Source organism: Salvelinus namaycush, chromosome 38 (genome assembly GCF_016432855.1).
Source record: "Salvelinus namaycush isolate Seneca chromosome 38, SaNama_1.0, whole genome shotgun sequence".
NCBI lineage: Eukaryota > Metazoa > Chordata > Actinopteri > Salmoniformes > Salmonidae > Salvelinus > Salvelinus namaycush.
In genome coordinates, this window is record NC_052344.1 from 23,794,701 (window position 1) to 23,931,297 (window position 136,597).

Here is a 136,597-nt window from a genome sequence, read left to right on the forward strand (position 1 = left end):
CGGTAGCGGTAATGTGAAGTAGTGGTAATATAGCGATAATGCAGTGTAGCGGTAGTGGTAATGTGAAGTAGTGGTAATATAGCGATAATGCAGTGTAGCGGTAGTGGTAATGTGAAGTAGTGGTAATATAGCGATAATGCAGTGTAGCGGTAGTGGCAGTGTAGTGTATGTTCATTGATTTGTTTCCTTTATACCATGTAAAGCCATCTTCCTTGAAAACCGTTTTCTAAATAGTATTTTATTAATAATAAGAGATTCTCTGCTTACCGTCCGCAGTGTCTTGTTCACCCTCACCTGAGACAGGAAGAGGCAATTTACTGAAACTAATTGTATTGATTTTCTTCCTAATAATAATGTAAAATTATTAACATCTGTACAGAAAGACTCATGTGAAGGCCAAATTACAGAGGAGGAACTTATTGATGCAATTCAAGCCTTTAAGGCTGGGAAAGCTCCAGGGCTGGATGGTATTTCAGTGGAAGTATACACAACTTTCTTTGATATACTCAGAGGATCGTTATTAGCATGTTTTAACCACTCCTATATAAATGGTAGATTATCAGAAATGCAACAAGAAGGTCTGATATCATTATTATTGGAACAGGACCCAAATGGTATATATAAAGATCTAGTCCATTTAAAAAATTGGAGACCTCTTTCACTTCAGTGTTGTGATGCAAAAATCCTAGTAAAATGCTTGGTGCGTAAAATTAGAAAAGTATTGTCAGATATTATTCATCCTAATCAGACAGGTTTTTTACATGGACGATACATTGGAGATAATATAAGACAAGTACTAGAAACATTAGAATACTAGAATACTGTTTTAAACTATCTAGAGGAGTAAAACAAGGTTGTCCACTATTGGCATATCTATTTATTATTGCCATTGAAATGTTAGCTGTTAAAATTAGATCAAACAATAATATTACGGGATTAGAAATCCGTGGCTTAAAAACGAAGGTGTCATTGTACCCTGATGATTCATGTTTTCTTTTAAAACCACAATTAGAATCTCTCCCCGGCCTCAGAGGATCTAGATACAATTACCAATTAAATGGTCTGACGGAGATGTGGAAATACTCGGTATACATTTTTATAGAAAGTTAGAAAAATAGATAAGCTCTTGCTACCATGGAAAGGAAAATACCTGTCTATTTGCGGAAAAATAACCCTGATTAACTGTCATATCACAGTTTACCTATTTGCTTATGGTTTTGCCTACACCTAGTGACCTGCTTTTTAAATTATATGAACAAAAAACATTCCATTTTATTTGGAATGGCAAGCCAGACAAAATTAAAAGGGCCTATTTTTAATATGAATTTGGAAGGCAGAAAGGATTAAATATTAAAGACCTCTCACTAAAGAAGTTGGTTTAACGTCTTTTCCACGTTGGTTCAACGTCTTTTCATTAACATGTGGAAACAACACTGATTCAACTAGTGAGGGTTTCCTCCTCACCTTCTTCTCTCCGACAGCTCCCAGGGTTTCCTCCTCACCTTCTTCTCTCCGACAGCTCCCAGGGTTTCCTCCTTACCTTCTTCTCTCTGACAACTCCCAGGGTTTCCTCCTTACCTTCTCTCTGACAGCTCCCAGGGTTTCCTCCTTACCTTCTTCTCTCTGACAACTCCCAGGGTTTCCTCCTCACCTTCTCTCCGACAGCTCCCAGGGTTTCCTCCTTACCTTCTTCTCTCCGACAACTCCCAGGGTTTCCTCCTTACCTTCTTCTCTCCGACAGCTCCCAGGGTTTCCTCCTCACCTTCTTCTCTCTGACAGCTCCCAGGGTTTTCTCCTCACCTTCTTCTCTCCTACAGCTCCCAGGGTTTCCTCCTTACCTTCTTCTCTCTGACAGCTCCCAGGGTTTCCTCCTCACCTTCTTCTCTCCGACAACTCCCAGGGTTTCCTCCTCACCTTCTTCTCTCCGACAGCTCCCAGGGTTTCCTCCTCACCTTCTTCTCTCTGACAGCTCCCAGGGTTTCCTCCTCACCTTCTTCTCTCTGACAGCTCCCAGGGTTTCCTCCTTACCTTCTCTCCGACAGCTCCCAGGGTTTCCTCCTTACCTTCTCTCCGACAACTCCCAGGGTTTCCTCCTCACCTTCTCTCCGACAACTCCCAGGGTTTCCTCCTCACCTTCTTCTCTCTGATAGCTCCCAGGGTTTCCTCCTTACCTTCTTCTCTCTGACATCTCCCAGGGTTTCCTCCTTCTCTCCAACAGATCTCAGGATTCCGGCGATCAACAGGAGGATGAAGATGAGGAGCAGCCCGATGTAGAACTGAAACAAAACAAACGCTCGCATGATATGCCCACCACATGTTATTTGTCCAGTTAGTCCCATTGAGGCCAGGGAACAGTTACCTGGATTTAACATATCAGATTAAAATGTTAGAATTGGATTTTTCAAAACTGAAATTATACTCTGATACTTCATATAAGGATTTTTGATTCAAATGTTATGAGGCTATTTTTGATACCGAAATAATATTTACACATTGTGTTACAGCCTGAATTCAAAATGTATTAAATAGATCCCCACCCATTTATGCACAATACGGCATAATGGCAAAGTAAAAAAATGTGAAAACATTTGCACATTTATTGAAAATGAAATACAGAAATCACATTTGAAAAAGTATCCACCCCCTCCCGCCAATGTATACTTTCTGTAGGCACTGTATAAGGTATTTGCAAGCTCCTTTTTAAATTGACATTTCAATTCATGTAGTTTACTCATCCCTGTATCCCTGTAATAGTGAAGTAGTACCCCAAGCTGTCCATTAGATGGTGAGGTGTGGGCCAGTTCAAAGCACTGAAAATCTGGATTCTGTGATCTTGATATTTTGGCATCTGGATCAGAATGATCCTATCCAATTATTTTCTGGAGGGAAAAAATGGCTGAAAAACAGCCAGGTGGATCTGTATCCTGGATAGCAGAAAAGACGATTACAGATTCTGGATTATTCTGATCAAGTTTAAAAATGGTGAAAAACGCCATAGAAGTCTATTCCCATAGGTGACCTGGGAAACCATTATACTCACCAAAAGCCTTACCATCTTATACTTGTAACTGTCACTCTTGCAAAAGAGATACCATCTCTGACATGTATAAAAAAGTTAAATAAATGATTGTCTGTAGGTACAGTGCCTTTACTTTTTCCACATGGTTACATTTACATACAACACCCCATTATGGCAAAAAGAAAACAGGTTTAGAATTTTTTGCTCATTTATAAAAAAAAAAATCTATTCTATTTACATATGTATTCAGACCCTTTGCTATGAGACTCGAAATTGAGCTCAGGTGCATCCTGTTCCATTGATCATCCTTGAGATGTTTCTATGACTTGATTGGAGTCCACCTGTGGTAAATTCAATTGATTGGACATGATTTGGAAAGGAACACACCTGTCTATATAAGGTCCCACGGTTGACAGTGCAAAAACCAATCCATGAGGTTAAAGAACCTTGCAGAATTTTTTATTTTTCTTAACCTTTATTTAACTAGGCAAGTCAGTTAAGAACAAATTATTATTTACAATGACGACCTACCGGGGAACGGTGGGTTAACTGCCTTGTTCAGGGGTAGAACGACAGATTTGTACCTTGTCAGCTTGGAGATTTGAACTTGCAACCTTTCGGTTACTAGTCCAACGCTCTAACCACTAGGCTACCCTGTCGCCCCATGACAGCAATCTTTGCAGCACTCCACCAACCAGGCCTTTATGGTAGAGTGTCCAGACGGAAGCCACTCCTCAGTAAAAGGCACATGACAGCCTGCTTGGAGTTTGCTAACAGGCACCTAAAGAACTCTCAGACCATGAGAACAATTATTGTCTGATGAAACCAAGTTTGACCACTTTGGCCTGAATGCCAAGAGTCACGTCTTGAGGAAATCTGGCACCATCCCTACGGTGAAGCATGTTGGTGGCAGCATCATGCTTTGGGGATGTTTTTCAGCGGTAGGGACTGGGAGACTAGTCAGGACCGAGGGAAAGATAAACGGAGCAAAGTACAGAGAGATCCTTGAATAAAACCTGCTCCAGAGTTCTCAGGACCTCAGACTGGGGCCGGTGAATGTTCACCTTCCAACAGGACAACAACCCTAAGCACACAGCCAAGACAACGTAGGAGTGGCTTCCGGACAAGTTTCTGAATGTCCTTGAGTGGCCCAGCCAGAGCCCGGACTTGAACCCGATCAAAGATCTCTGGAGAGACCTAAAAATAGCTGTGCAGTGACACTCTCCATCCAACCTAACAGATCTTGCGGGGATCTGCAGAGAAGAATGGGATAAACTCCACAAATACAGGTATGCCAAGCTTTTTGCATCATACCCAAGAAGACTCAAGGTTGTAATCGCTGACAAAGGTGCTGCAACAAGGTACTGCGTAAAGGGTCTGAAGACTTATGTAACTGATTTTTTTTTTTTTTTTTTTTACAATTGCAAAAATGTCTAACCTGTTTTTGCTTTGTCAATATGGGGTATTGTGATGTCATTATGGGGTATTGTGATGTCATTATGGGGTACTGTGTGTGGATTGATGAGGGGGGAAAAAACCAGTTAATCTTTTTTGAATAAGGCTGTAACATGAAATGTGGAAAAAGTCAAGAGGTCTGAATACTTTTCGAATGCACTGCATATGAAGATATGAAGGTTTGGTTAGAACCTAGAACCGCTTCAGCGGTTGGCTATTGGGACAGCATTATCCTATGCATTGTACAATAATTTAGCATTTTACATGTAAATGTGAGGGTTGGCTATTGGGACAGCATTATCCTGTGCAGTGTACAATAATGTAGCATTTTAAATGTAAATGTGAGGGTTGGCCATTGTAAGGGAGTGTGTGTTTCCCCTCACCAGAATGAGCATGCAGCGGTTTTCCTTAATGGCTCCACAGCAGCCCAGGAAGCCCAGTACCATGATGATGACTCCAACAGCTATCAGCAGGTCTATAAACGGCACTGCCTCATCCATTATCTGAGGGAGGAGGACAGACAGTTACTCAAGCTATCAGCAGGTCTACAAACGGCACGGCCTCATCCATTATCTGAGGGAGGGGGACAGACAGTTACTCAAGCTATCAGCAGGTCTACAAACGGCACTGCCTCATCCATTATCTGAGGGAGGAGGACAGACAGTTACTCAAGCTATCAGTAGGTCTACAAACGACACGGCCTCATCCATTATCTGAGGGAGGAGGACAGATAGTTACTCAGTCATTTTACATGTAGATATGTGCTAATGAGGTTGATATGACTGGATGCATTTGTTTCAAGGTGATGGGTATGCATGTGTTATTTTTACTGTGTAAAGAGGGCTTTTGATGGCGATGGCTTTTATGTAATGTTGCACTGGACATTTCCTTACCACGTTTCCATTTCTGCTCACTTTGAAGTAGATGGAGAAACCAAGAATAATGCAGCCACTGATCTGGAAAACAAAATGAGATGAAATTAGCGTTTTATCTAGAATCAACTTTAGAAAGTTGTGCGTTTCAATGTCACTGGGATTAAATTAACAGGTATTGTTGCATATCAAGTCAACATGAATGTGGATTAATTAAAAAAGAATCACAACGCACTAGCTACATCTGGTGGCAACTCTGAGGAACTACAGCTGAACCACCACAATGGAGGAGACACAGCATCATCCAGCCCCCACATGAGGAAATCTTTGTGGACTCTAGACCACACGGGAGAATCTCAATTGCGATAACTTGATTCCTCAGATCCTCTCCTCTTAAATCCAGAGGGGAGAGGATGCAAGGAATCCAGGAAAATAGAGGTTCTCCCGTGGTTTCAGAACTGATAGTGACAGGTTACATATATTGAATATTTGATTGAAAAAAATTAGCCGGTCAACCCAACGACGCCAGTAACTTGAATCCATCGATGAATTGTTTGAAAGCATTCCATACTCACACAGTATGGGCCTGTGGACATGTAGACATCAGGTTACATGTCAAGGCTATATGAATGATCGCTCATTATTTAGAGAGATTACAACGTATACCCACATTTTTATGTTGAAGACGTTCTGCGATGACTGGATTATGAATTTGATGATTATTTTGGCTTTCAAAAAATTAAAAGATTCCGTTCAAGATGATTTTTTTAAAAGATTCTGATTGAGATTAACTCCAAATATGAGTCCCCATTTCCACACAGACCCCCCTTGTGGCCTGGAGTGGCATGCCCATGCAGTAAAGGTTGTGACATCCTGACTTGCATCTCGTCATGCCACAACCGTGCGTCCAGTGACTCAAAATCACAGGAACCAGAAAGCCTCACAGCATTTAAGCTATATGCAATGAGGGCTGTTTTAAAAAATATATATTTTTAGGGGTGGATCAGCTTAATATTGCGGAAAGAATGTTGCTTCCAATGTAATTGTCTGCATCATTTCCAATCCCCCATATATTTTTGGGGTAAATATATATATCCATACAGCCATGCATACATATATATATACATACACATACCTATATAGACATACATATATACACATATATACATACATACCTATATAGACATACATACTTTTTTAAAGAATATACCTTTATTATTATTCCCCGCAAACCCTACCACCGATCCCCCATTTGGAGTAAACTGATAAACACTTCTGCTTTTATCTTCAATTTATACATCTTATACACATTTTACAGACACAGTCTACTTTATAATAGTTCTCTCTTGTTTGTTCTTAGTCCTTCCTCTATTTCTGTTGTCCATCCAGTTTGATTTCCACTTGTAACTGTGCTATTTCACAAAAGCTCCGCACCTATACACATTTCACAGATCCCGTATGCCCTACATTGTTTATCTTGTTATTAGTCCCACCCTTCAGTTCCACTCAACCCTTCCCATCTATCTTCCAACATCATCCATTTCGGATTTCTATTTGCCATATATTTTTCAACTGTGCTGTGATGCTTCACAAAAGATTTGAACCTTCCTATTCTCATAGCTTCTACAGATTGTAAATTAAAAATATTTTTTTTTGCTAAAATAATTATTATATTATTGATTGATTGACTATTGCTTTTCAAAACCCCCAGTATTGCTATCTGTAGCGTTAGTTCTAGGCAAATGTTGCAATTCTTCAGCCATTCCTGGACCTGTGACCAAAAACGAGCTACATATGGACAATACCAAAATAAATGATCTAATGACTCTGCCTCCTCACAGCAGAATCTGCAGAGCTGGGAAGATTGTATCCCCCATATATATAACATTCTATTAGTTGCAAGAATTTTGTACAGTAATTTAAATTGAAAAATTCGAAGTTTTGAATCCGGCGTTGTTTTGCGTATCAATTCATAAACCATCTGCCATGGAATGGGTACATCGAAAATCTCTTCCCGACTATTTTGCAATTTATATGGCACAGCTGTCAGTTTTTTGGTCCTTAAATGAAATTGGTATATGTTTTTATTTATCACACTTTTCTTTAACCATTTATGTTCTTTAATATAGGGCCGACCTACAAGTTCTTTACTTTTTTCCCCTTCTACTTGCCTCTTCCATTTTTGTGGTAATGTTGCAATTAATTGGTTGTAATTTTGGGTAGAGCAGACATTTCCATATGTCTGTGTTAGCTGCATGTGTGACATAACTCCACCAGTCCTATTTATGATATCATTCACAAAAATTATACCTTTTTTAAACATTTCTTCGATAAATACAGTTTTTTCACCTCGATTTGAATTTAACCACAATATTTGTTGTACTATTTGTTCCGTCCTTTCAGGTGGATTAAACTGAAATTGCAACCAACTTTCTAAGGCTTGTTTAAAAAATAAAGATATTTTGGAGATTATTTCCTTTTCAAACAACCGAAAGTGAGCAGGTGTAATCTGAATAAAGGGAAAAAGGCCCTTCTTGAACATAGGATGAGACATTCATACCAATTTACTAGAGAACCAGTTTGGATTTAAGTATAACTTTTGTATGACTGATGCCTTTAGTGAGAGGTCTAATGCTTTAATATTTAATCATTTCTGCCCTCCGAATTCATATTCGTTATATAAATAGGCCCTTTTAATTTTATCTGGCTTGCCGTTCCAAATAAAATGGAATATTTTTTGTTCATATAATTTAAAAAGCAGGTCACTAGGTGTAGGAAAAACCATAAGCAAATAGGTAAACTGTGATATGACTAAAGAGTTAATCAGGGTGATTTTTCCACAAATAGACAGGTATTTTCCTTTCCATGGTAGCAAGATCTTATCTATTTTTGCTAACTTTCTATAAAAATGTATTGGAGTGAGATCATTTCTTTCTTTTGGGATTTGTATACCGAGTATGTCCACATCTCCGTCAGACCATTTAATTGGTAAACTACATGGCAATGTAAAATGTGTATTTTTTAGTGATCCAATACGTAATATGGTACATTTATCATAATTTGGTTTTAATCCAGAGAGGATAGCAAAAGGTATCTAGATCCTCTAAGAGGCCATGGAGAGATTCTAGTTGTGGTTCTGAAAGAAAACATGAATCATCAGGGTACAATGACACCTTAGTTTTTAAGCCACGGATTTCTAATCCCTTAATATTAATGTTTGATCTAATTTTAACAGCTAACATTTCAATGGCAATAATAAATAGATATGCCGATAGTGGACAACCTTATTTTACTCCTCTAGATAGTTTAAAACTTTCTGAGATGTAGCCATTATTTACTATTTTACACCTAGGGTTACTATACATAATTTTAACCCATTTTATAAGAGATTCCCCAAAATTGAAATATTCTAGGCATTTATATATAAACTCCAGTCGTACTTTATCAAAAGCCTTTTCAAAATCAGCTATCAAAACCAGGCCTGGTGTCCCCGATATTTCATAGTGTTCTATTGTTTCCAGTACTTGCCTTATATTATCTCCAATGTATCGTCCATGTAAAAAACCTGTCTGATTAGGATGAATAATATCTGACAAAACATTTTTTATTCTATGCGCCAAGCATTTTGCTAGGATTTTTGCATCACAACACTGAAGTGTAAGAGGTCTCCAATTTTTTAAATGGACTGGATCTTTATATATACTACTTGGGTCATGTTTCAATAATAATGATATCAGACCTTCTTGTTGTGTGTCTGATAATCTACCATTTATATAGGAGTGGTTAAAACAAGCTAATAATGGTCCTTTGAGTATATCAAAAAAAGTTTTGTATGCCCTATAGCCCTGGAGTTTTCCCATCCTTAAAAGGCCCCAATTGCATCAAGCAGTTCCTCCTCTGTAATTTGGCCTTCACATGAGTCTTTCTGTACAGATGTTAATTTTACGTTATTATTAGGAAAGATATCCATACAATTAGTTTCAGTTAGTGGAGATGGAGGAGCCTGAAACTAAAACATATTCTTAAAGTACTTTACTTCCTCTTTCAAAATATAATTTGGTGAATCATGCGTGACTCCATCATTTGTAACAAGTTTTAATACATTTTTTTTAGTAGCATTTCTATATTGAAGATTGAAAAAGAATTTGGTGCATTTTTCCCCATATTCCATCCAGTTCGCTTTATTTTTATAATATATTACACTGGATCTTTCTTGAATAAGTTCCTCCATTTCTTTTTGTTTTTCCTCTAACTTATTCTGTGCCTCCATGGTACGGTTTTTATTGCTATCTAACTGTACTGTTAGTCCTTCAATTTCCTTTGTTAATATGGACTCTTTTGATCTAAATTGCTTTTGTTTTATAGATGAGTACTGAATTGCATGGCCTCTAAAGGCACATTAAAATGGCCCATACAATAAGGGGATCTGCTGTACCTATGTTATGTCTGAAAAAGTCAGTTATAAATTCTACTGTCCTAGTTCTAAACAATTTATCATCTAGTAGACTTCGATTAAATTTCCAATATCCTCGCCCACGTGGAAATTCTGTAAGAGTAATATATATGCCAATTATGTGATGATCCGACCGCATTCTGTCCCCTATCAACACTTTTTAAACTTTTGGTGCCAAAGAGAATGATATAAGAAAGTAGTCAAGACGACTAGCTTGATTAAGCCTCCGCCATGTATATCTCACTAGGTCAGGGTATTTAAGTCTCCATATATCCACTAATTCCAATATATCCATGACATTCATGATTTCCTTAAGTGCCTGAGGGTGATAGTTTGTAGTGTGATTTCCTTTCCGGTCCATAGAGGTATTTAAGACCGTATTAAAATCTCCCACTATAATAATAGAGTCTAGTGTTGCTTGTAGAGTTGATAAATTCTTATATATATTTTCAAAGAAGCTTGGATCATCATAATTTGGTCTGAAAGGTTAATAAGCCATATCTGTTTATGATCCAATAACATTTAAAATCATCCATCTACCTTGATGATCTGTTTGAACAATTTGCACAATAGGATCAAAATGATTGATAAGTAATATCATCACCCTTTTTGAGTTTTCTTTGCCCATGGGAGAGGTATATTTCACTCCACCCAGTCCTTTCTCCACATATCTTCATCTAAAATAGTTGAATGAGTTTCCTGTAAACAATAGATATTATATTCCTTCTCTTTTAGTCAGGTAAATACCGATTGTGTTTTCTTATTATATGCTAAGCCATTACAATTGTAACTGGCTATACTTATTTCACCACTTACCATAATGAGACACAACTTTCAATTATTTTTATCAAAATATATTTTTGTAAACGTACTATTAAAAAGTAACATAATGATTGAGTGTCTATATAGTTGTACCATGATATTTGCATTTCTACTAAGTAAACCTCCAATTGGTCCCTACTATTCCACCCGCTAAAAGCCCTCATCTCGAGTTGGGTTGTCATCCCAATGCCCAGCAGACCACCCTCGACCCCCTGTATCCCATAGCCCTGAACCGACTGGGATCCATCCCTTGAAAAGAGCAGACAGTGCCATTTACCGAATTGAAGTAGATCGATTGCCAAATGCATTTCCAGCTCTCACCTCAATTTGTTTTATTATATTGCTGTGGATCATCCTCTATAGTCCCTAACATCTTTTACATCTTCATTCGCAACAGTTGTGGGATATACACAGACACCCACACACACTCAGCCCTTACCCCCACACAACCATAAGCTCACTTTCTCAACAATTGCACCATCCCAGAGCCCAACTCAAGATAGGTCATGATTTACAAATGCACTTGCAGTTGCAGCTGCATGAGAAGGCATGCAAGACCCCACAAAAAATGAGCAAAAATTGAGAGATTTATTTACTATTGTCACATCCTAGATGATGGAGGTCAAATGTACACCTTCTTCCTGAAACACCCACAATACGGCCACCCGTCATGCCCATGTTCCCAAGCATCTCCATGCAGTCCGACTTTGATTTTGTGCCACAATGCAATGAGGGCTGTTTCCATAGTAAACACGGGGGTATAGTCTTCGACAAGAGAGCTATTGTAAAGTGTAATTTCAGCAAACAATGGCAATTTTTCATGTTGCAAAACGTTTAGCTACGGAGTGCACTAATGAATACGACCCCTGGAACTGAGAAGGCTTGTTAAGCTGTCATCGCAAAGACAACACCTTCCAGAGTCAGAGTCAATGGCTTCATGAAAGTTAGTCATGTGATGATCACACATTGTTACCATAGACATTTGAATGTCATCTCATTTCCATAGCAGACATGTAAACAGATTTTAAATGGATTACTGTGTGTACTAGGCTACTAGTTGATCACTAAACTAACAAGCACATCACTATACCACACACACACACACACACACACACACACACACACACACACACACACACACACACACACACACACACACACACACACACACACACACACACACACACACACACACACACACACACACACACACACACATCAAACCAATCGAGGACACTATAGTTAAAGTAAAGCATTTAGGTTATTAGGACTCACCCAGAACAGTAGAATGAAGAGGAAGAGCAAGTACTTGATACGCTTATTCACAGCCATCTTCTAACCTTCCAACAGACAGGAAAGACGTGATGTGACAGACCAAAGTTAATCCCTATTCCTCTGTTCCAGACCCACCCTGGTGTTGCCCGTGTGTGAGAGAGGGTTCTTTCACAAGCATGTATTTAAAAGCTGTGGGTGTGGTTACTGACTACTCAGTCCAGTCCAGGCTCCAACAGTCTCCTACCAGTCCCCTCCCTCTAGCCCGTATTTAAAAGCTGTGGGTGTGGTTACTGACTACTCAGTCCAGTCCAGGCTCCAACAGTCTCCTACCAGTCCCCTCTCTCTAGCTTGTATTTAAAAGCTGTGGGTGTGGTTACTGACTACTCAGTCCAGTCCAGGCTCCAACAGTCTCCTACCAGTCCCCTCCCTCTAGCTCATATTTAAAAGCTGTGGGTGTGGTTACTGACTACTCAGTCCAGTCCAGGCTCCAACAGTCTCCTACCAGTCCCCTCCCTCTAGCTCGTATTTAAAAGCTGTGGGTGTGGTTACTGACTACTCAGTCCAGTCCAGGCTCCAACAGTCTCCTACCAGTCCCCTCCCTCTAGCCTGTATTTAAAAGCTGTGGGTGTGGTTACTGACTACTCAGTCCAGGCTCCAACAGTCTCCTACCAGTCCCCTCCCTCTAGCTTGTATTTAAAAGCTGTGGGTGTGGTTACTGACTACTCAGTCCAGTCCAGGCTCCAACAGTCTACCAGTCCCCTCCCTCTAGCCCGTATTTAAAAGCTGTGGGTGTGGTTACTGACTACTCAGTTCAGTCCAGGCTCCAACAGTCAACTACCAGTCCCCTCTCTCTAGCTTGTATTTAAAAGCTGTGGGTGTGGTTACTGACTACTCAGTCCAGTCCAGGCTCCAACAGTCTCCTACCAGTCCCCTCCCTCTAGCTCATATTTAAAAGCTGTGGGTGTGGTTACTGACTACTCAGTCCAGTCCAGGCTCCAACAGTCTCCTACCAGTCCCCTCCCTCTAGCCCGTATTTAAAAGCTGTGGGTGTGGTTACTGACTACTCAGTCCAGTCCAGGCACCAACAGTCTCCTACCAGTCCCCTCCCTCTAGCCTGTATTTAAAAGCTGTGGGTGTGGTTACTGACTACTCAGTCCAGTCCAGGCTCCAACAGTCTCCTACCAGTCCCCTCCCTCTAGCCCGTATTTAAAAGCTGTGGGTGTGGTTACTGACTACTCAGTCCAGTCCAGGCTCCAACAGTCTCCTACCAGTCCCCTCCCTCTAGCTTGTATTTAAAAGCTGTGGGTGTGGTTACTGACTACTCAGTCCAGTCCAGGCTCCAACAGTCTCCTACCAGTCCCCTCCCTCTAGCTCGTATTTAAAAGCTGGGGGTGTGGTTACTGACTACTCAGTCCAGTCCAGGCTCCAACAGTCTCCTACCAGTCCCCTCCCTCTAGCTCGTATTTAAAAGCTGGGGGTGTGTTTACTGACTACTCAGTCCAGGCACCAACAGTCTCCTACCAGTCCCCTCCCTCTAGCCCGTATTTAAAAGCTGTGGGTGTGGTTACTGACTACTCAGTCCAGTCCAGGCACCAACAGTCTCCTACATAAAGACCACACAGCGAACACCCTCCTCTGAAAACTGACCCTCAGTCTTCTAAACAGTGAAACCCCAGAGCAAACATCCTCCTCTGTTTGTAGTTAAATAAAGTTAGACGAGTTCAAGTTTGAGCTGTTCTGACTCTCGCTTGAGAAGGACAATTTACTCAGAGCACAGGGTAAAACAGTGGCAGACTGACCGCCAAAACATAGACTATGCAAACTACAACACCACCAGCTAATGTTTGTAATTAATGTTTTTACTATTTTTGTACATAATGTTGCCTCTACCGTCTCTCTACTTGGTCACCATCCCAGATCCGGGAGCATCCTCATCAGTAAAAAAGCTGACTAGCATAGCCTAGCATAGCGCCACAAGTAAATACTAGCATATAAATATCATGAAATCACAAGTCCAAGACAGCAAATGAAAGATACACATCTTGTGAATCCAGCCATCATTTCCGATTTTTAAAATGTTTTACAGTGAAAACACAATATGTATTTCCATTAGCTAACCACAATAGCAAAAGACTCAACCGCATATTTTCACCATTTTTTACCGCATAGGTAGCTATCACAAAACCGACCAAATAGAGATATAATTAGTCACTAACCAAGAAACAACTTCATCAGATGACAGTCTTATAACATGTTATACAATAAATCTATGTTTTGTTCGAAAATGTGCATATTTGAGGTATAAATCATAGTTTTACATTGCAGCTACCATAAAAAATATCACCAAAGCAGCCGGAATAATTACAGAGAGCAACGTGAAATACCTAAATACTCATCATAAAACATTTATGAAAAATACATGGTGTACAGCAAATGAAAGATAAACATCTTGTGAATCCAGCCAATATTTCAGATTTTTTAAGTGTTTTACAGCGAAAACACAATATAGCATTATATTAGCTTACCACAATAGCCAACCACACAACCACATTCATTCACCGCAAAGGTAGCGATCGCAAAAAAACAGCAAAAGATATACAATTATTCACTAACCTTGACAAACTTCATCAGATGACAGTCCTATAACATCATGTTACACAATACATATATGTTTTGTTCGAAAATGTGCATATTTAGCGGTACAAATCGTGGTTTTACAATGTGAATACGTAGCCAAACTGCACAAAATTGTCCGGAGATATTTTGGACAGTCACCTAATCTAATGAAATAACTCATCATAAACTTTACAAAAAAATACATGTTGTACAGCAAATGAAAGATACACTAGTTCTTAATGCAACCGCTGTGTTAGATTTTTAAAAATAACTTTAGTACGACATACAGCTTACGTTATAGCGAGACAGCGCCCGCATTGAGGGCAGAAAATAGGACTAAACATTTTCCACAGAAATACGAAATAACATCATAAATGGTTCCTACTTTTGCTGAGCTTCCATCAGAACCTTTGTCCAGAATAATCGTTGTTTGGTTTTAGAATGTCCTCTTCTCCTGTCGAATTAGCAACGATAGCTAGCCATGTGGCGCAAACATGCCCAACTTCACATGACGTAAAGAAAATAAAATTCCAAAACTCGCAATAAACGTTCAATAAACTGATATAACTAGAATTTGTAGATAATTGGCCCTCTTTCTGGGACTCACCCACAAACAGGACCAAGCCTGACCTGCTGAGGAGTGACGGACTCCATCCTAGCTGGAGGGGTGCTCTCATCTTATCTACTAACATAGATAGGGCTCTAACTCCTCCAGCTCCACAATGAAATAGGGTGCAGGCCAGGCAGCAGGCTGTTAGCCAACCTGCCAGCTTAGTGGAGTCTGCCAATAGCACAGTCAGTGTAGTCAGCTCAGCCATCCCCATTGAGACTGTGTCTGTGCCTCGACCTAGGTTGGGCAAAACTAAACATGGCGGTGTTCGCCTTAGCAATCTCATTAGGATAAAGACCTCCTCCATTCCTGCCATTATTGAAAGAGATTGTGATACCTCACATCTCAAAATAGGGTTACTTAATGTTAGATCCCTCACTTCAAAGGCAGTCATAGTCAATGAACTAATCACTGATCATAATCTTGATGTGATTGGCCTGACTGAAACATGGCTTAAGCCTGATGAATTTACTGTGTTAAATGAGGCCTCACCTCCTGGTTACACTAGTGACCATATCCCCCGTGCATCCCGCAAAGGCGGAGGTGTTGCTAACATTTACGATAGCAAATTTCAATTTACAAAAAAAGCTTTTGAGCTTCTAGTCATGAAATCTATGCAGCCTACTCAATCACTTTTTATAGCTACTGTTTACAGGCCTCCTGGGCCATATACAGCGTTCCTCTCTGAGTTCCCTGAATTCCTATCAGACCTTGTAGTCATAGCAGATCATATTCTAATTTTTGGTGATTTTAATATTCATATGGAGAAGTCCACAGACCCACTCCAAAAGTCTTTCGGAGCCATCATCGACTCAGTGGGTTTTGTCCAACATGTCTCTGGACCTACTCACTGCCACAGTCATACTCTGGACCTAGTTTTGTCCCATGGAATAAATGTTGTAGATCTTAATGTTTTTCCACATAATCCTGGACTATCGGACCACCATTTTATTACATTTGCAATCGCAACAAATAATCTGCTCAGACCCCAACCAAGGAGCATCAAAAGTCGTGCTATAAATTCTCAGACAACACAAAAATTCCTTGATGCCCTTCCAGACTCCTTCTGCCTACCCAAGGACGTCAGAGGACAAAAATCAGTTAAACACTTAACTGAGGAACTCAATTTAACCTTGCGCAATACCCTAGATGCAGTTGCACCCCTAAAAACGAAAAACATTTGTCATAAGAAACTAGCTCCCTGGTATACAGAAAATACCCGAGCTTTGAAGCAAGCTTCCAGAAAATTGGAACGGAAATGGCGCCACACCAAACTGGAAGTCTTCCGACTAGCTTGGAAAGACAGTACCGTGCAGTACCGAAGAGCCCTCACTGCTGCTCGATCATCCTACTTTTCCAACTTAATCGAGGAAAATAAGAACAATCCAAAATTTATTTTTGATACTGTTGCAAAGCTAACTAAGAAGCAGCATTCCCCAAGAGAGGATGGCTTTCACTTCAGCAGTAATAAATTCATGAACCTCTTTGAGGAAAAGATCATGACCATTAGAAAGCAAATTACGGACTCCTCTTTGAATCTGCGTATTCCTCCAGGGCTTAGCTGTCCTGGATCTGCACAGTTCTGCCAGGGCCTGGGATCGGGAGAGACACTTAAGTGTTTTAGTACTATATCTCTTGACACAATGATGAAAATAATCATGGCCTCTAAACCTTCAAGCTGCATACTGGATCCTATTCCTACTAAACTACTGAAAGAGCTGCTTCCTGTGCTTGGCCCTCCTATGTTGAACATAATAAACAGCTCTCTATCCACCGGATGTGTACCAAACTCACTAAAAGTGGCAGTAATAAAGCCTCTCTTGAAAAAGCCAAACCTTGACCCGGAAAATATAAAAAACTATCGGCCTATATCGAATCTTCCATTCCTCTCAAAAATTTTAGAAAAAGCTGTTGCGCAGCAACTCACTGCCTTCCTGAAGACAAACAATGTATACGAAATGCTTCAGTCTGGTTTTAGACCCCATCATAGCACTGAGACTGCACTTGTGAAGGTGGTAAATGACCTTTTAATGGCGTCAGACCGAGGCTCTGCATCTGTCCTCGTGCTACTAGACCTTAGTGCTGCCTTTGACACCATCGATCACCACATTCTTTTGGAGAGACTGGAAACCCAAATTGGTCTACACGGACAAGTTCTGGCCTGGTTTAGATCTTACCTGTCGGAAAGATATCAGTTTGTCTCTGTGAATGGTTTGTCCTCTGACAAATCAACTGTACATTTCGGTGTTCCTCAAGGTTCCGTTTTAGGACCACTATTGTTTTCACTATATATTTTACCTCTTGGGGATGTTATTCGAAAACATAATGTTAACTTTCACTGCTATGCGGATGACACACAGCTGTACATTTCAATGAAACATGGTGAAGCCCCAAAATTGCCCTCGGTAGAAGCCTGTGTTTCAGACATAAGGAAGTGGATGGCTGAAAACTTTCTACTTTTAAACTCGGACAAAACAGAGATGCTTGTTCTAGGTCCCAAGAAACAAAGAGATCTTCTGTTAAATCTGACAATTAATCTTGATGGTTGTAAAGTCGTCTCAAATAAAACTGTGAAGGACCTCTGCGTTACTCTTGACCCTGATCTCTCTTTTGACGAACATATCAAGACTGTTTCAAGGACAGCTTTTTTCCATCTACGTAACATTGCAAAAATCAGAAATTTTCTGTCCAAAAATGATGCAGAAAAATTAATCCATGCATTTGTTACTTCTAGGTTAGACTACTGCAATGCCCTACTTTCCGGCTACCCGGATAAAGCACTAAATAAACTTCAGTTAGTGCTAAATACGGCTGCTAGAATCCTGACTAGAACCAAGAAATTTGATCATATTACTCCAGTGCTAGCTTCCCTACACTGGCTTCCTGTTAAGGCAAGGGCTGATTTCAAGGTTTTACTGTTAACCTATAAAGCGTTACATGGGCTTGCTCCTACCTATCTTTCCGAGTTGGTCCTGCCGTACATACCTATACGTACGCTACGGTCACAAGACGCAGGCCACCTAATTGTCCCTAGAATTTCTAAGCAAACAGCGGGAGGCAGGGCTTTCTCCTATAGATCTCCATTTTTATGGAACGGTCTGCCTACCCATGTGAGAGACGCAGACTCGGTCTCAACCTTTAAGTCTTTACTGAAGACTTATCTCTTCAGTAGGTCATATGATTGAGTGTAGTCTGGCCCAGGAGTGTGAAGGTGAACGGAAAGGCTCTGGAGCAACGAACCGCCCTTGCTGTCTCTGCCTGGCCGGTTCCCCTCTCTCCACTGGGATTCTCTGCCTCTAACCCTATTACAGGGGCTGAGTCACTGGCTTACTGGTGCTCTTTCATGCCGTCCCTAGGAGGGGTGCGTCACTTGAGTGGGTTGAGTTACTGACGTGATCTTCCTGTCTGGGTTGGCGCCCCCCCCTTGGTTTGTGCTGTGGTGGAGATCTTTGTGGGCTATACTCGGCCTTGTCTCAGGATTGTAAGTTGGTGGTTGAAGATATCCCTCTAGTGGTGCGGGGGCTGTGCTTTGGCAAAGTGGGTGGGGTTATATCCTTCCTGTTTGGCCCTGTCCGGGGGTATCTTCGGATGGGGCCACAGTGTCTCCTGACCGCTCCTGTCTCAGCCTCCAGTATTTATGCTGCAGTAGTTTATGTGTCGGGGGGCTAGGGTCAGTTGGTTATACCTGGAGTACTTCTCCTGTCTTATCCAGTGTCCTGTGTGAATTTAAGTATGCTCTCTCTAATTCTCTCGTTCTCTCTTTCTTTCTCTCTCTCTGAGAACCTGAGCCCTAGGACCATAAGTCACGGCAAACCGGGCATGATGACTCCTTGCTGTCCCCAGTCCACCTGGCCTTGCTGCTGTTCAAGTTTCAACTGCTCTGCCTGCAGTTATGGAACCCCTACCTGTCCCAGACCTGCTGCTTTCAACTCTTAATGATCGGCTATGAAAAGCCAACTGACTTTTATTCCTGATTATTATTTGACCATGCTTGTCATTTATGAACATTTTGAAAATCTTGGCTCTCTCTAATTCTCTCCTTCTCTCTTTCTTTCTCTCTCTCGGAGGACCTGAGTCCTAGGACCATACGTCAGGACTACCGGGCATGATGACTCCTTGCTGTCCCCAGTCCGCCTGGCCTTGCTGCTATTCCAGTTTCAACTGTTCTGCCTGCGGTTATGGAACCGCCACCTGTCCCAGACCTGCTGTTTTCAACTCTTAATGATCGGCTATGAAAAGCCAACTGAAAATTATTCATGATTATTATTTGACCATGCTTGTCACTTATGAACATTTTGAACATCTTGGCCATGTTCTGTTATAATCTCCACCCGGCACAGCCAGAAGAGGACTGGCCACCCCTCATAGCCTGGTTCCTCTCTAGGTTTCTTCCTAGGTTTTGGCCTTTCTAGGGAGTTTTTCCTAGCCACCGTGCTTCTACACCTGCATTGCTTGCTGTTTGGGGTTTTAGGCTGGGTTTCTGTACAGCACTTCGAGATATTAGCTGATGTACGAAGGGCTATATAAAAATTATTAAAAAAATAAACTTGATATAACTCGGTTGAAAAAAATTACTTTATGATGTTTTTATCACATCTATCAAATAAAATCAGAGCCGGAGATATCTAGCGTGTAATCCGAAAGCTTTTCAGAAGGCAATCTGGAGTTCCTTCTCGTGCCTTCGAAGACAATGAAATTTCCAGACACGTCATTCCAAAAGCTCTTGTTCGGCCTCAGATCAAGCTAGACACCCCATTCCACCTCTCACTGCCTGTTGACATCTAGTGGAAGGCGTATGAAGTGCATGTATATCCATAGATTTCAGGCAAATTAATAGGAAGGCCCTGGAACAGAGCCTCGATTTCAGATTTTTCACTTCCTGTCAGGAAGTTTGCTGCAAAATGAGTTCTGTTTTACTCACAGATATAATTCAAACGGTTTTAGAAACTTGAGAGTGTTTTCTATCCAATAGTAATAATAATATGCATATTGTACGAGCAAGAATAGAGTACGAGGCAGTTTAATTTGGGCACGATTTTTTACAAAGTGAAAATAGCGCCCCCCCTATTGACAGAAGGTTTTAAGACCGAAAATAACTTCTAGACATCAGGACTGCGATTACTCACCACGGACTAGCAGAATCCTTTTTCTTCTTTCACAACGCTGATGAGCCCGAGGCGGAGGATATATGGCTCTTTCGGGAACAGGCCCAGACACCAGTGATCTGCGCTAAAAGGAGGCGTAGAAAGGGAGGCCGGAGGGCGGGCTGCCTTCTGAGGAGTAGGAGGCGATCGAATAAACCCCCACTCCCCTCAATTCTGCTAGCAAACATGCAATCTTTGGACAATAAAATGGACAAGTTATTGGGAAGATTAAACTACCAACGGGACATTAAAAACTGTAACATCTTATGCTTCACGGAGTCGTGGCTGAACGACGACAATATCAACATACAGCTGGCTGGTTATACAATGTACCGGCAGGATAGAACAGCGGTGTCTGGTAAGAAAAGGGGCGGCGGTCTATGTATTTTTGTAAACAACAGGTGGTGCACAATATCTAAGGAAGCCTCGAGCTATTGCTCGCCTGAGGTAAAGTTTCTCATGATAAGCTGCAGACCACATTACCTACCGAGTGAGTTCTCATCTATATTCTTTGTAGCTGTTTACATACCACAACAGACTGAGGACTGGCACTAAGATAGCATTGAATGAGCTGTATTCCGCCATAAGCAAACGCTCACCCAGAGGTGGCGCTCATAGTAGCCGGGGACTTTAATGCAGGGAAACTAAAATCAGATTTACCTAATTTCTATCAGCATGTTAAATGTGCAACCAGAGGGAAAAGAACTCTAGACCACCTATAATCCACACACAGAGATGCATACAAAGCTCTCCCTCGCCCTCCATTTGTCAAATCTGACCATAATTCTATCCTCCTGATTCCTGCTTACAGGCAAAAATTAAAGCAGGAAGCACCAGTGACTAGATCAATAAAAAAGTGGTCAGATGAAGCAGATGCTAAGATACAGGACTGTTTTGCTAGCACAGACTGGAAAATGTTCCGGGATTCCTCCAATGGAATTGAGGAGTACACCACATCTGTCTTTGGCTTCATCAACAAGTGCATCGATGACGTCGTCCCCCCAGTGACCGTACGTACATACTCCAACCAGAAACCATGGATTACAGGCAGCATCCACACTGAACTAAAGGCTAGAGCTGCCGCTTTCATGTTACTCTAACCCGGAAGCTTATAAGAAATCCCGCTATGCCCTCCGACGAACCATCAAACAGGCAAAGCTTCAATACAGGACTAAGATCGAGTCGTACTACACCGGCTCTGACGTTCGTCGGATGTGGCAGGGCTTGCAAACCATTACAAACTAAAAAGGGAAGCACAGCTGAGAGCTGCCAGATGACACGAGCGTACCGGACGAGCTAAACTACCTCTAAGCTCGCCTCGAGGCAAATAACACTGAAACATGCATGAGAGCACCAGCTGTACCGGAAGACTGTGATCACTCTCTCTGCAGCCAATGTGAGTAAGACCTTTAGACAGGTCAACATTCACAAGGCCGCAGGGCCAGACGGATTACCAGGATGTGTACTGCGAGCATGCGCTGACCAACTAGCAAGTGTCTTCACTGACATTTTCAACCTCTCCCTATCCGAGTCTGTAATACCAACATGTTTTAAGCAGACCACCATAGTGTCTGTGCCCAAGAACACGAAGGTAACCTGCCTAAATGACTACCGACCCGTAGCACTCACATCTGTAGCCATGAAGTGCTTTGAAATGCTGGTCATGGCTCACATCAACACCATCATCCCAGAAACCCTAGACCCACTCCAATTTGCATACCGCCCCAACAGATCCACAGATGATGCAGTCTCTATTGAACTCCACACTGCCATTTCCCACCTGGACAAAAAGAACACCTATGTGAGAATGCTATTCATTGACTACAGCTCAGCGTTCAACACCACTCAAAGCTCATCACTAAGCTAAGGACCCTGGGACTTAACACCTCCCTCTGAAACTGGATCCTGGACTTCCTGATGGGCCTTCCCCAGGTTGTAAGCGTAGAGAACAATACATCCGCCACGCTGATACTCAACACAGGGGCCCCTCAGGGGTGCGTGCTCAGCCCCCTCCTGTACTCCCTGTTCACTCATGACTGCACGGCCAGGCACGACTCCAACACCATCATTAAATTTGCCGATGACACAACAGTGGTAGGCCTGATCACCGACAACAATGAGACAGCCTATAGGGTGGAGGTCAAAGACCTGGCCGTGTGGTGCCAGGACAACAACCTCTCCCTCAATGTGATCAAGACAAAGGAGATGATTGTGGACTACTAATTCTCATCGACGGGACTGCAGTGGAGCAGGTTGAGAGCTTCAAGTTCCTTGGTTTCTTCAAGTTCCTTGTTGGTGATGTGGATACATCACCAACAAACTAACATGGTCCAAGCACAGCATGACAGTCGTGTAGTGGTCACGACAAAACCTATTCCCCCTCAGGAGACTGAAAAGATTTGGCATGGGTCCTCAGATCCTCAAAAGATTCTACAGCTGCACCATCGAGAGCATCCTGACTGGTTGCATCACTGCCTGGTATGGCAACTGCTCAGCCTCCGACCACAAGGTACTACAGAAGGTAGTGTGAACAGCCCAGTACATCACTGGGGCCAAGCTTCCTGCCATCCAGGACCTCTACACCAGGCGGTGTCAAAGGAAGGCCCTGAAAATTGTCAAGACCCCAACCACCCTAGTCATGGACTGTTCTTTTGCTACTACACAGCAAGCGGTACCGGAGCGCCAAATCTAGTTCCAAGAGGCTTCTAAACAGCTTCTACTCCAAAGCAATAAGACTTCTGAACATCTAGTCAAATGGCTACCCAGACTATTACATTGTCCCCCCTCCCCTCTCCACACCACTGCCACTCTCTGTTGTCATCTATGCATAGTCACTTAAATTAACTCTACCTACATGTACATACTACCTCAACTAACCGGTTCCCCACACATTGACTCTGTACCGGCACCCCCCTGTATATATTGTTAATTTTTACTGCTCGTTCTTAATTACTTGTTACTTTTATCTCTTAAAACCTCTTGAAGCTAGGGGGCAGTATTTTTATTTTTGGATAAATAACATTCCCAAAGAAAACTGCCTATTTCTCAGGCCCAGTTGCTAGAATATGCATATAAATGGCAGATTAGGATAGAAAACACTCTAACGTTTCTAAAACTGTCAGAATATTGTCTGTGAGTATAACAGAACTGATATTGCAGGCGAAAACTTGAGGAAAATCCAACCAGGACGTGCCTATTTAAAGGGATATCAACCAGATTTCTTTTCCTATGGCTTCCACAGGGTGTGAAGTCTTTAGACATAGTTTCAAGCTTTTATTCTAAAAAAATTGCGAGATTGATCACATCGCGTCAGTGGACTGCCAGATGTCCTTAGATTTGTTCATGCATGCGACACTGGTAGCGAGACATTTGCTTTCTCTCTTGTATTGAAAAGTTTACCGTCCGGTTGAAATATTATCGATTATTTATGTTAAAAACAACCTGAGGATTGATTATAAAAAACGTTTGACATGTTTCTACAAACTTTACGGATACCATCTGGAATTTTTGTCTGCACGTCTTGACCTGCACGAGCCTGTGGATTACTCAACAAAACGCGCCAACCAAATGGAGGTTTTTGGATATAAAAATAATCTTTATCGAACAAAACAAACATTTATTGTGTAACTGGGAGTCTCGTGAGTGCAAACATTCGAAGATCATCAAAGGTAAGCGATTAATTTGATTGCTTTTCTGACTTTCGTGACCAAGCTACTTTGCTGCTAGCTGTTTGTAATGTTTTGTCTACTGATCGATGTCCTCACACAAACGCTTGGTTTGCTTTCGCTGTAAAGCTTTTTTTCTAAATATGACACGCCAGGTGGATTAACAACAAGCTAAGCTGTGTTTTGGTATATTGCACTTGTGATTTCAAATTTAATTTGAATTTGGCGCTCTGCAATTCAGCGGATGTTGACGAAAATGATCCCGCTAAAGGGATCGGTGTGCCAGGAGGTTATTAATTAATCTTATTCATATTTTTTTAAACTGCACTGTTGGTTAGAGGCTCGTAAGTAAGCATTTCACTGTAAGGTCTACCTGTTGTATTCGGCGCATGTGACTAATAGAATTTGATTTGATATCCTGGAAAAATAGTTTGGATCATGCCCTGAAGATGCTTTCTGTATGCTCCTCATCACCTGCCTTTCTGAAGAACAATAGTCTATTTTCCTTCATTCATTCATTAGATGGTTGGAAAGTCCTGGTGTAATGGCTTGATTTGGCAAAGGGATTAATACCAAATCAACCTCTAGTACCTAGGCCAAGGGATATCCAAGTCATTCCATGTTGGGCCTTGTGTCTGCTGGTTTTAGTTGTTAAGCCCTCGACAACCAGGTGAGGGGACTTCCTTACTAATTAGCGACCTTCATCAGGTACAAGGGAGGAGCGAAAACACACCCTCCGTGGAATGAGTTTGACACGTGACCAAGGCCCTCTTGGATATTTTAAATGATCAGATAGGTGAAGGCAAGTCCTCTACTGGCTCATTCATCAGAGTAATCAGCAAGTAACAATTATCATCTGAGTCCAATCGACTAATTATGCCTACTGACAATGAACTACATTATCGAGGCTCACAAGCTGTACCTACTGCCGATGAACTACATTATCGAGGCTCACAAGCTGCCATGATGCAATGAGGTCCATAGTGATGTTCAGCAGGTTGGGGGATCAAGTCCAGTCAATTCACAAAGCAAACCAAATTCCATTCCAAATGTTCCTCATTGAAGAGAATTTGACTTCCTAAATTGACTGGAATTGAACCCCAACACTGACATTCAGTATCAAGTACATATTCCATTCATGCTGTATGGGATATGTCAAAGCCACCTTTTAATCAAGCCATGATTGGGGTCAATTTGAATTGAAGTCCGTCAATTTAGGAAGTGAAAACTTGGAATAAATAACTTCTGCGTGTATATGAAGAGATTGGTTTGGTTAGATTCTAGAACTAAAGTTCCACTGAGTGAAAGTGTCACAGAACATTTCTAAAGAAACTAACCCACTGAGGCCAAACCACGCCCTTAACATGAAGATTAAAACACTAGTGACCTACTATGGGACAAGCCACTAACCCACAGAGGCCAAACCACGCCCCTAACATGAAGATTAAAACACTAGTGACCTACTATGGGACAAGCCACTAACCCACTGAGGCCAAACCACGCCCCTAACATGAAGATTAAAACACTAGTGACCTACTATGGGACAAGCCACTAACCCACTGAGGCCAAACCATGCCCCTAACATGAAGATTAAAACACTAGTGACCTACTTTGGGACAAATAACAAGACCTCCCCCACATCCTGCAGCTAACTGCTCCACTTCCCTTTACAGGCATTTCAGCCAACATGGCACCCTTCAGCACGTTTGGAAAGTGTTCTGATCACTTGACTTTTTGTTATGTTACAGCCTTATTATAAAATGGATTCATTTAATGTTTTTCATCTATCTACACACAATACACCATAATTACAAAGTGAACAGTTTTTAAGAAATGTTTGATAATGTATATTTTTTTTCACAGAAACGCCTTATTTTCATAAGTATTCAGAGCCTTTGCTATGAGACTCAAAATGTAGCTCAGGTGCATCCTGTTTCAATTGATCATCCTTGAGGTGTTTCTACAACTTGATTGGAGGACACCTGTGGTAAATTCAATTGATTGGACATGATTTGGAAAGTCACACACCTGTCTATTCCACGGTTGTCAGAGCAAAAACCAATCCATGCGGTTGAAGGAATTGTCCGTAGAGCTCAGAGACAGGATTGCGTCGAGGCGCCGATCTGGGGAAGCAAAACATTTCTGTGGCATTGAACACAGTGGCCTCCATCATTCTTAAATGGAAGAAGTTTGGAACCACCAAGACTCTTCCTAGTGCTGGCCGCCCGGCCAAGGTGAGCAGTCGAGGAAGAAGGGCCTTGGTCAGCACTCCACCAATCAGGCCTTTATGGTACTGTAGAGTGGCCAGACCGAAGCCACTTCTCAGTTAAAGGCACATGAAGACCGCTTGGAGTTTGCCAAAAGGTACCTAAAGGACTCTCAGACCATGAGAAACAAAATTCTCTTGTCTGATGAAACCAAGATGGAACTCTTTGGCCTGAATGCCAAGCGTCACATCTGGAGGAAACCTGGCACCATCCCTAACGGTGAAGCACGGTGGTGGCAGCATCATGCTGTGGGGATGTTTTTCAGTGACACAGACTGGGAGACTTATTCAGGATTGAGGGAAAGATGAATGGAGCAAAGTACAGAGAGATCATTGATGAAAACCTGCTCCAGAGCACTCCTGACCTCAGACTGAGGCGAAGGTTCACCTTGTGATTCTTCATGAGTTTGACCCGCCAAGATAGAGTCAAAGGCCCGGGTCACCTCTGTCCCACTCGTATTTTTTTAAGACCCTTGCAAAAGCTATTCTAGGGAAAATGTCTATAACCGTTAGCATGTATCGATTTCCATCAGTTTTATCGGCAAATTCCTGCATGTCACATAGATCAGCCTGAAACTGTGACATGGGATGAGTAGAAAAAACTAGAAGAAATTGTTTTCGCACAGATTTATGCAAAGTGCATTCTGCTCTGCTAGCCAATCATTCACTTGATCATCGCTTAACCTGCTGCCTGTTTCTTCAGCTATATCTCTCTGGAGCCTCTCCTTTCCCCATAAGACCCTGGGTTAGAGGGGGTGTAAATGTTTTTCATCAGCTGCTCAGCCATCCTCCTTGGCTCTGATGACCATAACAATAACGCACCCATTTCAGAATCATCCACAAGACGTGAGACCATTTGTGCCAATTGTAGAGTCTTCCCCGTTTGTCTTGCATGACTCATGATTTTTTCCATTTTTAAACACGCTCTGCATTAACCCCTGTATTGTTGGCTGTGTAAAGTGAGGCATCGGCCACTTTATTTTCAATTATTTGTTTCATAAGACTTGTAAATTCTCTCTCTCAATTTTTTTGATATTCTCCAAGCATATTACGCAAATAGTTACCAATTAATTTATATGTAATAAAATAAAATATATATTTTTAAATCATGACTAATAATGTTATTTGTTTTCTTGGGGTTCATGGATGAAGATGGCCTCCTTCAGTTCATGTAGGAAAGCCTCTGTTACACCATGAACTCTAGGAATAGATGGTACAAGACCCACAGACTCCAGGGCTCTGACCATTGATGATATAAAACGGCCGGACCAAAGTCTTTTCACCAGTTCCTCAAAGTGGTTGAAGGAGAAGTACTTGGGTGGGTCAAATAAACAAGGATGTCGTCACTGGCTGGGACGATTGATCTCACAACCCTCTACCAACCCTCATTGATCTCACAACCCTCTACCAACCCTCATTGATCTCACAACCCTCTACCAACCCTCATTGATCTCACAACCCTCTACCAACCCTCATTGATCTCACAACCCTCTACCAACCCTCATTGATCTCACAACCGTGGCATTTTTCTCTTAAAATACTCTCCAATCACCACATCTAAAAGTGAGGCTACAGAGGCCTTGATGGTGTCCACAAAAATAGTACTGACCCCTCCCCCCATCAAACACATCCTCATGCTGTGTATATGTAGGGGGTGACTGAATGAATGAATGGGGTGAGTAGAAAGGAGGGCTGTGAGGCATATCATCGCCCATAGGGTTTGGTCCTCACACCATGTTGGAGTCCTCAGATGGTATATGAATATCCATGGTATATGATGAAATGAAGAACCATAGGGGGAACCCCTTTTATTGTTGAACCCGTCCTATGGGCTCGGGGGCGTGGTTAACGTACCAGCAGCGTACTCATTGTTTTTCAGGGCTTTTTGTCAAATGATGTCTGAGTGTTGGAGTGTCTGAGTGTCGGAGTGTGCCCCTGGCAATCTGCAAATAAAAAAAACTAGAAAATGGTGGTCTGGTTTTCTTAATATAAGAAATTGGAAATAATTTATAGTTTTACTTTTGATAGTTAAGTACATTTTAGCAATTACAATTACTTTTGATAGTTAAGTATATTTAAAACCAAATACTTTTAGACTTTTACTGGGTGACTTTCACTTTTACATTAAGGTATCTTTACTTTTACTCAAGTATGACAATTGGCTACTTTTTCCACCACTGCCTCAAATGGAACAAGACGTTGTAGCTCTCGTCTCACCTCAGCTCAGCTCTGTCTCGCTCTCTGAGAGAATGTGCATTGATAGAAAAACTCTGGGTTTTATGTCATTTGCTGTAAATAAGTTCCTCTCAAACATCAGGGTGGTATTCATTAGTGCACATCGTCGCAAAAACAGAAACAAGTGTTTGTTATTGGACAGGTTCAGTTAGTCCGACCCAGTTTCAGTCTGTTTTCTTGAATTTGGTGTCTAATGAATATGAGCCAGGATTGTTCCTAGTTCATTAAGTGTTTCAATAGTTCAAAATATGGGTTCCAGAAGGGTTCTTTAGCTGTCCCCATAGAACACTTTTAGTTCCAGGTAGAACCCTTTTCTAGTTCCCTTTGTGGAAAGGGTTCTATATGGAACCCAAAAGGGTTCTTCCTGAAGCAAAATAGGTCCTACCTAAAACCAAAAATGATTATTTAAAGGGTTCTAACATAGGAGCCACCTTTTGTACAGAGGAATCAACACCATGTAATGAGACCAGAGCTTGTATTCATAAATCCTCTCAGATCAGGAGTGATGATCTAGGATCAAGTCCCACAGTCCATGTAATTCCAACACGCATGGATATAGGGTGACGGCAGTAGAGTGAAGTTGTAGAACCAACACCTCATGGAGATGACAGGCTGTAGGGTGTAGTTGTAGAACCAACACTTCATGGATATGACAGGCTGTAGGGTGAAGTTGTAGAACCAACACCTCATGGAGATGACAGGCTGTAGGGTGTAGTTGTAGAACCAACACCTCATGGAGATGACAGGCTGTAGGGTGAAGTTGTAGAACCAACACCTCATGGATATGACAGGCTGTAGGGTTTAGTTGTAGAACCAACACCTCATGGAGATGACAGGCTGTAGGGTGTAGTTGTAGAACCAACACCTCATGGAGATGACAGGCTGAAGGGTGTAGTTGTAGTACCAACACCTCATGGATATGACAGGCTGTAGGGTGTAGTTGTAGTACCAACACCTCATGGATATGACAGGCTGTAGGGTGTAGTTGTAGTACCAACACCTCATGGATATGACAGGCTGTAGGGTGTAGTTGTAAAACCAACACCTCATGGATATGACAGGCTGAAGGGTGTAGTTGTAGTACCAACACCTCATGGATATGACAGGCTGTAGGGTGTAGTTGTAGTACCAACACCTCATGGATATGACAGGCTGTAGGGTGTAGTTGTAGTACCAACACCTCATGGATATGACAGGCTGTAGGGTGTAGTTGTAGTACCAACACCTCATGGATATGACAGGCTGTAGGGTGAAGTTGTAGTACCAACACCTCATGTATATGACAGGCTGTAGGGTGTAGTTGTAGTACCAACACCTCATGGATATGACAGGCTGTAGGGTGTAGTTGTAGTACCAACACCTCATGGAGATGACAGGCTGTAGGGTGTAGTTGTAGAACCAACACTTCATGGGTATGACAGGCTGTAGGGTGTAGTTGTAGAATCAACATCTCATGGAGATGACAGACTGTAGAGTGAAGTTGTAGAACCAACACCTCATGGATATGACAGACTGTAGGGTGTAGTTGTAGAACCAACACCTCATGGAGATGACAGGCTGTAGGGTGTAGTTGTAGAATCAACATCTCATGGAGATGACAGGCTGTAGGGTGTAGTTGTAGAACCAACACTTCATGGATATGACAGACTGTAGGGTGTAGTTGTAGAACCAACACCTCATGGAGATGACAGGCTGTAGGGTGTAGTTGTAGAATCAACACCTCATGGAGATGACAGACTGTAGGGTGTAGTTGTAGAACCAACACCTCATGGATATGACAGGCTGTAGGGTGTAGTTGTAGTACCAACACCTCATGGAGATGACAGGCTGTAGGGTGTAGTTGTAGAACCAACACCTCATGGAGATGACAGGCTGTAGGGTGTAGTTGTAGTACCAACACCTCATGTATATGACAGACTGTAGGGTGTAGTTGTAGTACCAACACCTCATGGAGATGACAGGCTGTAGGGTGTAGTTGTAGTACCAACACCTCATGGATATGACAGGCTGTAGGGTGTAGTTGTAGTACCAACACCTCATGGATATGACAGGCTGTAGGGGGAAGTTGTAGAACCAACACCTCATGGAGATGACAGGCTGTAGGGTGAAGTTGTAGAACCAACACCTCATGGAGATGACAGGCTGTAGGGTGAAGTTGTAGAACCAAAGCCTCATGGATATGACAGGCTGTAGGGTGGAGTTGTAGAACCAACACCTCATGTAGATGACAGGCTGTAGGGTGTAGTTGTAGTACCAACACCTCATGGATATGACAGGCTGTAGGGTGAAGTTGTAGAACCAACACCTCATGGATATGACAGGCTGTAGGGTGTAGTTGTAGAACCAACACCTCATGTATATGACAGGCTGTAGGGTGTAGTTGTAGAACCAACACCTCATGTATATGACAGGCTGTAGGGTGAAGTTGTAGAACCAACACCTCATGTATATGACAGGCTGTAGGGTGGAGTTGTAGAACCAACGCCTCATGTATATATGACAGGCTGTAGGGTGAAGATGTAATACCAACACCTCATGGATATTACAGGCTGTAGGGTGTAGTTGTAGTACCAACACCTCATGGATATGACAGGCGGTAGGGTGTAGCTGTAGTACCAACACCTCATGGAGATGACAGGCTGTAGGGTGTAGTTGTAGAACCAACACCTCATGGATATGACAGGCTGTAGGGTGTAGTTGTAGAACCAACACCTCATGGAGATGACAGGCTGTAGGGTGTAGTTGTAGTACCAACACTTCATGGAGATGACAGGCTGTAGGGTGTAGTTGTAGAACCAACACCTCATGTATATGACAGGCAGTACGGTGTAGTTGTAGAACCAACACCTCATGGAGATGACAGGCTGTAGGGTGTAGTTGTAGAACCAACACCTCATGGATATGACAGACTGTAGGGTGTAGTTGTAGTACCAACACCTCATGGATATGACAGGCTGTAGGGTGTAGTTGTAGTACCAACACCTCATGGAGATGACAGGCTGTAGGGTGTAGTTGTAGAACCAACACCTCATGGATATTACAGGCTGTAGGGTGTGGTTGTAGTACCAACACCTCATGGATATGACAGGCGGTAGGGTGTAGTTGTAGTACCAACACCTCATGGAGATGACAGGCTGTAGGGTGTAGTTGTAGAACCAACACCTCATGGATATGACAGGCTGTAGGGTGTAGTTGTAGAACCAACACCTCATGGAGATGACAGGCTGTAGGGTGTAGTTGTAGTACCAACACTTCATGGAGATGACAGGCTGTAGGGTGTAGTTGTAGAACCAACACCTCATGTATATGACTGGCTGTAGGGTGAAGTTGTAGAACCAACACCTCATGGAGATGACAGGCTGTAGGGTGTAGTTGTAGAACCAACACCTCATGGATATGACAGGCTGTAGGGTGTAGTTGTAGTACCAACACCTCATGGAGATGACAGGCTGTAGGGGGAAATTACCTCTAGACACTAATCCTGGGTCAGTTTAGCGTTTTCCCCACTAATGGTTAAGGTTAGGATTGGGGGAGGGGGAGCTGATCCTAGATCTGTACCTAGGGGAAACTTCAACATTCCAACCAATTCCTTCTTCAGTGAAAAACATGCAAATGCTCACCTAGGTCAGGGCGTGACAGTACCCCCCCTCCAAAGCTGCGGACTCCCGACCGCAAACATTGAACTATTAGGGGAGAGTCCGGGTGGGCATCTACCCACGGTGGCGGCTCTGGTTCTGGACGCCGCCCCCCTTCTTTACACTGAGTCCGCTCTTGTAGCACAGACCCGTGGATCATCGCCGGACGCTCCGGGCCCGTCGTCCCGGACTGGGTACCGTCACCGGACGCCCCGGACTGCCGAGGCGCACTGTAGGCCTGGTGCGTGGTGCGGGAACTGGTGGTACCGGGCTGAGGACACGCACCTCAGGGCGAGTGCGAGGAGCAGGAACAGGGCGTACTGGACCGTGGAGGCACATTGGAGATCCAGAACATAGAGCTGGCTCAATATGTCCTGGCTGGATGCCCATTCTAGCCCTGCAAATGCGAGGAGCTGGAATAGAGCGCACCGGGCTAAGAATGCGAAATGGAGACATCGTGCGCATCTCTGCATAACACGGTGCCTGACCAGTTACACGCTCCCCACGGTAAGCACGGGGAGTTGGCTCAGGTCTCCTACCTGACTCAGCCAATCTCGTGCCCCCCCCCCCCCCCCCCCCTAAAAAATCTTGGGGCTGCCTCTCGGGCTTCCGTGCTAGCCGTGTACCTTCATATCGTTGCCGTTCCTCTATTCTCCGGTATTTTTCCTCGTAGTATCGCCGTTCCGCTTTCGCTGCCTCGAACTCCTCCTTAGGACGGCGATACTCCCCCGGCTGTGTCCAGTGTCCTGCTCCATCTAATATCTCCTCCCAGGTCCATTTCCCCATTAAGCGCTGTTCCTCCTTTTCACGCTGCTTGGTCCTGGTTTGGTGGGTTCTTCTGTCACATTCGTCGTAGTGAGGAGACAGAGGCGCAGCGTGATATAAATACATACTTTTTAAATTAACGAATAAACACTAAACAAAATAACAAAACGACCGTGAAGCTATATTATAACATATGCTGACATGCACCTACATATAGACAAACCAAACTGAGAAATGGCAACCTAAATAGGATCCCCAATCAGAGACAACGATAAACAGCTGTGTCTGATTGGGAACCAATTCAGGCCACCATAGACCTAGATATGCCTAGACTTACAAACACCCCTAGACATACAAAAACCCTAGATAATACAAAACAATCATACCCACCCTCGTCACACCCTGACCTGACCAAAATAATACAGAAAACATAGAATACTAAGGTCAGGGCGTGACAGTCCAAGTAATCTGACCTAGGATCAGATCTCCCCCCACCGTCCATGTAATCTGACCTAGGATCAGATCTCCCCCCACCGTCCATGTAATCTGACCTAAAATCAGATCTCCCCCCACGGTCCATGTAATCTGATCTATTACATAACTGAACCTAGATCAGCCCTCCTACTCTGAGGCTTTATGAATATGGGACCGGATTTCTTAATGAGTCAAAGTTGTTCTCTGAAGAGGCGGGCTGGAGGCGGGGAAGCAAATGAGGGGAACCAAGTGAATTACTACTTCTTTATTTCTGATGTGCCTCAAAAAGGGGAACAGCCATTGGACACAGGCCTTGAACAGAAGACATTCTGACATGTACTGCAATCATTATACAACTCAAATATATAACAGGTAAATGTATATACACAGCGTGATCAATATTACCGTCAGACTTTAATATCTACGAGATGATAGCAATAAAATGGGAATTTATTTTCAACATTTTAGCATGAAGAATACAAAGTTCAGTGTATGGACAGCGAAGCCCCCTCCTTCAGTGAGAGAAACAGAGCAGTAGATAATGAAAACAGAGATCCTTTAAAAAATACACAAATTCATGTTCAATGAGGAACGGATCAATCAACTTCACAAGTGAAGAAACTGACAGAATTTAACAAAGAGCTGAGATCCAAATCAGAGCATCATTTGGTGCAGGAATAAGATCAACAAACACATGATGCATTGTGGTCCATAGTGATGTTCAGCAGGTTGGGAGTCCAGTCCATTTCCAGTCCAGTCAATTCACAAAGCAAAACCTAATTGCATTCCAAATGTTCCTCATTGAAGAGAACTGGAATTTCAGTGTACTTCCTGAATTGACTGGATTTGAACCCCAACGTTCAGTAACAAATACATGATGCATGCTGTATGGGATATGTCAAAGCCAGCTGTTGATCAAGACAGGATTGGGGTCAATGTGAATCGAAGTCAGTCAATTGAGGAAGAGCATTGTATGAAAATTCTAATGTAAAAACTTGTAATAAATAACTTCTGCTTTTCAGTTTGAGAAATCATTGAAAATAGATTCCGTTTTTTTTTGTTTCTGTTGACTTCCTGAATTGATGACTTCCAATTCAACTTGACCACAACCTTAGATCAAGTGTATCACGTGTTGCTGTATTAGGTAGTGTTGGCGTCCCTCTTCCCAATCTGGCAGTACAGGGTCATGGCGAAGGCCATTCCAAAGAGCTGAAACACAAAAAAAGGTACGTCACAACCCATTAACTACCAGGCTATAGCCCGGTTCCCACATCAGTTTGTGGTGTCTAGCCTGGTTCCAGATCCATTTGTACAGTCTTGCCAGCAGGTTGTTAATTGGCAATGACAAACTGCCATCGGCGTTGCCTAGAAGGTGCCAACAGATCTGGGACCAGGATACATTAAAGTATTGAACAGTGACAGAGTGAATTGCACATATCCGTCTTAATGCCAATGACGACAGCCATAAAGAGTTAGTGAAGATGAAACAGACCAGTACTGAACACTGACTAGAACAATACACATGTATTCCATTTCTATGACCAGTACAGTGCATAATATAATGTATTAATAGAGGCTTTTGTTATAGAGATTGGACTTTTGGATTCTTACCATCAAGACTGCGATACCAAATGCAATCCCCAGGGCGATGATTGCGTTCTTCTCCATGAAGGAAGTCACAAACTTGACACAAGGCTGCAGAGGACAAAGCGAACAGTCAACACTAGTGAACACCAGGTCAAGGTAATTGTACGAAGACGCTACTTTGCGGTTCACGGTTGCATCATCCTGGAACCCTCTATGGTTTCATGTGACTGTAGATCAGTTCCCTGTACAGGTTCTGTTTATAGTAGTGTAGTGGTAATGTATAGTAGTGTAGTGTAGTGGTAACGTATGGTAATGCAATGGTAACGTATAGTAGTGTAGCGCAATGGTAACACATGGCAGTGCAGCGTAATGGTAACGCATGGTAGTGCAGCGTAATGGTAATGTAGCGGTAATGGTAACGTATGGTAGTGTAATGGTAATGTAGTGCAGCGTTAATGTAATGTGTTTATTGATGATTCCTTTATACCAAGTAAAGCCACCATCCTTGAGTTTCCTAAATAGTATTTTATTAATAATATGTGATTCTCTGCTTACCGTTGAGTACACTTTGCGTCCGCCTGCACTTTGGCACACCTGAGCGGTGTCAACGCAGTCACAAGAGCTGGGGACAGAGGAGCCCCAGTCAGAGGGTCCGTTGATCAGTCCACAGCACTTTGCCTGAAAAACAAAGGAGTCAGTCCTCCGTCTCACCAACACAAGGGGTTGTGTTCAGTAAAGGCACACTGTCATTTTCCCGTTGCAAAATATTTCACTATAATCTGTTTAGGTAGCAGCCCATTTAACATTTAAAAAAAAAGTTATTCAGTTAGTCGACAAAATGATCCAATAACATTCGTAGCCGATTAGAACAATTAATCTGTACCAACTAATTAAACTAATAATTATTCATACATTCAAGACAGGACCATCAATCTCTGCGTCCCAAATTGCACCTCATTCCCTTTGTAGTGCACTACTTTGGACCAAAGCCCTATGGGTCCTGCTCAAAAGTAGTTCACTACAGGGAATGTGTACAATTTGTGGCGCATCCTATGTCCAGGTGATTCATCTTGGGACCTGTGAAACCACCACTTTTTGGGGGCGGCAGGTAGCCTAGTGGTTAGAGCAGGTAGCCTAGTGGTTAGAGCAGGTAACCTAGTGGTTAGAGCAGGTAGCCTAGTGGTTAGAGCAGGTAGCCTAGTGGTTAGAGCAGGTAGCCTAGTGGTTAGAGCAGGTAGCCTAGTGGTTAGAGCAGGTAGCCTAGTGGTTAGAGTGTTGGGCCAGCAACTGAAAGGTTGCTAGATCGACTCCGAGCTGACAAGGTAAAAAAATCTGTTGTTCTGCTCCTGAACAAGGCAGTTAACCCACTGCTCCTAGGCCGTCATTGTAAATAAGAATGTGTTCTTAACTGACTGGCCTAGTTAAATAAAGGTTTAAAAAAACTCCCATAGAAATGGATAAAAAAAATAAAAAAAACTCGAGGCCAATAGCCTGTGTTATCATGGGTAGTGCCATTGAGGTGTTTTGAATTGTGGGAGGGATTTCAACTTCATTGGCTGATCCCTCCTGATGGCCCTGTTGGAGTCAAGTCCAACTTGGTCATCAGGAGAGATCATTTAACTTGTGATGAAGTGTACTACTTCAGGACAGCGAGTACCTCAACGGCGTTGCCCGTGTGTTCAGACACCATCATTGGACATGTAGAAAGAAAATCTATCATTCTCTATGGTACCTCCACTTCCAGTTTCTGCAGGTCCATTTGAATTTCAGGCTTCTGGTCCTTCAGTGGTAGCAGCTTCGCCAGACTCTCCTTCACCCACACCTGAGACTGGAAGAGGCCATTGAACAGTAGGGGAGACACACAAAGACATGAAAACAGGTGTGGAAACCATGTTTTATTAACACATTCAAGAAGTGTCAAGGTACCGACGGTATACGAGGAACTTAAAATGGTAGGAATTCAATTGTCCCAACAGGTACAGTAGCGGTTAAGAGTTTCGGGCCAGTAACCGAGAGGTCGAAGGTTAGACTCCGAGCCGAATAACGGGACAAACTGCCGCTGTTCCTTTGCGCAAGGCACCCTAATTGCACCTGTAAGTCACTCTGTAGAAGAGCGTCTCCTGAATAAAATGTAACGATCTGAGCGCACCTCACTAACAGTGGGTGTGTGATGTAGTCCTCCTTACCTTCCCCTCACTAACAGTGGGTGTGTGATGTAGTCCTCCTTACCTTCCCCTCACTAACAGTGGGTGTGTGATGTAGTCCTCCTGACCTTCCCCTCACTAACAGTGGGTGTGTGATGTAGTCCTCCTGACCTTCCCCTCACTAACAGTGGGTGTGTGATGTAGTCCTCCTGACCTTCCCCTCACTAACAGTGGGTGTGTGATGTAGTCCTCCTGACCTTCCCCTCACTAACAGTGGGTGTGTGATGTAGTCCTCCTGACCTTCCCCTCACTAACAGTGGGTGTGTGATGTAGTCCTCCTGACCTTCCCCTCACTAACAGTGGGTGTGTGATGACGTCCTCCTGACCTTCCCCTCACTAACAGTGGGTGTGTGATGACGTCCTCCTGACCTTCCCCTCACTAACAGCGTGATGACGTCCTCCTGACCTTCCCCTCACTAACAGTGTGATGACGTCCTCCTGACCTTCCCCTCACTAACAGTGTGATGACGTCCTCCTGACCTTCCCCTCACTAACAGTGTGATGACGTCCTCCTGACCTTCCCCTCACTAACAGTGTGATGACGTCCACCTGACCTTCCCCTCACTAACAGTGTGATGAAGTCCTCCTGACCTTCCCCTCACTAACAGTGGGTGTGATGTAGTCCTCCTGACCTTCCCCTCACTAACAGTGGGTGTGTGATGACGTCCTCCTGACCTTCCCCTCACTAACAGTGTGATGACGTCCACCTGACCTTCCCCTCACTAACAGTGTGATGACGTCCTCCTTACCTTCCCCTCACTAACAGTGGGTGTGTGATGTAGTCCTCCTGACCTTCCCCTCACTAACAGTGGGTGTGTGATGACGTCCTCCTGACCTTCCCCTCACTAACAGTGGGTGTGATGACGTCCTCCTGACCTTCCCCTCACTAACAGTGGGTGTGTGATGACGTCCTCCTGACCTTCCCCTCACTAACAGTGGGTGTGTGATGTAGTCCTCCTGACCTTCCCCTCACTAACAGTGGGTGTGTGATGACGTCCTCCTGACCTTCCCCTCACTAACAGTGGGTGTGTGATGTAGTCCTCCTGACCTTCCCCTCACTAACAGTGGGTGTGTGATGACGTCCTCCTTACCTTCCCCTCACTAACAGTGGGTGTGTGATGACGTCCTCCTGACCTTCCCCTCACTAACAGTGGGTGTGTGATGTAGTCCTCCTTACCTTCCCCTCACTAACAGTGGGTGTGTGATGTACGTCCTCCTGACCTTCCCCTCACTAACAGTGGGTGTGTGATGACGTCCTCCTGACCTTCCCCTCACTAACAGTGGGTGTGTGATGTACGTCCTCCTGAACCTTCCCCTCACTAACAGTGGGTGTGATGACGTCCTCCTGACCTTCCCCTCACTAACAGTGGGTGTGATGTACGTCCTCCTGACCTTCCCCTCACTAACAGGGGTGTGATGACGTCCTCCTGACCTTCCCCTCACTAACAGTGGTGTGATGAAGTCCTCCTGACCTTCCCCTCACTAACAGTGGGTGTGATGTACGTCCTCCTGACCTTCCCCTCACTAACAGTGTGATGACGTCCTCCTGACCTTCCCCTCACTAACAGTGGTGTGATGACGTCCTCCTGACCTTCCCCTCACTAACAGTGTGATGACGTCCACCTGACCTTCCCCTCACTAACAGTGTGATGAAGTCCTCCTGACCTTCCCCTCACTAACAGTGGGTGTGATGTAGTCCTCCTGACCTTCCCCTCACTAACAGTGTGATGACGTCCTCCTGACCTTCCCCTCACTAACAGTGGGTGTGTGATGACGTCCTCCTGACCTTCCTCGCACTAACAGTGTGATGACGTCCACCTGACCTTCCCCTCACTAACAGTGTGATGACGTCCTCCTTACCTTCCCCTCACTAACAGTGGGTGTGTGATGTAGTCCTCCTGACCTTCCCCTCACTAACAGTGGGTGTGATGACGTCCTCCTGACCTTCCCCTCACTAACAGTGGGTGTGTGATGTAGTCCTCCTGACCTTCCCCTCACTAACAGTGGGTGTGTGATGACGTCCTCCTGACCTTCCCCTCACTAACAGTGGGTGTGATGACGTCCTCCTGACCTTCCCCTCACTAACAGTGGGTGTGTGATGACGTCCTCCTGACCTTCCCCTCACTAACAGTGGGTGTGTGATGTAGTCCTCCTGACCTTCCCCTCACTAACAGTGGGTGTGTGATGACGTCCTCCTGACCTTCCCCTCACTAACAGTGGGTGTGTGATGTAGTCCTCCTGACCTTCCCCTCACTAACAGTGGGTGTGTGATGTAGTCCTCCTGACCTTCCCCTCACTAACAGTGGGTGTGTGATGTAGTCCTCCTGACCTTCCCCTCACTAACAGTGGGTGTGTGATGTAGTCCTCCTGACCTTCCCCTCACTAACAGTGGGTGTGTGATGTAGTCCTCCTGACCTTCCCCTCACTAACAGTGGGTGTGTGATGACGTCCTCCTGACCTTCCCCTCACTAACAGTGGGTGTGTGATGTACGTCCTCCTGACCTTCCCCTCACTAACAGTGGGTGTGTGATGACGTCCTCCTGACCTTCCCCTCACTAACAGTGGGTGTGTGATGACGTCCTCCTGACCTTCCCCTCACTAACAGTGGGTGTGTGATGTACGTCCTCCTGACCTTCCCCTCACTAACAGTGGGTGTGTGATGACGTCCTCCTGACCTTCCCCTCACTAACAGTGGGTGTGTGATGACGTCCTCCTGACCTTCCCCTCACTAACAGTGGGTGTGTGATGACGTCCTCCTGACCTTCCCCTCACTAACAGTGGGTGTGTGATGACGTCCTCCTGACCTTCCCCTCACTAACAGTGGGTGTGTGATGACGTCCTCCTTACCTTCCCCTCACTAACAGTGGGTGTGTGATGACGTCCTCCTGACCTTCCCCTCACTAACAGTGGGTGTGTGATGTAGTCCTCCTGACCTTCCCCTCACTAACAGTGGGTGTGTGATGTAGTCCTCCTGACCTTCCCCTCACTAACAGTGGGTGTGTGATGACGTCCTCCTGACCTTCCCCTCACTAACAGTGGGTGTGTGATGACGTCCTCCTGGCCTTCCCCTCACTAACAGTGGGTGTGTGATGACGTCCTCCTTACCTTCCCCTCACTAACAGTGGGTGTGTGATGACGTCCTCCTTACCTTCCCCTCACTAACAGTGGGTGTGTGATGTAGTCCTCCTGACCTTCCCCTCACTAACAGTGGGTGTGTGATGACGTCCTCCTTACCTTCCCCTCACTAACAGTGGGTGTGTGATGACGTCCTCCTTACCTTCCCCTCACTAACAGTGGGTGTGTGATGACGTCCTCCTTACCTTCCCCTCACTAACAGTGGGTGTGTGATGACGTCCTCCTTACCTTCCCCTCACTAACAGTGGGTGTGTGATGACGTCCTCCTTACCTTCCCCTCACTAACAGTGGGTGTGTGATGACGTCCTCCTTACCTTCCCCTCACTAACAGTGGGTGTGTGATGACGTCCTCCGTACCTTCCCCTCACTAACAGTGGGTGTGTGATGACGTCCTCCTTACCTTCCCCTCACTAACAGTGGGTGTGTGATGTAGTCCTCCTTACCTTCCCCTCACTAACAGTGGGTGTGTGATGACGTCCTCCTGACCTTCCCCTCACTAACAGTGGGTGTGTGATGTAGTCCTCCTGACCTTCCCCTCACTAACAGTGGGTGTGTGATGACGTCCTCCTGACCTTCCCCTCACTAACAGTGGGTGTGTGATGACGTCCTCCTGACCTTCCCCTCACTAACAGTGGGTGTGTGATGTAGTCCTCCTGACCTTCCCCTCACTAACAGTGGGTGTGTGATGACGTCCTCCTGACCTTCCCCTCACTAACAGTGGGTGTGTGATGTACGTCCTCCTGACCTTCCCCTCACTAACAGTGGGTGTGTGATGACGTCCTCCTGACCTTCCCCTCACTAACAGTGGGTGTGTGATGACGTCCTCCTGACCTTCCCCTCACTAACAGTGGGTGTGTGATGTAGTCCTCCTGACCTTCCCCTCACTAACAGTGGGTGTGTGATGACGTCCTCCTGACCTTCCCCTCACTAACAGTGGGTGTGTGATGACGTCCTCCTGACCTTACCCCTCACTAACAGTGGGTGTGTGATGACGTCCTCCTGACCTTCCCCTCACTAACAGTGGGTGTGTGATGACGTCCTCCTGACCTTCCCCTCACTAACAGTGGGTGTGTGATGACGTCCTCCTGACCTTCCCCTCACTAACAGTGGGTGTGTGATGACGTCCTCCTGACCTTCCCCTCACTAACAGTGGTGTGTGATGACGTCCTCCTGACCTTCCCCTCACTAACAGTGGGTGTGTGATGACGTCCTCCTTACCTTCCCCTCACTAACAGTGGGTGTGTGATGTAGTCCTCCTTACCTTCCCCTCACTAACAGTGGGTGTGTGATGACGTCCTCCTGACTTTCCCCTCACTAACAGTGGGTGTGTGTAGTCCTCCTTACCTTCCCCTCACTAACAGTGGGTGTGTGATGACGTCCTCCTTACCTTCCCCTCACTAACAGTGGGTGTGTGATGACGTCCTCCTGACCTTCCCCTCACTAACAGTGGGTGTGTGATGACGTCTTCCTGACCTTCCCCTCACTAACAGTGGGTGTGTGATGACGTCCTCCTTACCTTCCCCTCACTAACAGTGGGTGTGTGATGACGTCCTCCTGACCTTCCCCTCACTAACAGTGGGTGTGTGATGACGTCCTCCTGACCTTCCCCTCACTAACAGTGGGTGTGTGATGACGTCCTCCTGACCTTCCCCTCACTAACAGTGGGTGTGTGATGTAGTCTTCCTGACCTTCCCCTCACTAACAGTGGGTGTGTGATGTAGTCCTCCTTACCTTCCCCTCACTAACAGTGGGTGTGTGATGACGTCCTCCTGACCTTCCCCTCACTAACAGTGGGTGTGTGATGACGTCCTCCTTACCTTCCCCTCACTAACAGTGGGTGTGTGATGACATCCTCCTGACCTTCCCCTCACTAACAGTGGGTGTGTGATGACGTCCTCCTGACCTTCCCCTCACTAACAGTGGGTGTGTGATGTAGTCCTCCTGACCTTCCCCTCACTAACAGTGGGTGTGTGATGTAGTCCTCCTGACCTTCCCCTCACTAACAGTGGGTGTGTGATGACGTCCTCCTGACCTTCCCCTCACTAACAGTGGGTGTGTGATGACGTCCTCCTGACCTTCCCCTCACTAACAGTGGGTGTGTGATGACGTCCTCCTGACCTTCCCCTCACTAACAGTGGGTGTGTGATGTAGTCCTCCTGACCTTCCCCTCACTAACAGTGGGTGTGTGATGACGTCCTCCTGACCTTCCCCTCACTAACAGTGGGTGTGTGATGTAGTCCTCCTTACCTTCCCCTCACTAACAGTGGGTGTGTGAGACATCCCTTTGAGCACAGAATTCAATTCAACTTCTATTTCACGTTAGTTCAACGTAATTTCATTGAAATGTGGAAACGCTGATTCAACCAGTGAGGGTTTCCTCCTTACCTTCTTCTCTCCGACAGCTCCCAGGATTCCGGCGATCAACAGGAGGATGAAGATGAGGAGCAGCCCGACGAAGAACTGAAACAAAACATTTGTCCAGGAAGTTCCATTGAAGCAAGGGGACAGTTATCTGGATTTAACATATCTAACATTTTAATCTGATTTGGGTTTTTACAGAACTGAAATGATTCTCTGATCCTTCAGATAAGGATTTGGTAATCCAATATCACCTTTTAAAATCAGGATTCAAATTTAGTGATGAGGCTATTTTCGATAACGAAAAATGTGTGTTACAGCCTGAATTCAAAATGGATTAAACATACCCCCCCTCTATTTATGCACAATACTGCATAATGGCAAAAAAATATATGTTTTAGACATTTGCACATGTATTGAAATCACACTTACAAAAGTATCCACCCCCTCCCGCCAATGTATACTTTCTGAAATCACCTTAAGGGATTTGCAGGCTCCATTTTAAATTTGACTTATTTTCATTCATGTAGTTTACTCATCTCTATATCCCTGTAATAGTGAAGTAGTACCCCAAGCTGTCCAATAGATGGTGAGGTGTGGGCCAGTTCAAAGCACTGAAAATCTGGATTCTGTGATCTTGATATTTTGGCATCTGGTTCAGAATGATCCTATCCAATTATTTTCTGGAGTGGGACAAAAAAAAAATGGCTCAAACTGCCAGATGGTCTGTTTTTGCTATCCAGGATCAGATCAATTACAGACTCTGGATCATTCTGATCCAGATTTAAAGTTGGGAAAAAAACTTTTTCAATGGGTGACCTGGGAAACCATCTCATACTTGTCACTCTTGCAAAAGCGATGCCATCTCTGATATGTATAAAAAGGTTAAATAAATGATTGTAGGTACTTTTTCCACATTGTTACATCTACATACAACACCCCATAACGACAAAGCGAAAACAGGTTTAGAATTTTTTGCAAATTTATTTAAAAAAAACTGAAATCTCATTTACATAAGTATTCAGACCCTTTGTTATGAGACTCGAAATTGATCTCAGGTGCATCTTGTTTCCATTGATCATCCTTGAGATGTTTCAACAACTTGATTGGAGACCACCTGTGGTAAATTTAATTGATTGTTCCTTTCCAAATCATGTCCACCTGTATATACAAGGTCCCACGGTTGACTGTGCATGTCAGATCAAAAACCAATCCATGAGGTTGAAGGAATTGTCCGTATAGCACCGATACGGGATTGTGTCAAGGCACAGATACGGGGAAGGAAAAAATATTCTGTGGCATTGAACAGTGGCATCCATCATTCTTAAATGGAAGATGTTTGGAACCACCAAGACTCAACCTAGAGCTGGCCTCCCGTCCAAACTGCGCAATAGGGGAGGGGGCTTGGTCAGTGAGGTGACCAAGAACCCGATGGTCACTCTGACAGAGCTCCTCTGGAGATGGGAGAACCTTCCAGAATGACAATCTTTGCAGCACTCCACCAATCAGGCTTTTATGGTACGGTGGCCGGACGGAAGCCACTCCTCAGTAAAAGGCACGACAGCCCGCTTGCAGTTTGCTGGAAGGCACCTAAAGGACTCAGACCATGAGAAAAATTGTCTGATGAAACCAAGATTGACCAGTTTGCCCTGAATGCCAAGCGTCACATCTACAGGAAATCTGTCACCATCCCTACGGTGAAGCGCGGTGGTGGCAGCATCATGCTTTGGGGATGTTTTTCAGCCACAGGGACTGGAAGACTAGTCAGGATTGAGGGAAAGATGAATGGAGCAAAGTACAGAGAGATCCTTGATGAAAACCTGCTCCAGAGAGCTCCGGACCTCAGACTGGGGCGAAGGTTCACCTTCCAACAGGACAACTAAGCACACAGCCAATCCAACGCAGGAGTGGCTTTGGGACAAGTCTCTGAATTTCCTTGAGTGGCCCAGCCAGAACCCAGACTTGAACCCGATCAAACATCTCTGGAGAGACCTGAAAATAGCTGTGCAGCGACACTCCCCATTCAACCTGACAGATCTTGTGGGAATCTGCAGAGAAGAATGGAATAAACTCCACAAATACAGGTGTGCTAAGCCTGTCGCATCATACCCAACAAGACTCAAGTTTGTAATCGCTGACAAAGGTGCTTCAACAAGGTACTGCGTAAAGGGTCTGAAGACTTATGTAACACTGATTATTTTAAAAAATATATACATTTACAAAAACATCAAACCTGTTTTTGCTTTGTCATTATGCGGTATTGTGAGTAGATTAATGGGGGGAAAGTTAATATATTTTTGAATAAGACTAACATGAAATATGGAAGAAGTCTGAATACTTTCTGAATGCACTGCATATGAAGAGACTGGTTTGGTTAGAACCACTTGGCTATTGGGACAGCATTGTCCTATGCAGTGTACAATAATGTAGCATTTTCAATGTAAATGTGAGGGTTGGCTATTGGGACAGCATTATCCTGTGCAGTGTACAATAATGTAGCATTTTCAATGTAAATGTGAGGGTTGGCTATTGTAAGGGAGTGTGTGTTTCCCCTCACCAGAATGAGCATGCAGCGGTTTTCCTTAATGGCTCCACAGCAGCCCAGGAAGCCCAGTACCATGATGATGACACCAACAGCTATCTGCAGGTCTACAAACGGCCCTGCCTCATACATTATCTGAGGGAGGAGGACAGACAGTTACTCAAGCTATCAGCAGGTCTACAAACGGCACTGCCTCATCCATTATCTGAGGGAGGGGGACAGACAGTTACTCAAGCTATCAGCAGGTCTACAAACGGCACTGCCTCATCCATTATCTGAGGGAGGAGGACAGACAGTTACTCAAGCTATCAGCAGGTCTACAAACGGCACGGCCTCATCCATTATCTGAGGGAGGAGGACAGACAGTTACTCAAGCTATCAGCAGGTCTACAAACGGCACTGCCTCATCCATTATCTGAGGGAGGAGGACAGACAGTCATTTTACATGTAGATATTACAACATGTTTGAACATTTATTGAAAATTAAATAGAGAAATCACATTTACACAAGTATTCACCCCCCCCCCCCATGTATACTTTCTGTAGGCACTGTATAAGGGATTTGCAAGCTCCTTTTTAAATTGACATTTCAATTCATGTAGTTTACTCATCTCTGTATCCCTGTAATAGTGAAGTAGTACTCCAAGCTGTCCATTAGATGGTGAGGTGTGGGCCAGTTCAAAGCACTGAAAATCTGGATTCTGTGATTTGGATATTTTGGCATCTGGATCAGAATGATCCTGGAGGGGGAAAAACGGCTCAACAACAGCCAGATGGATCTGATCCTGATTTAAAGTTGTGAAAAACTGGCTCCAGAAGTCCTTTCCAATGGATGACCTGGGAAACCATTAGATTCACCAAAAGCCATCTCATACTTGTAATGGTTTCTCCTGCAAAAGAGGTTCCTTCTCTAACATGTATAAAAAGGTTGAATAAATGATTGTGTGTAGGTACAGTGCATTCGGGAAGTATTCAGGCCCCTTTACTTTCTCCACATTGTTACATTAAATAAAAAGTCTCAATCTACACACACAACACCCCATACTGACAAAGCAAAAACAGGTTCAGAATTTTTTGCTGATATATTGAAAATTAAACAACTTTTCCAAGAGACTCGAAATTGAGCTCAGGTGCATCCTGTTTCAATTGATCATCCTTGAGGTGTTTCTACAACTTGATTGGAGGACACCTGTGGTAAATTCAATTGATTGGACATGATTTGGAAAGTCACACACCTGTCTATTCCACGGTTGTCAGAGCAAAAACCAATCCATGCGGTTGAAGGAATTGTCCGTAGAGCTCAGAGACAGGATTGCGTCGAGGCGCCGATCTGGGGAAGCAAACATTTCTGTGGCATTGAACACAGTGGCCTCCATCATTCTTAAATGGAAGAAGTTTGGAACCACCAAGACTCTTCCTAGTGCTGGCCGCCCGGCCAAGGTGAGCAGTCGAGGAAGAAGGGCCTTGGTCAGCACTCCACCAATCAGGCCTTTATGGTACTGTAGAGTGGCCAGACCGAAGCCACTTCTCAGTTAAAGGCACATGAAGCCCGCTTGGAGTTTGCCAAAAGGTACCTAAAGGACTCTCAGACCATGAGAAACAAAATTCTCTTGTCTGATGAAACCAAGATGGAACTCTTTGGCCTGAATGCCAAGCGTCACATCTGGAGGAAACCTGGCACCATCCCTAACGGTGAAGCACGGTGGTGGCAGCATCATGCTGTGGGGATGTTTTTCAGTGACACAGACTGGGAGACTTATTCAGGATTGAGGGAAAGATGAATGGAGCAAAGTACAGAGAGATCATTGATGAAAACCTGCTCCAGAGCACTCCTGACCTCAGACTGAGGCGAAGGTTCACCTTGTGATTCTTCATGAGTTTGACCCTCCAAGATAGAGTCAAAGGCCCGGGTCACCTCTGTCCCACTCGTATTTTTTTAAGACCCTTGCAAAAGCTATTTTAGAGAAAATGTCTATAACCGTTAGCATGTATCGATTTCCATCATTTTTATCGGCAATTGCCTGCATGTCACATAGGTAAACCTAAAATTGTGACAAGGGATGAGTAGAACAAACTAGGGGAAATTGTTTTCGCCCAGGTGTGTACAAAGTGCGTCCTGCTCTGCTAGCCAATCGTTCACTTGATCATCGCTTAACCTGCTGCCTGTTTCTTCAGCTATATCTCTCTGGAGCCTCTCCTTCCCCCATAAGACCCTGGGTTAGAGGGGGTGTAAATGTTTTTCATCAGCTGCTCAGCCATCCTCCTTGGCTCTGATGACCATAACAATAACGCACCCATTTCAGAATCATCCACAAGACGTGAGACCATTTGTGCCAATTGTAGAGTCTTCCCCGTTTGTCTTGCATGACTCATGATTTTTTCCATTTTTAAACACGCTCTGCATTAACCCCTATATTGTTGGCTGTGTAAAGCGAGGCATCGGCCACTTTATTTTCAATCATTTGTTTCATAAAACTTGTAAATTCTCTCTCTCAAATTTTTTTTGATATTCTCCAAGCATATTACGCAAATAGTTCCCAATTAATTTATATGTAATAAAATAAATAAAAATCATGACTAATAATGTTATGTGTTTTCTTGGGGTTCATGGATGAAGATGGCCTCCTTCAGTTCATGTAGGAAAGCCTCTGTTACACCATGAACTCTAGGAATAGATGGTACAAGACCCACAGACTCCAGGGCTCTGACCATTGATGATATAAAACGGCCGGACCAAAGTCTTTTCACCAGTTCCTCAAAGTGGTTGAAGGAGAAGTACTTGGGTGGGTCAAATAAACAAGGATGTCGTCACTGGCTGGGACGATTGATCTCACAACCCTCTACCAACCCTCATTGATCTCACAACCCTCTACCAACCCTCATTGATCTCACAACCCTCTACCAACCCTCATTGATCTCACAACCGTGGCATTTTTCTCTTAAAATACTCTCCAATCACCACATCTAAAAGTGAGGCTACAGAGGCCTTGATGGTGTCCACAAAAATAGTACTGACCCCTCCCCCCATCAAACACATCCTCATGCTGTGTATATGTAGGGGGTGACGGAATGAATGAATGGGGTGAGTAGAAAGGAGGGCTGTATCACATATCCTCGTCCATAGGGTTTGGTACTCACGCCATATTGGAGTCCTTAGATGGTATATGAATATCCATGGTATATGATGAAATGAAGACCCATAGGGGGAACCCCTTTTATTGTTGAACCCGTCCTATGGGCTCGGGGGCGTGGTTAACGTACCAGCAGCGTACTCATTGTTTTTCAGGGCTTTTTGTCAAATGATGTCTGAGTGTTGGAGTGTCTGAGTGTCGGAGTGTGCCCCTGGCAATCTGCAAATAAAAAAAACTAGAAAATGGTGGTCTGGTTTACTTAATATAAGAAATTGGAAATAATTTATAGTTTTACTTGTGATAGTTAAGTACAATTTAGCAATTACAATTACTTTTGATACTTAAGTATATTTAAAACCAAATACTTTTAGACTTTTACTGGGTGACTTTCACTTTTACATTAAGGTATCTTTACTTTTACTCAAGTATGACAATTGGCTACTTTTTCCACCACTGCCTCAAATGGAACAAGACGTTGTAGCTCTCGTCTCACCTCAGCTCAGCCTCGCTCTTTGAGAGAATGTGCATTGATAGAAAAACTCTGGGTTTTATGTAATTTGCTGTAAATAAGTGTCTTGACAGTGATTTTGCATAGTTCCTCTCAAACATCAGGGTGGTATTCATTAGTGCACATCGTCGCAAAAACAGAAACAAGTGTTTGTTATTGGACAGGTTCAGTTAGTCCGACCCAGTTTCAGTCTGTTTTCTTGAATTTGGTGTCTAATGAATATGAGCCAGGATTGTTCCTAGTTCATTAAGTGTTTCAATAGTTCAAAATAGGGGTTCCAGAAGGTTCTTTAGCTGTCCCCATAGAACACTTTTAGTTCCAGGTAGAACCCTTTTCTAGTTCCCTTTTGTGGAAAGGGTTCTATATGGAACCCAAAAGGGTTCTTCCTGAAGCAAAATAGGTCCTACCTAAAACCAAAAATGATTATTTAAAGGGTTCTAACATAGGAGCCACCTTTTGTACAGAGGAATCAACACCATGTAATGAGACCAGAGCTTGTATTCATAAAGCCTCTCAGATCAGGAGTGATGATCTAGGATCAAGTCCCGCAGTCCATGTAATTCCAACACCTCATGGATATGACAGGCTGTAGGGTGAAGTTGTAGAATCAACACCTCATGGAGATGACAGGCTGTAGGGTGAAGTTGTAGAATCAACACCTCATGTATATGACAGGCTGTAGGGTGAAGTTGTAGAACCAACACCTCATGGAGATGACAGGCTGTAGGGTGTAGTTGTAGAACCAACACCTCATGGAGATGACAGGCTGTAGGGTGAAGTTGTAGAACCAACACCTCATGGATATGACAGGCTGTAGGGTTTAGTTGTAGAACCAACACCTCATGGAGATGACAGGCTGTAGGGTGTAGTTGTAGAACCAACACCTCATGGAGATGACAGGCTGAAGGGTGTAGTTGTAGTACCAACACCTCATGGATATGACAGGCTGTAGGGTGTAGTTGTAGTACCAACACCTCATGGATATGACAGGCTGTAGGGTGTAGTTGTAGTACCAACACCTCATGGATATGACAGGCTGTAGGGTGTAGTTGTAAAACCAACACCTCATGGATATGACAGGCTGAAGGGTGTAGTTGTAGTACCAACACCTCATGGATATGACAGGCTGTAGGGTGTAGTTGTAGTACCAACACCTCATGGATATGACAGGCTGTAGGGTGTAGTTGTAGTACCAACACCTCATGGATATGACAGGCTGTAGGGTGTAGTTGTAGTACCAACACCTCATGGATATGACAGGCTGTAGGGTGAAGTTGTAGTACCAACACCTCATGTATATGACAGGCTGTAGGGTGTAGTTGTAGTACCAACACCTCATGGATATGACAGGCTGTAGGGTGTAGTTGTAGTACCAACACCTCATGGAGATGACAGGCTGTAGGGTGTAGTTGTAGAACCAACACTTCATGGGTATGACAGGCTGTAGGGTGTAGTTGTAGAATCAACATCTCATGGAGATGACAGACTGTAGAGTGAAGTTGTAGAACCAACACCTCATGGATATGACAGACTGTAGGGTGTAGTTGTAGAACCAACACCTCATGGAGATGACAGGCTGTAGGGTGTAGTTGTAGAACCAACACCTCATGGAGATGACAGGCTGTAGGGTGTAGTTGTAGAACCAACACTTCATGGATATGACAGACTGTAGGGTGTAGTTGTAGAACCAACACCTCATGGAGATGACAGGCTGTAGGGTGTAGTTGTAGAATCAACACCTCATGGAGATGACAGACTGTAGGGTGTAGTTGTAGAACCAACACCTCATGGATATGACAGGCTGTAGGGTGTAGTTGTAGTACCAACACCTCATGGAGATGACAGGCTGTAGGGTGTAGTTGTAGAACCAACACCTCATGGAGATGACAGGCTGTAGGGTGTAGTTGTAGTACCAACACCTCATGTATATGACAGACTGTAGGGTGTAGTTGTAGTACCAACACCTCATGGAGATGACAGGCTGTAGGGTGTAGTTGTAGTACCAACACCTCATGGATATGACAGGCTGTAGGGTGTAGTTGTAGTACCAACACCTCATGGATATGACAGGCTGTAGGGTGAAGTTGTAGAACCAACACCTCATGGAGATGACAGGCTGTAGGGTGAAGTTGTAGAACCAACACCTCATGGAGATGACAGGCTGTAGGGTGAAGTTGTAGAACCAAAGCCTCATGGATATGACAGGCTGTAGGGTGAAGTTGTAGAACCAACACCTCATGTAGATGACAGGCTGTAGGGTGAAGTTGTAGAACCAACACCTCATGGAGATGACAGGCAGTAGGGTGAAGTTGTAGAACCAACACCTCATGTATATGACAGGCAGTAAGGTGAAGTTGTAGAACCAACACCTCATGGATATGACAGGCTGTAGGGTGTAGTTGTAGAACCAACACCTCATGTATATGACAGGCTGTAGGGTGTAGTTGTAGAACCAACACCTCATGTATATGACAGGCTGTAGGGTGAAGTTGTAGAACCAACACCTCATGTATATGACAGGCTGTAGGGTGAAGTTGTAGAACCAACAACTCATGTATATGACAGGCTGTAGGGTGAAGATGTAATACCAACACCTCATGGATATTACAGGCTGTAGGGTGTAGTTGTAGTACCAACACCTCATGGATATGACAGGCGGTAGGGTGTAGCTGTAGTACCAACACCTCATGGAGATGACAGGCTGTAGGGTGTAGTTGTAGAACCAACACCTCATGGATATGACAGGCTGTAGGGTGTAGTTGTAGAACCAACACCTCATGGAGATGACAGGCTGTAGGGTGTAGTTGTAGTACCAACACTTCATGGAGATGACAGGCTGTAGGGTGTAGTTGTAGAACCAACACCTCATGTATATGACAGGCAGTACGGTGTAGTTGTAGAACCAACACCTCATGGAGATGACAGGCTGTAGGGTGTAGTTGTAGAACCAACACCTCATGGATATGACAGACTGTAGGGTGTAGTTGTAGTACCAACACCTCATGGATATGACAGGCTGTAGGGTGTAGTTGTAGTACCAACACCTCATGGAGATGACAGGCTGTAGGGTGTAGTTGTAGAACCAACACCTCATGGATATTACAGGCTGTAGGGTGTGGTTGTAGTACCAACACCTCATGGATATGACAGGCGGTAGGGTGTAGTTGTAGTACCAACACCTCATGGAGATGACAGGCTGTAGGGTGTAGTTGTAGAACCAACACCTCATGGATATGACAGGCTGTAGGGTGTAGTTGTAGAACCAACACCTCATGGAGATGACAGGCTGTAGGGTGTAGTTGTAGTACCAACACTTCATGGAGATGACAGGCTGTAGGGTGTAGTTGTAGAACCAACACCTCATGTATATGACTGGCTGTAGGGTGAAGTTGTAGAACCAACACCTCATGGAGATGACAGGCTGTAGGGTGTAGTTGTAGAACCAACACCTCATGGATATGACAGGCTGTAGGGTGTAGTTGTAGTACCAACACCTCATGTATATGACAGGCAGTAGGGGGAAGTTGCCCCCTAGACTCTGATCCTGGATCTATTTTCCCCATCAATAGTTAAGGTTCGGATTGGGGGAGGGGGAGCTGATCCTAGATCTGTGCCTCGGGGAAACTTCAACATTCCAACCACTTCCTTCTTCAGTGGAAAACATGCAAATGCTCACCTAGGTCAGGGCGTGACAGTACCCCCCCTCCAAAGCTGCGGACTCCCGACTGCAAACATTGAACTATTAGGGGAGAGTCCGGGTGGGCATCTACCCACGGTGGCGGCTCTGGTTCTGGACGCCGCCCCCCTTCTTTACACTGAGTCCGCTCTTGTAGCACAGACCCGTGGATCATCGCCGGACGCTCCGGGCCCGTCGTCCCGGACTGGGTACCGTCACCGGACGCCCCGGACTGCCGAGGCACACTGTAGGCCTGGTGCGTGGTGCGGGAACTGGTGGTACCGGGCTGAGGACACGCACCTCAGGGCGAGTGCGAGGAGCAGGAACAGGGCGTACTGGACCGTGGAGGCACATTGGAGATCCAGAACATAGAGCTGGCTCAATATGTCCTGGCTGGATGCCCATTCTAGCCCTGCAAATGCGAGGAGCTGGAATAGAGCGCACCGGGCTAAGAATGCGAAATGGAGACATCGTGCGCATCTCTGCACAACACGGTGCCTGACCAGTTACACGCTCCCCACGGTAAGCACGGGGAGTTGGCTCAGGTCTCCTACCTGACTCAGCCAATCTCGTGTGCCCCCCCCCAAAAAAAAAATCTTGGGGCTGCCTCTCGGGCTTCCCTGCTAGCCGTGTACCTTCATATCGTTGTCATTCCTCTATTCTCCGGTATTTTTCCTCGTAGTATCGCCGTTCCGCTTTTTCTGCCTCGAACTCCTCCTTAGGACGGCGATACTCCCCCGGCTGTGTCCAGGGTCCTGCTCCATCTAATATCTCCTCCCAGGTCCATTTCCCCATTAAGCGCTGTTCCTCCTTTTCACGCTGCTTGGTCCTGGTTTGGTGGGTTCTTCTGTCACATTCGTCGTAGTGAGGAGACAGAGGCGCAGCGTGATATAAATACATACTTTTTAAATTAACGAATAAACACTAAACAAAATAACAAAACAACCGTGAAGCTATATTATAACATATGCTGACATGCACCTACATATAGACAAACCAAACTGAGAAATGGCAACCTAAATAGGATCCCCAATCAGAGACAACGATAAACAGCTGTGTCTGATTGGGAACCAATTCAGGCCACCATAGACCTAGATATGCCTAGACTTACAAACACCCCTAGACATACAAAAACCCTAGATAATACAAAACAATCATACCCACCCTCGTCACACCCTGACCTGACCAAAATAATACAGAAAACATAGAATACTAAGGTCAGGGCGTGACAGTCCAAGTAATCTGACCTAGGATCAGATCTCCCCCCACCGTCCATGTAATCTGACCTAGGATCAGATCTCCCCCCACCGTCCATGTAATCTGACCTAGGATCAGATCTCCCCCCACTGTCCATGTAATCTGATCTATTACATAACTGAACCTAGATCAGCCCTCCTACTCTGAGGCTTTATGAATATGGGACCGGATTTCTTAATGAGTCAAAGTTGTTCTCTGAAGAGGCGGGCTGGAGGCGGGGAAGCAAATGAGGGGAACCAAGTGAATTACTACTTCTTTATTTCTGATGTGCCTCAAAAAGGGGAACAGCCATTGGTCACAGGCCTTGAACAGAAGACATTCTGACATGTACTGCAATCATTATACAACTCAAATATATAACAGGTAAATGTATATACACAGCGTGATCAATATTACCGTCAGACTTTAATATCTACGAGATGATAGCAATAAAATGGGAATTTATTTTAAACATTTTAGCATGAAGAATACAAAGTTCAGTGTATGGACAGCGAAGCCCCCTCCTTCAGTGAGAGAAACAGAGCAGTAGATAATGAAAACAGAGATCCTTTAAAAATATACACAAATTCATGTTCAATGAGAAACGGATCAATCAACTTCACAAGTGAAGAAACTGCCATAATTTAACAAAGAGCTGAGATCCAAATCAGAGCATCATTTGGTGCAGGAATAAGATCAACAAACACATGATGCATTGTGGTCCATAGTGATGTTCAGCAGGTTGGGAGTCCAGTCCATTTCCAGTCCAGTCAATTCACAAAGCAAAACCTAATTGCATTCCAAATGTTCCTCATTGAAGAGAACTGGAATTTCAGTGTACTTCCTGAATTGACTGGATTTGAACCCCAACGTTCAGTAACAAATACATGTAGCATGCTGTATGGGATATGTCAAAGCCAGCTGTTGATCAAGACAGGATTGGGGTCAATGTGAATCGAAGTCAGTCAATTGAGGAAGAGAATTGCATTTCAAATTCTAATGTAAAAACTTGGAATAAATAACTTCAGGTTCAGGTTGAGAAATCATTGAAAATAGATTTTAAAAAATTAATTTATTGTATTGGAATTTCAGTTGACTTCCTGAATTGATGACTTCCAATTCAAGTTGACCACAACCCTAGATCAAGTGTATCACGTGTTGCTGTATTAGGTAGTGTTGGCGTCCCTCTTCCTAATCTGGCAGTACAGGGTCATGGTGAAGGCCATTCCAAAGAGCTGAAACACAAAAAAAGGTACGTCACAACCCATTAACTACCAGGCTATAGCCCGGTTCCCACATCAGTTTGTGGTGTCTAGCCTGGTTCCAGATCAATTTGTACAGTCTTGCCAGCAGGTTGTTAATTGGCAATGACAAACAGCCATCGGCGTTGCCAAGAAGGTGCCAACAGATCTGGGACCAGGATACATTAAGTATTGAACAGTGACAGAGTGAATTGCACATATCCTTCTTAATGCCAACAGCCATAAAGAGTTAGTGAAGATGAAACAGACCAGTACTGAACACTGACTAGAACAATACAAATGTATTCCATTTATATGACCAGTACAGTGCATAATATAATGTATTAATAGAGGCTTTGTTATAGAGATTGGACTTTGGATTCTTACCATCAAGACTGCGCTACTAAAAGCAGCGGGCTTCCCCATGAAGGAACAAGGCTGCAGAGGACAAAGCAAACAGTCAACAATAGTGAACACCAGGTCAAGGTAATTGTACGAAGACGCTACTTTGCGGTTCACGGTTGCATCATCCTGTACAGGTTCTGTTTATAGGACTTTGATGTAGAGTAGTGGAATGTAGTAGTGGTACTGTAATGTAGTGGTAGTGTACTGGTAGTGGTACTGTAATGTAAGAGACAATATCTCTCATCATCACTCAATACCTAGGTTTACCTCCACTGTATTCACATCCTACCATACCTTTGTCTGTACATTATACCTTGAAGCTATTTTATCGCCCCCAGAAACCTCCTTTTACTCTCTGTTTCGGACGTTCTAGACGACCAATTCTCATAGCTTTTAGCTGTACCCTTATCCTACTCCTCCTCTGTTCCTCTGGTGATGTAGAGGTGAATCCAGGCCCTGCAGTTCCTAGCTCCACTCCTATTCCTCAGGCGCTCTCTTTTGATGACTTCTGTAACCGTAATAGCCTTGGTTTCATGCATGTTAACATTAGAAGCCTCCTCCCTAAGTTTGTTTTATTCACTGCTTTAGCACACTCTGCCAACCCGGATGTTCTAGCCGTGTCTGAATCCTGGCTTAGGAAGACCACCAAAAATTCTGAAATCTCCATTCCTAACGACAACATTTTCAGACAAGATAGAATGGCCAAAGGGGGCGGTGTTGCAATCTACTGCAAAGATAGCCTGCAGAGTTCTGTCCTACTATCTAGGTCTGTACCCAAGCAATTTGAACTTCTACTTTTAAAAATACACCTCTCTAAAAACAAGTCTCTCACCGTTGCCGCCTGCTGTAGACCACCCTCTGCCCCCAGCTGTGCTCCTGACACCATATGTGAACTGATTACCCCCCATCTATCTTCAGAGCTCGTGCTGCTAGGTGACCTAAACTGGAACATGCTTAACACCCCAGCCATCCTACAATCTAAGTTTGATGCCCTCAATCTCACACAAATTATCAATGAACCTACCAGGTACCACCCCAAAGCCGTAAACACGGGCACCCTCATATATATCATCCTAACCAACTTGCCCTCTAAATACACCTCTGCTGTTTTCAACCAAGATCTCAGCGATCACTGCCTCATTGCCTGCATCCGTAATGGGTCAGCAGTCAAACGACCTCCACTCATCACTGTCAAACGTTCCCTGAAACACTTCAGCGAGCAGGCCTTTCTAATCGACCTGGCCGGGGTATCCTGGAAGGATATTGCTCTCATCCCGTCAGTAGAGGATGCCTGGTTATTTTTTTAAATGCCTTCCTCACCATCTTAAATAAGCATGCCCCATTCAAGAAATTTAGAACCAGGAACAGATATAGCCCTTGGTTCTCTCCAGACCTGACTGCCCTTAACCAACACAAAAACATCCTATGGCATTCTGCATTAGCATCGAACAGCCCCCGTGATATGCAACTTTTCAGAGAAGCTAGAAACCAATATACACAGGCAGTTAGAAAAGGCTAGATTTTTCAAGCAGAAATGTGCTTCGTGCGACACAAACTCAAAATAGTTCTGGGACACTGTAAAGTCCATGGAGAATAAGAACACCTCCTCCCAGCTGCCCACTGCACTGAAGATAGGAAACACTGTCACCACCGATAAATCCACTATAATTGAGAATTTCAATAAGCATTTTTCTACGGCTGGCCATGCTTTCCACCTGGCTACCCCTACCCCGGTCAACAGCACTGCACCCCCCACAGCAACTCGCCCAAGCCTTCCCCATTTCTCCTTCACCCAAATCCAGATAGCTGATGTTCTGAAAGAGCTGCAAAATCTGGACCCCAACAAATCAGCCGGGCTAGACAATCTGGACCCTCTCTTTCTAAAATGATCTGCCGAAATTGTTGCAACCCCTATTACTCGCCTGTTCAACCTCTCTTTCATGTCGTCTGAGATTCCCAAAGATTGGAATGCAGCTGCGGTCATCCCCCTCTTCAAAGGGGGGAACACTCTTGACCCAAAGAGTGTTACAGACTACAGACCTATATCTATCCTACCCTGCCTTTCTAAGGTCTTCGAAAGCCAAGTCAACAAACAGATTACCGACCATTTCGAATCCCACCATACCTTCTCCGCTATGCAATCTGGTTTCAGAGCTGGTCATGGGTGCACCTCAGCCACGCTCAAGGTCCTAAAAGATATCCTAACCGCCATCGATAAGAAATAATACTGTGCAGCCGTATTCATTGACCTGGCCAAGGCTTTCGACTCTGTCAATCACCACATCCTCAACGGCAGACTCGATAGCCTTGGTTTCTCAAATGATTGCCTCGCCTGGTTCACCAACGACTTCTCTGATATAGTTCAGTGTGTCAAATCCGAGGGCCTGTTGTCCGGGCCTCTGGCAGTCTCTATGGGGGTGCCACAGGGTTCAATTCTTGGACCGACTCTCTTCTCTGTATACATCAATGATGTCGCTCTTGCTGCTGGTGAGTCTCTGATCCATCTCTATGCAGACGACACCATTCTGTATACTTCTGGCCATTCTTGGGACACTGTGTTAACTAACCTCCAGACGAGCTTCAATGCCATACAACTCTCCTTCCGTGGCCTCCAGTTGCTCTTAAATACAAGTAAAACTAAATGCATGCTCTTCAACCGATCGCTGCCTGCACCTGCCCGCCCGTCCAACATCACTACTCTGGACTGTTCTGACTTAGAATATGTGGACAACTATAAATACCTAGGTGTCTGGTTAGACTGTAAACTCTCCTTCCAGACTCACATCAAACATCTCCAATCCAAAGTTAAATCTAGAATTGGCTTCCTATTTCGCAACAAAGCATCCTTCACTCATGCTGCCAAACATACCCTTGTAAAACTGACCATCCTACCGATCCTCGACTTCGGCGATATCATTTACAAAATAGCCTCCAATACCGTACTCAATTACAACCTTTTCTCAATAGGGGGTACGCTATTTCCACTTTGTAAAAAATCGTTCCCAAATTAAACGGCCTCGTACTCAATTCTTGCTCGTACAATATGAATATTATTATTACTATTGGATAGAAAACACTCTCTAGTTTCTAAAACCGTTTGAATTATATCTGTGAGTAAAACAGAACTCATTTTGCAGCAAACTTCCTGACAGGAAGTGAGAAATCTGAAATCGAGGGCTCTGTTCCAGGGTCAGTTTATTAATTTGCATGGAATCTATGGGTCTACATGCACTGCATACGCCTTCCCCTAGATGTCAGTAGGCAGGGAGAATTGGAATGGGGTGTATAGCTCTATCTGAGGCCGAATAAGACCTGTTGGAGTGACGCGACCACTCTTTCCTTTCTTCACCGTGGCGCGAAAGGGTCACCTGGATTGCGTTCTGAAAAGCTTTCGTTATCGACGTTAGATATCTCCGGCTCTGATTTTATTTGATATGTGTTAAAAACATCATAAACTAGTTATATTGAACCGACTTATAGCAGTTTATATCAGTTGATTGCGATTTTCGGTATTTTGTTTGTTATGCGTTCTGGTGAGTTGGGCACTTCCATGCCGCATGGCCAGCTTTGTTAGCTAAATCGACAGATGAAGACGACATTCTACAACCGAACAACGATTATTCTGCAAAAAGGACACCTTGTACAAGATTCTGATGGAAGCTCATCAAATAGTAGGAACCATTTATGATATTATTTCGTATTTCTGTCGAAAATGTTTAGACTATATTCCGCCCAGATTTCGGGCGCTGTCTCGCTATAACGTAAGCTGTATGTCGTAATAAGGTTATTTTTTAAAATCTAACACAGCGGTTGCATTAAGAACTAGTGTATCTTTCATTTGCTGTCCAACTTGTATTTTTTAGTAAAGTATATGATTAGTTATTTGATTAGATGATGTGAGTGTCAGAAATATATCCGGATTATTTTGTGCAGTTTGGCTAGTATTCACATTGTTCAACCACGAATTGTACCGCTAAATATGCACATTTTCGAACAAACCATATATGTATTGTGTAATATGATGTTATAGGACTGTCATCTGATGAAGTTTGAGAAGGTTAGTGAAAAAATTAATATATTTTGCTGGTTTATTCGCTATCGCTAACGTGCCTTGAATGAATGCGGTTGTGTGGTAGGCTATTGTAGTAAGCTAATATAATGCTATATTGTGTTTTCGCTGTAAAACACTTAAAAAATCTGAAATATTGGCTGGATTCACAAGATGTTTGTCTTTCATTTGCTGTACACTGTGTATTTTTCATAAATGTTTTATGATGAGTATTTAGGTATTTCACGTTGGTTTCTGTAGTTATTCTAGCTGCTTTGGTGAGAGTTGTGATGGTGGCTGCAATGTAAAACTATGATTTATACCTGAAATATGCACATTTTTCGAACAAAACATATGCTATACAATAAATCTGTTATAAGACTGTCATCTGATGAAGTTGTTTCTTGGTTAGTGACTATTTATATCTTTATTTGGTCGAATTTGTGATAGCTACCTATGCAGTAAAAAAATTGTGAAAATATGCGGTTGGGTCTTTTGCTATCGTGGTTAGCTAATAGAAATACATATTGTGTTTTCCCTGTAAAACATTTTAAAAATCGGAAATGATGGCTGGATTCACAAGATGTGTATCTTTCATCTGGTGTCTTGGACTTGTGATTTCATGATATTTAGATGCTAGTATTTACTTGTGGCGCTATGCTAGGCTATGCTAGTCAGCTTTTTTACTGATGAGGGTGCTCCCGGATCCGGGATGAGTACCAAGTAGAAGTTAATTGGATGCAGTCTATCACAGTGCCATCCGTTTTGTCACCAAAGCCCCATATACTACCCACCACTGCGACCTGTACGCTCTCGTTGGCTGGCCCTCGCTTCATACTCGTCGCCAAACCCACTGGCTCCAGATCATCTACAAGACCCTGCTAGGTAAAGTCCCCCCTTATCTCAGCTTGCTGGTCACCATAGCAGCACCCACCTGTAGCACGCGCTCCAGCAGGTATATCTCTCTGGTCACCCCCAAAACCAAATCTCCCTTTGGCCGCCTCTCCTTCCAGTTCTCTGCTGCCAATGACTGGAACGAACTACAAAAATCTCTGAAACTGGAAACACTTATTTCCCTCACTAGCTTTAAGCACCAGCTGTCAGAGCAGCTCACAGATTACTGCACCTGTACATAGCCCATCTATAATTTAGCCCAAACAACTACCTCTCCCCCTACTGTATTTATTTATTTAGTTAGCTCCTTTGCACCCCATTATTTCTCTCTCTCCTTTGCACATTCTTCCACTGCAAATCTACCATTCCAGTGTTTTACTTGCTATATTGTATTTACTTCGCCACCATGGAATTTCTTTTGCCTTTACCTCCCTTATCTCACCTCACTTGCTCACATTGTATATAGACTTATTTTTCTACTGTATTATTGACTGTATGTTTGTTTTACTCCATGTGTAACTCTGTGTTGTTGTATGTGTCGAACTGCTTTGCTTTATCTTGGCCAGGTCGCAATTGTAAATGAGAACTTGTTCTCAACTTGCCTACCTGGTTAAATAAAGGTGAAATAAAAAAATATAAATAAAATGTAGTTGGTAGTGGTAATGTGAAGTAGTGGTAATATAGCGATAATGCAGTGTAGCGGTAGTGGTAGTGTAAAGTAGTGGTAATATAGAGATAATGCAGTGTAGCGGTAGTGGTAATGTAAAGTAGTGGTAATATAGAGATAATGCAGTGTAGCGGTAGTGGTAATGTAAAGTAGTGGTAATATAGAGATAATGCAGTGTAGCGGTAGTGGTAATGTAAAGTAGTGGTAATATAGCGATAATGCAGTGTAGCGGTAGTGGTAATGTGAAGTAGTGGTAATATAGCGATAATGCAGTGTAGCGGTAGTGGTAATGTAGTGTACGTTCATTGATTTGTTTCCTTTATACCATGTAAAGCCATCTTCCTTGAAAACCATTTTCTAAATAGTATTTAATTAACAATAAGTGATTCTCTGCTTACCGTTGAGTACACTTTGCGTCCGTCTGCACTTTGGCACACCTGAGTGGTGTCAACGCAGTCACAAGAGCAGGGGACAGTGTAGCCCCAGTCAGAGGGTCCGTTGATCAGTCCACAGCACTTTGCCTGAAAAACAAAGGAGTTAGCCTTTCCATCTGTCGACAAAATGATCCAATAACATTCGTAGCCGATTGAATTAGAACAATTAATCTGGACCCAACTAAACAAACCAATAATTATTCACAAATTCAAGACAGGACCATCAATACTGCGTCCCAAATTGCACCTCATTCCCTTTGTAGTGCACTACTTTGGACCAAAGCCCTATTCCCTTTGTAGTGCACTACTTTGGACCAAAGCCCTATTCCCTTTGTAGTGCACTACTTTGGACCAAAGCCCTATGGGTCCTGCTCAAAAGTAGGTCACTATACGGAATTGGTGCCGTTTGCGGCGCATCCTATGTCCAGGTGATTCATCTCGGGACCTCCCATAGAGATGGATAGAAGACTCTAGTGACCTAAAGCATGGGTAGCGCAATTGAGTACTCCATTTAGAATTGGGGGGGACGGGGACTTTCAACTTCATTGGCTGATACCTCTGATGGCCCTGTTGGAGTCATGTCCAAACAGGTCATCAGCCAATTCATTTTACTTGTGAGGAAGAAAGTGTACTACTTCAAAATGGCGAGTACCTCAACGGCGTTGCCCGTGTGTTCAGACACCATAATTGGACATGTATAAAGAAGATCTATCAATCTCTATGGTACCTCCACTTGCAGTTTCTGCAGGTACGTCTGAACTTCAAGATTCTGGTCCCTCAGTGGTAGCAGCTTCCTCAGTGTCTTGTCCACCCCCATCTGAGACAGGAAGAGGCAATTTACAATTTACTGAAACTAATTGTATTGAAATTGTATTGATTTCTTCCCTAATAATAATAATGTAAAATTAACATCTGTACAGAAAGACTCATGTGAAGGCCAAATTACAGACGAGGACCTTCTTGATGCAATTTAAGCCTTTAAGGCTGGGAAAGCTCCAGGGCTGGATGGTATTTCAGTGGAAGTATACACAACTTTCTTTGATATACTCAGAGGATCGTTATTAGCATGTTTTAACCACTCCTATATAAATGGTAGATTATCAGACACACAACAAGGTCTGATATAATTATTACTGAAACATGACCCAAGTGGTATAGATAAAGATTCATTCCATTTAAAATATTGGAGACCTCTTACACTTCAGTGTTTTGATGCAAAAATCCTAGCAAAATGCTTGGCGCGTAGAATTAGAAAAGTATTGTCAGATATTATATATATTCATCCTAATCAGACAGGTTTTTTACATGGACGATACATTGGAGATAATATAAGACAAGTACTGGAAACAATAGAATACTATGAAATATCGGGGACACCAGGCCTGGTTTTGATAGCTGATTTTGAAAAGGCTTTTGATAAAGTACAACTGGAGTTTATATATAAATGCCTAGAATTTTTCCATTTTGGGGAATCTCTTATAAAATGGATTTGTCACACCCTGACCTTAGAGAGCCTTTTTATGTCTCTATTTGGTTTGGTCAGGGTGTGATTTGGGGTGGGCATTCTATGTTCTGATTTCTATGTTTTTGTATTTGGTCCCGTGTGGCTCAGTTGGTAGAGCATGGTGCTTGCAACGCCAGGGTTGTGGGTTCGATTCCCACGGGGGGCCAGTACAAAAAAGTATGAATGTATGTACTTGTAAGTCGCTCTGGATAAGAGCGTCTGCTAAATGACTTAAATGTAAAATGTAAATGTATTTCTATGTGTTGGCCGGGTATGGTTCTCAATCAGGGACAGCTGTCATTCGTGGTCTCTGTTTGGGAATCATACTTAGGCAGCCTTCTCCCCTTTTGTCATTGTGGGAAGTTGACTTTGTTAGTGGCATTATAGCCCAAGTTAAGCTTCACGGCCGTTTCTATGTTTATTGTTTTGTTGGCGATACCATTATAATAAAAGTATGTCCGCTCACCACGCTGCACCTTGGTCTTCCTCGAACAACGGTCGTGACAGGGTTAAAGTTATGTATAGTAACCTTAGGTGTAAAATAGTAAATAATCGCTACATCTCAGAAAGTTTTAAACTATCTAGAGGAGTAAAACAAGGTTGTCCACTATTGGCATATCTATTTATTATTGCCATCGAAATGTTAGCTGTTAAAATTAGATCAAACAATAATATTACGGGATTAGAAATCCGTGGCTTAAAAACGAAGGTGTCATTGTACCCTGATGATTCATGGTTTCTTTTAAAACCAGAATTAGAATCTCTCCCCGGCCTCATAGAGGATCTAGATACAATTACCAATTAAATGGTCTGACTGTAACGGCAGTCTAGCTCTTCCTCCTCCTCGGACGAGGAGAGGCGAGAAGGATCGGAGGACCAATGTGCAGCGTGGTAAGTTTCCATGATTTAATATACACGAAAACAAGACACTATACAAAACAACAAACAAACTAACCGTCACAGTCCCGTGTGGCACAAACACTGACACAGGAAACAACCACCCACAAATCCCCAACACAAAACAAGCCACCTATATATGATTCTCAATCAGGGACAACGATTGACAGCTGCCTCTGATTGAGAACCATATTAGGCCGAACACAGAAACAGACAAACAACATAGAATGCCCACCCAGCTCACGTCCTGACCAACACTAAAACAAGCAAAACACATAAGAACTATGGTCAGGACGTGACACTGACGGAGATGTGGACATACTCGGTATACATTTTTATAGAAAGTTAGAAAAATAGATAAGATCTTGCTACCATGGAAAGGAAAATACCTGTCTATTTGCGGAAAAACCCTGATTAACTGTCATACCCACCCTGATTAACTGTCATATCACAGTTTACCTATTTGCTTATGGTTTTGCCTACACCTAGTGACCTGCTTTTTAAATTATATGAACAAAAAATATTCCATTTCATTTGGAATGGCAAGCCAGACAAAATTAAAAGGGCCTATTTTAAATATGAATTTGGAAGGCAGAAATGATTAAATATTAAAGACCTCTCACTAAAGAAGTTGGTTCAACGTCTTTTCCACGTTGGTTCAACGTCTTTTCATTAACATGTGGAAACAACGCTGATTCAACTAGTCAGGGTTTCCTCCTCACCTTCTTCTCTCTGACAGCTCCCAGGGTTTCCTCCTTACCTTCTTCTCTCCGACAGCTCCCAGGGTTTCCTCCTCACCTTCTTCTCTCCGACAGCTCCCAGGGTTTCCTCCTTACCTTCTTCTCTCCGACAGCTCCCAGGGTTTCCTCCTCACCTTCTTCTCTCCGACAGCTCCCAGGGTTTCCTCCTCACCTTCTTCTCTCCGACAGCTCCCAGGGTTTCCTCCTCACCTTCTTCTCTCCGACAGCTCCCAGGGTTTCCTCCTTACCTTCTTCTCTCCGACAGCTCCCAGGGTTTCCTCCTCACCTTCTTCTCTCCGACAGCTCCCAGGGTTTCCTCCTCACCTTCTTCTCTCCGACAGCTCCCAGGGTTTCCTCCTCACCTCTTTCTCTCCGACAGCTCCCAGGATTCCGACGATCAACAGGAGGATGAAGATGTGGAGCAACCCGATGAAGAACTGAAACAAAACAAACGCTCACATGATATGCCCACCACATGTTATTTGTCCAGTTAGTCCCATTGAGGCCAGGGAACAGTTACCTGGATTTAACATATCAGATTAAAATGTTAGAATTGGATTTTTCAAAACTGAAATTATAGTCTGATCCTTCATATAAGGATTTTTGATTCAAATGTAGTGATGAGGCTATTTTTGATACCGAAATAATATTTACACATTTTGTGTTACAGCCTGAATTCAACATTTATTAAATAGATCCCGACCCATTTATGCACAATACGGCATAATGGCAAAGTAAAAAATGTGAAAACATTTGCACATTTATTGAAAATGAAATACAGAAATCACATTTGAAAAAGTATCCACCCTTGAATACTTTCTGAAGGCACCATAAGGGATTTGCAGGCTCCATTTTAAATTTGACTTATTTTCATTCATGTAGTTTACTCATCTCCGTATCCCTGTAATAGTGAAGTAGTACCCCAAGCTGTCCACTAGATGGCGAGGTGTGGGCCAGTTCAAAGCACTGAACATCTGGATTCTGTGATCTTGATATTTTGGCATCTGGATCAGAACGATCCTATCCAATTATTTTCTGGAGGGAAAAAATGGCTGAAACACAGCCAGATTGATCTGTATCCTGGATAGCAGAAAAGACGATTACAGATTCTGGATTATTCTGATCAAGTTTAAAAATGGTGAAAAACGCCATAGAAGTCTATTCCCATAGGTGACCTGGGAAACCATTATACTCACCAAAAGCCTTACCATCTTATACTTGTAACTGTCACTCTTGCAAAAGACATACCATCTCTGACATGTATAAAAAAGTTAAATAAATGATTGTCTGTAGGTACAGTGCCTTTACTTTTTCCACATGGTTACATCTACATACAACACCCCATTATGGCAAAAAGAAAACAGGTTTAGAATTCTTTGCTCATTTAAAAAAAAAAATATTATATTCTTATTTACATATGTATTCAGACCCTTTGCTATGAGACGCGAAATTGAGCTCAGGTGCATCCTGTTCCATTGATCATCCTTGAGATGTTTCTATGACTTGATTGGAGTCCACCTGTGGTAAACTCAATTGATTGGACATGATTTGGAAAGGAACACACCTGTCTATATAAGGTCCCACGGTTGACAGTGCATGTCAGAGCAAAAACCAATCCATGAGGTTGAAGGACCTGCCAGAATTTGTTTTATTTTACCTTTATTTAACTAGGCAAGTCAGTTAAGAACAAATTCTTATTTTCAATGACAGCCTAGGAACAGTGGGTTAACTGCCTGCTCAGGGGCAGAACGACAGATTTGTACCTTGTCAGCTTGGAGATTTGAACTTGCAACCTTTCGGTTACTACTCCAACGCTCTAACCACTAGGCTACCCTGTCGCCCCATGACAGCAATCTTTGCAGCACTCCACCAACCAGGCCTTTATGGTAGAGTGTCCAGACGGAAGCCACTCCTCAGTAAAAGGCACATGACAGCCTGCTTGGAGTTTGCTAACAGGCACCTAAAGAACTCTCAGACCATGAGAACAATTATTGTCTGATGAAACCAAGTTTGACCACTTTGGCCTGAATGCCAAGAGTCACGTCTTGAGGAAATCTGGCACCATCCCTACGGTGAAGCGCGGTGGTGGCAGCATCATGCTTTGGGGATGTTTTTCAGCGGTAGGGACTTGGAGACTAGTCAGGATTGAGGGAAAGATGAACGGAGCAAAGTACAGAGAGATCCTTGATGAAAACCTGCTCCAGAGCGCTCTGGACCTCAGACTGGGGCGAAGGTTCACCTTCCAACAGGACAACAACCCTAAGCACACAGCCAAGACAACACAGGAGTGGCTTCGGGACAAGTTTCTGAATGTCCTTGAGTGGCCCAGCCAGAGATTGGAATTGATACCGATCGAACATCTCTGGAGAAACCTGAAAATAGCTGTGCAGCGACGCTCCCCATCCAACCTGACAGAGCTTGAGAGGATCTGCAGAGAAGAATGAGAGGAACTCCACAAATACAGGTATGCCAAGCTTTTTGCATCATACCCAAGAAGACTCAAGGTTGTAATCGCTGACAAAGGTGCTGCAACAAGGTACTGCGTAAAGGGTCTGAAGACTTATGTAACACTGATTCTTTTTTTCTACAATTGCAAAAATGTCTAACCTGTTTTTGCTTTGTCAATATGGGGTATTGTGATGTCATTAGGGGGTATTGTGATGTCATTATGGGGTACTGTGTGTGGATTGATGAGGGGGAAAAAATAAGTTAATCTTTTTTGAATAAGGCTGTAACATGAAATGTGGAAAAAGTCAAGAGGTCTGAATACTTTTCGAATGCACTGCATATGAAGAGACTGGTTTGGTTAGAACCTAGAACCGCTTCAGCGGCTGGCTATTGGGACAGCATTATCCTATGCAGTGTATAATAATGTAGCATTAAAATGTAAATGTGAGGGTTGGCCATTGTAAGGGAGTGTGTGTTTCCCCTCACCAGAATGAGCATGCAGCGGTTTTCCTTAATGGCTCCACAGCAGCCCAGGAAGCCCAGTACCATGATGATGACACCAACAGCTATCTGCAGGTCTACAAACGGCCCTGCCTCATACATTATCTGAGGGAGGGGGACAGACAGTCATTTTACATGTAGATATCTGCTAAATAGGTTGATATGACTGGATGCATTTGTTTCAAGGTGATGGGTATACATTTGCTATTTTTACTGTGTAAAGACGGCTTTTGATGGTGTTGGCATTAATTTAGTGTCACACTGGACATTTCCTTAAAATGTTTCCATTCTTGCTCACTTTGAGGTTGATGGAGAAACCAAGAATGACGCAGCCACTGATCTGGAAAAAAAATGAGATGAAATTAGCGTTTTATTTAGAATCAACTTTAGAAAGTTGTGCATTTCAATGTCACTGGGATTCAATGACCAGGTCTTGTTGCATATCAACTCAACATGAATGTGGATTCATTTAAAAAGAATCACAACGCACTAGGTACATCTGGTGGCAACTCTGAGGAACTACAGTTGAACCACCACCACAATGGAGGAGATACAGCATCATCCAGCCCCCGCATGAGGAAATCTTTGTGGACTCTAGACCACAGGGGAGAATCTCAATTGCGTGAACTTGATTCCTCAGATCCTCTCCTCTTAAATCCAGAGGGGAGAGGATGCAAGGAATCCAGGAAAATAGAGGTTCTCCCGTGGTTTCAGAACTGATAGTGACAGGTTACATATATTGAATATTTGATTGAAAAAAATTAGCCGGTCAACCCAACGACTCCAGTAGCCATCGATGATTTGTTTGAAAGCATTTCATACTCACACAGTATGGGCCTGTGGACATCAGGTTAATTGGCAGGGCTATATGAATGATCGCTCATTATTTAGAGAGATTACAACGTATACCCACATTTTTATGTTATGAATTTGATGATTATTTTGGCTTTCAAAAAATTGAAAGATTCCGTTCAAAATTATTTTTTTTAAAGATTCTGATTGACATTAACTCCAAATATGAGTCCCCATTTCCACACAGCCCCCCCTTGTGGCCTGGAGTGGCATGCCAATGCAGTAAAAGTTGTGACATCCTGACTTGCATCTCGTCATGCCACACCCGTGCATCCAGTGACTCAATCACAGGAACCAGAAAACCTCACAGCACTTAAGCTATAAGCAATGAGGGCTGTTTTTTTATTTGTATTTTTTTTTTTAGGAGTGGATCAGCTTAATATTGCGGAAAGAATGTTGCTTCCATCAATGTAATTGTCTGCATCATTTCCAATCCCCCATATTTTTTGGGCTAAATATATACACTGCTCAAAAAAATAAAGGGAACACTTAAACAACACAATGTAACTCCAAGTCAATCACATTTCTGTGAAATCAAACTGTCCACTTAGGAAGCAACACTGATTGACAATAAATTTAACATGCTGTTGTGCAAATGGAATAGACAAAAGGTGGAAATTATAGGCAATTAGTAAGACACCCCCAAAAAAAGAATGGTTCTGCAGGTGGTGACCACAGACCACTTCTCAGTTCCTATGCTTCCTGGCTGATGTTTTGGTCACTTTTGAATGCTGGCGGTGCTTTCACTCTAGTGGTAGCATGAGACGGAGTCTACAACCCACACAAGTGGCTCAGGTAGTGCAGTTCATCCAGGATGGCACATCAATGCGAGCTGTGGCAAAAAGGTTTGCTGTGTCTGTCAGCGTAGTGTCCAGAGCATGGAGGCGCTACCAGGAGACAGGCCAGTACATCAGGAGACGTGGAGGAGGCCGTAGGAGGGCAACAACCCAGCAGCAGGACCGCTACCTCCGCCTTTGTGCAAGGAGGTGCACTGCCAAAGCCCTGCAAAATGACCTCCAGCAGGCCACAAATGTGCATGTGTCAGCATATGGTCTCACAATTGGTCTGAGGATCTCATCTCGGTACCTAATGGCAGTCAGGCTACCTCTGGCGAGCACATGGAGGGCTGTGCGGCCCCACAAAGAAATGCCACCCCACACCATGACTGACCCACCGCCAAACCGGTCATGCTGGAGGATGTTGCAGGCAGCAGAACGTTCTCCACGGCGTCTCCAGACTCTGTCACGTCTGTCACATGTGCTCATGTGCTCAGTGTGAACCTGCTTTCATCTGTGAAGAGCACAGGGCGCCAGTGGCGAATTTGCCAATCTTGGTGTTCTCTGGCAAATGCCAAACGTCCTGCACGGTGTTGGGCTGTAAGCACAACCCCCACCTGTGTACGTCGGGCCCTCATACCACCCTCATGGAGTCTGTTTCTGACCGTTTGAGCATACATGCACATTTCTGGCCTGCTGGAGGTCATTTTGCAGGGCTCTGGCAGTGCACCTCCTTGCACAAAGGCGGAGGTAGCGGTCCTGCTGCTGGGTTGTTGCCCTCCTACGGCCTCCTCCACGTCTCCTGATGTACTGGCCTGTCTCCTGGTAGTGCCTCCATGCTCTGGACACTACGCTGACAGACACAGCAAACCTTTTTGCCACAGCTCGCATTGATGTGCCATCCTGGATGAACTGCACTACCTGAGCCACTTGTGTGGGTTGTAGACTCCGTCTCATGCTACCACTAGAGTGAAAGCACCGCCAGCATTCAAAAGTGACCAAAACATCAGCCAGGAAGCATAGGAACTGAGAAGTGGTCTGTGGTCACCACCTGCAGAACCATTCCTTTTTTGGGGGTGTCTTACTAATTGCCTATAATTTCCACCTTTTGTCTATTCCATTTGCACAACAGCATGTTAAATTTATTGTCAATCAGTGTTGCTTCCTAAGTGGACAGTTTGATTTCACAGAAGTGTGATTGACTTGGAGTTACATTGTGTTGTTTAAGTGTTCCCTTTATTTTTTTGAGCAGTGTATATCCATACACGTATGCATACATATACACATACACATACCTATATAGACATACATATTTTTTTAAAGAATATACTTTTATTATTATTCCCCGCAAACCCAACCACCAATCCCCCAATTGGAGTAAACTGATAAACACTTCTGCTTTTATCTTCAATTTATACATCTTATACACATTTTACAGACACAGTCTACTTTACAATAGTTCTCTCATGTTTGTTCTTAGTCCTTCCTCTATTTCTGTTGTCCATCCAGTTTGATTTCCACTTGTAACTGTGCTATTTCACAAAAGCTCCGCACCTATACACATTTCACAGATCCCGTATGCCCTACATTGTTTATCTTGTTATTAGTCCCACCCTTCAGTTCCACTCAACCCTTCCCATCTATCTTCCAACATCATCCATTTCGGATTTCTATTTGCCATATATTTTTCAACTGTGCTGTGATGCTTCACAAAAGATTTGAACCTTCCTATTCTCATAGCTTCTACAGATTGTAAATTAAAAATATTTTTTTTTGCTAAAATAATTATTATATTATTGATTGATTGACTATGGCTTTTCAAATCCCCCAGTATTGCTATCTGCAGCGTTAGTTCTGGGCAAATGTTGCAATTCTTCAGCCATTCCTGGACCTGTGACCAAAAACGAGCTACATATGGACAATACCAAAATAAATGATCTAATGACTCTGCCTCCTCACAGCAGAATCTGCAGAGCTGGGAAGATCGTATCCCCCATATATATAACATTCTATTAGTTGCAAGAATTTTGTACAGTAATTTAAATTGAAAAATTTGAAGTTTTGAATCCGGCGTTGTTTTGCGTATCAATTCATAAACCATGTGCCACGGAATGGGTACATCGAAAATCTCTTCCCAACTATTTTGCAATTTATATGGCACAACTGTCAGTTTTTTGGTCCTTAAATGAAATTGGTATATGTTTTTATTTATCACACTTTTCTTTAACCATTTATGTTCTTTAATACAGGGCCAACATACAAGTTCCTTACTTTTTTCCCCTTCTACTTGCCTCTTCCATTTTTGTGGTAATGCTGCAATTAATTGGTTGTAATTTTGGGTAGAGCAGACATTTCCATATGTCTGTGTTAGCTGCATGTGTGACATAACTCCACCAGTCCTATTTATGATATCATTCACAAAAATTATACCTTTAAAAAAAAATCTTCGATAAATACAGTTTTTTAAAATCATTTACTATATTTGAATTTAACCACAATATTTGTTGTACTATTTGTTCCGTCCTTTCAGGTGGATTAAACTGAAATTGCAACCAACTTTCTAAGGCTTGTTTAAAAAATTAAGATATTTTGGAGATTATTTCCTTTTCAAACAACCGAAAGTGAGCAGGTGTAATCTGAATAAAGGGAAAAAGGCCCTTCTTGAACATAGGATGAGACATTCGTACCAATTTACTAGAGAACCAGTTTGGATTTAAGTATAACTTTTGTATGAATAATGCCTTTAGTGAGAGGTCTAATGCTTTAATATTTAATCATTTCTGCCCTCCGAATTCATATTCGTTATATAAATAGGCCCTTTTAATTTTATCTGGCTTGCCGTTCCAAATAAAATTGAATATTTTTTGTTCATATAATTTAAAAAGCAAGTCACTAGGTGTAGGCAAAACCATAAGCAAATAGGTCAACTGTGATATAAAGAGTTAATCAGGGTGATTTTTCCACAAATAGACAGGTATTTTCCTTTCCATGGTAGCAAGATCTTATCTATTTTTGCTAACTTTCTATAAAAATGTATTGGAGTGAGATCATTTCTTTCTTTTGGGATTTGTATACCGAGTATGTCCACATCTCCGTCAGACCATTTAATTGGTAAACTACATGGCAATGTAAAATGTGTATTTTTTAGTGATCCAATACGTAATATGGTACATTTATCATAATTTGGTTTTAATCCAGAGAGGATAGCAAAAGGTATCTAGATCCTCTAAGAGGCCATGGAGAGATTCTAGTTGTGGTTCTGAAAGAAAACATGAATCATCAATGACACCTTTGTTTTTAAGTCACGGATTTCTACTCCCTTAATATTAATGTTTGATCTAATTTTAACAGCTAACTTTTCAATGGCAATAATAAATAGATATGCCGATAGTGGACAACCTTGTTTTACTCCTCTAGATAGTTTTAAACTTTCTGAGATGTAGCCATTATTTACTATTTTACACCTAGGGTTACTATACATAATTTTAACCCATTTTATAAGAGATTCCCCAAAATGGAAATATTCTAGGCATTTATATATAAACTCCAGTCGTACTTTATCAAAAGCCTTTTCAAAATCAGCTATGAAAACCAGGCCTGGTGTCCCCGATATAGTGTTCTATTGTTTCCAGTACTTGCCTTATATTATCTCCAATGTATTGTCCATGTAAAAAACCTGTCTGATTAGGATGAATAATATCTGACAACTTTTTTTATTCTATGCGCCAAGCATTTTGCTAGGATTTTTGCGTCACAACACTGAAGTGTAAGAGGTCTCCAATTTTTTAAATGGACTGGATCTTTATATATACCACTTGGGTCCTGTTTCAGTAATAATGATATCACACCTTCTTGTTGCGTGTCTGATAATCTATCATTTATATAGGAGTGGTTAAAACAAGCTAATAATGGTCCTTTGAGTATATCAAAAAAAGTTTTGTATGCCCTATAGCCCTGGAGTTTTCCCATCCTTAAAAGGCCCCAATTGCATCAAGCAGTTCCTCCTCTGTAATTTGGCCTTCACATGAGTCTTTCTGTACAGATGTTAATTTTACGTTATTATTAGGAAAGATATCCATACAATTAGTTTCAGTTAGTGGAGATGGAGGAGCCTGAAACTAAAACATATTCTTAAAGTACTTTACTTCCTCTTTTAAAATATCATTTGGTGAATCATGCGTGACTCCATCATTTGTAACAAGTTTTAATACATTTTTTTTAGTAGCATTTCTATATTGAAGATTGAAAAATAATTTGGTGCATTTTTCCCCATATACCATCCAGTTCGCTTTATTTTTATAATATATTACACTGGATCGTTCTTGAATAAGTTCCTCCATTTCTTTTTGTTTTTCCTCTAACTTATTCTGTGCTTCCATGGTACCGTTTTTATTGCTATCTAACTGTACTGTTAGTCCTTCAATTTCCTTTGTTAATATGGACTCTTTTGATCTAAATTGCTTTTGTTTTATAGATGAGTACTGAATTGCATGGCCTCTAAAGGCACACTAAAGTGTCCCATACAATAAGGGGATCTGCTGTACCTATGTTATGTCTGAAAAAGTCAGTTATAAATTCTACTGTCCTAGTTCTAAACAATGTATCATCTAGTAACTTCGATTAAATTTCCAATATCCTCGCCCACGTGGAAATTCTGTAAGAGTAATATATATGCCAATTATGTGATGATCCGACCGCATTCTGTCCCCTATCAACACTTTTTAAACTTTTGGTGCCAAAGAGAATGGCATAAGAAAGTAGTCGAGACAACTAGCTTGATTAAGCCTCAGCCATGTATATCTCACTAAGTCAGGGTATTTAAGTCTCCATATATCCACTAATTCCAATATATCCATGACATTCATGATTTCCTTAAGTGCCTGAGGGTGATAGTTTGTAGTGTGATTTCCTTTCCGGTCCATAGACGTATTTAAGACCGTATTAAAATCCCCCACTATAATAAAAGAGTCTAGTGTTGCTTGTAGAGTTGATCAATTCTTATATATTTTCAAAGAAGCTTGGATCATCATTATTCGGACCGTATAGGTTAATAAGCCACGTCTGTTTATGGTCCAATAACATATTTAAAATAATCCATCTACCTTGATGACAATTTGCACATTTGGATCAGAATGACTGTTAATATCATCACCCGTTTTGAATATCTTTGCCCATGGGAGAAATATATCTCGCCCCCCCCAGTCCTTTTTCCACAAAACTTCATCTAAAACTGTTGAATGGGTTTCCTGTAAACAATAGATATTATAATCCTTCTCTTTTAGCCAGGTAAATACTGATCGTCTTTTCTTATTATCTGCTAAGCCATTACAATTGTAACTGGCTATACTTATTTCACCACTTACCATAATGAGACACAACTTTCAATTATTTTTATCAAAACATATTTTTGTAAATGTACTATTAAAAAGTAACATAATGATTGAGTGTCTATATAGTTGTACCATGATATTTGCATTTCTACTAAGTAAACCTCCAATTGGTCCCTACTATTCCACCCGCTAAAAGCCCTCATCTCGAGTTGGGTTGTCATCCCAATGCCCGGCAGACCACCCTCGACCCCCTGTATCCCATAGCCCTGAACCGACTGGGATCCATCCTTTGAAAAGAGCACACAGTGCCATTTACCGAATTGAAGTAGATCAATTGCCAAATGCATTTCCATCGCCCTCACCTCGATTTGTATTATATATAGCTGTGGATCATCCTCTATTGTCCCTAACATCTTTTACTCCTTCATTCGCAACAGTTGTGGGATATACACATACACCCACACACACTCAGCCCTTACCCCCACACAACCATAAGCTCACTTTCTCAACAATTGCACCATCCCAGAGCCCAACTCAAGATAGGTCATGATTTACAAATGCACTTGCAGTTGCATGAGAAGGCCTGCAAGACCGCGCAAAAAATGAGCAAAAATTGAGAGATTTATTTACCATTGTCACATCCTAGATAATGGAGGTCAAATGTACACCTTCTTCCTGAAACACCCACAATACGGCCACCCGTCATGCCCATGTTCCCAAGCATCTCCATGCAGTCCGACTTTGATTTTGTGCCACAATGCAATGAGGGCTGTTTCCAAAGTAAACGCTGGGGTATAGTCTTCGACAAGAGAGCTATTGTAAAGTGTAATTTCAGCAAACAATGGCAATTTTTCATGTTGCAAAACGTTTAGCTACGGAGTGCACTAATGAATACGACCCCTGGAACTGAGAAGGCTTGTTAAGCTGTCATCGCAAAGACAACACCTTCCAGAGTCAGAGTCAATGGCTTCATGAAAGTTAGTCATGTGATGATCACACATTGTTACCATAGACATTTGAATGTCATCTCATTTCCATAGCAGACATGTAAACAGATTTTAAATGGATTACTGTGTGTACTAGGCTACTAGTTGATCACTAAACTAACAAGCACATCACTATACTACACACACACACACACACACACACACACACACACACACACACACACACACACACACACACACACACACACACACACACACACACACACACACACACACACACATCAAACCAATCGAGGACACTATAGTTAAAGTAAAGCATTTAGGTTATTAGGACTCACCCAGAACAGTAGAATGAAGAGGAAGAGCAAGTACTTGATACGCTTATTCACAGCCATCTTCTAACCTTCCGACAGGAAAGACGTGATGTGACAGACCAATGTTAAGTTAATCCCTATTCCTCTGTTCCAGACCCACAATGGTGTTGCCCGTGTGTGAGAGTGAGAGGGTTCTTTCACAAGCCTGTATTTAAAAGCTGTGGGTGTGGTTACTGACTACTCAGTCCAGTCCAGTCACCAACAGTCCCCTCCCTCTAGCCTGTATTTAAAAGCAGTGGGTGTGGTTACTGACTACTCAGTCCAATCACCAACAGTCTCCTACCAGTCCCCTCCCTCTAGCTCGTATTTATAAGCTGTGGGTGTGGTTACTGACTACTCAGTCCAGTCCAGTCACCAACAGTCTCCTACCAGTCCCCTCCCTCTAGCCCGTATTTAAAATCTGTGGGTGTGGTTACTGACTACTCAGTCCAGTCCAGGCTCCTACCAGTCCCCTCCCTCTAGCCCGTATTTAAAAGCTGTGGGTGTAGTTACTGACTACTCAGTCCAGTCCAGTCACCAACAGTCTCCTCCCTGTAGCCCGTATTTAAAAGCTGTGGGTGTGGTTACTGACTACTCAGTCCAGGCACAAACAGTCTCCTACATAAAGACCCCACAGCAAACATCATCCTCTGAAAACCTGACCCTAAGTCTTCTAAACAGTGAAACCCCAGAGCAAACATCCTCCTCTGTTTGTAGTTAACCTGTTTGGGCTGCAGGGGCAGTATTGAGTAGCCAGATAAAAGGTGCCCATTTCAAACGGCCTCGTACTCAATTCTTGCTCGTACAATATGCATATTACTATTACTATTGGATAGAAAACACTCTCTAGTTTCTAAAACTGTTTGAATTATATCTGTGAGTAAAACAGAACTCATTTGGCACAAACTTCCTGACCAGGAAGTGGAAAGTCTGAAATCGAGGCTCTGTTCTAGGTCCTGCCTATAAATGGGCATGATACGTATTAGTATACATGCACGTCATACACCTTCCCCTGGATGTCAAGAGGCTGTGAGAGAAGAAATGAAGTGTTTGTCTTGGTCTGAAGTGGAATAAATCCTCTTGGAATGACGTGTCAACCATTTCCTGTTTTCTGGAAGGCGCGAGGATGGACCTGGAATTGCCTTCTGAAAAGCTGCCGTTATGGACGACTAATATCTCCGGCTTTGATTTTATTTGATACATGTGACAATATCATCGTAAAGTATGTTTTTTCAATATAGTTTAATCAGATTATTGACATTTTTTCGGGAGTTTTGCCGTGTTCCGTTCTCTTCCGTTTGTTGACATGGAGAGATTCGTGCCACTTGGCAAGTGTGCTTGCTAAATCGAGAGGGAAAAAGGCCGTTCTAAATCCAAACAACGATTGTTCCCGACAAAAGACCCCTTGTACAACATTCTGATGAAAGATCAGCAAAAGTAAGACCCATTTTATGATGCTATTTCATATATCTGTCGAACATGTGAACTAGTCGTTTGCGCCCAGAGTTTGGGTACTCTCTCGCTATAACGTAAACTGGATGTGGTAATGAAGTTATTTTTAGAATTCTAACACGGCGATTTCATTAAGAACTAATGTATCTATCATTTCCTATACAACATGTATTTTTTAGTTATGTTTATGAATAGCTATTTGGTCAGAATATGTGTGTCAGAAAAAGTGTCAGAAAAATATCCGGACGTTGTGGGAAAAAGTAGCTAAGTTAGCACAATGTATAACCACTGATTTCAGCTCTAAATATGCACATTTTCGAACAAAACATAAGTGTATGTATAACCTGATGTTATAGGACTGTCATCTGATGAAGCATATCAAGGTTAGGCAAAAATTATATATCTTTTGCTGGTTTGTTACGATCGCTAACCTTTGCTACTGGGGAATGGCTTGTGTTTCTGGCTATTGTGGTAAGCTAATATAACGCTATATTGTGTTTTCGCTGTAAAACACTTAAGAAATCGGAAATATTGGCTGGATTCACAAGATGCCTGTCTTTCATTTGCTGTACACTATGTATTTTTCAGAAATGTTTTATGATGAGTAATTAGGTATTTGACGTTGGTGTCTGTAATTATTCTGGCTGCTTTCGGTGCAATTTTTGATTGTAGCGGCAATGTAAACTATGATTTATACCTGAAATATGCACATTTTTCGAACAAAACATAGATTTATTGAATGACATGTTATAAGACTGTCATCTGAAGAAGTTGTTTGTTGGTTAGTTTGGTTGGTTCTTTTTTTTTATTTTTTATTTATTTTTTAATTTTTATCCCATTTTCTCCCCAATTTTCGTGGTATCCAATCGCTAGTAATTACTACCTTGTCTCATCGCTACAACTCCCGTACGGGCTCGGGAGAGACGAAGGTCGAAAGCCATGCGTCCTCCGAAGCACAACCCAACCAGCCGTACTGCTTCTTAACACAGCGCGCCTCCAACCCGGAAGCCAGCCGCACCAATGTGTCGGAGGAAACACCGTGTACCTGGCCCCCTTGGTTGGCGCGCACTGCGCCCGGCCCGCCACAGGAGTCGCTGGAGCGCGATGAGACAAGGATATCCCTACCGGCCAAACCCTCCCTACCCCGGACGACGCTATGCCAATTGTGCGTCGCCCCACGGACCTCCCGGTCGCGGCCGGCTGCGACAGAGCCTGGGTGCGAACCCAGAGACTCTGGTGGCGCAGTTAGCACTGCGATGCAGTGCCCTAGACCACTGCGCCACCCGGGAGGCCCCAGTTTGGTTGGTTCTTGGTTCTAACTTCTAGATATCAGGACTGCGATTACTCACCACGGACTAGCAGAATCCTTTTTCTTCTTTCACGACGCTGATGAGCCCGAGGCGGAGGATATATGGCTCCCTCGGGAACAGGCCCCGACACCAGTGATCTGCGCTAAGAGGAGGCGTAGAAAGGGAAGCCGGAAGGCGGGCTGCCTTCTGAGAAGTCGGAGGCGATCGAATAAACCCCCACTCCCCTCAATTCTGCTAGCAAACATGCAATCTTTGGACAATAAAATGGACGAGTTATTGGGAAGATTAAACTACCAACGGGACATTAAAAACTGTAACATCTTATGCTTCACGGAGTCGTGGCTGAACGACGACAACATCAACATACAGCTGGCTGGTTATACGATGTACCGGCAGGATAGAACAGCGGTGTCTGGTAAGACAATGGGCGGCGGTCTATGTATTTTTGTAAACAACAGCTGGTGCACGATATCTAAGGAAGTCTTGAGCCATTGCTCGTCTGAGGTAAAGTTTCTCATGATAAGCTGCAGACCACATTACCTACCGAGTGAGTTCTCATCTATATTCTTTGTAGCTGTTTACATACCACAACAGACTGAGGACTGGCACTAAGATAGCATTGAATGAGCTGTATTCCGCCATAAGCAAACAAGAAAACGCTCACCCAGAGATGGCGCTCCAAGTAGCCGGGGACTTTAATGCAGGGAAACTAAAATCAGATTTACCTCATTTCTATCAACATGTTAAATGTGCAACCAGAGGGAAAAGAACTCTAGACCACCTATACTCCACACACAGAGATGCATACAAAGCTCTCCCTCGCCCTCCATTTGGCAAATCTGACCATAATTCTATTCTTCTGATTCCTGCTTACAGGCAAAAATTAAAGCAGGAAGTACCAGTGACTAGATCAATAAAAAAGTGGTCAGATGAAGCAGATGCTAAGCTACAGGACTGTTTTGCTAGCACAGACTGGAAAATCTTCCGGGATTCCTCCAATGGAATTGAGTACTCCACATCTGTCATTGGCTTCATCAATAAGTGCATCGATGACGTCGTCCCCCCAGTGACCGTACGTACATACTCCAACCAGAAACCATGGATTACAGGCAGCATCCACACTGAACTAAAGGCTAGAGCTGCCGCTTTCATGTTACTCTAACCCGGAAGCTTATAAGAAATTCCGCTATGCCCTTCAACAAACCATCAAACAGGCAAAGCGTCAATACAGGACTAAGATCGAGTCGTACTACACCGGCTCTGATGTGCGTCGGATGTGGCAGGGCTTGCAAACCATTACAGACTAAAAAGGGAAGCACAGCTGAGAGCTGCCAGGTGACACGAGCCTACCGGACGAGCTAAACTACCTCTATGCTCGCCTCGAGGCAAATAACACTGAAACATGCATGAGAGCACCAGCTGTACCGGAAGACTGTGATCACTCTGCTGCCAATGTGAGTAAGACCTTTAGTCAGGTCAACATTAACAAGGCCGCAGGGCCAGACGGATTACCAGGACGTGTACTGCGAGTATGCGCTGACCAACTAGCAAGTGTCTTCACTGACATTTTCAACCTCTCCCTGTCCGAGTCTGTAATACCAACATGTTTTAAGCAGACCACCATAGTGTCTGTGCCCAAGAACACAAAGATAACCTGCCTAAATGACTACCGACCCGTAGCACTCACATATGTAGCCATGAAGTGCTTTGAAATGCTGGTCATGGCTCACATCAACACCATCATCCCAGAAACCCTAGACCCACTCCAATTTGCATACCGCCCCAACAGATCAACAGATGATGCAGTCTCTATTGAACTCCACACTGCCCTTTCCCACCTGGACAAAATGAACACCTATGTGAGAATGCTATTCATTGACTACAGCTCAGCGTTCAACACCACTCAAAGCTCATCACTAAGCTAAGGACCCTGGGACTTAACACCTCCCTCTGAAACTGGATCCTGGACTTCCTGATGGGCCGTCCCCAGGTTGTAAGGGTAGATAACAACACATCCGCCACGCTGATACTCAACACAGGGGCCCCTAAGGGGTGCGTGCTCAGCCCCCTCCTGTACTCCCTGTTCACTCATGACTGCACGGCCAGGCACGACTGTAACACCATCATTAAATTTGCCGATGACACAACAGTGGTAGGCCTGATCACCTACAACAATGAGACAGCCTATAGGGTGGAGGTCAAAGACCTGGCCGTGTGGTGCCAGGACAACAACCTCTCCCTCAATGTGATCAAGACAAAGGAGATGATTGTGGACTACTACATCTCATCGACGGGACTGCTGTGGAGCAGATTGAGAGCTTCAAGTTCCTTGGTTCCTTCAAGTTCCTTGATGGTGATGTGGATACATCACCAACATACTAACATGGTCCAAGCACAGCATGACAGTCGTGTAGTGGTCACGACAAAACCTATTCCCCCTCAGGAGACTGAAAAGATTTAGCATGGGTCCTCAGATCCTCAAAAGATTCTACAGCTGCACCATCGAGAGCATCCTGACTGGTTGCATCACGTCCTGGTATGGCAACTGCTCAGCCTCCGACCACAAGGCACTACAGAAGGTAGTGCGAACAGCCCAGTACGTCACTGGGGCCAAGCTTCCTGCCATCCAGGACCTCTACACCAGGCGGTGTCAGAGGAAGGCCCTGAAAATTGTCAAGTCCCCAACCACCCTAGTCATGGACTGTTCTTTTGCTACTACACAGCAAGCGGTACCGGAGCGCCAAATCTAGTTCCAAGAGGCTTCTAAACAGCTTCTACTCCAAAGCAATAAGACTTCTGAACATCTAGTCAAATGGCTACCCAGACTATTACATTGTCCCCCCTCCCCTCTCCACACCACTGCCACTCTCTGTTGTCATCTATGCATAGTCGCTTTAATTAACTCTACCTACATGTACATACTACCTCAACTAACCGGTGCCCCCACACATTGACTCTGTACCGGCACCCCCCTGTATATATTGTTAATTTTTACTGCTCGTTCTTAATTACTTGTTACTTTTATCTCTTAAAACCTCTTGAAGCTAGGGGGCAGTATTTTTATTTTTGGATAAATAACATTCCCAAAGAAAACTGCCTATTTCTCAGGCCCAGTTGCTAGAATATGCATATAAATGGCAGATTAGGATAGAAAACACTCTAAAGTTTCTAAAACTGTCAAAATATTGTCTGTGAGTAAAGGGATATCAACCAGATTCCTTTTCCTATGGCTTCCACAGGGTGTGAACAGTTTTTAGACATAGTTTCAAGCTTTTATTCTGAAGAAATGAGCGAGATTGATCACATCGCGTCAGTGGACTGCCAGATGTCCTTAGATTTGTTCATGCATGCGACACTGGTAGCGAGACATTTGCTTTCTCTCTTGTATTGAAAAGTTTACATTCCGGTTGAAATATTATTGATTATTTATGTTAAAAACAACCTTAAGATTGATTATAAAAAACGTTTGACATGTTTCTACAAACATTACGGATACTATTTGGAATTTTTGTCTGCACGTCTTGACCTGCACGAGCCTGTGGATTACTCAACAAAACGCACCAACCAGGTTTTTGGATATAAAAATAATCTTTATCGAACAAAACAAACATTTATTGTGTAACTGGGAGTCTCGTGAGTGCAAACATCCGAAGATCAAAGGTAAGCGATTAATTTGATTGCTTTTCTGACTTTCGTGACCAAGCTACTTTGCTGCTAGCTGTTTGTAATGTTTTGTCTACTGATCGATGTCCTCACACAAACGCTTGGTTTGCTTTCGCTGTAAAGCTTTTTTTTCTAAATCTGACACGCCAGGTGGATTAACAACAAGCTAAGCTGTGTTTTGGTATATTGCACTTGTGATTTCAAATTTAATTTGAATTTGGCGCTCTGCAATTCAGCGGATGTTGACGAAAATGATCCCGCTAAAGGGATCGGTGTGCCAAGAGGTTATTAATTAATCTTATTCATATTTTTTTAAACTGTACTGTTGGTTAGGGGCTCGTAAGTAAGCATTTCACTGTAAGGTCGACCTGTTGTATTCGGCGCATGTGACTAATAGAATTTGATTTGATATCCTGGAAAAATAGTTTGGATCATGCCCTGAAGATGCTTTCTGTATGCTCCTCATCACCTGCCTTTCTGAAGAACAATAGTCTATTTTCCTTCATTAGATTGGTTGGAAAGTCCTGGTGTAATGGCTTGATTTGGCAAAGGGATTAATACCAAATCAACCTCTAGTACCTAGGCCAAGGGATATCCAAGTCATTCCATGTTGGGCCTTGTGTCTGCTGGTTTTAGTTGTTAAGCCCTCGACAACCAGGTGAGGGGACTTCCTTACTAATTAGCGACCTTCATCAGGTACAAGGGAGGAGCGAAAACACGCAGTCACCCGGGCCTCCGTGGAATGAGTTTGACACGTGACCTAGGCCCTCTTGGATAGTTTAAATGATCAGATAGGTGAAGGCAAGTCCTCTACTGGCTCATTCATCAGAGTAATCAGCAAGTAACAATTATCATCTGAGTCCAATCGACTAATTATGCCTACTGACAATGAACTACATTATCGAGGCTCACAAGCTGTACCTACTGCCGATGAACTACATTATCGAGGCTCACAAGCTGTACCTACTGCCAATGAACTACATTATCGAGGCTCACAAGCTGTACCTACTGCCAATGAGCTACATTATCAAGGCTCACAAGCTGTACCTACTGCTAATGAACTACATTATCGAGGCTCACAAGCTGTACCTACTGCTAATGAGCTACATTATCAAGGCTCACAAGCTGTACCTACTGCCAATGAGCTACATTATCGAGGCTCACAAGCTGCCATGATGCAATGAGGTCCATAGTGATGTTCAGCAGGTTGGGGGATCAAGTCCAGTCAAACCAAATTCCATTCCAAATGTTCCTCATTGAAGAGAATTTGACTTCCTAAATTGACTGGAATTGAACCCCAACACTGACATTCAGTATCAAGTACATATTCCATTCATGCTGTATGGGATATGTCAAAGCCACCTTTTGATCAAGCCATGATTGGGGTCAATTTTAATTGAAGTCAGTCAATTCAGGAAGTGAAAACTTGGAATAAATAACTTCTGCGTGTATATGAAGAGATTGGTTTGGTTAGATTCTAGAACTAAAGTTCCACTGAGTGAAAGTGTCACAGAACATTTCTAAAGAAACTAACCCACTGAGGCCAAACCACGCCCTTAACATGAAGATTAAAACACTAGTGACCTACTATGGGATAAAGCCACTAACCCACAGAGGCCAAACCACGCCCCTAACATGAAGATTAAAACACTAGTGACCTACTATGGGACAAGCCACTAACCCACTGAGGCCAAACCACGCCCCTAACATGAAGATTAAAACACTAGTGACCTACTATGGGATAAGCCACTAACCCACTGAGGCCAAACCACGCCCTTAACATGAAGATTAAAACACTAGTGACCTACTATGGGACAAGCCACTAACCCACAGAGGCCAAACCACGCCCCTAACATGAAGATTAAAACACTAGTGACCTACTATGGGACAAGCCACTAACCCACTGAGGCCAAACCATGCCCCTAACATGAAGATTAAAACACTAGTGACCTACTTTGGGACAAATAACAAGACCTCCCCCACATCCTGCAGCTAACTGCTCCACTTCCCTTTACAGGCATTTCAGCCCAAATGGCACCTTACAGCGCATTTGGAAAGTATTCTGATCACTTGACTTTTTGTTATGTTACAGCCTTATTATAAAATGGATTCATTTAATGTTTTTCATCTATCTACACACAATACACCATAATGACAAAGTGAACAGGATTTTAGAAATGTTTGCTAATGTATATCTTTTTTTACAGAAACATCTTATTTTCATAAGTATTCAGACCCTTTGCTTTGATACTCAAAATTGATCTCAGGTGCATCCTGTTTCCAGTGATCATCCTTGAGATGTTTCGACAACTTGATTGGAGTCCACCTGTGGTAAATTGTATTAATTGGACATGATTTGGAAAGGCACACACCTGTCTATAAAAGGTCTCACAGTTGACAGTGTTTGTCTGAGCAAAAACCAAGCCATGATGTCAAAGGAATTGTCCGTAGAGCTCCAAGACAGGATTGTGTCGAGGCACAGATCTGGGGTACGGTACCCCAAAAAATTCTGCAGCGTTGAAGGTCCATGAACACAGTGGCCTCCATCATTCTTAAATGGCAGAAGTTTGGAACCACCAATACTTTTTTTGAGCTGGCCAAACTGAGCAATCAGGGGAGAAGGGTCTTGGTCAGGGAGGTGACCAAGAACCTGATGGTCACTCTGACAGAGCTCCAGAGATCTTCTGTGGAGATGGGAGAACCTTCCAGAAAGACAACCATCTCTGCAGCACTCCACCAATCAGGCCTTTGTGCTAGAGTGGCCAGAATGAGCATGCAGCGGTTTTCCTTAATGGCTCCACAGCAGCCCAGGAAGCCCAGTACCATGATGATGACTCCAACAGCTATCAGCAGGTCTACAAACGGCACTGCCTCATCCATTATCTGAGGGAGGAGGACAGACAGTTACTCAAGCTATCAGCAGGTCTACAAACGGCACGGCCTCATCCATTACCTGAGGGAGGAGGACAGACAGTTACTCAAGCTATCAGCAGGTCTACAAACGGCCCTGCCTCATCCATTACCTGAGGGAGGAGGACAGACAGTTACTCAAGCTATCAGCAGGTCTACAAACGGCACGGCCTCATCCATTATCTGAGGGAGGGGGACAGACAGTCATTTTACATGTAGATATTACAACATGTTTGAACATTTATTGAAAATTAAATAGAGAAATCACATTTACACAAGTATTCACCCCCCCCCCCCCCCCCCCCCATGTATACTTTCTGTAGGCACTGTATAAGGGATTTGCAAGCTCCTTTTTAAATTGACATTTCAATTCATGTAGTTTACTCATCTCTGTATCCCTGTAATAGTGAAGTAGTACCCCAAGCTGTCCATTAGATGGTGATGTGTGGGCCAGTTCAAAGCACTGAAAATCTGGATTCTGTGATTTGGATATTTTGGCATCTGGAGCAGAATGATCCTGGAGGGGGAAAAACGGCTCAAAAACAGCCAGATGGATCTGATCCTGATTTAAAGTTGTAAAAAACTGGCTCCAGAAGTCCTTTCCAATGGATGACCTGGGAAACCATTAGATTCACCAAAAGCCATCTCATACTTGTAATGGTTTCTCCTGCAAAAGAGGTGCCTTCTCTAACATGTATAAAAAGGTTGAATAAATGAGTGTGTGTAGGTACAGTGCATTCGGAAAGTATTCAGGCCCCTTTACTTTCTCCACATTGTTACATTAAATAAAAAGTCTCAATCTACACACACACACACACACACACACACACACACACACACACACACACACACACACACACACACACACACACACACACACACACACCCCATACTGACAAAGCAAAAACAGGTTCAGAATTTTTTGCTGATATATTGAAAATTAAAAAACTTTTCCAAGAGACTCGAAATTGAGCTCAGGTGCATCCTGTTTCAATTGATCATCCTTGAGGTGTTTCTACAACTTGATTGGAGGACACCTGTGGTAAATTCAATTGATTGGACATGATTTGGAAAGTCACACACCTGTCTATATAAAGGTTCCATGGTTGTCAGAGCAAAAACCAATCCATGCGGTTGAAGGAATTGTCCGTAGAGCTCAGAGAAAGGATTGCGTCGAGGCGCCGATCTGGGGAAGCAAAACATTTCTGTGGCATTGAACACAGTGGCCTCAATCATTCTTAAATGGAAGAAGTTTGGAACCACCAAGACTCTTCCTAGTGCTGGCCGCCCGGCCAAGGTGAGCAGTCGAGGAAGAAGGGCCTTGGTCAGCACTCCACCAATCAGGCCTTTATGGTACTGTAGAGTGGCCAGACGGAAGCCACTCCTCAGTAAAAGGCACATGACAGCCCGCTTGGAGTTTGCCAAAAGGTACCTAAAGGACTCTCAGACCATGAGAAACAAAATTCTCTTGTCTGATGAAACCAAGATGGAACTCTTTGGCCTGAATGCCAAGCGTCACATCTGGAGGAAACCTGGCACCATCCCTAACGGTGAAGCACGGTGGTGGCAGCATCATGCTGTGGGGATGTTTTTCAGTGACAGAGACTGGGAGACTTATTCAGGATTGAGGGAAAGATGAATGGAGCAAAGTACAGAGAGATCATTGATGAAAACCTGCTCCAGAGCACTCCTGACCTCAGACTGAGGCGAAGGTTCACCTTGTGATTCTTCATGAGTTTGACCCTCCAAGATAGAGTCAAAGGCCCGGGTCACCTCTGTCCCACTCGTATTTTTTTAAGACCCTTGCAAAAGCTATTTTAGAGAAAATGTCTATAACCGTTAGCATGTATCGATTTCCATCATTTTTATCGGCAATTGCCTGCATGTCACATAGGTAAACCTAAAATTGTGACAAGGGATGAGTAGAACAAACTAGGGGAAATTGTTTTCGCCCAGGTGTGTACAAAGTGCGTCCTGCTCTGCTAGCCAATCGTTCACTTGATCATCGCTTAACCTGCTGCCTGTTTCCTCAGCTATAGCTCTCTGGAGCCTCTCCTTCCCCCATAAGACCCTGGGTTAGAGGGGGTGTAAACGTTTTTCATCAGCTGCTCAGCCATCCTCCTTGCCTCTGATGACCATAACAATAACGCACCCATTTCAGAATCATCCACAAGACGTGAGACCATTTGTGCCAATTGTAGAGTCTTCCCCGTTTGTCTTGCATGACTCATGATTTTTTCAATTTTTAAACACGCTCTGCATTAACCCCTGTATTGTTGGCTGTGTAAAGTGAGGCATCGGCCACTTTATTTTCAATCATTTGTTTCATAAAACTTGTAAATTCTCTCTCTCAAATTTTTTGATATTCTCCAAGCATATTACGCAAATAGTTACCAATTAATTTATATGTAATAAAATAAAATATATATTTTTAAATCATGACTAATAATGTTATTTGTTTTCTTGGGGTTCATGGATGAAGATGGCCTCCTTCAGTTCATGTAGGAAAGCCTCTGTTACACCATGAACTCTAGGAATAGATGGTACAAGACCCACAGACTCCAGGGCTCTGACCATTGATGATATAAAACGGCCGGACCAAAGTCTTTTCACCAGTTCCTCAAAGTGGTTGAAGGAGAAGTACTTGGGTGGGTCAAATAAACAAGGATGTCGTCACTGGCTGGGACGATTGATCTCACAACCCTCTACCAACCCTCATTGATCTCACAACCCTCTACCAACCCTCATTGATCTCACAACCCTCTACCAACCCTCATTGATCTCACAACCGTGGCATTTTTCTCTTAAAATACTCTCCAATCACCACATCTAAAAGTGAGGCTACAGAGGCCTTGATGGTGTCCACAAAAATAGTACTGACCCCCCCCCATCAAACACATCCTCATGCTGTGTAGGGGGTGACGGAATGAATGAATGGGGTGAGTAGAAAGGAGGGCTGTATCACATATCCTCGTCCATAGGGTTTGGAACCCACGCCATATTGGAGTCCTTAGATGGTATATGAATATCCATGGTATATGATGAAATGAAGGGGAACCCCTTTTATTGTTGAACCCGTCCTTTGGGCTCGGGGGCGTGGTTAACGTACCACCAGCGTACTCATTGTTTTTCAGGGCTTTTTGTCAAATGATGTCTGAGTGTTGGAGTGTGCCCCTGGCAATCTGCAAATAGAAAAACAAGAAAATGGTGGTCTGGTTTACTTAATATAAGAAATTGGAAATAATTTATACTTTTACTTGTGATAGTTAAGTACATTTTAGCAATTACAATTACTTTTGATACTTAAGTATATTTAAAACCAAATCCTTTTAGACTTTTACTGGGTGACTTTCACTTTTACTTTTCCTTTTCTATTAAGGTATCTTTACTTTTACTCAAGTATGACAATTGGCTACTTTTTCCACCACTGCCTCAAATGGAACAAGACGTTGTAGCTCTCGTCTCACCTCAGCTCAGCTCTGTCTCGCTCTCTGAGAGAATGTGCATTGATAGAAAAACTCTGGGTTGTATGTAATTTGCTGTAAATAAGTGTCTTGACAGTGATTTTGCATAGTTCCGCTCAAACATCAGGGTGGTATTCATTAGTGCACATCGTTGCAAAAACAGAAATAAGTGTTTCTTATTGGACAGGTTCAGTTAGTCCTTCCCAGTTTAAGTCTGTTTTCTTGAATTTGGTGTCTAATGAATATGACCCAGGATTGTTCCTAGTTCATTAAGTGTTTCAATAGTTCAAAATATGGGTTCCAGAAGGGTTCTTTAGCTGTCCCCATAGAACACTTTTAGTTCCAGGTAGAACCCTTTTCTAGTTCCCTTTTGTGGAAAGGGTTCTATATGAAACCCAAAAGGGTTCTTCCTGAAGCAAAATAGGTCCTACCTGGAACCATAAATGATTATTTAAAGGGTTCTACATAGGAGCCACCTTTTGTACAGAGGAATCAACACCATGTAATGAGACCAGAGCTTGTATTCATAAATCCTCTCAGATCAGGAGTGATGATCTAGGATCAAGTCCCACAGTCCATGTAATTCCAACACGCATGGATATAGGGTGACGGCAGTAGAGTGAAGTTGTAGAACCAACACCTCATGGAGATGACAGGCTGTAGGGTGTAGTTGTAGAACCAACACTTCATGGATATGACAGGCTGTAGGGTGTAGTTGTAGAACCAACACCTCATGGAGATGACAGGCTGTAGGGTGTAGTTGTAGTACCAACACCTCATGGATATGACAGGCTGTAGGGTGTAGTTGTAGTACCAACACCTCATGGATATGACAGGCAGTAGGGTGTAGTTGTAGAACCAACACCTCATGGATATGACAGGCTGTAGGGTGTAGTTGTAGTACCAACACCTCATGGATATGACAGGCTGTAGGGTGTAGTTGTAGAACCAACACCTCATGGAGATGACAGGCTGTAGGGTGAAGTTGTAGAACCAACACCTCATGGAGATGACAGGCAGTAGGGTGAAGTTGTAGAACCAACACCTCATGGATATGACAGGCTGTAGGGTGAAGTTGTAGAACCAACACCTCATGGAGATGACAGGCTGTAGGGTGAAGTTGTAGAACCAACACCTCATGGAGATGACAGGCTGTAGGGTGAAGTTATAGAACCAACACCTCATGGAGATGACAGGCTGTAGGGTGTAGTTGTAGAACCAACACCTCATGGATATGACAGGCTGTAGGGTGTAGTTGTAGAACCAACACCTCATGGAGATGACAGGCTGTAGGGTGTAGTTGTAGAACCAACACCTCATGGAGATGACAGGCTGAAGGGTGTAGTTGTAGTACCAACACCTCATGGATATGACAGGCTGTAGGGTGTAGTTGTAGAACCAACACTTCATGGATATGACAGACTGTAGGGTGTAGTTGTAGAACCAACACCTCATGGAGATGACAGGCTGTAGGGTGTAGTTGTAGAACCAACACCTCATGGATATGACAGGCTGTAGGGTGAAGTTGTAGAACCAACACCTCATGGATATGACAGGCTGTAGGGTGTAGTTGTAGTACCAACACCTCATGGATATGACAGGCTGTAGGGTGTAGTTGTAGAACCAACACCTCATGGATATGACAGGCTGTAGGGTGTAGTTGTAGAACCAACACCTCATGGATATGACAGGCTGTAGGGCGAAGTTGTAGAACCAACACCTCATGGATATGACAGGCTGTAGGGTGTAGTTGTAGAACCAACACCTCATGGATATGACAGGCTGTAGGGTGAAGTTGTAGAACCAACACCTCATGGAGATGACAGGCTGTAGGGTGAAGTTGTAGAACCAACACCTCATGTATATGACAGGCTGTAGGGTGAAGTTGTAGAACCAACACCTCATGTATATGACAGGCTGTAGGGTGAAGTTGTAGAACCAACACCTCATGGAGATGACAGGCTGTAGGGTGAAGTTGTAGAACCAACACCTCATGGAGATGACAGGCTGTAGGGTGTAGTTGTAGAACCAACACCTCATGGAGATGACAGGCTGTAGGGTGAAGTTGTAGTACCAACACCTCATGGAGATGACAGGCAGTAGGGTGAAGTTGTAGAACCAACACCTCATGTATATGACAGGCAGTAAGGTGAAGTTGTAGAACCAACACCTCATGGATATGACAGGCTGTAGGGTGTAGTTGTAGAACCAACACCTCATGGATATGACAGGCTGTAGGGTGAAGTTGTAGAACCAACACCTCATGGAGATGACAGGCTGTAGGGTGTAGTTGTAGAACCAACACCTCATGGATATGACAGGCTGTAGGGTGTAGTTGTAGTACCAACACCTCATGGAGATGACAGGCTGTAGGGTTTAGTTGTAGAACCAACACCTCATGGAGATGACAGGCTGTAGGGTGTAGTTGTAGAACCAACACCTCATGGAGATGACAGGCTGTAGGGTGTAGTTGTAGAACCAACACCTCATGTATATGACAGGCTGTAGGGTGTAGTTGTAGAACCAACACCTCATGGAGATGACAGACTGTAGGGTGTAGTTGTAGTACCAACACCTCATGGAGATGACAGGCTGTAGGGTGTAGTTCTAGTACCAACACCTCATGGAGATGACAGGCTGTAGGGTGGAGTTGTAGAACCAACGCCTCATGTATATGACAGGCTGTAGGGTGGAGTTGTAGAACCAACGCCTCATGTATATATGACAGGCTGTAGGGTGAAGATGTAATACCAACACCTCATGGATATTACAGGCTGTAGGGTGTAGTTGTAGTACCAACACCTCATGGATATGACAGGCGGTAGGGTGTAGCTGTAGTACCAACACCTCATGGAGATGACAGGCTGTAGGGTGTAGTTGTAGAACCAACACCTCATGGATATGACAGGCTGTAGGGTGTAGTTGTAGAACCAACACCTCATGGATATTACAGGCTGTAGGGTGTGGTTGTAGTACCAACACCTCATGGATATGACAGGCGGTAGGGTGTAGTTGTAGTACCAACACCTCATGGAGATGACAGGCTGTAGGGTGAAGTTGTAGAACCAACACCTCATGGATATGACAGGCTGTAGGGTGTAGTTGTAGATCCAACACCTCATGGATATGACAGGCTGTAGGGTGAAGTTGTAGAACCAACACCTCATGGAGATGACAGGCTGTAGGGTGTAGTTGTAGAACCAACACCTCATGGATATGACAGGCTGTAGGGTGTAGTTGTAGTACCAACACCTCATGGAGATGACAGGCTGTAGGGTTTAGTTGTAGAACCAACACCTCATGGAGATGACAGGCTGTAGGGTGTAGTTGTAGAACCAACACCTCATGGAGATGACAGGCTGTAGGGTGTAGTTGTAGAACCAACACCTCATGTATATGACAGACTGTAGGGTGTAGTTGTAGAACCAACACCTCATGGAGATGACAGACTGTAGGGTGTAGTTGTAGTACCAACACCTCATGGAGATGACAGGCTGTAGGGTGTAGTTCTAGTACCAACACCTCATGGAGATGACAGGCTGTAGGGTGGAGTTGTAGAACCAACGCCTCATGTATATGACAGGCTGTAGGGTGGAGTTGTAGAACCAATGCCTCATGTATATATGACAGGCTGTAGGGTGAAGATGTAATACCAACACCTCATGGATATTACAGGCTGTAGGGTGTAGTTGTAGTACCAACACCTCATGGATATGACAGGCGGTAGGGTGTAGCTGTAGAACCAACACCTCATGGAGATGACAGGCTGTAGGGTGTAGTTGTAGAACCAACACCTCATGGATATGACAGGCTGTAGGGTGTAGTTGTAGAACCAACACCTCATGGATATGACAGGCTGTAGGGTGTAGTTGTAGAACCAACACCTCATGGATATGACAGGCTGTAGGGTGTAGTTGTAGAACCAACACCTCATGGAGATGACAGGCTGTAGGGTGTAGTTGTAGTACCAACACCTCATGGAGATGACAGGCTGTAGGGTGTAGTTGTAGAACCAACACCTCATGGATATTACAGGCTGTAGGGTGTGGTTGTAGTACCAACACCTCATGGATATGACAGGCGGTAGGGTGTAGTTGTAGTACCAACACCTCATGGAGATGACAGGCTGTAGGGTGTAGTTGTAGAACCAACACCTCATGGAGATGACAGGCTGTAGGGTGTAGTTGTAGAACCAACACCTCATGGATATGACAGGCTGTAGGGTGTAGTTGTAGTACCAACACCTCATGGAGATGACAGGCTGTAGGGTGTAGTTGTAGAACCAACACCTCATGGATATGACAGGCTGTAGGGTGTAGTTGTAGTACCAACACCTCATGGAGATGACAGGCTGTAGGGGGAAATGACCTCTAGACACTAATCCTGGGTCAGTTTAGCGTTTTCCCCACTAATGGTTAAGGTTAGGATTGGGGGAGGGGGAGCTGATCCTAGACCTGTACCTAGGGGAAACTTCAACATTCCAACCAATTCCTTCTTCAGTGAAAAACATGCAAATGCTCACCTAGGTCAGGGCGTGACAGTACCCCCCCTCCAAAGCTGCGGACTCCCGACCGCAAACATTGAACTATTAGGGGAGAGTCCGGGTGGGCATCTACCCACGGTGGCGGCTCTGGTTCTGGACGCCGCCCCCCTTCTTTACACTGAGTCCGCTCTTGTAGCACAGACCCGTGGATCATCGCCGGACGCTCCGGGCCCGTCGTCCCGGACTGGGTACCGTCGCCGGACGCCCCGGACTGCCGAGGCGCACTGTAGGTCTGGTGCGTGGTGCCGGAACTGGTGGTACCGGGCTGAGGACACGCACCTCAGGGCGAGTGCGAGGAGCAGGAACAGGGCGTACTGGACCCTGGAGGCGCATTGGAGATCCAGAACATAGAGCTGGCTCAATATGTCCTGGCTGGATGCCCATTCTAGCCCGGCAAATGCGAGGAGCTGGAATAGAGCGCACCGGGCTAAGAATGCGAACTGGAGACACCGTGCGCATCTCTGCACAACACGGTGCCTGACCAGTTACACGCTCCCCACGGTAAGCACGGGGAGTTGGCTCAGGTCTCCTACCTGACTCAGCCAATCTCGTGTGCCCCCCCCCAAAAATTTTTGGGGCTGCCTCTCGGGCTTCCCTGCTAGCCGTGTACCTTCATATCGTTGTCATTCCTCTATTCTCCGGTATTTTTCCTCGTAGTATCGCCGTTCCGCTTTTTCTGCCTCGAACTCCTCCTTAGGACGGCGATACTCCCCCAGGTGTGTCCAGGGTCCTGCTCCATCTAATATCTCCTCGCAGGTCCATTTCCCCATTAAGCACTGTTCCTCCTTTTCACGCTGCTTGGTCCTGGTTTGGTGGGTTATTCTGTCACATTCGTCGTAGTGAGGAGACCAAGGCGCAGCGTGATATAAATACATACTTTTTAAATTAACGAATAAACACTAAACAAAACGACCGTGAAACTATATTATAACAAGTGCTGACATGCAACTACATATAGACAATAACCCACAAACCAAACTGGGAAATGGCAACCTAAATAGGATCCCCAATCAGAGACAACGATAAACAGCTGCCTCTGATTGGGAACAAATTCAGGCCACCATAGACCTAGATATGCCTAGACTTACAAACACCCCAAGACATACAAAAACCCTAGACAATACAGAACAATCATACCCACCCTCGTCAATCCCTGACCTGACCAAAATACAGAAAACATAGAATACTAAGGTCCATGTAATCTGACCTAGGATCAGATCTCCCCCCACCGTCCATGTAATCTGACCTAGGATCAGATCTCCCCCCACCGTCCATGTAATCTGACCTAGGATCAGATCTTCCCCCACCGTCCATGTAATCTGATCTATTACATAACTGAACCTAGATCAGCCCTCCTACTCTGAGGCTTTATGAATATGGGACTGGATTTCTTAATGAGTCAGAGTTGTTCTCTGAAGAGGCGGGCTGGAGGCGGGGAAGCAAATGAGGGGAACCAAGTGAATTACTACTTCTTTATTTGTGATGTGCCTCAAAAAGGGGAACAGCCATTGGACACAGGCCTTGAACAGAAGACATTCTGACATGTACTGCAATCATTATACAACTCAAATATATAACAGGTAAATGTATATACACAGCGTGATCAATATTACCGTCAGACTTTAATATCTACGAGATGATAGCAATAAAATGGGAATTTATTTTAAACATTTTAGCATGAAGAATACAAAGTTCAGTGTATGGACAGCGAAGCCCCCTTCCTTCAGTGAGAGAAACAGAGCAGTAGATAATGAAAATAGAGATCCTTTAAAAAAAAGAAATTCATGTTCAATGAGGAACGGATCAATCAACTTCACAAGTGAAGAAACTGCCAGAATTTAACAAAGAGCTGAGATCCAAATCAGAGCATCATTTGGTGCAGGTATAAGATCAACAAACACATGATGCATTGTGGTCCATAGTGATGTTCAGCAGGTTGGGAGTCCAGTCCATTTCCAGTCCAGTCAATTCACAAAGCAAAACCTAATTGCATTCCAAATGTTCCTCATTGAAGAGAACTGGAATTTCAGTGTACTTCCTGAATTGACTGGATTTGAACCCCAACGTTCAGTAACAAATACATGATGCATGCTGTATGGGATATGTCAAAGCCAGCTGTTGATCAAGACAGGATTGGTGTCAATGTGAATCGAAGTCAGTCAATTGAGGAAGAGCATTGTATGAAAATTCTAATGTAAAAACTTGTAATAAATAACTTCTGCTTTTCAGTTTGAGAAATCATTGAAAATAGATTCCGTTTTTTTTTGTTTCTGTTGACTTCCTGAATTGATGACTTCCAATTCAACTTGACCACAACCTTAGATCAAGTGTATCACGTGTTGCTGTATTAGGTAGTGTTGGCGTCCCTCTTTCCAATCTGGCAGTACAGGGTCATGGCGAAGGCCATTCCAAAGAGCTGAAACACAAAAAAAGGTACGTCACAACCCATTAACTACCAGGCTATAGCCCGGTTCCCACATCAGTTTGTGGTGTCTAGCCTGGTTCCAGATCCATTTGTACAGTCTTGCCAGCAGGTTGTTAATTGGCAATGACAAACTGCCATCGGCGTTGCCAAGAAGGTGCCAACAGATCTGGGACCAGGATACATTAAGTATTGAACAGTGACAGAGTGAATTGGCAATGACGACAGCCATAAAGAGTTAGTGAAGATGAAACAGACCAGTACTGAACACTGACTAGAACAATACACATGTATTCCATTTCTATGACCAGTACAGTGCATAATATAATGTATTAATAGAGGCTTTTGTTATAGAGATTGGACTTCTGGATTCTTACCATCAAGACTGCGATACCAAATGCAATCCCCAGGGCGATGATTGCGTTCTTCTCCATGAAGGAAGTCATAAACTTGACACAAGGCTGCAGAGGACAAAGCGAACAGTCAACACTAGTGAACACCAGGTCAAGGTAATTGTACGAAGACGCTACTTTGCGGTTCACGGTTGCATCATCCTGGAACCCTCTATGCCATAGAGTCTATGGTTTCATGTGACTGTAGATCAGTTCCCTGTACAGGTTATGTTTATAGTAGTGTAGTGGTAATGTATAGCAGTGTAGTGTAGTGGTAACGTATGGTAATGCAATGGTAACGTATAGTAGTGTAGCGCAATGGTAACACATGGCAGTGCAGCGTAATGGTAACACATGGCAGTGCAGCGTAATGGTAACGCATGGTAGTGCAGCGTAATGGTAATGTAGCGGTAATGGTAACGTATGGTAGTGTAATGGTAATGTAGTGCAGCGTTAATGTAATGTTTGTTTATTGATGATTCCTTTATACCAAGTAAAGCCACCATCCTTGAGTTTCCTAAATAGTATTTTATTAATAATATGTGATTCTCTGCTTACCGTTGAGTACACTTTGCGTCCGCCTGCACTTTGGCACACCTGAGCGGTGTCAACGCAGTCACAAGAGCTGGGGACAGAGGAGCCCCAGTCAGAGGGTCCGTTGATCAGTCCACAGCACTTTGCCTGAAAAACAAAGGAGTCAGTCCTCCGTCTCACCAACACAAGGGGTTGTGTTCAGTAAAGGCACACTGTCATTTTCCCGTTGCAAAATATTTCACTATAATCTGTTTAGGTAGCAGCCCATTTAACATTTAAAAAAAAAGTTATTCAGTTAGTCGACAAAATGATCCAATAACATTCGTAGCCGATTAGAACAATTAATCTGTACCAACTAATTAAACTAATAATTATTCATACATTCAAGACAGGACCATCAATCTCTGCGTCCCAAATTGCACCTCATTCCCTTTGTAGTGCACTACTTTGGACCAAAGCCCTATGGGTCCTGCTCAAAAGTAGTTCACTACAGGGAATGTGTACAATTTGTGGCGCATCCTATGTCCAGGTGATTCATCTTGGGACCTGTGAAACCACCACTTTTTGGGGGCGGCAGGTAGCCTAGTGGTTAGAGCAGGTAGCCTAGTGGTTAGAGCAGGTAACCTAGTGGTTAGAGCAGGTAGCCTAGTGGTTAGAGCAGGTAGCCTAGTGGTTAGAGCAGGTAGCCTAGTGGTTAGAGCAGGTAGCCTAGTGGTTAGAGTGTTGGGCCAGCAACTGAAAGGTTGCTAGATCGACTCCGAGCTGACAAGGTAAAAAAATCTGTTGTTCTGCTCCTGAACAAGGCAGTTAACCCACTGCTCCTAGGCCGTCATTGTAAATAAGAATGTGTTCTTAACTGACTGGCCTAGTTAAATAAAGGTTTAAAAAAACTCCCATAGAAATGGATAAAAAAAATAAAAAAAACTCGAGGCCAATAGCCTGTGTTATCATGGGTAGTGCCATTGAGGTGTTTTGAATTGTGGGAGGGATTTCAACTTCATTGGCTGATCCCTCCTGATGGCCCTGTTGGAGTCAAGTCCAACTTGGTCATCAGGAGAGATCATTTAACTTGTGATGAAGTGTACTACTTCAGGACAGCGAGTACCTCAACGGCGTTGCCCGTGTGTTCAGACACCATCATTGGACATGTAGAAAGACAATCTATCATTCTCTATGGTACCTCCACTTCCAGTTTCTGCAGGTCCATTTGAATTTCAGGCTTCTGGTCCTTCAGTGGTAGCAGCTTCGCCAGACTCTCCTTCACCCACACCTGAGACTGGAAGAGGCCATTGAACAGTAGGGGAGACACACAAAGACATGAAAACAGGTGTGGAAACCATGTTTTATTAACACATTCAAGAAGTGTCAAGGTACCGACGGTATACGAGGAACTTAAAATGGTAGGAATTCAATTGTCCCAACAGGTACAGTAGCGGTTAAGAGTTTCGGGCCAGTAACCGAGAGGTCGAAGGTTAGACTCCGAGCCGAATAACGGGACAAACTGCCGCTGTTCCTTTGCGCAAGGCACCCTAATTGCACCTGTAAGTCACTCTGTAGAAGAGCGTCTCCTGAATAAAATGTAACGATCTGAGCGCACCTCACTAACAGTGGGTGTGTGATGTAGTCCTCCTTACCTTCCCCTCACTAACAGTGGGTGTGTGATGTAGTCCTCCTTACCTTCCCCTCACTAACAGTGGGTGTGTGATGTAGTCCTCCTGACCTTCCCCTCACTAACAGTGGGTGTGTGATGTAGTCCTCCTGACCTTCCCCTCACTAACAGTGGGTGTGTGATGTAGTCATCCTGACCTTCCCCTCACTAACAGTGGGTGTGTGATGTAGTCCTCCTGACCTTCCCCTCACTAACAGTGGGTGTGTGATGTAGTCCTCCTGACCTTCCCCTCACTAACAGTGGGTGTGTGATGTAGTCCTCCTGACCTTCCCCTCACTAACAGTGGGTGTGTGATGACGTCCTCCTGACCTTCCCCTCACTAACAGTGGGTGTGTGATGACGTCCTCCTGACCTTCCCCTCACTAACAGCGTGATGACGTCCTCCTGACCTTCCCCTCACTAACAGTGTGATGACGTCCTCCTGACCTTCCCCTCACTAACAGTGTGATGACGTCCTCCTGACCTTCCCCTCACTAACAGTGTGATGACGTCCTCCTGACCTTCCCCTCACTAACAGTGTGATGACGTCCACCTGACCTTCCCCTCACTAACAGTGTGATGAAGTCCTCCTGACCTTCCCCTCACTAACAGTGGGTGTGATGTAGTCCTCCTGACCTTCCCCTCACTAACAGTGTGATGACGTCCTCCTGACCTTCCCCTCACTAACAGTGGGTGTGTGATGACGTCCTCCTGACCTTCCCCTCACTAACAGTGTGATGACGTCCACCTGACCTTCCCCTCACTAACAGTGTGATGACGTCCTCCTTACCTTCCCCTCACTAACAGTGGGTGTGTGATGTAGTCCTCCTGACCTTCCCCTCACTAACAGTGGGTGTGTGATGACGTCCTCCTTACCTTCCCCTCACTAACAGTGGGTGTGATGACGTCCTCCTGACCTTCCCCTCACTAACAGTGGGTGTGTGATGTAGTCCTCCTTACCTTCCCCTCACTAACAGTGGGTGTGTGATGTAGTCCTCCTGACCTTCCCCTCACTAACAGTGGGTGTGTGATGACGTCCTCCTGACCTTCCCCTCACTAACAGTGGGTGTGTGATGTAGTCCTCCTAACCTTCCCCTCACTAACAGTGGGTGTGTGATGACGTCCTCCTGACCTTCCCCTCACTAACAGTGGGTGTGTGATGTAGTCCTCCTGACCTTCCCCTCACTAACAGTGGGTGTGTGATGACGTCCTCCTGACCTTCCCCTCACTAACAGTGGGTGTGTGATGACGTCCTCCTGACCTTCCCCTCACTAACAGTGGGTGTGTGATGACGTCCTCCTGACCTTCCCCTCACTAACAGTGTGATGACGTCCTCCTGACCTTCCCCTCACTAACAGTGTGATGACGTCCTCCTGACCTTCCCCTCACTAACAGTGTGATGACGTCCACCTGACCTTCCCCTCACTAACAGTGTGATGAAGTCCTCCTGACCTTCCCCTCACTAACAGTGGGTGTGATGTAGTCCTCCTGACCTTCCCCTCACTAACAGTGTGATGACGTCCTCCTGACCTTCCCCTCACTAACAGTGGGTGTGTGATGACGTCCTCCTGACCTTCCTCGCACTAACAGTGTGATGACGTCCACCTGACCTTCCCCTCACTAACAGTGTGATGACGTCCTCCTTACCTTCCCCTCACTAACAGTGGGTGTGTGATGTAGTCCTCCTGACCTTCCCCTCACTAACAGTGGGTGTGATGACGTCCTCCTGACCTTCCCCTCACTAACAGTGGGTGTGTGATGACGTCCTCCTGACCTTCCCCTCACTAACAGTGGGTGTGTGATGTAGTCCTCCTGACCTTCCCCTCACTAACAGTGGGTGTGTGATGACGTCCTCCTGACCTTCCCCTCACTAACAGTGGGTGTGTGATGACGTCCTCCTTACCTTCCCCTCACTAACAGTGGGTGTGATGACGTCCTCCTGACCTTCCCCTCACTAACAGTGGGTGTGTGATGTAGTCCTCCTTACCTTCCCCTCACTAACAGTGGGTGTGTGATGTAGTCCTCCTGACCTTCCCCTCACTAACAGTGGGTGTGTGATGTAGTCCTCCTGACCTTCCCCTCACTAACAGTGGGTGTGTGATGACGTCCTCCTGACCTTCCCCTCACTAACAGTGGGTGTGTGATGTAGTCCTCCTAACCTTCCCCTCACTAACAGTGGGTGTGATGACGTCCTCCTGACCTTCCCCTCACTAACAGTGGGTGTGTGATGACGTCCTCCTGACCTTCCCCTCACTAACAGTGGGTGTGTGATGTAGTCCTCCTGACCTTCCCCTCACTAACAGTGGGTGTGTGATGACGTCCTCCTGACCTTCCCCTCACTAACAGTGGGTGTGTGATGTAGTCCTCCTAACCTTCCCCTCACTAACAGTGGGTGTGTGATGACGTCCTCCTGACCTTCCCCTCACTAACAGTGGGTGTGTGATGACGTCCTCCTGACCTTCCCCTCACTAACAGTGGGTGTGTGATGTAGTCCTCCTGACCTTCCCCTCACTAACAGTGGGTGTGTGATGACGTCCTCCTGACCTTCCCCTCACTAACAGTGGGTGTGTGATGACGTCCTCCTGACCTTCCCCTCACTAACAGTGGGTGTGTGATGACGTCCTCCTGACCTTCCCCTCACTAACAGTGGGTGTGTGATGACGTCCTCCTTACCTTCCCCTCACTAACAGTGGGTGTGTGATGACGTCCTCCTGACCTTCCCCTCACTAACAGTGGGTGTGTGATGACGTCCTCCTGACCTTCCCCTCACTAACAGTGGGTGTGTGATGACGTCCTCCTTACCTTCCCCTCACTAACAGTGGGTGTGTGATGACGTCCTCCTGACCTTCCCCTCACTAACAGTGGGTGTGTGATGTAGTCCTCCTGACCTTCCCCTCACTAACAGTGGGTGTGTGATGTAGTCCTCCTGACCTTCCCCTCACTAACAGTGGGTGTGTGATGACGTCCTCCTGACCTTCCCCTCACTAACAGTGGGTGTGTGATGACGTCCTCCTGGCCTTCCCCTCACTAACAGTGGGTGTGTGATGACGTCCTCCTTACCTTCCCTTCACTAACAGTGGGTGTGTGATGACGTCCTCCTTACCTTCCCCTCACTAACAGTGGGTGTGTGATGTAGTCCTCCTGACCTTCCCCTCACTAACAGTGGGTGTGTGATGACGTCCTCCTTACCTTCCCCTCACTAACAGTGGGTGTGTGATGACGTCCTCCTTACCTTCCCCTCACTAACAGTGGGTGTGTGATGACGTCCTCCTTACCTTCCCCTCACTAACAGTGGGTGTGTGATGACGTCCTCCTTACCTTCCCCTCACTAACAGTGGGTGTGTGATGACGTCCTCCTTACCTTCCCCTCACTAACAGTGGGTGTGTGATGACGTCCTCCTTACCTTCCCCTCACTAACAGTGGGTGTGTGATGACGTCCTCCTTACCTTCCCCTCACTAACAGTGGGTGTGTGATGTAGTCCTCCTTACCTTCCCCTCACTAACAGTGGGTGTGTGATGACGTCCTCCTGACCTTCCCCTCACTAACAGTGGGTGTGTGATGTAGTCCTCCTGACCTTCCCCTCACTAACAGTGGGTGTGTGATGACGTCCTCCTGACCTTCCCCTCACTAACAGTGGGTGTGTGATGACGTCCTCCTGACCTTCCCCTCACTAACAGTGGGTGTGTGATGTAGTCCTCCTGACCTTCCCCTCACTAACAGTGGGTGTGTGATGACGTCCTCCTGACCTTCCCCTCACTAACAGTGGGTGTGTGATGACGTCCTCCTGACCTTCCCCTCACTAACAGTGGGTGTGTGATGACGTCCTCCTGGCCTTACCCTCACTAACAGTGGGTGTGTGATGACGTCCTCCTGACCTTCCCCTCACTAACAGTGGGTGTGTGATGACGTCCTCCTGACCTTCCCCTCACTAACAGTGGGTGTGTGATGACGTCCTCCTGACCTTCCCCTCACTAACAGTGGGTGTGTGATGACGTCCACCTGACCTTCCCCTCACTAACAGTGGGTGTGATGACGTCCTCCTGACCTTCCCCTCACTAACAGTGGGTGTGTGATGACGTCCTCCTGACCTTCCCCTCACTAACAGTGGGTGTGTGATGACGTCCTCCTTACCTTCCCCTCACTAACAGTGGGTGTGTGATGTAGTCCTCCTTACCTTCCCCTCACTAACAGTGGGTGTGTGATGACGTCCTCCTTACCTTCCCCTCACTAACAGTGGGTGTGTGATGTAGTCCTCCTTACCTTCCCCTCACTAACAGTGGGTGTGTGTAGTCCTCCTTACCTTCCCCTCACTAACAGTGGGTGTGTGATGACGTCCTCCTTACCTTCCCCTCACTAACAGTGGGTGTGTGATGACGTCCTCCTGACCTTCCCCTCACTAACAGTGGGTGTGTGATGACGTCCTCCTGACCTTCCCCTCACTAACAGTGGGTGTGTGATGACGTCCTCCTGACCTTCCCCTCACTAACAGTGGGTGTGTGATGTAGTCTTCCTGACCTTCCCCTCACTAACAGTGGGTGTGTGATGTAGTCCTCCTTACCTTCCCCTCACTAACAGTGGGTGTGTGATGACGTCCTCCTGACCTTCCCCTCACTAACAGTGGGTGTGTGATGACGTCCTCCTTACCTTCCCCTCACTAACAGTGGGTGTGTGATGACATCCTCCTGACCTTCCCCTCACTAACAGTGGGTGTGTGATGACGTCCTCCTGACCTTCCCCTCACTAACAGTGGGTGTGTGATGTAGTCCTCCTGACCTTCCCCTCACTAACAGTGGGTGTGTGATGTAGTCCTCCTGACCTTCCCCTCACTAACAGTGGGTGTGTGATGACGTCCTCCTTACCTTCCCCTCACTAACAGTGGGTGTGTGATGTAGTCCTCCTTACCTTCCCCTCACTAACAGTGGGTGTGTGATGACGTCCTCCTGACTTTCCCCTCACTAACAGTGGGTGTGTGTAGTCCTCCTTACCTTCCCCTCACTAACAGTGGGTGTGTGATGACGTCCTCCTTACCTTCCCCTCACTAACAGTGGGTGTGTGATGACGTCCTCCTGACCTTCCCCTCACTAACAGTGGGTGTGTGATGACGTCTTCCTGACCTTCCCCTCACTAACAGTGGGTGTGTGATGTAGTCCTCCTTACCTTCCCCTCACTAACAGTGGGTGTGTGATGACGTCCTCCTGACCTTCCCCTCACTAACAGTGGGTGTGTGATGACGTCCTCCTTACCTTCCCCTCACTAACAGTGGGTGTGTGATGACGTCCTCCTGACCTTCCCCTCACTAACAGTGGGTGTGTGATGTAGTCCTCCTTACCTTCCCCTCACTAACAGTGGGTGTGTGAGACATCCCTTTGAGCACAGAATTCAATTCAACTTCTATTTCACGTTAGTTCAACGTAATTTCATTGAAATGTGGAAACGCTGATTCAACCAGTGAGGGTTTCCTCCTTACCTTCTTCTCTCCGACAGCTCCCAGGATTCCGGCGATCAACAGGAGGATGAAGATGAGGAGCAGCCCGACGAAGAACTGAAACAAAACATTTGTCCAGGAAGTTCCATTGAAGCAAGGGGACAGTTATCTGGATTTAACATATCTAACATTTTAATCTGATTTGGGTTTTTACAGAACTGAAATGATACTCTGATCCTTCAGATAAGGATTTGGTAATCCAATATCACCTTTTAAAATCAGGATTCAAATTTAGTGATGAGGCTATTTTCGATAACGAAAAATGTGTGTTACAGCCTGAATTCAAAATGGATTAAACATACCCCCCCTCTATTTATGCACAATACTGCATAATGGCAAAAAAATATATGTTTTAGACATTTGCACATGTATTGAAATCACACTTACAAAAGTATCCACCCCCTCCCGCCAATGTATACTTTCTGAAATCACCTTAAGGGATTTGCAGGCTCCATTTTAAATTTGACTTATTTTCATTCATGTAGTTTACTCATCTCTATATCCCTGTAATAGTGAAGTAGTACCCCAAGCTGTCCAATAGATGGTGAGGTGTGGGCCAGTTCAAAGCACTGAAAATCTGGATTCTGTGATCTTGATATTTTGGCATCTGGTTCAGAATGATCCTATCCAATTATTTTCTGGAGTGGGACAAAAAAAAAATGGCTCAAACTGCCAGATGGTCTGTTTTTGCTATCCAGGATCAGATCAATTACAGACTCTGGATCATTCTGATCCAGATTTAAAGTTGGGAAAAAAACTTTTTCAATGGGTGACCTGGGAAACCATCTCATACTTGTCACTCTTGCAAAAGCGAATGCCATCTCTGATATGTATAAAAAGGTTAAATAAATGATTGTAGGTACTTTTTCCACATTGTTACATCTACATACAACACCCCATAACGACAAAGCGAAAACAGGTTTAGAATTTTTTGCAAATTTATTTAAAAAAAACTGAAATCTCATTTACATAAGTATTCAGACCCTTTGTTATGAGACTCGAAATTGATCTCAGGTGCATCTTGTTTCCATTGATCATCCTTGAGATGTTTCAACAACTTGATTGGAGACCACCTGTGGTAAATTTAATTGATTGTTCCTTTCCAAATCATGTCCACCTGTATATACAAGGTCCCACGGTTGACTGTGCATGTCAGATCAAAAACCAATCCATGAGGTTGAAGGAATTGTCCGTATAGCACCGATACGGGATTGTGTCAAGGCACAGATACGGGGAAGGATATCCAAAAAATATTCTGTGGCATTGAACAGTGGCGTCCATCATTCTTAAATGGAAGATGTTTGGAACCACCAAGACTCAACCTAGAGCTGGCCTCCCGTCCAAACTGCGCAATAGGGGAGGGGGCTTGGTCAGTGAGGTGACCAAGAACCCGATGGTCACTCTGACAGAGCTCCTCTGGAGATGGGAGAACCTTCCAGAATGACAATCTTTGCAGCACTCCACCAATCAGGCTTTTATGGTACGGTGGCCGGACGGAAGCCACTCCTCAGTAAAAGGCACGACAGCCCGCTTGCAGTTTGCTGGAAGGCACCTAAAGGACTCAGACCATGAGAAAAATTGTCTGATGAAACCAAGATTGACCAGTTTGCCCTGAATGCCAAGCGTCACATCTACAGGAAATCTGTCACCATCCCTACGGTGAAGCGCGGTGGTGGCAGCATCATGCTTTGGGGATGTTTTTCAGCCACAGGGACTGGAAGACTAGTCAGGATTGAGGGAAAGATGAATGGAGCAAAGTACAGAGAGATCCTTGATGAAAACCTGCTCCAGAGAGCTCCGGACCTCAGACTGGGGCGAAGGTTCACCTTCCAACAGGACAACTAAGCACACAGCCAATCCAACGCAGGAGTGGCTTTGGGACAAGTCTCTGAATTTCCTTGAGTGGCCCAGCCAGAACCCAGACTTGAACCCGATCAAACATCTCTGGAGAGACCTGAAAATAGCTGTGCAGCGACACTCCCCATTCAACCTGACAGATCTTGTGGGAATCTGCAGAGAAGAATGGAATAAACTCCACAAATACAGGTGTGCTAAGCCTGTCGCATCATACCCAACAAGACTCAAGTTTGTAATCGCTGACAAAGGTGCTTCAACAAGGTACTGCGTAAAGGGTCTGAAGACTTATGTAACACTGATTATTTAAAAAAAAAAATACATTTACAAAAACATCAAACCTGTTTCTGCTTTGTCATTATGCGGTATTGTGTGTAGATTGATGGGGGGAAAGTTAATCTATTTTTGAATAAGACTAACATGAAATGTGGAAGAAGTCTGAATACTTTCTGAATGCACTGCATATGAAGAGACTGGTTTGGTTAGAACCACTTGGCTATTGGGACAGCATTATCCTATGCAGTGTACAATAATGTAGCATTTTCAATGTAAATGTGAGGGTTGGCTATTGGGACAGCATTATCCTATGCAGTGTACAATAATGTAGCATTTTCAATGTAAATGTGAGGGTTGGCTATTGGGACAGCATTATCCTATGCAATGTACAATCATGTAGCATTTTCAATGTAAATGTGAGGGTTGGCTATTGGGACAGCATTATCCTATGCAGTGTACAATAATGTAGCATTTTCAATGTAAATGTGAGGGTTGGCCATTGTAAGGGAGTGTGTGTTTCCCCTCACCAGAATGAGCATGCAGCGGTTTTCCTTAATGGCTCCACAGCAGCCCAGGAAGCCCAGTACCATGATGATGACTCCAACAGCTATCAGCAGGTCTACAAATGGCACGGCCTCATCCATTATCTGAGGGAGGAGGACAGACAGTCATTTTACATGTAGATATGTGCTAAATAGGTTGATATGACTGTATACATTTGTTTCAAGTTGCTGTTTTTACTGTGTAAAGACGGCTTTTGATGGCGTTGGCATTCATTTAGTGTCACACTGGACATTTCCTTACCACGTTTCCATTCTTGCTCACTTTGAGGTAGATGGACACACCAAGAATGACGCAGCCACTGATCTGGAAAACAAAATGAGATGAAATTAGCGTTTTATTTAGAATCAACTTTAGAAAGTTGTGCATTTCAATGTCACTGGGATTCAATGAACAGGTCTTGTTGCATATCAACTCAACATGAATGTGGATTAATTTAAAAAGAATCACAACACACTATCTACATCTGGAGGCAACTCTGAGGAACTACAGTTGAACCACCACAATGGAGGAGATACAGCATCATCCAGCCTCCACATGAGAATATATTTCCTGTGTTAACAGTGGACTCTAGACCACACGGGAGAATCTCAATTGCGTGAACTTGATTCCTCAGACCCTCTCCTCTTAAATCCATAGGGGAGAGGATGAGAGGAATCCAGGAAAATAGAGGTTCTCCCGTGGTTTCAGAACTGATAGTGACAGGTTACATACATTGAATATTTGATTTTATTTTTTATTGCCGGTCAACCCAACGACTCCAGTAACTTAAAGCCATCGATGAATGATTTGTTTGAAAGCATTTCATACTCACACAGTATGGGCCTGTGGACGTGTAGACATCAGGTTACATGTCAAGGCTATATGAATGATCGCTCATTATTGAGAGAGATCACAACGTATACACCATTTTCTTTAATGTTGAAGACGTTCTGCGATGACTGGACCATGAATTTGATAATTATTTTGGCTTTCAAAAAGTTGAAAGATATCCTTCAAGATTTTTTTTTTTTTTTTTTTTTAAGATTCTGATTGAGATTAACTCCAAATATGAGTCCCCATATCCACACAGCCCCCCCTTGTGGCCTGGAGTGGCATGCCAATGCAGTAAAAGTTGTGACATCCTGACTTGCATCTCGTCATGCCACACCCGTGCGTCCAGTGACTCAAACACAGGAACCAGAAAACCTCACAGCACTTAAGCTAAAAGCAATGAGGACTGTTTCCAAAGTAAACACTGGGGTATAGTCTTCGACAAGAGAGCTTTTGTAAAGTGTAATGTCAGCAAACAATGACAACTTTTGTTCTTAAGCCAGGGACGCTTTAAAATGAGCTTCTACGCACTGTCAATACATTACACTATAGCAGTCATCTCTGGTTAATATATTAGACTATAGCCGAGGTACAGTCATCTCTGGTTAATATATTAGACTATAGCCTAGGTACAGTCATCTCTGGTTAATATATTACACTATAGCCTAGGTACAGTCATCTCTGGTTAATATATTAGACTATAGCCTAGGTACAGTCATCTCTGGTTAATATATTAGACTATAGCCTAGGTACAGTCATCTGGTTAATATATTAGACTATAGCCTAGGTACAGTCATCTCTGGTTAATATATTAGACTATAGCCTAGGTACAGTCATCTCTGGTTAATATATTAGACTATAGCCTAGGTACAGTCATCTCTGGTTAATATATTAGACTATAGCCTAGGTACAGTCATCTCTGGTTAATATATTAGACTATAGCCTAGGTACAGTCATCTCTGGTTAATATATTAGACTATAGCCTAGGTACAGTCATCTCTGGTTAATATATTAGACTATAGCCTAGGTACAGTCATCTCTGGTTAATATATTAGACTATAGCCTAGGTACAGTCATCTCTGGTTAATATATTAGACTATAGCCGAGGTACAGTCATCTGGTTAATATATTAGACTATAGCCGAGGTACAGTCATCTGGTTAATATATTAGACTATAGCCGAGGTACAGTCATCTCTGGTTAATATATTAGACTATAGCCGAGGTACAGTCATCTCTGGTTAATATATTAGACTATAGCCTAGGTACAGTCATCTCTGGTTAATATATTAGACTATAGCCTAGGTACAGTCATCTCTGGTTAATATATTAGACTATAGCCTAGGTACAGTCATCTCTGGTTAATATATTAGACTATAGCCTAGGTACAGTCATCTCTGGTTAATATATTAGACTATAGCCTAGGTACAGTCATCTCTGGTTAATATATTAGACTATAGCCGAGGTACAGTCATCTGGTTAATATATTAGACTATAGCCGAGGTACAGTCATCTGGTTAATATATTAGACTATAGCCGAGGTACAGTCATCTGGTTAATATATTAGACTATAGCCGAGGTACAGTCATCTGGTTAATATATTAGACTATAGCCGAGGTACAGTCATCTGGTTAATATATTAGACTATAGCCGAGGTACAGTCATCTCTGGTTAATATATTAGACTATAGCCGAGGTACAGTCATCTCTGGTTAATATATTAGACTATAGCCGAGGTACAGTCATCTCTGGTTAATATATTAGACTATAGCCGAGGTACAGTCATCTCTGGTTAATATATTAGACTATAGCCGAGGTACAGTCATCTCTGGTTAATATATTAGACTATAGCCGAGGTACAGTCATCTCTGGTTAATATATTAGACTATAGCCGAGGTACAGTCATCTCTGGTTAATATATTAGACTATAGCCTAGGTACAGTCATCTCTGGTTAATATATTAGACTCTAGCCTAGGTACAGTCATCTCTGGTTAATATATTAGACTCTAGCCTAGGTACAGTCATCTCTGGTTAATATATTAGACTCTAGCCTAGGTACAGTCATCTCTGGTTAATATATTAGACTCTAGCCGAGGTACAGTCATCTCTGGTTAATATATTAGACTCTAGCCGAGGTACAGTCATCTCTGGTTAATATATTAGACTCTAGCCTAGGTACAGTCATCTCTGGTTAATATATTAGACTCTAGCCGAGGTACGGTCATCTCTGGTTAATATATTAGACTATAGCCTAGGTACGGTCATCTCTGGTTAATATATTACACTATAGCCTAGGTACAGTCATCTCTGGTTAATATATTAGACTCTAGCCGAGGTACAGTCATCTCTGGTTAATATATTAGACCATAGCCTAGGTACGGTCATCTCTGGTTAATATATTACACTATAGCCTAGGTACAGTCATCTGGTTAATATATTAGACTCTAGCCGAGGTACAGTCATCTGGTTAATATATTAGACTCTAGCCGAGGTACAGTCATCTCTGGTTAATATATTAGACTATAGCCTAGGTACAGTCATCTCTGGTTAATATATTAGACTCTAGCCGAGGTACAGTCATCTCTGGTTAATATATTAGACTATAGCCTAGGTACAGTCATCTCTGGTTAATATATTAGACTATAGCCTAGGTACAGTCATCTCTGGTTAATATATTAGACTATAGCCTAGGTACAGTCATCTCTGGTTAATATATTAGACTATAGCCTAGGTACAGTCATCTCTGGTTAATATATTAGACTATAGCCTAGGTTCAGTCATCTCTGGTTAATATATTAGACTCTAGCCGAGGTACAGTCATCTCTGGTTAATATATTAGACTCTAGCCTAGGTACAGTCATCTCTGGTTAATATATTAGACTATAGCCAAGGTACAGTCATCTGGTTAATATATTAGACTCTAGCCGAGGTACAGTCATCTCTGGTTAATATATTAGACTATAGCCTAGGTACAGTCATCTCTGGTTAATATATTAGACTCTAGCCTAGGTACAGTCATCTCTGGTTAATATATTAGACTATAGCCAAGGTACAGTCATCTGGTTAATATATTAGACTCTAGCCGAGGTACAGTCATCTCTGGTTAATATATTAGACTATAGCCTAGGTACAGTCATCTCTGGTTAATATATTAGACTATAGCCTAGGTACGGTCATCTCTGGTTAATATATTAGACTATAGCCGAGGTACAGTCATCTCTGGTTAATATATTAGACTAAGCCTATGTACAGTCATCTCTGGTTAATATATTAGACTATAGCCTAGGTACGGTCATCTCTGGTTAATATATTAGACTATAGCCTAGGTTCAGTCATCTCTGGTTAATATATTAGACTATAGCCGAGGTACAGTCATCTCTGGTTAATATATTAGACTATAGCCGAGGTACAGTCATCTCTGGTTAATATATTAGACTATAGCCTAGGTACAGTCATCTCTGGTTAATATATTAGACTCTAGCCTAGGTACAGTCATCTCTGGTTAATATATTAGACTCTAGCCTAGGTACAGTCATCTCTGGTTAATATATTAGACTCTAGCCTAGGTACAGTCATCTGGTTAATATATTAGACTATAGCCTAGGTACAGTCATCTCTGGTTAATATATTAGACTCTAGCCTAGGTACAGTCATCTCTGGTTAATATATTAGACTATAGCCTAGGTACAGTCATCTCTGGTTAATATATTAGACTATAGCCTAGGTACAGTCATCTCTGGTTAATATATTACACTATAGCCTAGGTACAGTCATCTGGTTAATATATTAGACTATAGTCTAGGTACAGTCATCTCTGGTTAATATATTAGACTATAGTCTAGGTACAGTCATCTCTGGTTAATATATTAGACTATAGCCTAGGTACAGTCATCTGGTTAATATATTAGACTATAGCCAAGGTACGGTCATCTCTGGCTAATATATTAGACTATAGCCTAGGTACAGTCATCTCTGGCTAATATATTAGACTATAGCCTAGGTACAGTCATCTGGTTAATATATTACACTATAGCCTAGGTACAGTCATATAGCCTAGGTACAGTCATCTGGTTAATATATTAGACTATAGCCTAGGTACAGTCATCTCTGGTTAATATATTAGACTATAGCCGAGGTACAGTCATCTGGTTAATATATTACACTATAGCCTAGGTACGGTCATCTCTGGTTACTATATTAGACTATAGCCTAGGTACGGTCATCTCTGGTTAATATATTAGACTATAGTCTAGGTACAGTCATCTCTGGTTAATATATTAGACTCTAGCCTAGGTACAGTCATCTCTGGTTACTATATTAGACTATAGCCTAGGTACAGTCACCTCTGGTTAATATATTAGACTATAGCCTAGGTACAGTCATCTCTGGTTAATATATTAGACTATAGCCGAGGTACAGTCATCTCTGGTTAATATATTAGACTATAGCCGAGGTACAGTCATCTCTGGTTAATATATTAGACTATAGCCTAGGTACGGTCATCTGGTCAAATACGTGGATTGGTAAGACAACTTGGGGCAATGCAATGGACAGTTACATCCCTCTGATAAAGGAATTAGATTTCAGGGACGTATAAATAAACCACATTACAAATAGAAAGCAGGACAGGTATCATTTCCCCCTAATGCTTTTCCTATCAGATTGCTGCTAAGCAACTCAAGACAAAACAACCTCAAAGCTTTTGTTTTATTCTTGAAATAAAGAAGACCAGGTCACCTTGCCAAGACTGGACAGGCAGCAAATACGAGTCTTTGACAAAGAATAGGTTGTGAGCAGATCCTTGCTATTGACTGGTCATTCTCTGGCCCTGACATCGTCCCAAATGTTATCTGATTACCCATTGGCCCAGAGGAGTATGCGTCAAATCAAGATCAAGGAGTTAGCCAGCTAACTGGCCTGAATATCATCCCAAATGGAATCTGATTAGAGATCCCCATGGTCTAATTGCTTCATCCACACATCTAGGTTTAGCTTAATGTTAAATGAACCAGGGGGGAAAAATCTGTTATTTCTCAAAGTTAGCAGGCTAACTCATTGATCCTGCTTTGGAGTATACCCCTCTGGTCAACAGTAGTGCACTATAGGGAATCCTAGGGTTCCATTTGGGACACCTAATAGTAATCGCACCTGTCCACAAAGGGCAGGTGACACCTTATACCTCAGACTGAATGCCCTTTGTTTGTAAACCAACAACAAAACGTACTAGGCCAAGCGATCAGTTGTTGCAGCGAGGCGACATTGGCTGCCTGAGAATATCACCAGTCTAAACCATAAAGTACAGGTATGTCTAGATACATGACTAGTGACTGCTACGCTAGGGACACTGAGCTACGCTAGGGACACTGAGCAACGCTAGGGACACTGAGCAACGCTAGGGACACTGAGCAACAAGGCTTTCCATTCTAGAACGGTACAAGTGTTCCATTTTAGAACGGTACAAGTGTTCCATTTTAGAATACGCTTCTGCAATTCACACAATTCAATTCTGCCACCATTTCCTACATCAGTCATATAGAAGTTGGAGTTCAAAACACACACTAAACACTACTGTGCCTGGTGACATTTAGCCAGATATCTGGATTGCATTCATTACACACAAAACTGAAGAAAACTGACCGAATCAGGGAGGGGGTAGAGGCTTGTCCAATGAGAAACATTCATTTGTATTTGTCATGTAGCAAAACGTTTAGCTATGGAGTGCACTAATGAATACGACCCTGCTTTAACTGTGGGAACTGAGAAGGTTTGTTAAGCTATCGTCGTGAAGACACACACCTTTCAGAGTCAATAGAGGTAGAATTGGTTCTCCCCCTTCCCAGTCACCCGAGAGTGAGAAAACCAGTTAGGGCAGTACTGGCACATTTTAGAACAGTGACTAAGTGACACTTGCACCATTTTCTTCTATCCAACAACTAAGGGTCAGGGGTAGTAGTCTAGCCCAGTCCTCCCCTACCACCAGTTTCATAAGTTAATGAGACCAGGGCCAAACAGATTAATATGGGACTGAAACATGTCCTCAGGCCCTAATGCAAACACAGTTGAAGTCAGAAGTTTACATACATCTTAACCAAATACATTTAAACTCAGTTTCACAATTCCTTACATTTAATCATTGTCTTAGGATCACCCACTTTATTTTAAGAATGTGAAATGTCAGAATAATATTAGAGACTGATTTTTTTTCAGCTTTTATTTCATCACATTCCCAGTAGGTCAGAAGTTTACATGCTACCAAATACTAAATGGAGTGTATTGCCTTTAAATTGTTTAACTTCGGTCAAACGTTTCGGGTAGCCTTCCACAAGCTTCCCACAATAAGTTGGGTGAATTTTGGCCCATTCCTCCTGACAGAGCTGGTGTAACCGAGTCAGGTTTGTAGGCCTCCTTGCTCGCACACGCTTTTTCAGTTCTGCCCACAAATTTTCTGTAGGCTTGAGGTCAGGGCTTTGTGATGGCCACTCCAATAGCTTGACTGTGTTGTCCATAAACAATTTTGCCACAACTTTAGAAGTATGCTTGGGGTCATTGTCCATTTGGAAGACCCATTTGCAACCAAGCTTTAACTTCCTGACTGATGTCTTGAGCTGTTGCTTCAATATGTCCACAATTTTACATCCTCATGATGCCATCTATTTTGTGAAGTGCACCAGTCCCTCCTGCACCAAAGCACCCCCACAACATGATGCTGCCACCCCCGTGCTTCATGGTTGGGATGGTGTTCTTCGTCTTACAAGCCTCCCCCTTTTTCCTCCAAACATAACGATGGTCATTATGGTCAAACAGTTCTATTTTTGTTTCATCAGACCAGAGGACATTTCTCCAAAAAGTACAATCTTTGTCCCCATGTGCAGTTGCAAACCGTAATCTGGCTTTTTTATGGCGGTTTTGGAGCAGTGGCTTCTTCCTTGCTGAGCAGCATTTCAGGTTGTCGATATAGGACTCGTTTTACTGTGGATATAGATACTTTTGTACCTGCTTCCTCCAGCATCTTCACAAGGTCCTTTGCTGTTGTTCTGGGATTGATTTGCACTTTTCGCACCAAAGTACGTTCATCTCTAGGAGACAGAAGGCGTCTCCTTCCTGAGAGGTATGATGGCTGCGTGGTCCCATGGTGTTTATACTTGCGTACTATTGTTTGTACAGATGAATGTGGTACCTTCAGGTATTTGGAAATTGCTCCCAAGGATGAACCAGACTTGTGGATGTCTCAAAATGCACAAAGTAGATGTCCTAACCAACTTGCCAAAACTATAGTTTGTTAACCACAAATGTGTGGAGCAGTTGATGTGAAGTGGTTGAAAAAATAGAGTTTTAATGACTCCACACTAAGTGTATGTAAACTTCCAGACTTCAACTGTACATAGTGCTGTAACCTGCGAGTCTCTACAGTGCTGCAACTCTCCAACCTGTTATGCTACATTACATTAGTGATGAACCTCCCCAACCTGTCGATCTACATTACAGTGCTGTACTGTACCCACCTCTTCACCCCGTAACAAAAGTGTTTAGCTAATAAGAACACATGACTTTAATACACTTTACACTACCCCATCTAGACACAGCCCCTAGGCTACTGAACATAGATATGTACAGGACATTCCTGAGAAACAATAGTAGAACAGCTCTATAAAAAAGCGACAGAATTGTATATTTTATATATTCCTTCGAGTAGCTCCAGCCTTCCATCTGATCCCCTAGATGGAGTCTTGTGACATATTGCTTAGGCTCTATATGTAACCAATATTATAGAGCTCCACTAAATACCTGGGTGGGGGGGGGGGGGGGGGGGGGGATGTTTCAGAGAGGAGACAGAATTAGAACTATGTTTACCAAACCTTACACAAAGCAGAAACCAGACGCAAATACTCAGGACAAGTCCTGGCAACAGGCTAAGGACAGATAAATCCAATCAAATGTATTTATAAAGCCCTTCTTACATCAGCTGATATCTCAAAGTGCTGTACAGAAACCCAGCCTAAAACCCCAAACAGCAAGCAATGCAGGTGTAGAAGCACGGTGGCTAGGAAAAACTCCCTAGAAAGGCCAAAACCTAGGAAGAAACCTAGAGAGGAACCAGGCTCTGAGGGGTGGCCAGTCCTCTTCTGGCTGTGCCGGGTGGAGATAACAGAACATGGCCAAGATGTTCAAATGTTCATAAATGACCAGCATGGTCAAATAATAATCAACAGGAAGCACTAGACTTAGTGGTATTTTCCACATCAACAGTGGAATAATATGTTATGTCCTATGTTTGGGAGACTAGTTTTAGAAGTTGTAAATCATACAGAGAAAGTTGTGAATGGCTATAAGGTTTTTTTTCTACACACAGATTCAAATCACCATGTCGTGTCTTCCAAAAAAAAAACGACTTGTAAAAACTCAGGACAGAGACCAATGAGAAAGTGATTGTTATTATTCTTTGAAAGGTTTAGATCTGAGAAGTGCATCGATACGTTAGCCTGCTATGACCTGGCTGTAACCTCCCTCTGGTCGGGCTGAGAGAGTGGCGAGATGGAATTATCATTGATTTGATCACGTCTTTAGAAAGATGGAAAAAGCCAGTGTGGCTCTATGGAACAGAAACCACACGAAGGAGGGAGAGGTCAGAGTTATGGCTTCAAGGCTTAATGAAAGTTAGTCATGTGATGTTCACACATCGTTTCCATAGAAATTTGAATGTTATCTCATTTCCATAGCAGACATGTAAACAGATTTTAAATGGATTACTATGTGTACTAGGCTACTAGTTGATCACTAACTACACACACACACACACACACACACACACACAACACACACACACACACACGATTAAAAACCTACATCAACCAATCGAGGACACTATAGTTAAAGTAAAACATGTAGGTTAATAGGACTCACCCAGAACAGTAGATTGAAGAGGAAGAGCAAGTACTTGATACACTTATTCACAGCCATCTTCTAACCTTCCAACAGACAGGAAAGACGTGATGTGACAGACCAATGTTAAGTTAATCCCTATTCCTCTGTTCCAGACCCACAATGGTGTTGCCCGTGTGTGAGAGTGAGAGGGTTCTTTCACAAGCCCGTATTTAAAAGCTGTGGGTGTGGTTACTGACTACTCAGTCCAGTCCAGGCTCCAACAGTCTCCTACCAGTCCCCTCCCTCTAGCCCGTATTTAAAAGCTGTGGGTGTGGTTACTGACTACTCAGTCCAGTCCAGGCTCCAACAGTCTCCTACCAGTCACCTCCCTCTAGCCCGTATTTAAAAGCTGTGGGTGTGGTTACTGACTACTCAGTCCAGTCCAGGCTCCAACAGTCTCCTACCAGTCACCTCCCTCTAGCCCGTATTTAAAAGCTGTGGGTGTGGTTACTGACTACTCAGTCCAGTCCAGGCTCCAGTCTCCTACCAGTCCCCTCCCTCTAGCCCGTATTTAAAAGCTGTGGGTGTGGTTACTGACTACTCAGTCCAGGCACCAACAGTCTCCTACATAAAGACCCCACAGCAAACACCCTCCTCTGAAAACCTGACCCTCAGTCTTCTAAACAGTGAAACCCCAGAGCAAACATCCTCCTCTGTTTGTAGTTAAATAAAGTTACACTAGTTCAAGCAGTTCTGACTCTCGCTTGATAGGCACAATTTACTCAGAGCACAGGGTGAAACAGTGGCAGACTGACCGCCAAAACATAGACTATGCAAACTACAACGACACCAGCTATATCCTGGGTAAATAGTTTGGATCATGCCCTGAAGATGCTTTCTGTATGCTCCTCATCTCCTGCCTTTCTGAAGAACAATAGTCTATTTTCCTTCATTAGATTGATTGGAAAGTCCTGGTGTAAGGGCTTGATTTGGCAAAGGGATGAATTCCATATCAACCTCTAGTACCTAGGCCAGGGGTATCCAAGTCATTCCATCCTCATGTCTGCTGGTTTTTGTTTTTCCTTTCAATTAAGACCTAGACAACCAGGTGAGGAGAGTTCCTTACTAATTAGTGACCTTAATTCATCAATCAAGAACAAGGGAGGAGTGAAAACCCACAGACACGCAGCCCTCCGTGGAATGAGTTTGACACGTGACCTAGGCCCTCTTGGATTTTTGTCAATGATCAGATAGGTGACGGCAATAATATGTTAATTGCTTCACCTTGCCTTATGATAGGATGGGTTGAGTTTTCACCGTTTTGCTTACACCTTTCCAATAATTTCAGATCTACAGGAGTGGCTAGGCAGTAGGGAGTAGGCGATAGTGGTCGGTTTGGAATTCAGCCAACCTCTCAAAGTCCTCTGCTGGCTCGTTCATCAGTGTAATCAGCCAGTAACAATTATCATCTGAGTACAATTAACTAATTACGCCTACTGCCAATGAACTACATTATCAAGGCTCACAAGCTGTACCTACTGCCAATGAATTACATTATCGAGGCTCACAAGCTGTACCTACTGCCAATTAACTACATTATCAAGGCTCACAAGCTGTACCTACTGCCAATGAACTACATTATCAAGGCTCACAAGCTGTACACACTGCTAATGAACTACATTATCAAGGCTCACAAGCTGTACACACTGCTAATGAGCTACATTATCAAGGCTCACAAGCTGTACACACTGCTAATGAACTACATTATCAAGGCTCACAAGCTGTACACATTGCTAATTAACTACATTATCAAGGCTCACAAGCTGTACACATTGCTAATTAACTACATTATCAAGGCTCACAAGCTGTACACATTGCTAATTAACTACATTATCAAGGCTCACAAGCTGTACACATTGCTAATGAGCTACATTATCAAGGCTCACAAGCTGTACCTACTGCTAATGAGCTACATTATCAAGGCTCACAAGCTGTACCTACTGCTAATGAACTACATTATCAAGGCTCACAAGCTGTGCCTACTGCCAATGAACTACATTATCAAGGCTAACAAGCTGTACCTACTGCCAATGAACTACATTATCAAGGCTAATAAGCTGTACCTACTGCTAATAAGCTACATTATCAAGGCTAACAAGCTGTACCTACTGCTAATGAGCTACATTATCAAGGCTAACAAGCTGTACCTACTGCCAATGAGCTACATTATCAAGGCTAACAAGCTGTACCCACTGCCAATTAACTACATTATCAAGGCTCACAAGCTGTACCCACTGCCAATTAACTACATAATCAAGGCTCACAAGCTGTACCCACTGCCAATTAACTACATAATCAAGGCTCACAATCTGTACCTACTGCTAATGAGCTACATTATCAAGGCTCACAAGCTGTACCCACTGCCAATTAACTACATTATCAAGGCTCACAAGCTGTACCACAGGAAATTACCATTATACGTGTTAAAGCCTTGCTCTGTACAACTTGTAAATCTTTGTTTGACAAAGCAACCCCCATATACAGAGACCTAGCCATTGTCTCTGTCTGTCCCCATATGCAGAGACCTAGCCATTGTCTCTGGCTGTCCCCATATACAGAGACCTAGCCATTGTCTCTGTCTGTCCCCATATGCAGAGACCTAGCCATTGTCTCTGGCTGTCCCCATATGCAGAGACCTAGTCATTGTCTCTGTCTGTCCCCATATGCAGAGACCTAGCCATTGTCTCTGTCTGTCCCCATATACAGAGACCTAGCCATTGTCTCTGTCTGTCCCCATATACAGAGACCTAGCCATTGTCTCTGTCTGTCCCCATATACAGAGACCTAGCCATTGTCTCTGTCTGTCCCCATATACAGAGACCTAGCCATTGACTCTGGCTGTCCCCATATACAGAGACCTAGCCATTGTCTCTGGCTGTCCCCATATACAGAGACCTAGCCATTGTCTCTGTCTGTCCCCATATACAGAGACCTAGCCATTGTCTCTGGCTGTCCCCATATACAGAGACCTAGCCATTGTCTGTGTCTGTCCCCATATACAGAGACCTAGCCATTGACTCTGGCTGTCCCCATATACAGAGACCTAGCCATTGTCTCTGGCTGTCCCCATATACAGAGACCTAGCCATTGTCTCTGTCTGTCCCCATATACAGAGACCTAGCCATTGACTCTGACTGTCCCCATATACAGAGACCTAGCCATTGTCTCTGGCTGTCCCCATATGCAGAGACCTAGCCATTGTCTCTGGCTGTCCCCATATGCAGAGACCTAGCCATTGTCTCTGGCTGTCCCCATATACAGAAACCTAGCCATTGTCTCTGTCTGTCCCCATATACAGAGACCTAGCCATTGACTCTGGCTGTCCCCATATACAGAGACCTAGCCATTGTCTCTGTCTGTCCCCATATACAGAGACCTAGCCATTGTCTCTGTCTGTCCCCATGTACAGAGAGAGAGAGAGAAATAAATGAAAAAGAGAATGCAAGAGAAGAGGGAAACAGAGAGATTTAAAGAACAAAATTGCACGAGAGAGAGAGAGAGAGAGAGAGAGAGAGAGAGAGAGAGAGAGAGAGAGAGAGAGAGAGAGAGAGAGAGCACTCCAGTGTCCTCCACGACCCATTTGAGTGTAATGAACATGGTGTTAGAGAGGAACCACCAGGCAGATGCATCCCTAATGGCTGTGTTACTATGAGCCCTGACACAGATCCAATAACCCAGGAGAGACTTCATGGCTCAGGGAGGATCTGTTGCTGGTTTCAGATGTTTCCCAGGCCAGCTGCCTATGAATGTGATTAGATGTAAACCCTCATTAAATTAGATGATGATAGGTCCATCTCAACTCTCAGCTGAGGCCTGTTGGTAGGCAGATAGAGGAGCAACAGGGGTCAGAAGGGTCAAAAGCAGAGTGTGATGTAAAACAATGCAAACCCTCCCTAAAATGTGTGCAAGGTAGAACGACCTGAGGAGAGGTTGAGGTACTAGTTGGTAGGGGAGGGAGAACGACCTGAGGAGAGGTTGAGGTATTAGTTGGTAGGGGAGGGAGAACAACCTGAGGAGAGGTTGAGGTACTAGTTGGTAGGGGAGGGAGAACAACCTGAGGAGAGGTTGAGGTACTAGTTGGTAGGGGAGGGAGAACAACCTGAGGAGAGGTTGAGGTACTAGCTGATAGGGGAGGGAGAACAACCTGAGGAGAGGTTGAGGCACTAGTTGGTAGGGGAGGGAGAACAACCTGAGGAGAGGTTGAGGTATTAGTTGGTAGGGGAGGGAGAACAACCTGAGGAGAGGTTGAGGTACTAGTTGGTAGGGGAGGTAGAACCACCTGAGGAGAGGTTGAGGTACTAGTTGGTAGGGGAGGGAGAACGACCTGAGGAGAGGTTGAGGTACTAGTTGGTAGGGGAGGTAGAACCACCTGAGGAGAGGTTGAGGTACTAGTTGGTAGGGGAGGTAGAACGACCTGAGGAGAGGTTGAGGTACTAGTTGGTAGGGGAGGGAGAACGACCTGAGGAGAGGTTGAGGTACTAGTTGGTAGGGGAGGGAGAACGACCTGAGGAGAGGTTGAGGTATTAGTTGGTAGGGGAGGGAGAACAACCTGAGGAGAGGTTGAGGTACTAGTTGGTAGGGGAGGGAGAACAACCTGAGGAGAGGTTGAGGTACTAGTTGGTAGGGGAGGGAGAACAACCTGAGGAGAGGTTGAGGTACTAGTTGGTAGGGGAGGGAGAACGACCTGAGGAGAGGTTGAGGTACTAGTTGGTAGGGGAGGGAGAACGACCTGAGGAGAGGTTGAGGTATTAGTTGGTAGGGGAGGGAGAACGACCTGAGGAGAGGTTGAGGTACTAGTTGGTAGAGGAGGGAGAACGACCTGAGGAGAGGTTGAGGTACTAGTTGGTAGGGGAGGGAGAACGACCTGAGGAGAGGTTGAGGTATTAGTTGGTAGGGGAGGGAGAACGACCTGAGGAGAGGTTGAGGTACTAGTTGGTAGGGGAGGGAGAACGACCTGAGGAGAGGTTGAGGTATTAGTTGATAGGGGAGGGAGAACAACCTGAGGAGAGGTTGAGGTATTAGTTGGTAGGGGAGGGAGAACGACCTGAGGAGAGGTTGAGGTACTAGTTGGTAGGGGAGGGAGAACAACATGAGGAGAGGTTGAGGTATTAGTTGGGAGGGGAGGGAGAACGACCTGAGGAGAGGTTGAGGTACTAGTTGGTAGGGGAGGGAGAACGACCTGAGGAGAGGTTGAGGTATTAGTTGGTAGGGGAGGGAGAACGACCTGAGGAGAGGTTGAGGTACTAGTTGGTAGGGGAGGGAGAACAACCTGAGGAGAGGTTGAGGTACTAGTTGGTAGGGGAGGGAGAACAACCTGAGGAGAGGTTGAGGTATGAGGTATTAGGTATTAGTCCAGCCCTGCTAACTCATTGCATGCGCAATAGAGCATGCAGCCTGGCCCTGCTTTAAGTGTCGTCTCTGTGTGTGTGTATGTGTGTGTGTTGGCGTTTTGGGTGTAGTGAGCGTACACAGACTGAATGGCTTGTGGTAGAAACCACCACCTCCACTATACAATCCCTTGTGTGGAATGTCCTCTGAGACATGGGCTGTATGAGTCAGGGATTCAGGAGTTCCATCTCAGATCTGACATGATAGCAGGCAGATAACGGAACAACAACAGGGCCAGTCAGTGCAGAAACCCGGAAGCCAGTGCAGGTTCTGGGTATAAGAGACATAAGAAGACGCCCGATAGGGGTCCCCCAAACTAAGGAAGTCAGTCAGGGTCTCAACTTACTGCTAGAAAGGATAGTAGAAGGTGACATGTTTTATTTGGTTCTGCATCAGCAGTTTTCCTCTTGTTATGTCAATCACTGAGAGTCCCTCAACAGAGCTCGCCAGACGGTGGTCCTAAAGAACAGAAATGAGTTAGCGTTTCCTACCTCTGGTTCATTCAGCCATTCCTATTGGGGAAAAAAATGGGGAATAGAATGGGGTTTGGGTAAAACGTCGACAATAAGGTCTGAGGTTAACACTGGTTTAGGAGATCTTATAGCTTTTGATCTATGTGATAATATTAGTCAGTTAAAGGTATATTCAGCTATATGACATGACGTTGCCATGAGCAGAGCCGCAGATAATGAGAAGAGTGAGATGCAAGACTCTCACACAGTTATGTGATTTATGTGCTTATTTTGATTACATAAATGCTTAAAAAAATCCTAAAAAGGGACGTTAACTGATGAAGATTATCTCATAGAACAAAACGTATAAGATCTCCTGAGCCTGTGTTCACCACAGACCTTATTTTCGGGAGTTTAACCAAAAAGTCAAAAAATAAAAGAATAATGGCCAACGAGCCATGGCAGAGTTAGCCTCTGTTAGTACCTACAAAAAGACACCATTAGTGATGAGTGTTTGCAAGCTGACTTCAGTTGCCAGCTGGACGGTGTTTCCTCAGACACATTGGTGCAGCTGGGTTAAGGAGCAGTGTGGCTTGGCAGGGTTGAGTTTCCTCAGACACATTGGTGCAGCTGGGTTAAGGAGCAGTGTGGCTTGGCAGGGTTGAGTTTCCTCAGACACATTGGTGCAGCTGGGTTAAGGAGCAGTGTGGCTTGGCAGGGTTGAGTTTCCTCAGACACATTGGTGCAGCTGGGTTAAGGAGCAGTGTGGCTTGGCAGGGTTGAGTTTCCTCAGACACATTGGTGCAGCTGGGTTAAGGAGCAGTGTGGCTTGGCAGGGTTGTGTTACCTCAGACACATTGGTGCAGCTGGGTTAAGGAGCAGTGCTGCTTGGCAGGGTTGTGTTACCTCAGACACATTGGTGCAGCTGGGTTAAGGAGCAGTGTGGCTTGGCAGGGTTGAGTTTCCTCAGACACATTGGTGCAGCTGGGTTAAGGAGCAGTGCTGCTTGGCAGGGTTGTGTTTCCTCAGACACATTGGTGCAGCTGGGTTAAGGAGCAGTGTGGCTTGGCAGGGTTGAGTTTCCTCAGACACATTGGTGCAGCTGGGTTAAGGAGCAGTGTGGCTTGGCAGGGTTGAGTTTCCTCAGACACATTGGTGCAGCTGGGTTAAGGAGCAGTGTGGCTTGGCAGGGTTGTGTTTCCTCAGACACATTGGTGCAGCTGGGTTAAGGAGCAGTGTTGCTTGGCAGGGTTGTGTTTCCTCAGACACATTGGTGCAGCTGGGTTAAGGAGCAGTGTGGCTTGGCAGGGTTGAGTTTCCTCAGACACATTGGTGCAGCTGGGTTAAGGAGCAGTGCTGCTTGGTAGGGTTGAGTTTCCTCAGACACATTGGTGCAGCTGGGTTAAGGAGCAGTGTGGCTTGGCAGGGTTGTGTTTCCTCAGACACATTGGTGCAGCTGGGTTAAGGAGCAGTGTGGCTTGGCAGGGTTGTGTTTCCTCAGACACATTGGTGCAGCTGGGTTAAGGAGCAGTGTGGCTTGGCAGGGTTGAGTTTCCTCAGACACATTGGTGCAGCTGGGTTAAGGAGCAGTGTGGCTTGGCAGGGTTGAGTTTCCTCAGACACATTGGTGCAGCTGGGTTAAGGAGCAGTGTGGCTTGGCAGGGTTGTGTTTCCTCAGACACATTGGTGCAGCTGGGTTAAGGAGCAGTGTGGCTTGGCAGGGTTGTGTTTCCTCAGACACATTGGTGCAGCTGGGTTAAGGAGCAGTGTGGCTTGGCAGGGTTGTGTTTCCTCAGACACATTGGTGCAGCTGGGTTAAGGAGCAGTGTGGCTTGGCAGGGTTGTGTTTCCTCAGACACATTGGTGCAGCTGGGTTAAGGAGCAGTGTGGCTTGGCAGGGTTGTGTTTCCTCAGACACATTGGTGCAGCTGGGTTAAGGAGCAGTGTGGCTTGGCAGGGTTGAGTTTCCTCAGACACATTGGTGCAGCTGGGTTAAGGAGCAGTGCTGCTTGGTAGGGTTGAGTTTCCTCAGACACATTGGTGCAGCTGGGTTAAGGAGCAGTGCTGCTTGGCAGGGTTGAGTTTCCTCAGACACATTGGTGCAGCTGGGTTAAGGAGCAGTGTGGCTTGGCAGGGTTGTGTTTCCTCAGACACATTGGTGCAGCTGGGTTAAGGAGCAGTGTGGCTTGGCAGGGTTGTGTTTCGGAGGATGCATGGTCCTAAAGCAAATTTTTCCCTCGATTTGTATCACATTCCAATGATAAAACATGGGGGGACAAAAATGCAATTTCAGAATGTTGGGGTGGGGGGGTACATGTTCCCGTCCCCTGTCCCCAGTGAAAGTTGGGCCCCTGGATTGCTAGGTAAGTTGGTCTAGCCAGAAATCTTAACCTTGCAGTAATCATGGAGGAGTGGGCCCCCATTGATTTTGATAGTCACTCTCACTCAGATATCTTATGAACATAAGTCATGGCAAAATGTGTAGAATTGAAGGAAATTTGCTTTAAAGGGGCAATGCACAGTGGAAACAATAACAAAGCGGACAGCCCACCACTGTTTCAGTAAAAAGCTGAGGGATGGGGCTTGAGAAATTTAACCACTCTCAAATTCATAGCAGAGCTATGGATGCAAGGACAGACCATCCATGATATCAAAAGTATAGTTTGAAACATGTTTTGAGGCTGTACAGTGTTTGTTTACATTTACTTTATTTTACAAACATTGGAGTAAAACAAGCTTATATTTTGGATTCTGATGGAGTGTGACAGTTGAACTAAACTCATGAGGCATTTATAAGTTATATTCTTCAAGAATCAATGGGTACAGATGGATGTAGAATTTGTTTGTATGTAGGAACTGCAGATTGCCCCTTTAAAACTGCAGAATGTTCTCTCCACCCCATGGAAAAAATGAGGAGAATTGCAGGAAATGTGCTTTAAAACTGCTACATTTTCTCTACACCCCATGGCAATATATTCATTTATTTTAATTTATTCAGTTTATTTGGCAGGAGTAATACACAACAAAAACAGAAGTCACAGAGCACTGAGAAAACATACCGCACCAGATTTAGTAAATAGCAAATTTCCATCTGTAGTCCCTAAAGCATCTAGACATCTAGACGTGGAGAATAGCAGGACATTAACTTTAAATCTGCAATTTTTTTCTCTCTGCCACCAAGTAAGGGATCACCAAATCTGTGTTTAACTAACCCTCGTCTGTTTACAAAGAAAGCATAGTGGGTAGAACAAGCAAGGAGGTGGGCAAAGCCAAGCACATGCCTTTGTCCCATGCTTTCCTGCACACTTTTCACATCTAGGAATTTCCCTCCCACACACTTCTGCAACATGACCATAAGCTTGGCATCTGAAACACCTTAATGGGTTCGGCACAAAAACTCTCACTGGATAACGGATATATCCTAACATGACTTTATCAGGTAAAGACTCTGCTTCAAAACTCAAAAGAACAGACAATGTCTTAGTTTCACAACGGTTGCCACCGGGTCTGTTTCGCACCAAACGGTGCGCGTCACAGACACAGGGAATTTTCCATTTCAGTTGCTCCATCTCAACACCACCTAAGTAATCCCTCCTTTCAAAGGCGCCCGGCTCCAGAGAGAAAAGCAAGTCACAGGTCTTGTCCCTAGTCCTGTGATACTTTGAGTTACTTTCGCCGATTTAAAAGTATCCAACTTATTTTCTACCCAATCTGAGACTACATATGGATCAACCAAAAGGCAGGGATCCACTTACTCCCAAAATGTCACTCCCGTTAGGGCGAATCATCCTTTGCATGACCATCGGGGCAAGGCTCGGACCCGGAGGTCTTCACCACACCTGCCACCACATGTAATTCATCTTCACTCTCGTCAGGTTACATTTCGGAACCATCAGAGACAGCAGAATACGGTTCGTAATTGGCGCCGTTCTTCCTCAACACACATCTTCTCGACTCTTCTTCTTCTTCTTCCTCACTGTCCATAACCACGTCTCTCCGTTCATCACGCTCTTGTCACGTCTTTATCTGGTGGATTGCTTCCAACTTCTGTTCTTTAGCCCAATTTACACTGAAAAATAAATATAAACGTAACATGGAAAGTGTTGGTCGCATGTTTCATGAGCTGAAATAAAAGATTCCAGAAATGTTCCGAATGGAACAAAAAGCGTATTTCTCAAAAGTGTTGTGCACAAATGTGTTTCCATCCCTGTTAGTGAGCATTTCTCCTTTGCCAAGATAACCCATCCACCTGACAGGTGTAGCATATCAAGAAGCTGATTAAACGGCATGATCATTACACAGGAGCACCTTATGCTGGGGGACAATAAAAGGCCACTTTAAAATGTGTAGATGTAACAAGTTCTGAAGGAGTGTGCAGTTGGCATGCTTACTGCAATAATGTCTACCAGAGCTGTTGCCAGATAATTGAATGTTACTTTCTCTACCATAAGCCACATCCAACATCATTTTAGAGAATTTAGCAGTACGTCCAACCAGCCTCACAACCATCTACTGCATCTTGCCATCTTGATATAATTAAATGTATCACTAGCCACTTTAAACAATGCCACTTTATATAATGTTTACATACCCTACATTACTCATCTCATATGTATATACTGTACTCTTACCATCTACTGCATCCTGCCTATGCCGTTCGGCCATCACTCATTTATATATTTATATGTACATATTCGTATTAATTCCTTTACACTTGTGTGTACAAGGTAGTTGTTGTGGAATTGTTAGGTTAGATTACTTGTTAGATATTACTGCATGGTCGGAACTAGAAGCACAAGCATTTCACTACACTCGCATTAACATCTGCTAACCATGTGTATGTGACAAATAAAATTTGATTTGATTTGAAGCCCTATATCCCAGTCCTATACCCCAGCCCCAGCCCTATACCCCAGCCCTATACCCCAGCCCTATACCCCAGTCCTATACCCCAGCCCTATACCCCAGCCCTATACCCCAGCCCTATACCCCAGTCCTATACCCCAGCCCCAGCCCTATACCCCAGCCCTATACCCCAGCCCTATACCCCAGTCCTATACCCCAGCCCTATATGCGACAAATACATTTTATTTTATTTGAACCACAGACCACATGTATGGCATCATGTGGGAAAGCGGTTTGCTGATGTCAACATTGTGAACAGAGTGCCCCATGGTAGTGGTGGGGTTATGATATGGGCTTGTGGCCAACAGATGCATATCTGTATTCCCAGTCATGTGAAATCCATAGATTTATTTCAATTGACTGATTTCCTTACACTGTATGAACTGTAACTCAGTAAAATCTTGGGAATTGTTCTATGTTGCGTTTTATATTTTTGTTTGGTATATAAGTCTGGCTATCTCTGGCCTCTCCTGGCTATCTCTGCCTTCTCCTGGCTATCTCTGGCCTCTCCATGCTTCTCTTCACCTTCTTGGCTCTTGCAATGCCTTGAAGTGTGAACAAACCCTCATGCTCCTTTATTGCAACCCTCCCCAAAATGTATGGGATTTCGACATGCTGCGTAGCTGTGTGTGTAGGCGTGCAGTAGGCCACTCCCAAAACAATGATTCATGTGGTGTACTATTGTACACAAACTGAATGGTTGTAGCAGGTACCTCCATCTCCACTATACCACGCCTGGTGAGGGAATGTTCCTCTCTCTCTCTCTGTCTCTCTGTCTCTCTCTCTCTGTCTCTCTCTCTCTCTCTCTCTCTCTCTCTCTCTCTCTCTCTCTCTCTCTCTCTGTCTCTCTCTCTCTCTCTCCCTCTCTCTCTCTCTCTCTCTCTCTCTCTCTCTCTCTCTCTCTCTCTCTGTCTCTCTTTCTCTCTCTCTCTCTCTCTGTCTCTCTGTCTCTCTGTCTCTGTCTCTCTGTCTCTCTGTCTCTCTCTCTCTCTCTCTCTCTGTCTCTCTCTCTCTCTCTCTCTGTCTCTCTCTCTCTCTCTGTCTCTGTCTCTCTCTCTCTGTCTCTCTTTCTCTGTCTCTCTGTCTCTCTGTCTCTCTGTCTCTCTGTCTCTCTGTCTCTCTGTCTCTCTCTCTCTCTCTCAGCAGGTTGAGTATGACTCAGGGTTTGCCTGGTGGATTCTGTTTGATTTACATTCATTAGTGTAGGTTCAAGTCAGAGAGAATGACTCAATACGTCCCTAAAGGAGAGGTGAATCACCAGAATAAAAGCGGGTCAGAGAAAAAGCAAACAGAGGTAATTCTATGGGTTCAGGTTCCAGACAGAGTTATAGCCCATTACAATAGTTGTTTATTAACTCACACACATTAAACAAGCTTGTAAATCATTGTAGTCCTGTTGCTAGGCTCCTCTCACTAGGCATATGCTCCTCCCGCAAATTCAGACTCATTCATTGTTTGAATTGTTTGAATTGTGTGAATTGTTTGAATTGTGTGAATTGTTTGCTCTTTGTGAAATGTTTCTCAATCCAAACAACTTAAAAAGTATCCATGTTTATCAATTCCCTGCTTAATATATCACCATTCATTTATTTACTGTGAATCCCCATCACATTTCCCAGTTCATGTTTAGTTACATTTGTAGCCTATTGTCTGTTCATTCATGAAATAGGTTTTCACATTATTTTACCGTTCTCATTCTTGGAGTGGAAACGTTGTTTGCGGAGTTCACAAACTATATGACACTTGTGAGTGTAAGATGTTTTGGTTCATTCATTTTAGAGTTTTTTTTTTGTGCCAAATTCTCCAATGTCTTGTTTAGAGTGCTCAGTGTGTGCATGTGTTTGGTTTCTCCATCCTGTTGAATGTTACAAGGGGGCGTTTGCCATCAGCAAGCCTAGAAATAGGTGACCTGCGTGCTAAATTTGAGTAGGCCTAAATCTACTGTGAGTGGAAAGAAAATGTGTTTAATTGATGAACTGTGATGATATAGCTATAAAAAATAGCTATAAAAAGTAATTGAGTAGGCTGCACAGATTTCATGACTAAAACCTCAGTCTTTTTTTGTGTGTTTGTAAATTGAAGTTTGCTGTCGTAAATACATTTTGGATTTTGTGAGCAGAAGCCAACCTATCCAGCCATGATGTAAAACCCCTTTTATGCTCATGGAACAAGAGAGGATATGTGTTTTTTTGTACCAATAACCCTTTTTTCCATTTGGTTTCATTTGATTAAAAACCAGAAGTATAGGCTCCCCTCAATGAAGGCGGTTTATGTTGTTGTCCTGCCCAATGCGTTCGCCATGTAGCCAAGCCTACCAATAAAGGTGTTTGGCTCGTGAGACTGCTTTGAAATAAATCTTAATCGCCAAAACCTTAGTAAAAGATACAGTTTAGGAGCAGCAAAACACTGAGTGCACGTCCCTTTATATCTGTACATACGTCCCTTTATATCTATACATACGTCCCTTTATATCTATACATACGTCCCTTTATATCTATACATACGTCCCTTTATATCTGTACATACGTCCCTTTATATCTATACATACGTCCATTTATATCTATACATACGTCCCTTTATATCTATACATACGTCCCTTTATATCTATCCATACGCCCCTTTATATCTATACATACGTCCCTTTATATCTATACATACGTCCCTTTATATCTATACATACGTCCCTTTATATCTATACATACGTCCCTTTATATCTATACATACGTCCCTTTATATCTATACATACGTCCCTTTATATCTATACATAGGTCCCTTTATATCTATACATACGTCCCTTTATATCTATACATACGTCCCTTTATATCTATACATACGTCCCTTTATATCTGTACATACGTCCCTTTATATCTATACATACGTCCCTTTATATCTGTACATACGTCCCTTTATATCTGTACATACGTCCCTTTATATCTATACATACGTCCCTTTATATCTATACATACGTCCCTTTATATCTATACATACGTCCCTTTATATCTGTACATACGTCCCTTTATATCTATACATACGTCCCTTTATATCTATACATACGTCCCTTTATATCTGTACATACGTCCCTTTATATCTATACATACGTCCCTTTATATCTATACATACGTCCCTTTATATCTATACATACGTCCCTTTATATCTGTACATACGTCCCTTTATATCTATACATACGTCCCTTTATATCTATACATACGTCCCTTTATATCTATACATACGTCCCTTTATATCTATACATACGTCCCTTTATATCTATACATACGTCCCTTTATATCTGTACATACGTCCCTTTATAACTATACATACGTCCCTTTATATCTATACATACGTCCCTTTATATCTATACATACGTCCCTTTATATCTGTACATACGTCCCTTTATATCTATACATACGTCCCTTTATCTATACATACGTCCCTTTATATCTATACATACGTCCCTTTATATCTATACATACGTCCCTTTATATCTGTACATACGTCCCTTTATATCTGTACATACGTCCCTTTATATCTATACATACGTCCCTTTATATCTATACATACGTCCCTTTATATCTATACATACGTCCATTTATATCTATACATACGTCCCTTTACATCTATATATTGTTTAGGCCCATAGCTGCAGGAAGTAGGGGTGCTGAGGGTGCTGCAGCAACCGCTGAAAATATATATATCATTTTTGGAGAAAAAAAATATTGTTTCACAAAAGTAGTGCACTGGACCTTTACTAGTATTAGCAGAACGATAGACTGTAGACGTCAGTAGTGTGGGAAAACATGTTTTGCAATCGTCTCTGCTTTGGCAAAAAAAAAAGTAGTTGTACAATGAAGAACAGTATCTTGGAGGATTCAGTGGATTTGTAGAGTTGATGGTTCAATCTCCTTGGTTGACCGTTGTGAAAATGTATTCACTCACTACTGTAAGTTTCTCTGGATAAGAGAAGGAGGAAAAGGAAGGAGTCGACCATCTCAGTTTTCACATAGAAATAAGTTGCATTTGCAAAGTATTTCAAGAAACTGGAAAACATTTACCAAGCAAATGGTTTTATGTTCCACAAGTATTATCAGATTTACTGTTTTGTACGGATAATTATCAGACTCAAGTTATGTGAACATCCATCCATTTAAATTGAGAGAAAAAAACTGATTGCTTGTTTTTCGATAATTTTTTATTTATTTTTTAAACGTATTAGAATGATTCACTGTCCTGGCTTTATGATGAGAACAAAGCAACCACATATTTATCCATGGAGCACGTTCTGATTGGCCAGTGAAGGGTCAAGCCTCCAACTTATTTATTCATCAAAACTCAGCCGTTTCGCACCACCGCCAGCTACTGCGCCCATAATTCCCGCTGTGACAATAGCACAACCATTTCTGACACACCACTGGACTTACAGTGCTACAGCCAGTGCTAATATTTAACATTGCATTAGGTTAGTTAAAATAGAACCCAGAGGGTATTTATGTTGTCTGTTACCAGCGAAGGCGTATATATTGTACATTTCCAACGACTATTTGCTTGATATTTAGTTTTGTATGAGAAAACAAACAATAAAGCCCTCAGCTGTGGAATAAACTGGATCTGATGCCAAACAGTTAAATCAACATCGTTTGGAACCAAACTCTGATAAGGAAACTGGCACATTGCTGACTGTTAAAAAGTATGTGTTCCACCCCCATGTCTGTCAGTGACCTTGTGATTCCAGTGTGTACTGTAGAAAGCATGGGAGTGTTGTGTTGACACCCAGAGATACTGAGCGTGTCTATACTGCATAGCCTTGTCATCATATTCCAGTTCATTATGGGCAAATAAATGTACAACAATACAGTCTAGAGTTGAACTGTATAATGATAACACTGAGGGACACATCTCAATGCAAGGGATCTCTGGACCTCTGGACCAGTCCAGAAACAACCCCTATCACCTAGCACCTAACCCCTATCACCTAGCACCTAACCCCTATCACCTAGCACCTAACCCCTATCACCTAGCACCTAACCCCTATCACCTAGCACCTAACCCCTAGAACCTCTGGGCTTAGGCAACATCCTGTACGGACCAGTGCCGGGGATGAGTAACACTGCCCTGGGCTGATTTAGCGTTCTACCTGTGAGACCACATGACTGTGGCCTCGGGCCAAAGGTGCTTTACACTCAGAAACAGGTCACTTAAAGTGACGGAGTGTTCAGTACTCAGTGTGTTGTGGAAGAACAAGACAAGGCAAATGTTCTCTCATTAATGTTTGACCATGCAATGTAACAGAAAGGCCACTAGATGGCAGCCTTTGATAGAGCATGGTAGATTGATCTCACTCTCTATCTCTCTCTGTCTCTCTCTCTCTCTCTCTGTCTCTCTGTCTCTCTCTCTGTCTGTCTCTCTGTCTGTCTCTCTCTCTGTCTCTGTCTCTGTCTCTGTCTCTGTCTCTGTCTCTGTCTCTGTCTCTGTCTCTGTCTCTGTCTCTGTCTCTCTCTCTGTCTCTGTCTCTCTCTCTCTCTCAATTAAATTAAATTTAATTTCAATTCAATTCAAGGGCTTTATTGGCATGGTAAACATATGTTAACATTGCCAAAGCAAGTGAAGTAAACTAAGTAAACATTACACTCACAGAAGTTACAAAATAATAAATACATTTCAAATGTCCTATTATGTGCAAATAGTTAAAGTACAAAAGGAAAATATATTTACAATGTATTTACAATGGTGTTTGTTCTTCAATGGTTGCCCTTTTCTTGTGGCAACAGGTCACACATATTGCTGCTGTGATGTCACACTGTGGTATTTCACCCTGTAGATATGGTATGTAGCTGATAACATGTTAGTTCTATGTAACTGATAACATGTTAGTTCTATGTAACTGATAACATGTTAGTTCTATGTGACCTTTGTCCGTCCTGACCCTCTACCCGCCCGCCTGACCACTGCCTGTCTCTGGCCCTGAGCCTGCCTGCCGTCCTGTACCTTGGCCTCTGCTCTGGATTGTCGACCCCTGCCTGCCTTGACCTGTCGTTTGCCTGCCCCTGTGGTTACAATAAACATTGTTACTTCACACAGTCTGCACTTGGGTCTTATCTTGATTCCTGATAATGTTGTTCAGTGTGCTATGTACTGTAGGTAACATGTTGTCCAATATGCTATGTAGGTAACATGTTGTCCAATATGCTATGTAGGTAACATGTTGTCCAATATGCTATCTGGCTAACATGTTGTTCAACATGTTGTTCAATATGCTATGTAGGTAACATGTTGTTCAATATGCTATGTAGCTAACATGTTGTTCAACATGTTGTTCAATATGCTATGTAGCTAACATGTTGTTCAATATGCTATGTAGCTAACATGTTGTTCAATATGCTATGTAGCTAACATGTTGTTCAATATGCTATGTAGCTAACATGTTGTTCAATATGCTATGTAGCTAACATGTTGTTCAATATGCTATGTAGGTAACATGTTGTTCAATATGCTATGTAGGTAACATGTTGTTCAATATGCTATGTAGGTAACATGTTGTTCAATATGCTATGTAGGTAACATGTTGTTCAATATGCTATGTAGGTAACATGTTGTCCAATATGCTATCTGGCTAACATGTTGTTCAATATGCTATGGAGGTAACATGTTGTTCAATATGCTATTGTAATGAAACAGCAGGGAGCAGGTCTCGAACCCTCGACCTCCTAGCCCGAGGTCCGGCGCGCTATCGACTGTGCCGCAAAAGCATGCTCGAGCGGCAGAGTCGATTTCCGCGCTTATAAACACAGGGTCGTTACACTACTCCCTCCTTTCAAAGAGTGCGTCCTCGCGCTAGCTTGCGACTTTACGTCTTACAGGAATGCGCTCACCGGCCAAGCACACGCACTGTCGTGGATGCGAGGTCCGATCACTTCCGACACCAATGTAATGAAACAGGCAGGGAGCAGGTCTCGAACCCTCGACCTTCTAGCCCGAAGTCCGGCGCGCTATCGACTGTGCCGCAAAAGCATGCTCGAGCGGCAGAGTCGATTTCCGCGCTTATAAACACAGGGTCGTTACACTATGTAGCTAACATGTTGTCCAATATGCTATGGAGGTAACATGTTGTTCAATATGCTATGTAGCTAACATGTTGTTCAATATGCTATGTAGCTAACATGTTGTTCAATATGCTATGTAGCTAACATGTTGTTCAATATGCTATGTAGCTAACATGTTGTTCAATATGCTATGTAGGTAACATGTTGTTCAATATGCTATGTAGGTAACATGTTGTTCAATATGCTATGGAGGTAACGTTGTTCAATATGCTATGTAGCTAACATGTTGTCCAATATGCTATGTAGGTAACATGTCGTTCAATATGCTATGTAGCTAACATGTTGTCCAATATGCTATGTAGGTAACATGTTGTTCAATATGCTATGGAGGTAACATGTTGTTCAATATGCTATGTAGCTAACATGTTGTTCAATATGCTATGTAGCTAACATGTTGTTCAATATGCTATGTAGCTAACATGTTGTTCAATATGCTATGTAGCTAACATGTTGTTCAATATGCTATCTGGGTAACATGTTGTTCAACATTTTGTTCAATATGCTATGTAGGTAACATGTTGTTCAATATGCTATGTAGCTAACATGTTGTTCAATATGCTATGTAGCTAACATGTTGTTCAATATGCTATGTAGCTAACATGTTGTTCAATATGCTATGTAGCTAACATGTTGTTCAATATGCTATGTAGCTAACATGTTGTTCAATATGCTATGTAGCTAACATGTTGTTTAATATGCTATGTAGCTAACATGTTGTTCAATATGCTATGTAGCTAACATGTTGTTCAATATGCTATGTAGCTAACATGTTGTTCATTATGCTATGTAGCTAACATGTTGTTCAATATGCTATCTAGCTAACATGTTGTTCAATATGCTATGTAGCTAACATGTTGTTCAACGTACTGCTGCAGACTATATCATTCTAGGGTTTCATTTCCCCTGAAGTGTTAGTGAGTGAGGTTCTGTTGAGTAGCATGTTATCGAGTGGATCTGTTATCAGTATCATCAAAGGAAAAGGTTATCAGGTCTTTCACTTCCTGGTCCTGGGCTGATCAAAGCAGATATATACACATGATCTGCATCCCAGATGGCACCCTATTCCTTTTATAGGGCTCTGGTCTAAAGTAGTCCACTGTATAGGGAACAGGGGTCCATAGGGCTCTGGTCTAAAGTAGTCCACTGTATAGGGAACAGGGGTCTATAGGGCTCTGGTCTAAAGTAGTCCACTGTATAGGGAACAGGGCTCCATAGGGCTCTGGTCTAAAGTAGTCCTCTGTATAGGGAACAGGGGTCTATAGGGCTCTGGTCTAAAGTAGTGCACTGTATAGGGAACAGGGCCCCATAGGGCTCTGGTCTAAAGTAGTGCACTGTATAGGGAACAGGGCCCCATAGGGCTCTGGTCTAAAGTAGTGCACTGTATAGGGAACAGGGCCCCATAGGGCTCTGGTCTAAAGTAGTGCACTGTGTAGGGAAAAGGGGTCTATAGAGCTCTGGTCTAAAGTAGTCCACTGTATAGGGAACAGGGGTCCATAGAGCTCTGGTCTAAAGTAGTCCACTGTATAGGGAACAGGGCTCCATAGGGCTCTGGTCTAAAGTAGTCCACTGTATAGGGAACAGGGGTCCATAGGGCTCTGGTCTAAAGTAGTCCACTGTATAGGGAACAGGGGTCCAAAGGGCTCTGGTCTAAAGTAGTGCACTGTATAGGGAACAGGGCCCCATAGGGCTCTGGTCTAAAGTAGTGCACTGTATAGGGAACAGGGCCCCATAGGGCTCTGGTCTAAAGTAGTGCACTGTGTAGGGAACAGGGGTCCATAGGGCTCTGATCTAAAGTAGTCCACTGTATAGGGAACAGGGGTCCATAGGGCTCTGGTCTAAAGTAGTCCACTGTATAGGGAACAGGGGTCCATAGGGCTCTGGTCTAAAGTAGTCCACTGTATAGGGAACAGGGCTCCATAGGGCTCTGGTCTAAAGTAGTTCACTGTATAGGGAACAGGGGTCCATAGGGCTCTGGTCTAAAGTAGTCCACTGTATAGGGAACAGGGGTCCATAGGGCTCTGGTCTAAAGTAGTCCACTGTATAGGGAACAGGGGTCCAAAGGGCTCTGGTCTAAAGTAGTCCACTGTATAGGGAACAGGGGTCCATAGGGCTCTGGTCTAAAGTAGTCCACTGTATAGGGAACAGGGGTCCAAAGGGCTCTGGTCTAAAGTAGTCCACTGTATAGGGAACAGGGGTCCATAGGGCTCTGGTCTAAAGTAGTCCACTGTATAGGGAACAGGGGTCCATAGGGCTCTGATCTAAAGTAGTCCACTGTATAGGGAACAGGGGTCCATAGGGCTCTGGTCTAAAGTAGTCCACTGTATAGGGAACAGGGGTCCAAAGGGCTCTGGTCTAAAGTAGTCCACTGTATAGGGAACAGGGGTCCATAGGGCTCTGGTCTAAAGTAGTCCACTGTATAGGGAACAGGGGTCCAAAGGGCTCTGGTCTAAAGTAGTCCACTGTATAGGGAACAGGGGTCCATAGGGCTCTGGTCTAAAGTAGTCCACTGTATAGGGAACAGGGGTCCATAGGGCTCTGATCTAAAGTAGTCCACTGTATAGGGAACAGGGGTCCATAGGGCTCTGGTCTAAAGTAGTCCACTGTATAGGGAACAGGGGTCCATAGGGCTCTGGTCTAAAGTAGTCCACTGTATAGGGAACAGAGTGCTGTTTAGACCCATCCTTGGAGGTAGATCCTTGGGCTTGGTGGATCCTGCTGCATATGGACATAGAGCTACGTAGAGCAACAGCAACGCTATTTAATGGGCCTGCTGCTTTTTTTTCTACAGA

The 136,597-nt window shown here is 43.8% G+C and overlaps 3 protein-coding genes across 3 annotated transcripts; all 3 read right to left on the reverse strand.

The window, feature by feature from the left end:
- Positions 1–33,556: 33,556 nt before the first annotated feature.
- LOC120032111 (tetraspanin-8-like) lies at positions 33,557–45,264 on the reverse strand. The gene is made up of 6 exons (XM_038978053.1): positions 45,148–45,264; positions 42,618–42,692; positions 36,626–36,721; positions 35,449–35,571; positions 34,918–35,001; positions 33,557–34,515 (listed from the first exon to the last, which is right to left on the reverse strand). The coding sequence occupies exons 1-6, from the start codon at positions 45,262–45,264 to the stop codon at positions 34,447–34,449; spliced, it is 564 nt and encodes a 187-aa protein (XP_038833981.1). The 3' UTR covers positions 33,557–34,446.
- A 9,585-nt stretch (positions 45,265–54,849) lies between these two features.
- On the reverse strand, positions 54,850–75,762 carry LOC120032112 (tetraspanin-8-like). Its single transcript, XM_038978054.1, has 8 exons — positions 75,706–75,762; positions 67,742–67,802; positions 67,448–67,569; positions 64,838–64,950; positions 62,100–62,166; positions 61,337–61,459; positions 55,312–55,362; positions 54,850–54,918 (listed from the first exon to the last, which is right to left on the reverse strand). The coding sequence occupies exons 1-8, from the start codon at positions 75,760–75,762 to the stop codon at positions 54,850–54,852; spliced, it is 663 nt and encodes a 220-aa protein (XP_038833982.1).
- Positions 75,763–95,086: 19,324 nt separating this feature from the next.
- Positions 95,087–116,163, reverse strand: LOC120032252 (tetraspanin-8-like). The gene is made up of 8 exons (XM_038978257.1): positions 115,949–116,163; positions 106,480–106,542; positions 106,203–106,322; positions 103,528–103,602; positions 97,591–97,686; positions 96,435–96,557; positions 95,862–95,945; positions 95,087–95,478 (listed from the first exon to the last, which is right to left on the reverse strand). Exons 1-8 carry the CDS (start codon positions 116,003–116,005, stop codon positions 95,410–95,412), a joined length of 687 nt encoding a protein of 228 aa, XP_038834185.1. The 5' UTR covers positions 116,006–116,163; the 3' UTR covers positions 95,087–95,409.
- Positions 116,164–136,597: the final 20,434 nt, after the last annotated feature.

Excerpts from the sequence above, each read along its gene's own strand:
- LOC120032112 (XM_038978054.1), bottom strand. The coding sequence starts at position 75,762 with ATGGCTGTGAATAAGCGTATCAAGTACTTGCTCTTCCTCTTCATTCTA. Across the intron at positions 67,570-67,741 it reads AGTGAGCAAGAATGGAAACA|AGATAATGTATGAGGCAGGG; the intron begins TTTTAAGGAAAT and ends TCCCCCTCCCTC. Across the intron at positions 55,363-61,336 it reads GACGCAAAGTGTACTCAACG|CCTTGTTCCTTCATGGGGAA; the intron begins GTAAGCAGAGAA and ends TGTCCTCTGCAG.
- LOC120032111 (XM_038978053.1), bottom strand. The coding sequence starts at position 45,264 with ATGTATGAGGCAGGGCCGTTTGTAGACCTGCAGATAGCTGTTGGTGTC. Across the intron at positions 42,693-45,147 it reads ACCGCTGCATGCTCATTCTG|TTCTTCGTCGGGCTGCTCCT; the intron begins GTGAGGGGAAAC and ends GTTTTGTTTCAG. Across the intron at positions 36,722-42,617 it reads GAGCTGTCGGAGAGAAGAAG|TCTCAGGTGTGGGTGAAGGA; the intron begins GTAAGGAGGAAA and ends GGCCTCTTCCAG.
- LOC120032252 (XM_038978257.1), bottom strand. The coding sequence starts at position 116,005 with ATGGCTGTGAATAAGTGTATCAAGTACTTGCTCTTCCTCTTCAATCTA. Across the intron at positions 97,687-103,527 it reads GAGCTGTCGGAGAGAAGAAG|TCTCAGGTGTGGGTGAAGGA; the intron begins GTAAGGAGGAAA and ends GGCCTCTTCCAG. Across the intron at positions 95,479-95,861 it reads TTGGTATCGCAGTCTTGATG|CTCTTTGGAATGGCCTTCGC; the intron begins GTAAGAATCCAG and ends TTTGTGTTTCAG.